Source organism: Chiloscyllium punctatum, chromosome 20, assembly GCF_047496795.1.
Source record: "Chiloscyllium punctatum isolate Juve2018m chromosome 20, sChiPun1.3, whole genome shotgun sequence".
Taxonomy (NCBI): domain Eukaryota; kingdom Metazoa; phylum Chordata; class Chondrichthyes; order Orectolobiformes; family Hemiscylliidae; genus Chiloscyllium; species Chiloscyllium punctatum.
This window is the reverse complement of record NC_092758.1, coordinates 35,231,900-35,353,795: the sequence shown is the minus strand read 5'-3', so window position 1 is coordinate 35,353,795 and position 121,896 is coordinate 35,231,900. Positions and strand designations below refer to the sequence as shown.

At 40.3% G+C, this 121,896-nt stretch overlaps 1 protein-coding gene across 4 annotated transcripts; it reads right to left on the bottom strand.

The window, feature by feature from the left end:
- Positions 1-562: 562 nt before the first annotated feature.
- ddx46 (DEAD (Asp-Glu-Ala-Asp) box polypeptide 46) lies at positions 563-71,520 on the bottom strand. Of its 4 annotated transcripts, XM_072590667.1 has the most exons (25): positions 71,398-71,520; positions 64,727-64,918; positions 59,295-59,333; positions 57,407-57,535; positions 49,818-49,905; positions 45,235-45,400; positions 35,281-35,429; positions 33,654-33,767; positions 33,383-33,548; positions 29,878-29,998; positions 29,604-29,779; positions 27,835-27,956; positions 26,377-26,455; positions 22,139-22,221; positions 20,098-20,262; positions 18,140-18,302; positions 14,765-14,958; positions 14,523-14,660; positions 14,188-14,337; positions 13,861-14,034; positions 13,356-13,382; positions 4,086-4,304; positions 3,318-3,462; positions 2,993-3,066; positions 563-947 (listed from the first exon to the last, which is right to left on the bottom strand). In XM_072590667.1, exons 1-25 carry the CDS (start codon positions 71,412-71,414, stop codon positions 900-902), a joined length of 3,138 nt encoding a protein of 1,045 aa, XP_072446768.1. In that variant the 5' UTR covers positions 71,415-71,520; the 3' UTR covers positions 563-899. The 4 variants fall into 4 exon arrangements, with proteins under 4 accessions (XP_072446768.1, XP_072446769.1, XP_072446770.1 ...); XM_072590668.1 differs by lacking the exon at positions 13,356-13,382 and having other exon boundaries at positions 13,852-14,034; XM_072590669.1 differs by lacking the exon at positions 13,356-13,382.
- Positions 71,521-121,896: the final 50,376 nt, after the last annotated feature.

The following is a 121,896-nucleotide window of genomic DNA, read 5'->3' as shown; positions in this document are numbered from 1 at the left end:
GCCAGGTTGGCAGTGAAACACCGCCAGAATAGTTCTTTCTTCTCAGACTCTTTTGAGTCCAGCCAAACAGTCACCCACAATAGTTTTTTTTTTGCCTCTGCTGATTCAAGAGCAAGAGGAACTGTTGGAGGACACGGAGAGTTTCCATTGGCTGTTAAACCATTGCCCTGTCTATATTTTTGGATGGATAGAAAAGATCCCATGACTTTTTTCTTTAAGAGCTTCTTGCATCTTGACCAACTTCAATTAAAAGGTTAACTAGAGCTTAAATCCATGCTGTAGATGTTTACATGCTATGTTTAGCTACAGTAAATACAAAAATAATACATTGCTGTGAAGGGCTGAGATGCCAGTGTGTGACAAATCCAAGTGATTTCTTAATTAAATAAAATAAACTTACATTCAACAGATTGATTCGGCATGCAGAAATTTAATAAAGCATTACATTGACCCACTTTTATTGATATTTGAATTCAAGTAAGATCAGGACAAAATGTTATCATTAACTAGTACTTCACGTGCAAGTTATAAGTTTGACAATTCAACAAAGGAAGCCATGAAATTAAAGATAATATTCATTTATTTGTTTTCTTGACATTTTTATATCCCAGCATACAAAAGACAACGTTTTTACATTTCAACAGCATGAGTACATTTTGTTCACGTACAGTGAGTTGGATTTAGTAAAAGTTTAACACATCAACAGAAATTTATCTCCAATACCGTATTACACAGTTTCTAAAAATTCACGTGGTGGACTTTACAGATTCTGTAGAATGTCCAAAAACATTTTCAAATTAACTTGTAATTTAAACATCATAGAGAGAATAAAATAAATCAATTAACCAATAATAATTTTCAAAACTAACCGCAGACATAGCATACATTTTACAGGTCCCCTACAAAACCTTGTATCGCCCACGGTTGGTTGGCTGGTATGAATTTTGCTGTAACAAAAGGTGATAAATAATTTAGTTTTTTTTAATAATTCAATGTTTAGTTACAGAAATAATACATTCTGCGAACTATTACTTTTCTAAGCAACCTACAGCAAGAGGTATGCACCATTCCCAATTATCTAACCTTTCCTGTTAGGCCAGTTTTTACTGCTTTCCAACTTGGTACCCACTTCAAGACTCTTAAAAAGATAGTTCTTGAAGGAAAAATAAAAGGAATTTCCTCAGTTATCACTGTTTTGGGTTGCATTGGGTTCAGCTAATACAACATCCAGCACAACTTTTAAAAGTTGGAAACAAGCCAGAGCTCATATCATAAGGAACCACAAATTCCAAAGTGGGAGCAAGGGGTAGTCTTGAAATTTGACAACTGGCCATTCAATTATTTGTTTTTTTTTCCTAAACCAAGATAAAAAAAAAGCTCAGAGGCATAACATTGGAACGTATATGCAGTTCTCCTAAAGCCAAGATGTAAAAGGCCTCAAAGTTGTACAAATCTTTGCATGAGGAGAAAGTGAGGACTGCAGATGCTGGCGATCAGAGCTGAAAAATGTGTTGCTGGAAAAGCGCAGCAGGTCTGGCAGCATCCAAGGAACAGGAGAATCGACGTTTCGGGCATAAGCCTTCCTGAAGAAGGGCTTATGCCTGAAACGTCGATTCTCCTGCTCCTTGGATGCTGTCTGACCTGCAAATCTTTGCACTAACAACTATTTCCATTATTTGGGTATTAATCTTTATAGCTTTCATTGACCACAAGAAGATTAAAAGGACCAACTATCAGCTGGGCAAACAAAACTGAACAGTACACTTAGAGGCCTAGAGAAGAAATAAAACCCAAGCATTATTTTTGCTACCAGTTAATTCCCACTTCTCCCATAAGACAACAGAGCAGCATGGAACTTATTTTTGTGAAGTGCAGAACAAGTATTTCCATTAAAAAAGAAAATTACTAGTACTTTAGAAAGTGCCATTATTAAATTAGAGTTTAGAAAACAATTAAAATTAAAGATAGCAGGTAAAGGAAGATGCTAAACAAAAATGAGACAAGGTTAAGAGCAGGATAAGGCAAATCAAAAAGTATGAAAAGTCCAATACACATCAAAAGTATGTTCCGAATATTGTATAAACAGAAGTGTTCAAAGTAAGGTGAGATACTGGGGATGGAGAGGATTGTCAATTTGTAGATGAATGAAAAGAAACAATTAATCTTTGCTGATGGAAATAGGAGTCCAAAAATGGTTAAGAGCAAAATGAATAATTTTATAACAGGTTTTATTACAAAAAATCTGGAACCAAAATTAATGCAGTAATGATAGGACTGCATAAAACTTTAACATAAATGCAGTATGTAAATTAGTACTATGCACAGATTCAGTAGATGTTGGTATTAGGTAAAGGAAACACAAAGAAAGATATGGAATTTTTTTTAACCATTAAAAGAAAACATAAGATATGATAAGTTTTGGCACAAATGTTTAATTGTATGAGAGGATAAGACAGGGTGAACCATCAGTAACAGCTGAGCTGTGAAGGACAAGAAGCCAATGGCTACAATATTAAATACCGAAGAATTAGAGAGGAGGGGAGGAAAACCATCTGTTAACAGAATTGTGAGGCTAGCCGAATCATTTTCGGGATTAGTGGTTGATATGGCAAAGTAGGCTGACACTTAAGACTGAGCTTGATTGCTGGATGAAGGAAATACGTTGAAAGGATGAGAAGGGATGGATAAATATGACATATTTGCCTGTAGGAAGGATAAAGACCAAAATGGACTGCTTGGTTAAAACAGGCTGTTTCCATGTTGTGAATTTTGCGGTCCATTTGTTCACAATGGCAAAACCTTTCCCCTCTCAATGATTTTAATCAAAAAAGTGAAACATATTAGTTCAGTCAATGTGTATTGTTAAATAAAAATGATAAGTTCAGAAACAAACTATTTTACTCATTCAAAAGATTAGTAGACTGCAAGAGATTCTTGTCAATATTCTGGGGAATGAATGGGTTTCAAAGAATATTTTCATTAAGCTGCTTACCAGTCTAATGAGTTCTTCTTTAATAAGTCTTGTAATCTCAGCTTTAGCTTTCTGAACAGCTAGTTCACTGGCACCTGTTTAAAAGGTAGGAAAGTATGTTACAAATAACTGAAGCATATTAATACCCTAGTTTATATAATTTGACAGCACAGACATCAAAACTTAAAATACATTGTATGCTTTAGCTGAGCATCAAAAAGGCAGTCATGGATGTTATGTGCAAATTCCATGTACTAAATAAGAAAACAATTGTTGCTGTTTTCAAGTCTGAGACAGAACCAAAGTTCTTGTAAGTCACACTCCAAATAAGTTAATCAATACCTACTTTCTATAGCAAGATAGATTTTCCGCTCGCCTTCTTTGGGCTCTTTCCCTGGAGGAAAGTAAGTGCCTCTAATAGTGATAGCAGCTTCTGAATATTCACTAATCCTTTGAAGAGCTTCCTTGGAGGTTACCTTCCACCTGGCAGTCTATAAAACATTAGTTGCAAAAAATAAAGGCACGAATATATTTAAACATTTACTGCATGTTTACATTGCTTACATGATGCAAAAGTTCTTGGTTTCTGAATTTACTATACTTGGTCTTCAATAATTGAATTTGAGGAGCAAATGGTTGTACTGAGGGAAATGAGAGAAATTTGGAACAATTAAGTTTTTACTGGGGGGAAAAAAAAGTTTGAAGGTGTAATGAGGGAGATTCCTGAACAGTTTACTAGTTCTAGGTGAGTCATACCAATTGAAGAACCAGAGACACAGCATTGAATATCTAAGAAACAGTTACTGATAAATACACATGGTCAAAGCTGGTCATGTTGGTGCTTGAATAAAGGGGTCACAGGAAATGCATTGTCAGGATTATTGTGTATATTGTCAGGCCGCTTTACATGAAAGTTTGAAGTGGAATTTCTTTTACAGGCTGACTGTCACCTAAAATTAATCACAGTAAAGTAATATGTTTTATATTTTTAATCAATGATGTGAAGATGCAGGGAACAACTATAGATATAATTGACACTATTAAAGCAACAAACCTCAAGTTGATAACCCATTTCATTTTCAAATTTAAAATCTATTAAAAGGTACATTCTCACCTGTGGGAAATCATTGATCTCAAGCTCTTCCTCATATCTCTTGAACGATTCAGTTTGTGCATTTTCTGGCTTCTCATCATCTTGCTTCTCTGCTGGCACATAATTAAGTTTGGCATTGATCTTCTCTGCTTTCTGCTCTGCAATTGTTTTAGCAGATACAGTTGGGGCTTGGAGAGTGCGGCCTCTCATAATAGCATTTGTCGCCTGCTGCATTACATCCTGAATTTAAAGGGAAAAAATTAATGTAATGAGCAGCTGACATCAAAAATGATCCACAATATTATTAGGAACACAGCAAGTTACATGAAGAATGACAGAATATATCAAGACTTGGGTGATATGGCATTATAAATTCAAATCCCCACATTGTAAGTTCTCAGCCTCAACTCTGCTCTGTGAGGAAATGTTAAGTAAAGACATACCCTTATCCCAGGAAATCAGAAGGGGAAAACTGAAAAGAGTTACAGAGGGTCAGGACTCGTCTTCAACAATGCTTAACACTGCTTAGGATCAACTCAAAGTCTTTAATGGGGATCTTGTTTTTCAGTCTTTTATGCTCTTAGCCATTGATAGCAATTAAGTTGAGATGCAGAGAAGTACCTCAACAACAGAATTCTGTTGCAATGTCTCATGATTGACCTTGGGAGGGAAGGACTGAAGGAATAGAAGAACACACACATGCACAATTTAAATAATATGGTGCCAATATATCATAGAGTCATGGAGATGTACAGTGGATTACTTTCCTGAGCTTCTCTATGAACTATCTAATGGACGAACAGACGAGTTAGCATCAGGCCCCTCCAATGCTGCTCGAGAAGCCCATGCATAGTGAGAACAAAGGATTTTTTTTGCCTTTCCCAAAGAAAACATCTGGATTCTAGCCAAGTATCTTCCTCAGTTCTAAAATAGTGTAGAAATTTTTGACAAGGTAAATCATTCCATTCATGACAGTACAGCGTATTGACACAAACTATTATTTATGTTATATAATCCACTACAGCATTAGTCAGAAATTCACTTGTATGTAATCTTGGTGTGGAGCTTGCTAATTACATTGCAACATTGGGTAAGTATATTTCAGAGTTGGCAATTTGACAGTTCAAAAAGTCTTAAACTAGGAATTGTAATACACAATTACAGTTGCCTCCTGAAATTCTTAAATGGACCTTAAGACCATAGAACATAGAACATAGAAGAATACAGCGCAGTACAGGCCCTTCGGCCCTCGATGTTGCGCCGATCAAAGCCCACCTAACCTACACTAACCCACTATCCTCCATATACCTATCCAATGCCCGCTTATATACCCATAAAGAGGGAGAGTCCACCACTGCTACTGGCAGGGCATTCCATGAACTTACGACTCGCTGAGTGAAGAACCTACCCCTAACATCAGTCCTATATCTACCCCCCCTTAATTTAAAGCTATGCCCCCTTGTAATAGCTGACTCCATAAGTGGAAAAAGGTTCTCACTGTCAACCCTATCGAACCCCCTAATCATCTTGTACACCTCTATCAAGTCACCCCTAAACCTTCTTTTCTCCAATGAAAACAACCCCAAGTGCCTCAGCCTTTCCTCATAGGATCTTCCTACCATACCAGGCAACATCCTGGTAAACTTCCTCTGCACCCGTTCCAGTGCCTCCACATCCTTCCTATAGTATGGCGACCAAAACTGCACACAATATTCCAGATGCGGCCGCACCAGAGTCTTATACAACTGCAGCATGACCTCAGGACTCCGGAACTCAATTCCTCTACCAATAAAAGCCAGTACGCCATATGCCTTCTTCACTGCACTATTTACCTGGGTGGCAACTTTCAGAGATCTGTGTACATGGACACCAAGATCCCTCTGCTCTTCCACACTACCAAGTATCCGACCATTAGCCCAGTACCCCATCTTTTTGTTACTCTTACCAAAGTGAATCACCTCACACTTAGCTACATTGAACTCCATTTGCCAACTTTCTGCCCAGCTCTGCAGCTTCTCTATATCCCGCTGTAACCTGCCACATCCTTCCTCACTGTCTACAACTCCTCAGACTTTCGTATCATCCGCAAACTTGCTCACCCAACCTTCTAACCCTTCCTCCAGGTCATTTATAAAAATGACAAACAGCAATGGTCCCAAAACAGATCCTTGCGGAACACCGCTAGTGACGGCACTCCAAGATGAACCTTTGCCATCAACTACTACCCTCTGTCTTCTTCCAGCCAGCCAATTCCTAATCCAAACCTCCAACTCACCCTCAATGCCATACCACTGATCAGAAAAGCAGCAAGTAGGCCATTGAACCCATTCAGTGAGATCACGGCTAATCTGATAATTCTTAAATTTACTTTCCTGCCCTTTCCTCATAATCCTCAATTTTCTCATCAATTAAAAACGTGTATATCTCAGCTTTGAATATATATAAAAACCAAGCTTCTACAGCCCACTGTGTTAAAAACAATTCTGATTTCCTACCTTCAGTGAAGATACTTCAACTGTGGTCTGACGAGTGCCTTGTATAATTTTAGCAAGACCTTTGCATTTTTATACTCCACTCCCTTTGCAATAAAAGCCAACATTCCATTTGCCTTCCATGTTACCTGAACTTGGATGACACTAACTTTTTGTGATTTAAAAGTCCCAAATCCCTTTGTGTTGTAGTTTTCTTTAGTCTTTCTCCATTCAAATAACATCCTGATCCTCTATTCTTCCTGATAAAGTTCATAACTTCACATTTTCCCACATTATAATTCTTCTGCCAAGTTTTTGCTTGCTCAATTAACCTGTCCATATCCTTTTGCAGACTGAGTCATCCTCACCACTTGTCTTCCCACCTACTTTCTTGTCATGTGCAAACTTGTCTATAGGACATTTGTTTTCCTCATCCAAGTCATTAAAACATTTTGTAAATAGTTGTGGCTCCCAGCACAGATTCCTATGGCACTCCACTAGTTAAGGTTTCTATCCTGAAACCGTACAGCTCCCTCAACCCAACTCTGTCTTCTATTGGTCAAGCCTCTGTGTTAATATATTACCTCCAACAGCATGGGCTCATATCTCATTAAAGTAATTTAAAGTGTGGTACCTTATTAAAAGCCTTCTGTAAATGCAAACATATTAGAAATATTGCTGTTCCCTTTACCTATCATGCTTGTTACTTGCTCAAAGAATTCAAACAATTTTTTAGGCATGATGTCACTTCTGTGAAACCACGCTAACACTGCTTCATCATATTATGTATTTCTTAATGCTCTATTATTACATCCTTTTATTATCCTATTACTAACTAACATTATCCTGAGGACATGCATTCCACTGATTAGTCTACACTTACCTGATTTTTGTCTCTGCCCCTTTTTATTTCTCATTAAGATTAAGGACAGACACTAACAATTTTCTGTCTGCTATATCAACCCCACCATAGCACTGTCTCAATGCAATGCAAATTTTAAGGACCTTGATTGTACCTTGATAGCACTCCCCACAAATCATAAAATCATGGATTCTAACCCTACCCAAGGACTTGAGTATATAATTGCAAGTTGATTCTTCAGTGTATTACAAAGTATCAGCTGCATTGTCAGTAGTGATTTATTTCAGACGGGCGCAAAAGATTCCAATGACACTATTCAAAGCAGTGCCCTGACCAATATATATCCATCAAAATTACAGAAGTAGAGTATTTGGACATTAATTTGTCTGCTGTGAAACCTTGACTTCGATAAACAGGTTTATGCTTTATCCTTGTGTTATATCAGTGATCATTACATTACTGACAACATCTCAAAAGAACTTTGTTTGATTGCACTTTGGGTACAGTAGCATTGTGGTTGTGTTACCAGACTCGTAATCCAGAAACCTATAGTAACAATCCAGAGACAGGAGTTCAAATCTTACAACAGCCACTAGGGAATACAAATTCTGTTAGTTGCGTTAATCCGGAACAAAAGGCAAGTAGAGGGTAACGGTGACTATTAACTACCAGATTGTTATTAAACATCTCATCCAATTTTCTCATATCTTTCATGAGATAGAAGAAGTCCTCCTTACTCAGACCAAGTGCATATGCAATGTATTCATTCCAACCACTGTCAAACTGAGGTAATCAAAACCTCTGCTACCAAGGTCTTAATTTACATTAAAGTTTATTTCCGTCATAATCCTACATTAACTGATCTACACTGGTTCCCAGTCAAAAAAAATGTCTCTATTTTAAAAGTATTAGCCTTGTTCTCAAATTTCACTTCGGGCTACTTGGCTGACTTCATCAAACCGCTGTCCTCAATTCCGACGCTCAGTGGTGCAGTTTTTCCAGTTTTCTGTCTCCTTTTCTTCCCAATAAAGTCATGAAAAGATTTAATCCAAGGTACAATTCTACGTGCTTGTCTTAAAACAGAAATATGGAAGTCATTTGAGAATATGTTGCATAATCCACATTATCTTAGGCGCAGAAATTAGCAATTCACCTTTGGATTCTAATAAGTTATGGCAAGCTCATAGACAGCTTTGATTCGAAACATACACCGGAAACAAAGAACTGCATTTGGCATCCAAAATAGCAGATGGGAAAAGGCTTCAATGAGAAGACTGAAAGAGGGGAGAATGTGTGAATGTCTTAACGGTTGCTTTAGGATAGCAAACTGCACACATATAGCTGTAAATGATCACCTAAGCGAGCTGCATGCAGAGCATTTTGAAACATTTGTTGTTTTAAGATCAGATTATTGTATTGAGCCTGACATACTTTAAAAATCTGGCGATAAATATTCAATACTTGCTTATTAATTTTAACTTGGCTAATTATATCATTAACGACTTATTGAAAAAAAATGTCAGTGGTGATTTACATGTTCCTTTTTCTTAAATAAAAGGATGGTGGTTGATTCTCTGTCTCAAGTTTGGGATTATGTTCGGCTTGGACTGGTTGAACCAAAGGGTCTGTTTCCGTGCTGTATGACTCTATGACAAGCCTTTCAACAGAAACTTCACTGGTGATCAAATGTTTACTGCCTACAGTTCCTTATGCAAATGTAGCAGCATTCATGCAAGAAATGAATAGAAAATAGCAGAACTGTATGTCCAGGAAGCAGTCATTCCCATAAATAGTGTCAACTAACATTGCTGCATCATAATACAAAACAGAATATTCAAACATTCAGCACAGCACTGAACAAATATGCTTGTGCCGATTTTCATCTTCATTCCCAAGTGGCAATCTAGAAGCCTGAATCCCATGAACTTTATACAAGCTGTCATACTTCTATCTATCAAAATCCAAGATTTAAAATCGACTGGGTTTTGTAAAATGTGAAGAATCCACCTACCAGATTACTGCTCAGAACAGTGACAATAAAAATCCACCCTAATCAATCCCATTAAGATAACATTATACTACTCACAGAGATTTTACTCAGTGACAATTTTCATTTATTACTATCCTGTTACACTTAACTTCCACTGGAATATGGCTTAATTAGCAACCTCTGGTATCTCACCAAATTGTCCAGTCTTCTCATTTCAATTGACAATCTAATCAATTTCACATGCATTACAACAGAGTTCAATGATGTCTTTAGTATCCTTTTTACTCAGGATCTCTGAATGATGATCATAAGCATGAAGCAAGGCTGACGATGGATTGCCCAGTCACATAACTGAATTAGTAATCTGGAGGTTGAGGTTCATGCTCAGGGGATTGGAGTTCAAATCCCTCCACACCAGCTGGAGGAACTTAAATTGAACAGCTAGTCTCAGTAATGGTAGCCATGACAACTTTTCCTGATTGTTGTTCAAAACCCACAAATTAGGAATTCAACCTGGAATCTTGCGATTCAAGTGGTTCAGCTGTGTGATCTAGTGCTGAGTAGCCTTGTTCTTTAGTAATAAGTAGTTGCAGCTGCTGCTAAGTACCTTTACAAAACAGTGTATGAAGTTCTGCCAGGAATCACATATGCTATCTTATTAAACATTCTGACCTCTGGTTCACAGCTAGGAACTAAATGAAATTAAAACAAACTACAGCGGAAATTCTTTTACACAACACATCTTATCCATTATGAGTTTTACTCACATTCTAATTCCAGTAACTCTGACATTCCAGACATATTAAGTTAGCTGCTAATCCACATAAAATAGCTTGGTCTATGAAGAACAATTAAAGGTGATTTTACAATTATTCTTTTGCATACTTTGGTTTCTGACCAAGTTCCAAACTTCAAATTTATTGCAAATGCAATGAAATTTTATAAAGTGTCAGCTAATATTTTGTACATCTGAACTCAGAGTACCATAAATATACTGGATTAGTGGTGCTGGAAGAGCACAGCAGTTTAGGCAGCATCCAACGAGCAGCGAAATCGACGTTTCGGGCAAAAGCCCTTCATCAGGAATAAAGGCAGTGAGCCTGAAGCGTGGAGAGATAAGCTAGAGGAGGGTGGGGGTGGGGAGAAAGTAGCATAGAGTAGAATGGGTGAGTGGGGGAGGAGATGAAGGTGATAGGTCAAGGAGGAGAGGGTAGTGTGGATAGGTGGAAAAGGAGACAGGCAGGTCGGACAAGTCCGGGCAAGTCAAGGAGACAGTGCTGAGCTGGAAGTTTGAAACTAGGATGAGGTGGGGGAAGGGGAAATGAAGAAGCTGTTGAAGTCCACATTGATGGCCTGGGGTTGAAGTGTTCCGAGGCGGAAGATGAGGCGTTCTTCCTCCAGGTGTCTGGTGGTGAGGGAGCGGCGGTGAAGGAGGCCTTTGAATCCTCCCTCTTCCTCCAGACCAAAGGCGTAGCCATGGGCACATGTATGGGCCCCAGCAATGCCTGACTCTTTGTTGGCTATGTAGAACAGTTGATCTTCCGTAATTACACCGGCACCACTCCCCACCTCTTCCTCCACTACATTGATGACTGCATTGGCGCCACCTCGTGCTCCCGCGAGGAGGTTGAGCAATTCATCAACTTTACCAACACATTCCACCCTGACCTTAAATTTACCTGGACCATCTCTGACACCTCGCTCCCCTTCCTGGACCTCTCCATCTCCATTAGTGACGACCGACTTGACACTGACGTTTTTTACAAACCCACCGACTCCCACAGCTACCTGGATTACGCCTCTTCCGATCTCTTGCAAAAATGCCATCCCGTATTCCCAATTTCTCCGCCTTCACCGTATCTACTCCCAGGAGGACCAGTTCCACCATAGAACACACCAGATGGCCTCCATCTTTAGAGACCGCAATTTCCCTTCCCACGTGGTTAAAGATGCCCTCCAACGCATTTCGTCTACATACCGCACCTCCGCCCTCAGACCCCACCCCTCCAACCGTAACAAAGACAGAACGCCCCTGGTGCTCACCTTCCACCCTACCAATCTTCGCATAAACCAAATCATCCGCCGACATTTCCGCCACCTCCAAACAGACCCCACCACCAGGGATATATTTCCCTCCCCACCCCTTTCTGCTTTCCGCAAAGACCATTCTCTCCGTGACTACCTGGTCAGGTCCACACCCCTCTACGACCCACCCTCCAATCCTGGCACTTTTCCCTGCCACTGCAGGAACTGTAAAACCTGCACCCACACCTCCTCCCTCACCTCTATCCAAGGCCCTAAAGGACCCTTCCACATCCATCAAGGTTTTACTTGCACATCCACTAATATCATTTATTGTATCCGTTGCTCGCAATGTGGTCTCCTCTACATTGGGGAGACTGGGCGCCTCCGAGCAGAGCGCTTTAGGGAACATCTCCAAGACACCCGCACCAATCAACCAAACCGCCCCGTGGCCCAACATTTCAACTCCCCCTCCCATTCTGCCGACAACATGGAGGTCCTGGGCTCCTTCACCGCCGCTCCCTCACCACCTGACGCCTGGAGGAAGAACGCCTCATCTTCCGCCTCGGAACACTTCAACCCCAGGGCATCAATGTGGACTTCAACAGCTTCCTCATTTCCCCACCCCCCACCTCATCCTAGTTTCAAACTTCCAGCTCAGCACTGTCTCCTTGTCTTGTCCAGACTTGTCCGACCTGCCTATCTCCTTTTCCACCTATCCACTCCACCCTCTCCTCCTTGACCTTCATCCCCTCCCCCACTCACCCATTGTACTCTATGCTACTCTCTCCCCACCCCCACCCTCCTCTCGCTTAACTCTCCACGCTTCAGGCTCACTGCCTTTATTCCTGATGAAGGACTTTTGCCCGAAACGTCGATTTCGCTGCTTGTTGGATGCTGCCTGAGCTGCTGTGCTCTTCCAGCACCACTAATCCAGTATTTGCTTTCCAGCATCTGCAGTTATTGTTTTTACCATAAATATACATCTAGGGTGTACTACGACAATCAGTGATGCTATTTCTGGAGACGGCAGTGCAAAATTTGCCTTCAAGAATATGTAACCCCCTCAAATATACAGAACTAGCTTCAAAACTAGCTGCTAATCTGTTCATGTACTTTTTTTGTTAACAGTGCCAAGATAGTTATTTTTTACTACAATAAGAAATCACATTTAAAGGTTTAAAAAAAAACGGAATCTTATGAAAAACATGCTCTTACTTGCACTGTAATGCTTCCAGGAAAAGCAATTTATTCAAGACGCATTTGATCAAATAACCAGAGTTTACATTTCAAGTCCAATAAGACTTCTTCAGGAAATTGAGAAGTGACCTTATAGAGGTTTATACAATCATGAGGGGCATATATAAGATGTAGAGCAACGGTCTCTTCCTTAGGGTGGAGGAGCTCAAAGCCAAAGGGCATATTTTTTAAAGGTAAGAGGAGAAAGAATTGAAAAGGACAAGAGGAGCAACGTCTTTTTTTTTCTACAGATTGTGGAATGAACTTCCAGATGAAGTGGTGGATGCAGGTTCAGTTGTAACATTTAAAAGATAATTGGATAAATACATGAATAGGAAATGTTTGGAGGGATATAAGCAAAACAGAGGCAAGTGGGACTAGTTTAGTTTGGGAACATGGTTAGCATGGTCTAGTTGGATCAAAGGTCTGTTTCCAAGCTGTAAGATTTTACAAGAGTTATACTGGGCTTGAAACATGAACTGTTTTGCTTGCCACAGATGCCACTAGACCTGCTGAGTTTCTCCAGCACTTTGTTTTTATTTCAGATCTCCAGCGTCTGTAATACTTTGCTTTTGATCAAGTAATTAATTTGCCACATTACAAAAATGTAGCGACAAACACCCTGCATCACAGATCAAGTGGATACAGGAAACTGGTCAGAATTTCAAATAAATATCTAAAGAAGGTTCATACATCCTATTACTTACCAGTGCACAACCCCAGGGCAATAGAGGCTAGAGAAAACAAAGTTAACCACCTTCAGTTACTGGCAAATCAAATACTTTAATAACCAACTGTGTCATACAAGATGACAAACGTATTTACTTTCAATAAATAAACTGAACCCTCAAAAAAACAATACGGGTGTTAATTCCTGTTCCTTTGTAGGACTGGATACATTCAGATTGGTCATTTGAAGGCAGAACACCTACTGAACAGAATCCACTGTGTTAGATTGATGCATGGCAAGAATTATGCAATATGACTCTGACATACATTCTCTGGAAACAATCCCATGAATACATTTCTTCATTTCAATTGGCAAACCTGGTCAAAACCACTCCTGCTCTTATGCAGCTTTTCTTTCACATTTCCCAGCCAACCCGTTTTAGATAAAATTACCATATGCAAAATAAATCCAGTCACAAAGTTACGTTGAATCATAGCTTTAACCAGTTAACATTCCACTGATTCACATTAGACATCTATTACCTGAGCTTCTGCACCAAGATTTTTCTGGGCATTAATTTTCAAAGCCAACCTCTTAGCAATCTCCAGTTTCTCTGCATTACCAGCAGATGGCACTTGAACATTTGTGGCTCCTGGCATTGCCATGTCCTTTACACGTTTCTTGGAATTAAACATGCTCTCAATCTGTTCATCAATCTGAAGAAAATTACATCATAAAATCATGAAATTAAATCATTTAAACATATTAGCAATGATTGAATTCAAATATGCTAACAAGGTGCACATGGCAGCCTTTGTCCCAATTACTGAATTCTTATACTTCGCTCCTATGCTGTCTGCAATACTTACATCAACGGCAGTGTCCTCATCATCAGAATCTTGTAGACCCAGAGCAGCTTTCTGTAGTTTCTTTCTTTCATTTGCTAGAACTTGTTCAGTCTCATCAAACTTAAAACCTTTCCCTGAAAAGCCACTAGACTTCTTAATAGTTTTTCCTTCCTGAGGAACACAAAAAATGAATTAAAATTAACGGGGCTCCTGCTTATTGCATAATTCTGATATAGGTTAATTTCAAACAATACTTCTATGCAGCAAAATATTAAAATTCAAAACTTACATTTACATAACAAAGGGTGAAGTAATCTTTAAAACCAATCATGCACTTACTGACAACACCAACTTACTGCCTTTTGTTGCTCTTTGAAGTCATCCCACAACTTTTCCAGCTCAAGTGGAACAGCATTTCCTGATAATTCTAAGGCTTTAATTATATCACCTGCGTAACGGACTTGATCTTCAGTAATGAATGTATAAGCATAACCCTACAAAAAAGACAGCTAATGAGAAATAATTAAACTGCATTTAATCAAATCTACTATAGAGTAATCCATCAATGATCCCAGATCATTTTTTGTGCATTACTCACTTTGTTACCTGCCCTTCCAGTACGTCCTACTCGATGTACATAATCTTCATAGTGATTGGGACAACTGTAATTGATAACAAGAATCAGCTGTTTCACATCCAGCCCACGAGCTGCTACTGATGTTGCCACAAGCAATCGACACACTCCAGTCTTGAAATCGTTGATTATACTATCACGGTCATATTGATCAATACCTGCAACAAAATTGAAGTTTTCTGCTGTCATTTTAATGAGAACAACTTAGAATATGGTTGCAAGTTTTAAGATCCTGAAACCCTAAAAAAAACATCAATTCTTCACCTTCACAAACTAACATAGAATAAATGATGAACGGCAGTACCATGGGTAGCATCGAGGATCAGAGGGACACTTGTTGGCCCCTTAAGGTATCAGGATAGGTGGATAAAGTGGTTAAGGTTGCATATTTTATACTTACCTTTATTAGCTGAGGCACAGAGTTTAAAACAGGGAGGTTATGTTGGAACTGTTTAAAATGTTGGTTAAGCCAAAGCAAGAGTATTGCATGCAATTATGGAATTCACATTAAAGGAGGGAATGTGATAAGCAATGGAGAGGGTGCAGAGGAGACTTACCAGGATGTTGCCTCGGCTGAAGAGTTTCAATAATGAACAGAGATTAGATAGATTGGAATTGTTTTCCTGAGAGCAGACTAAATTGAGATGGGACATGATTGAGATGTATACAATTATGTGGGCGTAGATAGGTTGGACAGGAACGGACTATTCCCCTTGACAGATGGATCGATGACCAGGGGCATAGATTTAAGGTAATGGGCAGAAGGTTTAGAGGATTTGCGAGGAAAAGGTTTTTCATGTAGAGGGTAGTGGGAATCTGGAAGTCATTGTTTGTAAGAGTGGTAGAGGCAGAAAGCCTCATTATATTTTAGTATTTAGACGTGCACTTGCAATGCAAAGGTACACAAGACTATAGGCCAATTGCTGGAAAATGGGATGAGAATAGGTGGCTGTTTTTGATTGGCGCGGCTGCAATGGCTGAAGAGCGTTTTTCAGTACTGTAGATATGTGTTAAAAAAAAGAGTTGTTGAAAAGCAAAGAATGGGTGAATTCTCATTATATCACATTATTACAGGCAGCATTGTTTACACGTACAGTACTTTACAGAAAATTCTTTACCTATTAGGTGCAACAGAACAAGCCACACATTAATTCTATATCAGCCGAGTTCCCTTCATCTGTGCACTAAATTCACATTACTCAAAGCAAAAGCTACCTTTTTTTAAAAACATTGATGAACTAAATTAAACAGCACACTTCTGAATTATGTTCAATCAATGCGTCAGTCATGTTATGATCCAGGTCGTGGCATTGAGACAGAGGCTCAGTATGACCAAATTAAATGCAGTGCAAGCTTGAAGGGACGAATGACGAATGGCCTAATCCTGCTCTTAGTTTCTATGTTAATCAATCTCAAATAAAAAATTTCTGTAATTGCTGTATTTACTAAAAGTTCATCTCTACTGTCTTGAGTTATCTAAACAAAGTGTCAATAATGAGCAATTTGCCAATTTTCAACTCTCGTGACCAAACTATGAAAGTTTCCTGGGAAATGCACAGCATTTATTATAGTCTTTCCAAAATTATTTACCACATTAACATTGCTTAATCTTTAAAATGTTCTCTCCCCTCCCCCCCACCTCATCCTTTCCAGACTAGATAACAAGTTAGAACCATGGGACATGGAAATTAACATTTTCCCTCTCCACTTATGCTGCCCCACTTGCTGAGATTTTCCATCACTTTATTTTGAATGAAAGATTGAAGAATCGAATATCAATGTGGACTGAAGTCATAAACCTGAAATCACAAATCGAATCCCACCTTGGAAATATAACATTAAATTCAATAAATCTAAGATGGATTCTAGTGATGAGAGAAACTGTTCTGACACAGTGTCCCCTGGTTCCCTATGAAAGTTTCTACTTAGGAATGAAGTCAGGTCAGGAGTAAATTAAAGCATTGCTTCAGTGATTCTGTCAGCAAATTTATTTTCACAAACTTGTTTAGTTGGAGCTTTTCAGCATGTGTCTAATAAACAGACGGTTATAAAGTTTAATATTTACATTTGAGTTTCAGAGAGCAAAGAAGACCTGAACAAAAAAAGGCCTGCACTTTCACAGGCCTGGTGTCATTTCTATATATTCGAAAGAACTTTGTTTTATTGGAACCAGACTGTGTTAAATGACATAAAACAACTTACTCATGCCTCTTACTGAACTTTGCATCCCAAATGCAGCATGCACCACAATAACAATTTCAAGTAGGTTGTGTTTAATGTTTGAATAGGTAAAATAGTAGGTAACTATTTATTTGGCACTTTTACCTATGTTTTGTTGAATTGCTTTCAGCATCTCAAAATACACAGTAAAAAAACACAAATAAGTTAAGATTGAAGATTGAGAAGTGATTTTTGAAAGGCAAAAATTGAAAGATACATGGATAATATAAACAAAGAACAACTAGTCTAAAATACGCAGTAAAGGAAAGCAAAACAATGGAAAAGGTGATTTATGGAAGAAGAAAGGAAGTGTAAAATTAAATTTTTAAGTATCAAAATGAGATGCCGTATCAAACAGATCAGAAGTCTAGTTGCACGTATGTGCTACAATTTCTGTCTACCAAACCTCAGACTTATTTTTGGATCGAGCGTAATGTGGTACCTTGTATTTCAAAGGAGGATATACAAAGAACAACAAATACAAAATCAAGGGCCTTAATTATCATGAAAGAAAGAACCAATATACTAGCTAAGTACTCCATGTCTGAACTTTTCCAGGGTGGAAGCATACATCAATATTTTACAGCAAGTGTGCAGAAATCTAAACATTCAACTTCAAGATAGAAAGAAACAAGGGAGGATTGAGCAAGGTCATGAAGTGCCATGCATGCTAAATTCATGCTCTTATCTATTTCTGTTCAGCTGTGAGGTCTGTTAATTGCCTGAATCATGCTCAGTTACTTCATCTCAGCTAAGGAAACATATGATAATTTCTATTCCAGATCATTACCCAGTGACCTGGAATGAACTTAAAGGCTCAGTGATGATGTCCTTCACATTCAAATTGCCTTCAAATACATACTGAGAAGTAATCACCTTTGGTGAGGTACAAGACGGATGGCAATGGATTAGCCACCCTTTCTGCATCCTGTATGATTTTCTTTCTCAGTAACTCCCATGGTAGTCAAGACAACATTTCAGTCCCATTATCTTAGTCACTATCTGAAGAATGGTCACTTAAATGAGACTCAAAGCTATCTAAAGGTCTGCAATGAGCCACATCCTTCAGTGTTACCTCCTTTACAAAGAGAACATAACTGAATATACTCTCCATTGTACCTCCATGTAATGACATGCAGGGATAGGCTGCCCTCATCAGATCCTTTAATAGACCATCAGCATGTTCTTGCTTGTCCACAAACACTATGACAGAGCCATTTTCTTGGTAGTGGCCTAAAAGTTCCAGCAACTTCAAAAACTTGTTCTCCTCCTCTATAACGATCTGTGAGATAAAAACAAAAATAATGCGGAACACCAGATTATTAGAGGATGTGCTTTGAATAGTCCTAAATCCCAGCAATCATGCAACAGTGTTAAACATCGCTCCTAATGCTCCTATTAGTTCTGTTCTGTTTCAAGACCTTTCCTCAACACCGCCAGACTTTAGACCATACTCCAGATTCTGAGTTCTGCACAACTACCTCCTTGTATTCTCTTCAGTGCTGACAAACCCTTAAACTATGTGCCTAGTGCTTCATGACTCAAAAACCTTCTTCAATCTTCCCAACACTTGCAGATTTTAGGAGCTGTTTCAATGCATCACTTCTGAAATGTTCCTTGACTATCAGGATGCATTCCCCAGTTTTTTTCAAAAAATTACTACTTAATCTAGTTTTGACAGATACTGAATTCCTATCCTAAATCCCACGGCTCACCCAAATAAGTCATGAAAACAGAATTTATGAACATTTTTGGCGACTGTGGATTGGAATGGTGGTGGTGATGGTGGAGAGATGGCAAAGTAAGGCAGCAAGTTTATGTTCCTACTAATATTACATGACAGAACATCCTTGTTCATATTAAACCTCCAAATTGTCCACAAGTAATGGCGTGGATGGCCTTCAGGCATAATAATACTTCTGTGAATGAAGCACATTTCCTGCACACATCATGTTACTTTCCATGACACAACATTCAAATTATGTTTTATAATGTCAAGGAATTATGCAAATTTCTACAAGTGAAAACATTCCACTACTAAATGGAGCCATATCATCTTATGTGGTTCACCCACCAATTTACTTTTACACTATACTTTCAGATGTTTACTGGTATTTATCAAGATTCCAGATTTTTCAACAATAAAATGGGTAAGACAAGACTCCTTTGCTGACTTGTGGGCATCCTTATACACCTGGTCCATTTACTGCCATCTGATTTCAGCTCAACCACCTTTATTTTTCTCAGTAGTGATAGGAAACCCATCTACCAACATAAATATCGACTCCTTCCATCACAGAGGCACAGTGATGCATTGTGCGTTATTTATAAGATAACAAAGCAGCAACTCACAAGCCTCCTTCAATGGCATATTCCAAACCCATAAAGAAAAGGACAGCAGACACATGGTAAAACTACTAGATGCAAATCCACTTCCAAACTACACAACAATCTAGCTTTGAACTGCATTTGCTGTTCCTTTACAGACAGCAGATCAAAATCCTGGAATACTGTCTGACAGCACTGTGGTGAACCTGTACCACCTTCTCAAGGACAGTTAGATGGGAACTAAATACTGGCTTTGTCAGCAATATTCATAGCCCATTACATTTTTTGTTTGAAAAAAAGAAATCCAACTCATTCCCACCATCAGAAAGCTATGTTAACACTTCCTTTCCATTGTTGTCAATAGTGGTCAAACCTCAGTAAATATACCTATTAGCACATCAGCCAAAATTCTTCAACCCAGTCTATTATTTGATTTTCTGCAATGCACAATTCTCAGTATCTATTCAGCTCATCAAGTTTTGTTTTCGCTTTGTTGGAAGTAGCTGAGCTTTACTGGAGATGCACTACTGCAATAGTGGCAGTTTATAATCATACTTATTACATGTAAAATCCCTCAGAAAAAGAGAAAGGCTTTATTTTGGTCAAAGAGAAACATTTAAACTAATACTAGATGCAACATGCACAAATAGCACCAACTATTAAAAAAAGGACAGCGTTATTTTACTCTGCAAAATTGTCAACTATGGAACTAAATTGATTGATCTTGAGTGAAGTCCTCCAATACCTACCACATGTTGCTCAACATCAGAGCAAACAACACTCCTACTGCCCACTTGCACTTCAATAGGCTTTGTTAATATTCGCCGTGCTAGGGCCTCCATAGCTCTGGGAAATGTAGCAGAAAACATAACGGTTTGTCGGTCTGGTCGAATGTTTTCTACTATTCGCATTACCTATTGATATACAAAAAAAGTTCATCTTTACAGTTCTTTTTTATTTTTAGAACACATAACAGAGGTAACTTGTAGTTCAGACACAAGATTGTACACAAATCGTAAGAGCAGAAGTATCAAGAGAAATTGGTTTATTGGTTTCATTAGTAATACTGGTGAGCTTCAGATGCTGTTCTCCAATCAAGAGATGTTTGAGGTGGGGCATCTGGATGAGGATGGAGTGTCTCTGATAGACTTGGGGAGGAGGAAAATTAAGGCGGCAATTTCTGCAGCTTCTGACTCCAGTCTCCAATAATCTCCAGATATTTGTGGTTTAACAAGATATACATAGAGAGAATACTTTCAGCTATGATAGAAACCCAAAATAATCAGCTATAAATAAAAATTAGTTACTAATATAATGAATAAGAAATGCAGGTGATTTTATTGTTAATTCAGGAAATGGTCAGAATGTGGAATTTTCCAAATCAGGGAATACTTGAGGCAAGTAGCAAAGATGAATTTAAGATGAAACCAGATAAGCATACAAATGTGAAAGTTAATAAAATGTCACACCAATGTGTTTAGATTGAATATATTTGGAGGGGGCTATACAGGGCTAAAATGGAGCCACAGGCCACCTGACCTGAATCACCCGATTCCTGATGAAGGGCTCCTGTCCGAAATGTCGATTTTCCTGCTCCTCGGATGCTGCCTGTGCATTTCCAGCACCACTCTAATCTTGCAACTGACCTGAATGTCTTGTTTCTCCACCTGTTTATTTTATTCATTCGCGGGTTATGGGCAAGACCAGCAGTTACTGACAATTGCTAAATACCCTCAAAAGATGCTGGTGAACTGTTTTCTGAAATCACTACAATCCTTGGGATTACAACAATGCTATTTGGGGGAAAGTTCTAGGATTTTAACCCAGCTATGGTGAACGATGATACATTTCTCAGTTGAGCTCGTGAGAAGGGAGGAGGGGTACTTAACAGATGGTTGCCTTGTCATATGCCATCAGCCCTGCTTCTGTGAAAAGCTATAAATGTGAATTCCAACTGGACAAAAATATACTGAAAAAATGCATGTATCAGAAGTAAGAGTATTTTGGTTCATGCACAAGATTTCCTAGACAATGAGTTGCTCATCCCATTAATTGTTGTGTGTGGAAGAAACAAGCAGGTACACATGCTTTCCAACAGCCAAGTGATAGGCATATATTAAAAGGAAACATATTGTTACTCAGTCACACACACATTTAGGCATAATGCAATATCTGTGGAGCCAATGTGATTATGAGAGCAAAGAAAATTTGGCTGCCTCATCGATGCAAAGATTTTACCAGTCTTGTTTAATTTGGAAATTACAACTCAGGAACTTTAGTATTGAAATAAACTCAATAATGCCAAAACATTCAAATGTATGCATCTATCACTAAAGTGTGGGATGGAGAGTGCTCTATAGAGCAATAATTAAAATGCAATATAAAATGTTACTGTTAGATAATGTACTGTATGAATGAATGATTGGTCGATGATCGGGGCACAATGTAACTATGAATTGCTGCATTCATACAAATAGAATGACAGTGGAAATACTAGTTTTGAAGCACAATAATTAGATAAATCTATCTCTTGAAAGTGTCATATAAATTCAAACTACTCTGTATTCTATAGAAACACTGTCCAAATCACTCAGTCAAAAGAAAAAATGAACTGAGTTTTTAAGTAAGCCAATCAATCTTTTAGCTTGCATAAAAAGAATTGTTTCAATGCACTGTTATCATTTTTAGTGAATTTCATTTGTCATGCACACCTGGCCAAATAAATAATCACTCAACAATCAGAATGATCAAACAATACTTCCAGAGACACTTTTTCTTCAAACTGCTTACCTGGGGCTCAAAACCCATATCAAACATTCTATCTGCTTCATCAAGTACAACGTAGGTAACTCTGCGAAAATTTGTCACACGACCTAGGAATAGCAAGAATATAATTTTAAAGAGTGCTCTGGTCAAACATTTAGCAATCCTTAAATATCTCCAACTTAATTTATATACTAAAACTAAATAAAAACCGTTCCCAAATTAAGAGGCAATACAGTCCATATCTTCTGGACATTTTTAAGTACAGATTATCCACTGGGTGCTGTATGAAAACAGCTGCCCATATTTTGTAACTTTTCTCTTGCATACCATCAGGGTAAGCAGAACCTGCAGAATTCAAACAAAACATCCCTCTCCAAACAAACACCCATCATACAATTTTAGACTGTGATGAAGCATGGAGCCACATCAGCCATTATCTGACAAGTCTCAGCATTCACCTAGAAAAAGAACATATTAGAGATTACGCCGCATGTGTGGAAGACAGGGACTTTACTATGTGCCTTAACAGCATTCGTGTATTTATACTAAGCAATAGCATTTTTTTTCTCTAGAGGCTTAACCATTGAAGTAGTGAGGAGCTGCTGTATGCTCAACTTTACTGTTTAAGCATCTGAATAATAGAAAATTAAAACTCAATAAACAGAGTGGGGATAATGTTCCAACAGTAGAGCTTATATTCTGCAAAGAATATGACACATTCACAAGGAGTCACAATTTTAGTAACAGGATACTGCACAACTTTATCATTGACCTACCTCTTATGGGTTAAGTCTTGCATGCCCAAATCAAATTTCTTGAGGAAACTTTCTCCATATGGGTCAAATAATGTTGACAGTTTAGTAAAGTGATAGTCAATATCATACAGTATTTGTCTAATATTAAGCTGTATACTTTCTCATGCAATCATGTCTGATATAAAACATTAGGTGCTACAATTAAGTCATTATGAGCTACCTTTAAATCCACACATTCCCGCAGCGATTCTTTTTGGTGTTGGTGTGATTTTATTGATTTTTACTTTAAAGCGATAATTTTGTAGGTAGCTCCTGAGTTGAGCTTAAAACTTGGTGAATTTGTGCAGTTTTACTACACAGCAAGATGGGGGATGAAACAGATTGGAAGAAAATTACTGACCACTTAGCTCTGCAGAGCAAGAAACTTACATCATCAACAAAACTAATATTGGAACATATCCAAGAGAATTTTGTCCAATTCATCACATAGCCCAAAATTTGAGGCCAGTCTCATCTTAAATAGACAAGGTTTAAACACACAAATGAGCAAGTCCAATCACCCTTAATAGTTCATAGACCTATGAAAGTCTAGCCTCCTCCAGAACCGCTCAATATTTCACACACATCACTCTCAGCAAAGTTCATTCAAACTGCCATCATTTTGTATTCAAAGAATCGCCAAACTTTGGTCCTAAATTTGCTATAACCTGACTAGACTGTAAATCTCAAATTTAATAGTATCCATCTGATTAGTTTGCTGGCATCACATTTAAAAACACAAACTAAGCCAAACATGATAATTCCAAATGATTGCAAGACATTAAACAATGAAATTAGATACTGAAAGGCATAGGAATATCAACTGCCAATATTTAAACATCCAAACTGCAATTAAAAGTTGAACGGTCAAGCAATCACCTTGACAGTATGAGAAACACAGATCATCTGTACTTATTGCAAGCTTGTGATTAACAGCAAATTAGTAAGAATTGGACATCAGTAACTGATGTCTAAACAATTCTAAAACATGTTTTTGTGAGCAATGTTATAACTAGCAAAACAAAATTTTCCAAGTAAGATCTAACTGTGAGAAAGCATTGCTCGAGGACATATCACAGACCTGTGCATATATTATTCAAGTATTTCCAACATCGCTGGCGGTGCATAAAATTCCTTGCCATTAGCGCCTGCTTCAAAAATTTAGAAACTAAATATTTAGGCCAAAAACTTAAAAACGTTTGGCCAGTTGGAGATTGGACAAAACCCGAAAGAGGTGTCGAGACCATTCAAGTCCCAATGAATTGATTATGTAGCAACTGTCTGGAAATTTAAACTTCTGATATACAATTAGATGTCATATGGAACCCTTCCATAGGTCTTCAGATACAGTTAGAGACAGGGATTTCAGACAGTTGTGGTTCATTGATCCTAACAGTTAGACGTGAAAAATTAGAGGAATTAAAAATGCTGTAAATTGAAAAACTGATCTCCTGGCCCACACCAAATGCAGCCTATCTGATTTTGTTCAACTGCCACTGGCATTTGACTTGATCAACCTCCTCCCTGTCACACCCCCATCTATCAGAACTTCCCCAGCCTAACATGCCCCCATCAATCCCATGTGACCTCACCTCCAACCCATCATTCATCCTATAACCCCATCTATTCTGTTGAAGGATGCACCCTACTTAACCTGCCCTGTCACCAGCGTTTCCTCTGAGCTGTGTGACTGTTCTAAGGTTCTATGAACGCCAATTGTGTGCCAGTGCATTGAATTCTGGTTTTGGATTTCACACCACGTGTGCACCAAAAACAAAAACATCTAGAAGAACCATTTGGTTGCCACTGTACCCATCTTGCAGCTTACTTCAACATAACCCCCCTCCAACACCCACCCCCATATCCTTATCCACTTAAATGGCTAACATTTTCATTAACACTCTGAAAAACTGTTTAAATATCCAACAGCTATTGAACATGTTAGCAAATTACTTAACTTACCACAATACAACAGTAAAAAGGGGACATAGTTTTGTTACTCCCAACTTTGTTTCATTGTGCGGATTTATTTGAACTTGGGATATGGTGCACATTTCTGAGGCCTTCAGCACTGTGCTCAGAAATGTGGTGGATGGACATATGGTAAAAACACACGTATGAGAACACCATCCTGACAACTGCTGCCCTCAGCTGGTTCAGGTTTTGAAATTTAACATCAGTAAGCTTGAAATGAGACTTGAATTTAGAAATACGTTCCTATGTCGAGGGAAGAGACCAAGATCAAAAAGTAGAACTTCAAGTTGAGAGTGTTTCAGTGCATTTCATATATGCCAATTCCTGTAACATCCCAGCATGCAGAGTACTCAACACCATTTGTCATTCTAAGAGAATGGATACATATAGACTAGAAATTCAACAAAATGAAGCAGGTTTTCAACTAGTCAAGCTGCACATGCATCCAACTGGGAAAGAGCTGTTAGTAAATCAGTTTTATCTAGATCCACGTCTGACAGAAAAAGGATGATTTTTAAGTTTGCAGACAGTCCACCAGGGCTGAATACTAGAGTTGCAGGAATAGGTAAATAAACTGTCGATTATTTTAAGAGATCAACGGATAGTTATATGGAACTTTAAACTGAAGAGATTAAATTGGCCATTTAGCGCATGCTTAGGTAAACTGAATAATGAAGAATTTGGTCTGCAAACTAAATGGCCTTATATTGTTCCACAATTTGAGAAAGCAATAGATTCTGCATGGTCCTGTCATTTCAGAATTGCAATCTTCACTAATCTTAGGATGGATAGTGATTTAGCATTACCAAAAAAAAATCACTGAAACAGTTTAGACCCGAAAATAAATATGTATCAGTTACTAAAACATTTACTTGCTGTGTAGTAAGACAAAAGATATATATTTTTTATAAATCAACCCAAATTAGAAGCGTTTTGTCACAAAATGTGTTTGCTCTTCAATATCCAAAACTCTAGTATGTTATATAATTTTACATAGGAAAGTGTGCCAACGTTAAAATAAATTGCCTATGTTGAGAGAAGTGCTCACTTCCATATGCATTCCATTATACTGCATTTGAAAACTAGCCTACTACACAACAGCAGCTGGAAGGTTCCTCTGCAGAACCCAGAAAACCATTGTTTGAATAAAACTAATGCAAAGACTTTGTGTTGTTTGAAAAAAAAAAGAGTATAAAATGCTCATAAAAATTATGTAAAACGCTCATTGCCCAGCTGTCTTATGAAGAATTCATTCTACATTGCATCAGTGGGGCTAGTCACATAAATGACCATCACCTCAGCTCTCCACATGAATCCTTCCACTGCTTAAAATATGTAAGCTCTGGGAAACATATAGAGGTTGAGCACTTTCTCCTTTTAAAGTGCTCCCCTCTACATTCAGCTTTGTGCTTTTCATGTATATTTAACACTTACTAAATGATAAAGTGTAAACTATTGCAAGTGCTCAAACTGATTACAATTCCCTCTACTTACCATTATTGGCTGCTAGCATGTCTATCATGCGGCCTGGTGTGCAAACTATAATTTCTGCTCCTCGCTTTAGCTCAGCAATCTGGATTAAGAAATATTTTTAAGATATACAAAAAAGCCATTACAAGTTATTTATTAAACATTATGATTTGCTTAATAATTCAAGTTGAATTTATTCTGCAGAAATTTCTAAAGATTTACTGCTATCAGCAGACAAATGAAGTTATGTATTAAGAGACATTGCCTTAAGGCATTCAACAATTTATGGAGCTATACTTGTAAAAATAATACAAAAGAAATTTATCCTATTAAATTGCTACATTGTTCAAAACTAGATGAACTTGTTTGTACAACATAGCTTCAGTCAAGCCGAATATTTATCTAAATCACGAAAAGGGAGACAATTATTCCACAAATGTACAATGTTAAAATCCTAGCAAAGCAATACAGTAGTGATACCAAAAAAAACTAATAAAAAATGTTTCCTCTGCCAAGTAGTATTGTTGATTGTGCAAGTCAGAAGCACTGAATCTAGCTCACCACCCAAGAATTGCACAAAAATGTATTTATTGTACTTAGTTAGGGAAAGGAGGCTAAGGAAATAAATCACTTTTCTCTCAAAGCAATTTAACTATATATCTCAGGTCTTTAGGAATTAACATTTTTAGATACCATTTTTCAATGCTCTTCTTTCCTAAAGAAGTTTGTCCCTCCATAAATCTAAAAACAACTTGCTTTTCCTGCAGGCTTTTTTTCATCTGGTGTGCAGATGAGGACCACTGTCTCCTCAAAACTTTCCAAGCTCAATTTGGCTTCTAGCACTAATGGCGCTCATATATCACTGTCAGCTCATGGACAATATTTGGTATTAAAATGGCAAATAAGTACAGAGAATCTCAAAAGTGCAAAGGATGGCAGCTTCAGCTAGGAGGCTTTCTATTGAATGATTAGTTTTTAGAAATTTATAACTTGATTTGAAAGTAAACTCAAGTAAAACACAAAACAAATCAAAGTTACCATTGTATTATTACATAATAAGTGTTAATCAATTTACTAGATAATGTAGGAAATAAAAACAAGACTAAGAAATAAAAAGCAAAACACTGCAGATTCTGGAATACTTTAAGAAGCCCCAGAAACTCTCGGAAATTTTTACGAGATCGGCCAACATTTATGGCCAACAATATTTTTAAAAATCAATTGCTTGTAACCCTATTAACTACCAACATACTTCAAGATGTTTTAAATTAATTTCAATTTGCTTTGAGGATGCAGATTTTCACAACAGCAGGCTCAGTTACTTCAATCTGACTCCAGTAATTACATAATTGCTTATTTGTTGGTGGAAACTTTCAAAGATTTTGAGCTCAATTCTCAATCTGCATTAAATAAGTTACAATTTCCACACATGAATCGCTGCTTTTAACATAGAAACAGAGAAAGCCATTAAAAAATCATTACCTGTTCACTTATTCCTGTTCCACCATAAACACACACTACCCTTAATCCAAGAGCTTTTGAGAACTTCTTGCATTCCTTGGTAATCTGAAGTGCTAACTCACGGGTAGGGGTGGAGATGAGTGCTGAAAACAAAAAGATTACACATTTTGAATGTTCAAATATTTTATTAAAATATTGATTCTTAAATAAAATGGAACACAGAACAACTAAAGATGGTCAATACTGACAACATCATATTACCTTCCCATGTGTTTCCTAATACTTTGCCTAATTATGTTCAGTGACTTTTTAATTAACATTTTGAGGCTATTGGAGTTATACTTAGATGGCGGCTTCCTTTTCTGATCAGAAATCAATGTCACTTTCAGTTTTTTTGTACAATTCTGTCTTCCAAACAATTTTGAAAAAAATCAGCCCCTCTTACACTCTCACTTGATATTCTGAAGTTAAATCTAGGAATTTATTAACTTTGGAATACTGTCTGCAATTCTGGTCTCCCTGCTATAGGAAGCATATTGTGAAACTTGAAAGGGTTCAGAAAAGATTTACAAGGATGTTGCCAGGGTTGGACAGTCTGAGTCACAGGGAGTGGCTGAAAAAGCTGGGGCTATTTTCTCTGGCGTGTCAGATGCTGAGGGGTGACCTTATGGAGATTTATAAAATCATGAAGGGCATAGATAGAGTAAATAGACAGGGTATTTTACCTTGGTTGGGAGAGTCCATAACTAGAAGACATAGGTTTAAGGTATGAGGCAAAAGATTTAAAAGGGATCTAAGGCAACTTTTTCATGGAGAGGGTGGTGCGCATAAGAAATGAGCCAAAGGAAGTATTGGAGGCTGGTACAATTACAACTTTCAAAGGCATCTAGATGGGTATATGAATAGAAAAGTTTAGAGGGATATGGGCCAGACGCTGGCAAATGGGACTAGATTGATTTAGGATATCTGGTCAGCATGGACAAGTTGGACTGAAGGGTCTGTTTCTGTGCTGTATATCTCTGAAGGCTTTGTTATGGAGTCATAGAGTTTCAATATAATTTCCTTTTACCTATTTCTTCTTGTACGTATATGGACAAGCAAGTAACTTGAAGTAACAGAAATCAAGTTTAAGCAACTTATAGGATGTACTATTCTAGTTTGCATTCTGGCTACACTGCAGCTTTAAAAGAAAATGGTTAAGTTTAAGCTGTCACCCTTCTGGGTAGGACTTTACATTTGGGCTAAACTAAGATTAAGTTTATAAAACTCAATTTCTAAGTTTTGAAACCTCAGATTAGATCTTAACTGTTTTATGCCAAAATTTGGTAAAAACATTAAACTTATGAAGTGCATTGAGATCTATGAGGTTATTCAATCACCAAATTTGCCATGCAATTATTAGCAATCGACAAAATATGCTGTTATGTTGAATTTAAAGCAAGTTACTGTTTCATTACAGGGCAAATTCAATTACTGGAACAATAAAAATGGTGAAAGTTATGATGTATGCATGCCATAAGTTATTAATTGCACTAAAACTGTCAGTATTTTTATTGTAGTCTTTCAATGGTGTATTTCTTGATATATGCACAAGATCTGTCTCAATATGTTCCAATTTAATAGCCAAGCCATGTAATTTTTTTAAAAAGAAAGATGAAAATTACAGTCATAAAAACAACAAGTACAAGAAGAACATGGAGACCATTTAGTTTTATATTGCAAGTTTTAACAATCTATGGGACACAGATCCAGTGCTATGGCTTAGGTTATGCACAGAACTAAATACTTACCAACAGGACCTTCTGATTCTTCAAGCGGCCTCTGATCCATGATATGTCGGAACATAGGCAAAAGGAAAGCTATAGTTTTCCCACTTCCAGTTTTCGCAATTCCAATTACATCACGTCCACACATGATGGCAGGAATTGCCTGTGCTTGAATTGGTGTTGGTTTCTCATACCCTTGCCTAAGATTAGAAAACAATACAAGTTTGCAATGTTGCAGTAAGCAATGAATGAATTTACAAAAGAATTTCGATACTGTAACATTTTAGAAAATACTCACTTTTTCAATGAACTTAATATCTTCATAGAGATCCCACATTGCACCCATGATTTAATAGGTTTTGGACAGCCTTTGCCACGTACTGCAATTCCCTCTAACTCTAATCTGTATGCATTCACTTCTGTAAAACAACACAAAAAGTGAATCTGCAAGAGAAGTTCAGTCATTTTGTCAAAAACAAACTACAGAGAATACGGAAGATCTGAAATAAAAATAGAAAATGTTGGCAATCATTGCACCAATGATGACCCTGCAATGTCTTTCTCCATTTCTCGATGTGCCTTGGGATAACCCTCTACTTTAAAGAGGCCATACACATACAAGTTTTACAACAATAATCAGGTCAGGTTTTTGGCTCATTGCCTGCCGATGCTTCAGCCTTTCTATTCACTTTGCGATTTTTTGGTCACTTGTCACTTCCTTACACAATCAGTGGCAGAGTGAGGAGATAGGTCCAAGATTGGAAGAAGAATCAAAGCTAACATAATGTAACTCAACATTTGAAGAAAAAAAAAGCTTTCCAGGAATATGCATTATAATAAACAGACATTTACCTAACCAGACCACAAATTATACCTGAGGTCAAATTGTGGCATTGTGTCAAATAGTCAGAGTCTGACAGAAATAAGAGAAAGCTAACCAGTCTTAAATGGCAATTCATTCAGCACTAATGTCACTGAAATGGCAAGGTCTGGTTCAGTTAATCAAACTGGTAAGATAATAGAAACATGGAGTATTATTTTGCCGTTTTTCCCAAATCAGAAAAAGGTTACGGTATCTTTTGCACATAAATCATGACACTGATTAATGTTGAGTAAATCATTACAATAAGCATGATATAATACACAGAACTACATCAAAAGGTTTGTAATGATAAATAGCTTCAAAAGTGCAACACAATAAGCTAAGGTAACCGTGGCTATGACGTGGTCAGCCTCATGAATGGACATATACATTTTTTTTTGTGGAAATAATCCCTTGGTGAGAAGACAAAGCCAACCCACTGAACCAGAGGAAGAAAGTCACACAAATGTCAAATTTCTGCTGATCATCTTCACTCTCTGTGCTACCACCAATTGGCCTTCCCTGTCCCTCGTTCTACAAAGACAATTTGTAACCTCCACTCCCTAGGAGCAAAAAAATCATTCTTGCCTCTCTTCTCCATAAGAAAAAATCTAAAACTAAAGCCAGTGCTCCTCCTCGAACTCTACTGACGAAAAGAGGAACATTCTTGTCCTAGTTAGCGATAATTTATTTCCACCTGAGGAATAACTGAATTATCTTTCAGCTCCTCCCTCAAAAAACACTCAGCATGGCCCGAACTTAGACCAAAATGTTGTTTAGTCCCTTTCCGATGAGAAAAAAATTATGTATAACTTGGAAAAGCAGATGGGAACGGATTTTAACCCTTTGCAGCATTCAGTGTGGAAAAGTGAGTGTAATCAAGTGCTAGCTAATTTGAATACTGGATCCAATATCTCCATTTTGTTTTAAAAAAGCTTTCCAGGAATCACATAACAGATGATTACAGGTAGCTCTGGTATAACGCATGTTTCAGTAGCAGGATTTGCCTATAATGTCACTGAAGAATTAGGGAATGGTATTTTGGAGAACGCTTACCTCCGTTGGCAATAGTGCAATTCCAGTGGGGATCAGTTCGCGCACTTCATTCTGTGTATATGCCGATGTGTGCACCAAAATCTCCACACCATTCTGCGTATGTGCCAGTATTCTTGCCAGTCAGCACATGCTCCAGTATTCACACATGTGCAATGTCAGTGCTGTTCTGCATGTATGCAACGTCAGCACCAAAGTCTTTGTGCCACTCTGTGCATGCACGACATGAGCTCTGGTCTTCATGCCATTCTACGCATAGGTCAGTCAGCTGCTGATAGAGTAGCTTTCTGAGAGGTATTGTGTAGCGAGCAGCTTTCTTAAATTTTTTAAAATGTATTATATTAAGTTTACTTTTGCTTTGTTAATAAATATGATTTCAACCTTCATTCAGGTTGTGCTATACTCGGCATAACACTTTTGGATGATTTTTGGGCAATCGTGAGTGATATACTTTGCTGGTCTGTCCCAACCCCACTTTTCCCATAGGTCCCATTAAGCAATTTTCTATGAAGTGAGATTTCGCTGGAATGCAACTACAACATTATCGGAGAACTACCTGTACTGATTTCTCTGCTGCAGATCCCTGCTGGTGCTGTTTTGAACAGTGACAGCTTTGGTTAGCTTATTTTATCTAGTTCATTTGGAGGAAAGTCTGCTAACAACATGATGATGTGGAGGTATGCTTGTTAAGAATAAGTTACCCAGCTGAAATCTCTCAATTCTGAAAATTAAACCATTTTGTCGAGTTCAAGGTAAAATCTATTTGTTTCTTAAATTTCTTTTTTAAAAGAGCACCTTAAGGTTGCACTCCCTAAGCTGCATCAGCAAAACTTCAGAGACAACCGTTCACAATTAGTGAATTGACATCAGCCAGAATGTCAGAACAACAGATCCCTGAACATTCAATGCTGTTTCTTTTGTCTTCAAGAATTACTTATTGTCAAAGTGTATTTTTCTTCAGAAAGTCAATATCTGCACAGAATTATTTTTCTTGTTTTCTTTAAAAGTTAATGCTTTAGACATTTAGAGGTTTGCACATTAATATGTTATTGACTGGTTAGTTAATTATTATGTGTTCATTGAATAAGCTCTGTTTAATAGTACACCAAAATTTCTTCTTTAAAATAAATTTGATTGGTAGACCTTTTTGAAAATCTGATATGGGCATTTAATTGGTCACCTTGGCAACTGGAAAAAAGTGTATTTATTTTTGCTGTGATCTATGGATAGTGGGAGCAGAGTTATTGTGCACTCCTTTACCTTTCATCAGAACATTCCACAAACTGCTGAGGCGTGAAATGCCCTACACTTGTTTATGGTTGTATAGTTCTTTAGGACATCATGAAATTAAAAGTTCTGTGATATGCAGTTGTCGGACAGTGATCTTGTAGCAATTTTACCACTTAGCTTACTTCCAATGTGACAATTTTGACTCTCGTTTTTCTAACACTGAACTAACAGCACATCCAGTCAAAGAAAAGTTCATCAGTATCCAGACCAACATTTAGTGCTCTATCAACACCACCAGAACAGATTGTGTTAACCATTTATGAACCTTGCTCATCAATTCTTTAAGTAAGAACCACTGTAGTCAACAGGTGAAATGGAATTTCCAAGCTGGATGGTTTAGTCAAGATTATGCAAACATAATGCTCATTATGAATTGTATGAGCCATAAATTTTGACTACAAATTCCCTCACCCACATTTAGAATACAAATGCTGATATAAACCTAAAAGATTAGTAGCTGGGTGTTGTGTTGCAGTTAAACCCCTTTGCCAAATTATCATCATTCATCATTATATTCTAAAGAAACACAGACTGAAAAAATATAGCATTAAGATTCATCTCAGTTGTAATGCTACCTGTTAGCATTGTAAATACAAACCTTCAGCAGTCATTTTTGCCAGTTCAGGAACTTCAACATAAAAGTTCTTTCGGAATGGCTCATATTCTATTTTCCCATGATCCACAGGTTCCAGCAGCTTCCTCTGTTTTGTCTGATACCCTGTCAGTGCAGTCTGAAGATCAACTTCTTCCTCCTCCGAGGAATACTATTCAGTTTAAAATAAAAGATTAGATTTACAGACTCAGTGGAGAATCTTGAAATATATTTTAAATTACAAATACAAAATAATCTGAAATGCCTTTGTCATTACCTCCATTGCATCCTGATCATTCTCCATCAGCTCTCCTTTCTTTTTCTCCATATCAGAATGTGGCTTTTTAGTCGTTACCACAGTCATAACTTTCATTACAGTAGCACCTGATTTCTGGAAACATAAAAACATTATGTTATTGCAAGTGTGAGGCATAAATAGAGCTAGAAAGTCTGAAGGAGGGAAGCTTATAACAAAAGATGGAATCATCAACTTAACTAACTGACTCGTGTGAACATAAAACATTAATAACTTTCATAAACAATATAGCTTCCAATACATCTCATTGGGACAAAGTGGAATGGACTGCTTATGGACATCTGAGATCCTCTTCCATAACAGTTTTAGGCAATGAGTTTTTACTCTAGATAATTTAAGTGGATCAGTTAAGTATTTTACAAGGTCAAAATTAGATATTCTTCTAAAAACAAAAACCTCAATCCCACTGATCTACTTGACTTGACATGACTGCATTAATTTCAAAAAGCTGAGCTGCACAGAAGATATAATCTATCAGGTACTATGCCTTTAGATAGCTGCTTAATTACCTGAGTCCAAGTTCCAAACATACAAAATGAACTGATTGCACACTGAAATATTTAAAACAAAACCTGGGCCCTGCTGGTCCTGACAAAAATTCTTGAAGATGAACAAATGCAGATAATCAAGGCTCCACTGTAGCTTAAAATGTATTAGCCAGTTTTGAGAAGATTTGTTGTTCAGGTTGAGGTTTTGGATGTAGGTTTGCTCGCTGAGCTGGAAGGTTCATTCCCAGACATTTTGTTACCCTGAGTAATATCTTCAGTGGGCATCAGGCGAAGCAATGCTGAAAATTCCTGCTTTCTCTTTATATGTTTCGTTTTCTTTGGGTTGGTGATGTCATTACCTGTGGTGACGTTATTTCCTGTGGTGAAGTCCCTTCCTGTTCCTTTTCTCAGGGGATGATGGACTTCATATTCACCACAGGACATGACATCACCAACCCGAAGAAACCGAAACATTTAAATAGAAAGCAGGAATTTTCAGCATTACTTGGCCTGAGGTCCACTGAAAATGCTACCTAGTAGGGTAACAAAACGTCTGGAAATGAACCTTCCAGCTCAGCGAGCAAACCTACATCCTTAAAATGTATCTATGATGGTCATAATTGTACTCAACACCATTTCTATCTTCACTGCAGTTACTATATGGAATGAAAATATTAACATCTTTTAAGAATAAAAGGGTTTTTTTTCCTTTTTACCCAACAAAAGCAATTATCAACTTGGCTTATCATTCAATATTCAGGAGGGTTACCCTGTCGATATCTGACATTATTCTGGACTCTATCCAATCTATATCAATATACAACTGAAACTAGAAAGGTATTTAAGCTGTTTTAGGATCTCCACGAGAGGTAGAACCAAGTTTCCAATGACATACCTCATGTGGCATTCCAGACATAAAAAACACCTAATAGGATATGGGCAAAATTAAAATTCATCTAAAAAGCAAGCACTTCCTACTGTCAAGAATCTGGCTCAGTTATTGAGTGCTGTAGTTTGAACCAGCACTACTAATAGCAAGGCAAGGAATTCACCTGAGATAAGGGATTCCAATGAGATAATTTCTAGGAGAGTAACTTTACCTTTTCACTTCCTCCTTTCACGCTTCCCATGTTAAACTTCTTCACTTCTTCCTTTATATCTTCCATATAAGCATCTAATGGATCCAATTCTTCATTGTCATCATCTCCTTCTTCTTTCCTTTCACCCTCTATGATTTCATCTTCATCATCTGTCCAAATAAAAATGAAAATCTAGTCAGTGGGAGAGGAATTTTAGGCAAGCGATTAAGTCAAGGCCTACCCTGGGATTCAGACTCAGCGGAACTAACAGGGGAGGAACTTCAAGTGAGCGAAAAAATGTGACTTCGCAAGAAAACTGTAACTTCATTGGTTGCTAAGAAATAACTATTTTCTGAATACCTACTGTAATTTGTTTTCAGATTAAGGTTAAGATTGATATAAAAGTATAGTCATGGCCATTATGATAACCTTGTACAAGGACAATCTTTTTAAAAATAGGAATAAGATTCTTTAAATTTAACTGAAGATGTCAGGGGAGCTCAAGCCAGAGAGTTTTGTATGATCTGCTGCATACAGAAATTTCTAAATTCTTCTGGCAGTGTGGATAACCACATCTGTACGAGTGCCACCTGTCCAAGCAACATGACTGCCAAGTCTTGGAAAGGGAGCATTGGCTGGAGGCACAGAGGAACATCTGAGAGGCAAGGGAACATAATGAAGAAGTTGACCTTAGGTTGCAGGAGGATACAGGCAGGTTGGTCAGATGGGCATATGGAATTGAACCCTGAAAAATGAGGTATAATGCATTTTGGAAGAGACGACAAGATAAGGGAATACTCAATGAATGAATGGCAAAACAATAGGAAGCTCAGAGGCAACAAAACAGAAATTGTCAGTGAAAATCAGCAGGTCTACCAACATCTTTGGGAAGAAAGTAGAGTTAAAGTTTTGAGACAAGGGACTCATCATCAGAAATGCTAGTAACTAAGAAAACACAACATATATGCTGAATACAAAGGTTGGGGGTGGCGGGGGGGGGTGCAAATGGTACTTCAACTTGGATTGAGGTAACTACTTTTGAACAATTTCTGTCTTGAGTTAACACAAGCAGATTGAAGCATGCAACAGTGCATATTTTGGATGTCCTAATTACCAGATAAATGGAGACAGAGCCAAGAGAGAGAGAGAGAGAGATGTAAAAGATTGTGAGAGGCATGGAAAGGGTGGACAGGACTGTTCCCCTCAATTGAAGGATAAGTAAACAAGGGTACATAACTTTAAGCTGAAGGCAGGAGGTTTAGAGGGGATTTGAAAAAAAATTCTTTTCACCCAGAGGGTGGTGAAAATCTGCAATGCATTGCCTGAGAGGATAGTTGGGACAAGAAACCACACAATCTTTAAAAAAGTACTTGGATGAGCACTTGAAATGTCATAACATTCAAGGTTGTGGGCCAAAAGGCAGAAAGTGCCATTGGTCTAGGTATGTAATGTTTTTTTTAAATGTCAGTGCAGACTCTATGGGCCAAAGGGCCTCTTCTGTATTGTAGGGCTCTACTACACTGAACCGTTAGAAAAAAAATTAATTATGGATATCAGAAACAAGACAAAGCCATCAAAATTAGACAGTGCCGATCAATATTCCATTTGTGCCCTTGTAGGTGGATTCAAATCCAACCGAGCCCATCAAAATTCTGCTTTGAACAAGTCATTTTTGATCATGAGGCGCAACAATTCAAGTGTCAACAATTTTACATAGCATCTACAAGCAGAGAAACAGGATATTTAGCCTAACCTCATGTCAATACTCCACGTGTACTTGCTCATATGCTTCATCAATTATTTACATAACTCTCTATTTCCTCCTCCCATAATTGTTTATCTCTCACACCTTAAATGTACCTACACTATTTCTTGGCAAGTACTTTCAATGGTGATAAATTACACATCCTCAACAATTTGTGAAAAGAAATTTCTTCACAGACATTCCCAAATTTAACAGGAAACTATACACCTCAGCAGACAGATGCCTGTGGTTTCCTCTTCTGGCAATTTAGGTGAGGCAGTAGAACTTAATATGTGGAAATTAAATGGGGACAATACTTGATTTCTTGGGGGCTCTCTTATACAACTGGCCTTTTGTATTGCACATTCCCAAAAATGGAATTACTATCCTGCCATGTGATTGTTTAAAATCTGCTTTAGTCTTTAAAATCTCCATTGGGTTATCGGGTTAGCTGCAAGGCTAATGTGTGCTTCAGAGTAATGCCAACAATGCAGGGCTTAAACTCTGCCCTTATGGAGGTGAACTTGGAGCCTGTCCCCTTGCCCTTCAATAAAAATCATGGCATAAGTCAGGACGGGGAAAATTTCTGGCTGTAACAGCTGTTCCTTTTTGGAGGTATTTTAGGTGTTGGAGGGATTTCCTCGAATTCCAGGAGCAGCAATGACTGTTTTATATGCTGTTGCATTGTTTTGGAACTATGAAGAAAAAAAAAGTCAAAACAACAGCACTGTTAAAAGGGAGCACACAGAGTCATACAGATGTACAGTAGGGAAACAGACCAGATATCCCAACCCAATTTAGTCCCACCTGCCAGCACCCGGCCCAGATCCCTCCAAACTTTTCCTATTCATATACCCATCCAAATGCCTTTTAAATGTTGCAATTGTATCAGCCTCCACCACTTCCTCTGGCAGCTCATTCCATACACGTACCACCCTCTGCGTGAAAATATTGCCCCTTAGGTCTCTTTTATATCTTTCCCCAAATGGTGAGGTCAGTGCAGAGAGAGAGAAAGATACCCACATTGCTAACTGACCGGGTTAGCAGTTACTGCCTTTGCTGATGAATTAATGTATCACTGGACATCGAAAACTGTGTCTGGGAAAATTAAAAAATAGTGAACTCCATATTTGATCTTGGAGGACCTGTTTGGAAGAGGTCACAGCACAGAAACAGATAAGTGAATATCTTAAGTGGGGATTAAAGTAAGTCTGTAGTAGTGAGCAGAGTGGGTTCTTTCTTGATTATGTGTTTTACTGAGCTATGTCCCTTTTGGAGAGGAATCAAGATAGTGCTATTTTCTGGGAAAGAAGCAAAAATGGCCCTTAGTAGAGTGATATGCTCTTCTTGTCGAATGTGGGAGTTGAGGGAGAGTTTACGTGTTACTAAGGATTATATCTGCAATAAATGCCATTGCTTGTGAATGCTATCAGATCAAATGGATCAGTTGGAGAGACAGTTAGAGGCAATGAGGAATTCACAAGAGCAGAGGGATGTGGTGGATGGCAGTTATAGAAAGTAGGGGGAAGATCTCAGATACAGTCACATAGAGAGGTTAACTCCAGGAAAGGTAAGAGAGCGAGGCACCTAGTGCAGGAGTGTTCTGTGGCTATCCCCATTTCAAGCAGGTATGCTGTTTGGGAAAATGTAGGGGGTAATGGATTCTCAGGGGAATGTAGCACGAACAGCCAAGTTTCTGGTATTGAAACTGGCTCCGACGTAATGAGAGGTACATCGGGTTCCAAGCATTTGATTGTGAGAGCGGACTCTCAAGTCCGAGGTACAGACAGAACTTTCTGTGGCCAGCAGCAAAAAATCAAAATGGTGTGTTGCTTCCCTGGTGCCAGGATCAAGGATGTCTCAGAGATGGTGCAGAATGTTCTCAAGGGGGAGACGGGCCAGCAGGAGGCCACTGTACACAATGGAACCAATGACATAGGAAGGGAAAAGATTGAGATTCTAAAGGGAGATTGCAGAGAGTAAGGCAAGAATTTAAAAAGGAGGTTTTCGAGAGTAGTAATATCTGGATTACTCTCAGTGCTACGAGCTAGTGAGGGCAGAAATAGGAGAATAGAGCAGATGAATGCATGGCTGAGGAGCTGGTGTATGGGAGAAGGGTTCACATTTTTGGATCATTGGCATTTCTTCTGGGGTAGACGTGACCTGTAAAAAAGGACGGATTGCACCTGAATTGGAAGGGAACTAATATACTGGCAGGAAGTATGCTGGAGCTGCTCAGGAGGATTTAAACTGTTAATGTGGGAGGCAGGACCCAGGGAGATGGTGAGGAAAGAGATCAATCTGAGACTGGTGCAGGTGATAAAAGAAGTGAGTCAAACAGTCATGACAGGCAGGGGTAAAGCAGAGAACAAGGTAGGACTGATAAATTAAACTGCATTTATTTCAATGTAAGAGGACTAACAGGGAACTCAGAGCACGGTTAGGAACATGGGACTGGCATATCATAGCAATTACAGAAACATGGCTCAGGGATGGATAGGACTGGCAGTTCCAGGATACAAATGCTACAGGAAGGATAGGAAGGGAGGAAAGAGAGGAGAGGGGAGTGGTGTTTTCGATAAGGGATAGCATTACAGCTGTACTGAGGGTGGATATTCCCAGGAGAGTGCCACAAGGATCAGTGCTGGATCCACAACCTTTCATCATTTACATAAATGAGTTGGATGTGAGCATGAGGTATACTTAGTAAGTTTGCAGATGACACCAAAAATTGGAGATGTAGTGGGCAGCGAAGGAGGTTACCTCAGATTACAACAGGGTCTTGATCAGATGGGCCAATGGGCTGAGAAGTGCCAGATAGAGTTTAATTTACATAAATATGAGGTGCTTGGGAAAGCAAATCTTAGTAGGACTTATGCACTTAACGGTAAGGTCCTAGGGAGCGTTGCTGAACAAAGAGATCTCAGAGTGCATGTTCATAGCTCCTTGAAAGTGGAGTAGTAGATTGACAGGATAGTGAAGGCGGCGTTTGGTATGCTTTCCTTATTGGTCAGGAGTTGGGAGGTCATGTTGTGGCTGTACAGGACATTGGTTAGAGCACTGTTGGAATATTGCATGCACTTGTGGTCTCCCTCCCATTGGAAAGATGTTGTGAAACTTGAAAGGGTTCAGAAACGATTTATAAGGATGTTGCTAAGGTTGGAGGATTTGAGCTCTAGGGAGAGGTTCAATTGGCTAGGACTGTTTTCCCAGAGCATTGGAGGCTGAGGGATGACCTTATAGGGGTTTATAAAATCATGGATAGGGTAAATAGACAAAGTCTTTTCTCTGGGGTGGGGAAGTCCAGAACCAGAGGGCATAGGTTTAGGATGAGAGGGGAAAGATATAAAAGAGATCTAAGGGGCAACATTTTCACACAGAGGGTGGTACGAGTAGAATAAGCTAGTGGAGGCTCGCACAATTCCAACATTTAAAAGGCATCTGGATGGGTATATGAATAGGAAGGGTTTGGAGGGATATGGGCTAGATGCTGGCAAGTGAGACTAGATTGGGTTGGGACATCTGGTTGGCATGGACGAGTTGGACCGAAGGGTCTGTTTCCATACTGTACATCGCTATGACTCTACGACAAATCAAAGATGATCCCTGGAGGAGTCCTTTCAGTCGCTTGCTCATCCTTTACAACATGTGAACCTGCTGGTTTGGTTAATATTCTTGGAAACAGTTTTTGAATCTGCTCCAGTGCCTGCATATCCTTTCCAAATATGACACCAGAATTGCAGAGAACACTCCAAAACGTCCTTCAAGATTCAATGTAAATTCAGCGCAACACCTCTACTTTTTAATTCTATCAATCTAAAAATGAAACTATGGTTCAGCTTGCCTTTTTAACTACAATAGATACTTTTTGATTTATGTATTTCAATTCTTAGATTCCACTTTTTTTTTCCAAATTATATACATGACCTCCTTATCTCCTACGAGACTATAAAACCTTATGCTTATCCATGTTGAATTCTGTTTCGGGTCTCAACGGAAAGCTTAAGAATGGAAAATTTGCAGTATTATATTATGCTGCCATGCTTTTTGAAACTGGTTGTGACTTTGATATCAAAATTAAAACCAGAGCACTGGACCTGTTTGGAATATTACAGAGCAAATGACATGCATTCTGATTGAACAGTAAATCAAATAATTGCTGAGTGCAAAACGTTCATTCCAAATACAAATACAGTCATAGAGTCATAGGGATGTACAGCACAAAAAGAGAACCTTCGGTCCAATGAGCCCATATCAACCAGATATCCTAAATAAATCTCATCCCATATGCCAGCACTTGGCCCATTTCCCTCTAAGCCCTTCCTAGTCATCTATCCCCCCGATGCCATTAAATGTTGTAATTGTACCAGCCTCCAACCTCTTCCTTTGCAGCTCATTCCACACCACTACGCTCTACGTGAAAAGGTTGCCCCTTAGGTCCCTTTGAAATCTTTCTGCTCTCATCTTAAACCTATGCCCTCTAGTTTTGGGACTCCCCTCTCCCAGGAAAGAGACCTTGTCTATTTACCATATCCATGCCCCTCATGATTTCATAAACCTCTACAAGGTCACCCCTCAGCCTATGACGCTCCTGGGAAAACAGCCCCACCCGATTCAACTTCTCCCTATAGCTCAAACCTTCAAATCCTGGCAATAACCTTGTAAATCTTTTCTAACCCTTTCAAGTCTTACATCATCCTTCCTATAGCTGGGAGACCAGAATTGCACACAATATTCCAAAAGTGGCCTAACCAATGTCCTGTAAGCTGCGACATAACGTCCTAACTACTATTCTCAATGCTCTGTCCAATAAAGGAAAACATATGAAATGCTTCTTTACTATCCTATCCACCTGCGACTCCACTTTCATGGAACTATGAACCTGCACTCCAAGGTCTCTTTGTTGTGGTTCTGTTCGCAGAGCTGGGAATTTGTGTTGCAAACGTTTCGTCCCCTGTCTAGGTGACATCCTCAGTGCTTGGGAGCCTCCTGTGAAGCGCTTCTGTGATGTTTCCTCCGGCATTTATAGTGGCTTGTCTCTGCCGCTTCCGGTTGTCAGTTCCAGCTGTCCACTGCAGTGGCGGGTATATTGGGTCCTGGTCGATGTGTTTGTTGATAGAATCTGTGGATGAGTGCCATGCCTTTAGGAATTCCCTGGCTGTTCTCTATTTGAGATTGGTGAGCCACACAAACTGGCTAAAGCACTACAGCAGAAACTGAAACACCTGATCAGCGGATCCAGACAATCTATACAATCAACAGGAATTCTTGAACATCATCAGAAATATACACATAGACGAGGAAGAAACCATGGTCTCATTCGATGTAACGGCACTGTTCACCTCTATCGACAAAACCCTAACCAGAGAAACAATAGCCAACCTGCTGGACATACAGAACAGACAATAGGACGTTGAACCTATCAACAAAGACGGCATACTTAAACTACTGGACCTGTGCCTCACAACACACTTCACATTCAACAACCAGATATACGAACAAATCAACGGAACACCCATGGGCTCACCGATCTCTGGACTCATAGCAGAAGCAGTATGCAAAGGTTAGAACAAACAGTCTTACCGCAAATTCAACCCAAATTCTGGGTCAGATATGTAGATGATACCTTTGTAATCATTAAAAACACAGAAATAGAGAACACACCGGATAATCAGCGCCACACTCACAGGAATCCGATTCACTAGAGAGGAAGAAAAGGACAACCAACTCCCATTCCTAGATGTGATGGTACAGAGAACACCGAACGGAGAATTCAGCACAAAGGTATACAGGAAAGCCACACACACAGACCAAGTCCTGAACTATGAAAGCAACCACCCCAACACACACAAACGAAGTTGCATCAAGACGCTATTCAAAAGGGCCACAACACACTGCAGTACACCAGAACTGTAAAAAGAGGAAGAAGAACACCTATACAACGTATTCGCCAAAAACGGATACCCCCGCAATTTCATCAACAGATGCCTAAGGGAAAGACAACGGAACGAGGACATGCCGCAACCAAAAGGACTAGCCACACTACCATACATCAGGAGCATTTCCGAACTGACAGCCAGACTACTGCGACCACTAAGACTCATAACAGCACACAAACGAACAGCCACTCTCAGACAACAACTCACCAGGACGAAGGACCTGATACCCAGCCTGAGCAAAACCGATGTAGTGTACAAAATCCCATGCAAGGACTGCACGAAACACTACATAGGACAAACAGGAAGACAGCTAACGATCCACATCCATGAACACCAACTAGCCACGAAACGACACGACCAGCTATCCTTAGTAGCCACACACGCAGATGACAAGCAACATGAATTCGACTGGGACAACACTACTATTATAGGGCAAGCCAAACAGAGAACAGCCAGGGAATTCCTAAAGGCACTCATCCACAGATTCTATCAACAAACACATCGACTTGGACCCAATATACCAGCCACTGCAGCGGACAACAGTGGACAGCTGGAACTGACAACCAGAAGCGGCAGAGACAAGCCACTATAAATGCCGGAGGAAACATCACAGAAGCGCTTCACAGGAGGCTCCCAAGCACTGAGGGTGTCACCTAGATAGGGGACGAAATGTTTGCAACACAAATTCCCAGCTCGGTGAACAGAACCACAACAATGAGCACCCGAGCTACAAATCTTCTCCCAAACTTTGAAGGTCTCTTTGTTTAGCAACATTCCCCCAGACTTTCTCATTAAGTGTACAATTCCTGCCCTGATTTGCCTTTCCAAAATGCAGCACCTCACATTTATCTAAATTAAACTCCGTCTGCCACTCCTCAGCCCATTGGCCCATCTGATCAAGATCGCATTGATTTCTATGGTAACCTGCTTTGCTGTCCACTACACCTCCAATTTTGGCGTCATCTGCAAACTTACTAACCATACCTCTGTTCACATCCAAATCATTTATATAAATAACAAAAAGCAGTGGATCGAGCACTGATTGTGGCACATCACTGGTCGCAGGCATCCAGTCTGAAAGCAGCCCTCCACTACCACCCTTTGTATTCTACCTTTGAGCCAGTTCTGTACCCAAATGGCTAGTTCTCCCTGTATTCCATGTGATCTAACCTTACTAACCAGTCTACCATGAGGAACCTTGTTGAATGTCTTACCGAAGTCCATGCAGATCACATCCATTGCTCTGCCCTCATCAATCTTCCTCGTTACTTCTTCAAAAACTCAATTAAGTTAGTGAGACATGATTGCCCACACGCAAAGTCATGTTGACCATCCCTCACCAGTCCTTGTTCCAATATAATCTAAAGCAACTTGGATTGATGTAACTACTTTTTGACAATTTCTATCCTGTGTTAGGCACAAGCAGCTGAACATGCATGCAACAATGCATGTTCTAGATATTCTAATTACCCTGCAAACACAGACATTCTCAAATTTAACAGGAAACTAAAAACCCCAGCAGACAGAGATGTCTGTGGTTTTCTTTCCTGGCAATCTCAGTAAGGCTGCAGGACCTAATACATGGAAGTTGAAAGGGAAGATAGATGTCAACTTGGACTGGTTGACTTGGGCAAATAATTCAAACCATCCACTGCAGCAGTTTAAGGAGGCAGTTCACCACAACCTTCTTAAAGGCAGTTGGGTATGGGCAATAAATGCTGGCCTAGTCAGCGAAGCTCACATTCCATGAGCAAATAAACAACATCATATTTATCCAATGATTCCATTTCCTTTCTGCCTTTTTTCTGTCCTCCTCTCATCCAAAATAATTAACCAATAAACCTGTAAATATTTTCCAAATAAATGTTCAATCAAGGGCTTAGGCTATTTGGACACAAAATGATTTCTGGCATTAACAAGATTTGGGAGTGTGCTCAATGCCTTGGCCAAGAGGTGTCCCCCAACCAATACTACCAAATCAGTCAATGTAAGAACAGAAGAATTAGAAGCAGCAGTAGACAATTCAGCCCCTCAAGTCTGCTCTGCTGTTTGGTACGGCCATGGCTGATATTATCACAGCCTCAACTCCACTTTCCTGCCCACTCTCCATAAGCCCTCAACACACTACTAGTTAGCAAATTTGTCTATTTCATCCTGAAATTTATGCAATGTCCCAGCATCCAAAATCCTTCAAAGATGCTGCTGTGTTTAAAATGTTGACTATGTGACAATATCATTGCAATTCGAAGTAATTCATTGGAAACAATACAAAAACTGTATTAAAAATTTTACCATCATCATCCTCAAGACTCCATTTTTTGCCCTGTTTCATCTCTTCAAGTTCTCTCTTTATTTCACCAATATTTTCAACGACCTTTTTGCGCTGTTCTTCTCTCCATTTTTCAACACGTTCTTTCCGTTTTCTCATTTCCTCTTCCAATTTACTTTGCTCAAAATTCTATTAGGATTGATGACATTTTGATAATTAAAGTTAATTAATTTTAATATGACAGCAAAACTTCTCCATTAGCCTTTTCTCTGTCAGTATAGAGTCAGCTAACTAACTAACCAGTTAGCACTAACAACATGAATAATTGCATTTCTGAAAATGAAAGCGAAAAATGAAAAAAGGGTGGTAATGGAGGGCATTACCTATTGGACTCTAAATGTTCTAAACATTCATATTTATACAACATTTGCATACTAATGCAAATGTAAAGATCGAAAGATTCCCTCCATCATATGGTCAGAAATAGGGATGCCCACTAATGACTACACAATGTTCAGCACCATTCGCGACTCCTCAGATAGTGAAGCAGTTCAAATGCAACAAAATCTGGACAATATCCAGGTTTGGGCTGACAACTGGCAAGTAATATTTACACCACACCAATGCCAGGCAATGCCCATCTCAAATAAGGGACAAAATAACCACAGCGCCTTCAAATTCAGTAGTGCTGTCAATGGTAACATCCTGGGTATTACCACTGACCAGAAACTCAATTGGACTCGCCACATAAATACAGTGGCAGCAAGAGCAGGTCAGAGGCTTGGCATACTGCAACGAGTAACTCACCTCTTGACTCCCTAAAGCTTGTCCACCATCTCCAAGGCACAAAAAAGGAGTGCGATGGAATATTCTCCACTTGCATGGATGGGTGCAGTTCCAACAACACTCAAGAAGCTGGACATCATCCAGGACAAAACAGCCCACTTAATTGGCCCTACGTCTACTCCCTCCACCACTGACAGTAGCAGCAGTGTGTTCTATCTACAAGATCCAAAACTACGACTACTTCCATCTCGATGGACAAGGGCAGCAGATATATGGGATTGCCACCATCTTCAAGTTCCCTTTCAAGACACTCACCATCCTGACATGGAAATATATCACTGTTCTTTTACTGTCATTGGGTCAAAATCTGGAATTCCCTCCCTAATGGCATTGTGGGTCAACCTACAGCAGGTGGACTGCAGTGGTTCAAGAAAGTAGCTCACCACCACATTCTCAAGGGCAACTAGGGATGGGCAATAAACGCTGGCCAGTTAGCAATGCCCACATTCCACAAAATGAATAAAATAAAGACAAACTGATGGAAAACAGGTTTGGCAGCATCTGGAGAGAAATATAAAGTTAACATTTTGATGCAAATAACTTTCCTTTGAAAGAGGAGCGCGGATCACCTGAAAGTATTGTCGATATAAATCAACAATGATGATAGGGGCACATTCAGAAACTGGTATGATTAAAAACAGACGTTAAAATACTGAACAAGATCCTTTCTTTGTTGGATAGTTTATTTGCAAGATGCAGGATCATAGATTTCCTAATTTCTAACAATGCCCAAGTTTTCTTCTGTTATAGCCTTTTGAATACCAACTAAATTAAATTAATCGAATAAAGTTAACAAGCAACAGTTGTTAAAGTATTCAGGATCCTATACTTTTGCTTTTAAGATATTTTCTAAAGGTAGTTTAGGGATGTCTCATCTCCACAGCAGGTGGAGCTTGATCCAGTCCTCCTGGCTTAGAGGTGGGGACACTGTCACTGTGCCACAACAGCACAAACAGGGCTCTCTCAAGAATATTTTCTAATTAACATGTTAGAGATGTTATTATACACAACTGCAGCAGGTAGGATTTGAACATGCGCCTCCTTGCTCAGAGACAGGGACACTACTAGTGTGCCACAAATTTCCCAATAGGGCCCTTGTCAATTGTTAACAAAATAACAGCTGTCACCTGTGTATTTTTAACAACATCATCATCAACCACGAACAGGGGCTTCTGTGATGCAGTCGGAGCTCTGAGCAAACAAACTCTGGTTTGAGTCCCTCCTGTCCCAGAGGTGTGTTAAGAACTGATTAGGAACATCTAAACATTAACAGGCATAAGGGATTCTTGACTTTATTACACAAACATCATGGCTTGAGAGTGTGAAGAGAAATCCCAAGCAAAACTCTAATTTTTCCCATTTTTCACTGCTGAAACTCTTCCTTTAGTGGTTAGCACTGCTGCCTTACAGCTCCAGAGACCTGGGTTCAATTCCCGCCTCAGGCAACTCTCTGTGTGGAGTTTGCACATTCTCCCCGTGTCTGCGTGGGTTTCCTCCGGGTGCTCCGGTTTCCTCCCACAATCCAAAAAAATGTGCAGGTTAGGTGAATTGGCCATGCTAAATTGCCCGTAGTGTTAGGTGAAGGGGTAAATGTAGGGGAATGGGTCTGGGTGGGTTGCGCTTCGGCGGGTCGGTGTGGACTTGGTTGGGCCAAAGGCCTGTTTCCACACTGTAAGTAATCTAATCTAATCTAATCCTTGCTAGATTTATAAAATGGCTGATGTTGATTACATGATCTCATTTCTAGAAGTTTCTGAACCCCCTGCATTGTATAGATATCCAACTAAAGCTGTTAATGGACTTGGCTGGAAGCAATTGGCTCATTACAACTCGGACAAAGGAAAGCATTCAAAACTCTACGTTTAAAATTAAATTTTCCAAGATGAGTGTAGCTCCAACAATTTTCAAGAAACTTGACACTATCAGGGTCAAAGCAGGTCACTTCATTGGCAGCACATCTGCAAATAAAATCCAGTCGCTCCACCACAGAAGTTTAGTAGCAGCAGTGTGTACCGTCAACAAGGCACACTGCAGAAATTCACCAAGGCTCCTTAAGCAGCATGTTGAAAGTTCCATGACCATTGCCACCTAGATGGACAAGGACAGCAGATACACAGGAACACTATTATCCCTCCAAGTAGAATTTTAAAAATATCATTGCTCCTTCAGTGCCACAGGGTCAAATTCCTGCAACTCCCTAATGGCATTCTGGATATATCTACACCAAATAAACTACAGCAGTTCAAAAAGGCTGCTCATCTCCACCTTCTTAAGGGCAACTAGGAGCCAAACACCAACGTCTACAACCCATGTGCGAATTAAAACAAGTTACAATGCTTTTAATAATTAACTCTTTGCTTTGTAATGAAAACTCTGGTGATGAGGTAAAGCTATATTGTCAGCTTAATGACCTTCTAACTGGCCCATTAGGCTGTGTCCACAGCAAGTGAAATGCTTGCCATGGTTCCATCACCAATCCAAGCTTGTTGAATTGTTTAAGTATTGGCAGTGTCCACAGCAGAGCCAGGTGGACCAGGTTCATGTCCCACTTGCTCCAGAGATGTGCAGTAACATTTATGAGTAGGATTATTAATAATGCCTATGATTCTGAGATTCTAACTCAATTGTTGCTTGACCTCAGAGGAAGAGAAGGAAACCAAGCTCAGTCGAAACATATCTTCTATATTTAAGCTTAAGGCCAGAAAGTAGCCTAGATTTTATCTGCAAGAAGGAAATCTAGCAGGTTCAGCTCACCAAGGAAACTAGGTAAATTCAATGACTGCAGATGCTGGAAGCCAGATTCTGGATTAGTGGTGTGGAAGAGCACAGCAGTTCAGGCAGCATCCAAGTAGCTTCGAAATCCTTGTTTAGAGAGGAAGAAAACTTCTTCAAGGCAGGCATCTTGGATGCTGCCTGAACTGCTGTGCTCTTCCAGCACCACTAATCCAGAATCACCAAGGAAACTGATTGGACATTGACCACTGGAAAGTTGAAAGTCACATGAACTGATTTTTAAGAGCTGTGGATTTACCAAAACTTGTGAATATAACCGAGCTCCTCTCCTGTCTTTCTTCATTTCCAGAGTGCTTGTATATATGGATGAAGTAGCAAAGCAATTCCCCTACACTTGACTTCATTTTTACAAACTCATAATCCAAAAATCAGGGTTTGATTGATGCACTTTGGCCCACCTCAATAATAGCCGGGAATGAAAATGGAAAGGGCTGAGTCAAACAATACTTTGCTGTTTTGGGCTTCAGAAGGGAAAAGACATCATAATTGAAATTCATCCCATTCCCTCTTTATCCACGATGCAAGCAAATAAATTAGGATGAACCTTTCGAAGGCATTGATTTGCCTCCAACTGGAAGGTTGTATCCAATTGTGGGTACCCAAGAAAAGATTTATGAGAAGGTTTCCAGAGATGAGGGACTTCACCTTTACGCAAGCTGGGAAAAAGAGCCATACTGCACTTGGAGCGTTAACTGTTTCAGTCCACCAGATGTTGCCAAACCTGCTAAGTGCCTTCAGCATTCCTTCTTTATTGCAGGTATCCAGTATCTGCAGTATTTTGGTTTCTTTTTAAATGATAGGCTGATTAACTGGTCAATCATTCATTGGTGTTTTAGGGTGCCTTACTGAATGTAACCTGGTTTTCACTTTTCTCTACACTCAGGAGTACTTCATTGGCTATAAAGCACTTAGGGCTATCCTAAACCTTTGAAAGTTGTTAATTAGGTAAATTCTTTATTTCACTTACACTGACATCTTTGTCATCATCTTTCTCCTCTTTTTTCTTCTCTTTGACAGCCTCATTGGTAACTTCTACACGGTCTTTAGATTTTGATCTGAAAAATACACATAACACAATTATTACAGCCACTGTGTCAGTCTGGTGTGAACATGCTTAAACTGAATAATTTGAACATTAGTTTTTTTAAAACTTTCTTAAAGAACATTAGCTAAATGAATCCTTTATCTAATGACCATTCTATTTTCTGAGAGAAATTTTGCACTAATGTAATAAAATACAGTAAAGACAAAATATTGGAAATATTGGGTCCCTTGGTGAGATATTTGTATCATCGATAGTCACAGTAAGGTGCTGGAAGGCTGATGGTTGGCTAGATTCACATGTATTTGGAAAGGCAGGGACTGATTGTGTGTGGGAAATTATGTCTCACAAATTTGATTGACTTTTTTCAAGACGTAAAAAAAGAGGATTGACGAGGGCAGAGTAGTAGACATGATCTATGTGGACTTCAGTTAGGCATCTGACAAGGTTCCCTATGAGACTGGTTAGCAAGGTTAGATCTTTTGGAATACAGGGAGAACTAGCCATTTGGATACAGAACTGGCTCAAAGGTATAAGAAAAAGGTGGTGGTGGAGGGTTGCTTTTCTGACTGGAGGCCTACGACCAGTAGAGTGTCACAAGATTCGGTGCTGGGTCCACTGCTTATCATCATTTATATAAATGATCTGGATATGAACATTGGAGGTATAGCTAGTAAGTTTGCACATGACACCAAAATTGGAGGTGCAGTGAAGAGCGAAGAAGGTTACCTCAGATTACAACGAGATCTTGGTCTGAGGAGTGGTAGATGGAGTTTAATTTAGATAAATGCGAGGTGCTGGATTTTGGAAAAGCAAATCAGAGTAGGACCTGTACACTTAATGGTAAGGTCCTAGGGAGTGTTGCTGAACAGAGAGACCTTACAGTGCAGGTTCATTGTTCCTTGAAGGTAGAATTGCATGTAGATAGGATAGTGAAGACGGTTTTTGGTATGTTTTCCTTTATTGGTCAGAGTGTTGTGTATAGGAGTTGGGAGGTCATGGTGCAGCTGTGCAGGACATTGGTTAGGCCACTTTTGGAATATTGTGTGCAATTCTGGTCTCCTTCCTATCAGAACGATGTTGTGAAACTTGAAAGGGTTCAGAAAAGATATACAAGGATATTGCCAGGGTTGGAGGATTTGTGCTATAGGGAGTGGTTGAATAGGCTAGGGCTATTTTTCCTGGAGCGTCGGAGGCTGAGGGGTGACCTTATAGAGGTTTATAAAACCATGAGGGGCTTGGATAGGGTAAATAGATAAAGTCTTTTCCCTGGGGTCGGGGAGTCCAGAACTAGAGGGCATAGGTTTAAGGTGAGAGGGATAAGATATAAAAGAGACCAAAGGGGCAAGTTTTTCACACAGAGGGTGGTGCATGAATGGAATGAGCTGTCAGGGGAAATGGTGGAGGCTGGATACAATTGCAACATTGTAAAGGCATCTGGGTGAGTATATGAATAGGAAGATTTCAGAGGGACTTCGGTCAAGTGCTGGCAAATGGGTCTAAATTAGGTTGGGATATCTGGTCAGCATTGACAAGTTGGACCGAAGGGTCTGTTTCTGTGCTGTACATCTCTATGACTCTATTTAGAAGGCCAGGTAGCATCTGCACAGGGAGACTCAGACTTAATGTTTCAGGTCAGTGACCTTTTCTTCTGACTGAAGGTTAGCAACCAGAAACATCATCTCTATTTTTCTACTCTTAAATGCTGTCTAATCCAAGCATATTTAGCATTTGTTGTTTTTCATTTCCAGCACTTGCGGTATTTTCTTCTGTATCGATGAATTATAATTTCAAACAATCACATTAGTGCTCCAAATTAAGAGTTTGATGCACATTAAAGCCTTCCCTAAGTTTTTTTTTAAACTTTGTAGGCAACTTAACATACCATTGCATAACATATCAGCAACAGGAGTTGAAATTAATGCTGCTTAATGTGTACATTACTGAAAATTCAGAAAGCATCAGATCTAGGATAAGGCCTTTTGAACTTCTGGACACAGAGATAGATGTCCAGCCTATTTATTATACTGAGCCGAAAAAAGTGTGCCAGAAAAGCACAGCAGGCCAGGCAGCATCTGAGGAGCAGGAGAGTCGACATTTTGGGCATAGGTCCTTCATCAGCAATGTTGGGAATTGAAGGGGGCTGAGAGATAAATAGGGGGGGGGGGGGGGGGGGGGGGGGGGGGGGGGTGGAGGTAGCTGAGAAGATGATAGGTAGATGCAGGTGATAGCGTTACGTCGGAGGGGAGGATGGAATGGATATATGGGAAGGAAGATGGACAGGTAAGGCAGTGCCAAGTTGGAGGGTTGGATCTGTGATGTGGTGGTGGGAGGAGAGATAAGGAAACAGGTGAAGTTGACATTGATGCTGTGCGGTTGAAAGTACCGGGTAAAAGATGAGTCGTTCAACCCCACCGCCCTATGACTGACCACTTCAACTCCCCCTCCCACTCTGCCAAGGACATGCAAGTCCGGGGCCTACTCCGCTGCCAAATCCAAGCCAACCAACAACTGGAGGAAGAACACCACCTTATCATCTGCCTTGGTACCCTCCAACCACACGGCATCAACGTCGACTTCACCAGTTTCCTTATCTCTTCTTCCCCCCCATCTCATCCCAGATCGAACCCTCCTACTCAGCACTGTCCGACCTGTCCATGTTCCTTCCCACCCATCCACTCCACCTTTCCCTCTGACCTATCACTATCACCCTCCACCTGCATCTACTTATCACCTTCCAAGTCACCTTACCCACACCCCAACATTTATCTCTCAGCGCCCTTCTACTTTCCCCTCGCCACCTTCTCCCGTTTTATTCATTTGTGATGGAACGCTGGCATGACTGGCTTTCCAGCATTTATTGCCGATGCTAATTGTCTTGGAGAAGTTTGTGGTGAACTGCCACTATAGATGGTGTAGGGAAGGCATAGTGCTATTACGAAGGGAGTTCCAGGATTTGACACAATGACAGTGAAGGAATGGTGACAGTTCCAAATCAGGATGCTGAGAGTTTTGGAGGGGGACTTGCAGTTCTTGTTGTTCCCATACATCAGGCACTTCTAGGTAGTAGAGGATATAGGTATTAAAGTGCTATCAAGAAAGCCTTGGTGAGTTATGATGATGCACCCTGTAGATGATTAACACCATGTATCATAGTGAAGTGTGTAAGTGAGTGAATGGTGAAGTTAGTAAACGGTGTGCCAATCATGAGGGCTGCTTTGTCTTGGAATGTATCAAACTTCTTGAGTGTTGTTGGAGATGCACTCATCCAGGCAAAGAGACAGTATTTCATCACAGAAGGCTCTGTGCAATAATATTTCTTCCAACTTTTATGCCGTGAATGAATGCCAATTTAATGCCACCTAGCGGTAGATCCACGTCTAGCAATAACTAGATTCAGACTGATCAAATCTTGCACAACACTGCTGAGACATTAATTATTGATCGTTAAAAATCAATTTTAGTTTGCAGCTGTGAAGTTGAGCTGAGAGCTGAAGATGACCTTTGGATTGTGGGTAGCAGCAGTTCTATTTCCAAGGAAAAGAAGAAAGTAGCATTTGCTTATGAGTCAATTATAAAGTAATTCCAGGTCGCATTTCTTGTTTAAAAAAAAGAAGTGCTTTAACTCGACTCGAGAGGTTTTATGATCCAGCAGATGTTGAATGTTAACTGGGATCTCATGGGAAGATGGTCAGTCTGGCAGGGAGGGGCCAGAATTTGAACTGCTTTTCAGAGTCGATTTGGGTCAGAAGGATTGTGACTGCAAAAGCTACAGGATGGTGGTTACACTCCTATTATCAACTTATTGCAAGTTCAGAGAAAAGATTCTCAGTTATAAGAACTGAGAATATTCCTCAAAGCCTACTGAAGGTATATTCATGTATAGATGTCATCAGAAATCAAGCAAGACACAATTCCATGTGCCAGTGATGTCATGGATTTTTGAGTGTGCCTAAATGAGCTGGCCAGTTACATCTCATTTATTCTTCCCTTTTGATTTATCCTTTCACCATGGCTGTTTGTCTAGGTGATAAAAAAATCGGGGCTGAATTAAAGATGAAGAGTCACAGATTTTAAGCGTTAGGTCTGCTTTGTTCCCACAGATGCTGCCAGCCTTGCTGAGTTCTGCCAGCTATTTCTGTTTTTGTTTCGGAATTAAAGAGGATTGGGATTGAATCACAGACATTAACTAGATGACCTTGTGATTTAACTTTGCTCTGCTAAAGCTACTGTATTCTGAATAAATTGTTAAATCTTTTGTTTACGCTAGAAACCCAGTGTCTGGTATCAGTTATTCTCAAAATTTGGTACTAGTTATTCAAAAAATCTGTTAAGGAACCATTAGGGTCCAGTTTGAGAGTCATTGAGTATTTTAGTTTACTGTATTGCTAATACAGAAATAAGGAGGCTGACTGATTTGGCTGTCTGTCCCCATATCGTCATAACATCTGGATAGCCAGATTTATGCAGATGCTATGAAACATCACTCCTAGAAATATACAGAACAATGACGTTATCCCGTTGTTAGTCCAGCTGGAATGTTTTGAGTTTCCTGGGGTAAGAGTGTCACTGTTGCTGCCCACTGTAAATTGCCCTTGCCCAGCTGCCTTCCTGAACTGCTGCTTCACCTGATGTAGGTACAATCAGGGTGGTTAGAAAGATATTCCCAGGTTTTACAGCCAGAATAACAGTGAAGGAATGGTAATGACCCTCTTCATCTCAGAATGTGGGGCATTTGGAATACAAAATACAGGTGGTGACATTGCCATTTATCTGCTGTCCTTGTTCTTCTAGGGTGGTCCAAGTCATGGGTTTTTGATTTTTATTCATTCACAGACTGTGGATATTGCTGGTTAAGTCAGCATTTATTACCTACATCTGGCTGCCCTGATAAAGATGGTCATGAGTGTCGTCTTGAACTGCTGCAGACTTAGTGGTATAGAGACATTGCTGTTATGAAGGGTTTTTATCCAGCAACAGTGAAGGAATGGCAAAATGGTTCCAAGTCAGGATGGTACATGGCTTGGAGGGGAAACCTGCAGGTGGCACTCCCACTCCCAGATGGCACTGTCAAAGGAAGATTGGTAGTTGTGATGTATCTTGAAGTATCTGCTGTCACTGTGAACAGGGCAGAATATTTATGATTGTGTACAGGGTAATAATCAAGTGGGCTGATTTGTCAAGGATGATGTGAAGTCTGATTACTGGAAGTGGCAAAAAGAAGAGTATTCCATCCTACTCCTGAATTATGCCTTGTATTGACAAAAAGGCTGTGGAGAGTCAGGTAATGAGTTCCTCACTGCAGAATTCCCAGACTTCAACTTGCTCTTGGAGGCACTGTACTTATATGGCTGGCTCTTTCAATTTCTCATCAGTGGTAGACCCACTGATAGTGAAAATATCATTGACACTTTAGGGAGATTTGTTCTTGGTGAAGTTATTTATTGCTTCGCACTTGTATGATTCAATTGTCATTGATCAGCCCAAGCCAAAATGTTGTCTGGATCTTGTTGCAAATGAGTATGGAATGTCTCCATATCAGATGAGTTATGAATGCTACTAAATATGACCATCTCCACTTGCAGTCTTATAATGGAGAAAGTTATTGATAAAACAGTTGAAGACGGTTAGCCTGGGAACACATCCAGTAATATCTTGGACCACAACCATCTTCATTTGTCCCCCACGTATTGTTCCAACCATATAGAATTTTCTTGCTGATTCCTATTCATTTCAGTTTTTTTTTGGGATCCTCTATGCCATACTCCATCAAATGCAGATGATAACTCAGTAGTAGGTACTGCTTGATGGGAATAATGACACCTTTCATTACTTGCAGATGATAGCCAATACAGCTATAACATTGGCAATGGGTGGGCTAGTTCTGAAGCCCAAGTCCTCAACACCCTAGCTGGGATGCTTTCAGGGCCATAGTCTTTGGAGTCTCCAATACCTACACAGCCTTTTCAAGATGTCACATGAAGTGAAACCAATTGGTTGAAGACTGAATCGGTAATGCTTGGGACTCGGGCAAAGGTAGAGATGGAACACCCATTTAACCCTTCTGACTGGAGAGATTTGCTTATATTTCATCCTTATCATGTTCATTGATGTGCTGGGCTTTCTCATCACTTTTCAGCAGCGTCCTCCTCTCAGATGCTTAATTGTCCACCACTATTCACAACCGGATGTGGCAGACATGCAAAGCTTTTTTAATCTCCTGATTGCAGATTGTTCAGGTCTGTCTATCGCATGCTGCTTTGATTTAGCATGCATGGAATCTTGTATCAGAGCTCTGACTGGTTGGCACTTAATTTTTGGGCTTGTCACGTGCTGTTTTTACCATGCTCTCCTGCATTCTCCACGGAATGGAGTTTGATGAGAGGGAATGAGGGACGTGTCAGGGTATGAGGTTACATATTGTGGCTGAGAACAATTCTGCTGATGACAGCCCACAGTGCCTCGCGGATGCCCAGTACTGAGCAGCTAATCTGTTCTGAATCTATCCCATTTAGGACAGCAGTACTTACATTTAAAAAAAAATTGATGGTACCCTCAATATGCACACATGACACCAGACGTACAAGGACTAAGTAGTGGACACTCTCACCAACTGTGTCATGGACAGGCGCATCACTTGTCACAGGTAGTTTGGTGAAAACAAATGTTAAGTGGGCCTTTTCTCTCACCACCCAATTCTGGCTCAGTTCAGTAGATACACCCTTCAAATCTTAGCAGCACAGTCAGAAATGGAGCTAGAGGGCAGTTAAGAGTCAACTATACTGCTGTACACATTGTGTCACAATTGGATTAAAAAAAAAGCAGATTCCTTTCCCTCAAAGGTCATGAGAGAATCAGTAGGGTTTTTGAACAACAATATGGCCATTTCACGTTCGCCATTACAAAGACTAGCTTTTAATTCCTGTTTCAGTAGTTCATTGAATGTCGACATGGCAGGATTTGAAAACCTGAAGGACATTAGTCAAGGCTAGTTGATTACTCAAATCAGAGTACGGAACTTGATGGAAGGTTGATACACTTACAAGATGATTCTGTAGAACTAACAGAATGAGCAATAGATCCATCTTATGTATAGAATGCATTCAAGAATGATCAGCTGCACCAGTGTTAATAATATATTTCCACACATTTCTCCCTTTATAACTTCCTCAGGCTAGCATCAGCATCAAGAGATGGTTAAACAAGTAGGGAGTATAATAGAGGTTCAAAGTGAAGCATCTATTAAAAATAAATCATTAACACAAAGTTACACAAATAGTAAGGAAACTGAATTATCAAAGCCCTCTGATTCAGCATAATAATTACCAAAAACACTTCTCTTTATGCTGATGGAAGGAAGATGTTTATTCAACAGAATATAAGCCCTCGTGTAAATCAGCTTTGCATCTGACTCCATACACAATTTCAACTAAAGAATAAACTTTGATCTTTAACTGCCCTTCATTTGATATTCTACACTGTCAAATAATACCCATAATCTTCTGAACCAATACCTTCTTTCCTTGCTCTTACTGCGGCTTCGAGAGCGTGGTTGAGAATGTGACCTACGGCTTCTGCCTCGGCTTACTGATCGTCGTTTTTCACGGCTGCGAGATCGCCTCCTCTCTCGACTCCTGGAACGTCTACAAGATGAAAGCATTTGATTTTAATGATTGGAAAACCAAGAAACAATCTTAGCATAGTTCACTTATTTAGTTTTCTATCAACTGAGTGGGAATCTGAACATTTCAATCTTATATAACCAGGGCTAAGTTCATATAGTCGGACATCTTTCCCAAACTGAGTTTCAATTTGGTATGGCATTAGCTACTCCTATTATGAAAACTTGCTTACATTTAATATTTGCTATTTCCTCAACCAACTGCATAATACACCTGTAAAAACATTAATATTTTCAATATAGTAAAGCATTGATAATGTTATTTAAAAGAAACTAAAACTTGAAGTTAGAAATAAAATATATCCTGAACGGTACAAAGGTGAAGTTGCATTTGTGTAGCAATTTGTAATTTTAGAATGTTAAAGCATTTCACAGCCAAAGCATTTTTGACTTGTATTTACCATTGTAAGTAGGAAAACGCAGCAGTCAATTTCCACTTCTCAAGATCCCACAAACAGCAATGAGATAAATTACCACATCGTTTTTTTTGTTTGGGATTATACTGGCTGAGACACTAGGCAAACCTCCCTGCTCTTCTTTGAAAATGAATTTTTTAATGTTTATCTGAGGGACAGGAATCAGTGCAACTACTCATCTAAAAAAAATCACGATCCAACAGGTTTATTAGAAATTATAAGCTTTCGGAGCGCTGCTCCTTCATCACCCGATGAAGGAGTAGTGCTCCAAAAGCTTGTCATTTCTAATAAACCTGTTGGACTATAACCTGGTGTCGTGTGTCCACCCCAGTCCAACATAGGCACCTCCACATCACATCTAAAAGATGACACCTTCTGCAATGCTGCAAAATCAGTACTGTACTGCAGGTTTAGTCTACTAATTGCTTTCACATTGAGTTCACCACACCATGAAGTCTCATTACGTTCACATGTCAAGAATAGGGTCTAAACCAAGAATTCCCTTATTGAAAAGGTCAGAGTGCTACTAATAAGCTAAGACTAAACCCTCCAACCAGCTCTTGCAGTAGTAATTATGGGGAAGTTTCAGTGCTTGCTTCCATATACTTCTGAAACAAACAGAAACCTTAGACTTTTGCACATGGCAAATTTAACATAGAAAGACTGAAGCTGTTGTCAGTGAGTCTATGCCTGCCCTTGAGGTTTACCATTAAAGACTTCTCTAAAGTCTTCATTAAAGACAATCATTGAAATCACTGAACTGAATGGGAATCAGTTTTACAGTTTTGCTGTAAAACCCTTGAAAAAAGTACACCTTGTTGAATGAGATGCAACTGAGCTTTTTCTCTGGTGTACTGAGCTTATAAATATTGATAAGCCTCACTGGTCCTAGATAATCTTATATTCATGGAATATAACATTTTTCCATCATAATTTAAAAAAAATTGCTTTAAAAATATATACTTTGGGTTATATCATAATCCCATGCACATGTCCCAACCATTGTTTTGCTTCCAAAAATCTTCACTAAAAGTGAAGGATAATCAGTATATTTTATTCCCTGGTTTGCTGTCTGTGAGAATATTTCAACGTGATTGGCTGCTTACCCGACTTGATGACATCACTGTTGGATGTCTGGAGATCCCTTTGACTTTGCGTCAGGTTCAAACTGACGTTGGGAAAAGGGAAGTCCACGCCACAGAGATCACAAAATCTTTGTGGGTAGCTTTCTTCCAAGTCAGCAGTCAGTTAACTGCAAAACCTGGTCCCTAACATTAGGTAAAGTTTAAATGGCTATCTACTCACTTTGGTGTGACCACTGACATTCTGCATCTCTCTGGTATTCTGTGTGAGATAAAATTAAATAAACAATTGGAAAGAAAGTGGAAAATAGCACACAATCAAAAATAAGTTATACTCAGCTTTACATCTTGCATTAGACTATATAAAATGGGCTAAAATTTCATAATTTTTTCCAGGGATTCAGTGTGGCTGCTATTTGTTCCACAAATTAGGAACAATAACCACATTTTTATACATAGTGCTTTAAGACATTATTATATTTTCCAGATTCACAAATTCGTGAATCCTGTATTTAGAAAGCCAAACCACAATCTACAAAATATAAACAACACAAGGAAAACCAGTGGGACAATCACCAGGTACCATTCTGGTGACAGTCAGTTTCAGAGTAACTTTGGCATTGGCTTTGTCGCTGAACAACCTCTTTGCCAACATTGGGACATTTTATATGTTCACCCACAAAAGATTTATTGTAGAAAAAAATGAATCATCCATCAAATACCATCAAACTTTAGCAAGTGTATCAGATGTGTTTTGAATTACCATAATCGCAGTGTTCTACAACAGACTGATCACAAATGTGGAACTTCAATCTGGTTTATTGTACTCCACTAGATCAATTTGATCTTTAACTGAAAGTGTGCACATTAATGCAAAGTAAAAAAAATCTTATATTCATGCAAACTATGCATATTTCAATATTGTCATTGATATTTATGGAATGCAAAGGACATCTTAGACTGAAAAAGAAAGACAGTTGATCAAAACACTCTGCAATGGCATAAATTAAACAGCAATTTATGCCATAATCTAATAGAGCACACACTAAGCTATTTACTATATTCTCAATGGAGGAACATTTCTTCCAAACGTACAAGACACCATCCACCGTTACATGTAAAACGTATCCCAAACAATTCTAGTATTAACAGCAATAGCAAGGCCACTGTACAGATCATACTGGATCACTCACATAAAAATACTCACTTGAGTAGTCCTGGCAATGCTTTTTCAGTATATTTTAAAACATGCCTATATTTTAAATTTTGTCAGACAGTTTACTTTCCACATTTCTATCAAATACTAATTCAAAATAAGGTACTAAAAAAATTTTGACCATATCAAAAGTCCTACCATAGGCCTTAAAATGTTAACATTTAACTCATTAAAAGATAGCAGGCATAAAAAGTTTATAGCTTTTAAAGTTATCAGTATTTCACCATTATTGATATGTAGATCAGAGATGTCTAATAAATTAAAACCAGTTGACAACAAGCTATACAGAAAAACTGTTCTTTCATATAAAGTAGGTTTATGTAAGTAGTCATAAAGGCTGCTACTTGCATAGGTTAAATATACAAAGCATTAGAAATACTCAGAAGGTTGGACAGCACCTACGTAAAATGAAACAGTTAACATTGAGTCAAATATAACTTTTCTTCATTCATTAATTATTCTGACTGAACGGAAGCTGCTCGGCCTACTCAGCATTTCTAGTACCTTCTGTTTTTATTTCAGAGTTCCAGTATCCAAACTGTTTTGATGCTATTTGCTGCTATAAGCAATGTTAAATGCCAAAAGTCCATTATCTCACATCAGTATCATGCATAGTACCATATACAATTGCAAATATTGCTCTGCTCAAAAGACCATGCCAAATCTACTTTACAACTCGACTTTTGTAACTGAGTAAAAAAAATTTAAATTTAAAACAAAAAAGGTACAGATGACGACAATATATTTAATTTCCTTGAACTGCAAATATCCAAAACAGAGAACTCAAGTAATCAATGCAAAAAAAAAATTAAGAGGGAAATGTGATCAAACAAATAATGGGACGATATCAAGAACAGAATAAAGTGCTTATTGGAAATAGCATCCACTAACCGGATACTTCCCCATTCATCAAGTATTTTGTTATGGTCATCATCAAGTTATTTCAGACTTCCTAATGTTCTTTTCCTTTATTCTTCTTCATTTCTGTGGGGTTGTGAGCGTTGCTGGCTGTCCAGCATTTATTGCCCTACCCTAGTTGCCTCCTTGAGGTGTTGGTGAGTTATCTTCTTGCTGCAGTCTGCTTGCTGTGGGTTAACCCACGATTCCATTAGGGAGGGTATTCCAGGATATTGACACAGCAACAGTGAAGAAACAGCAATAGATTTCCAAGTCAGGATTGTGAGTGGCTTAAAGGGGAACCTGAAGGTGGTGGTGTTCCCATGCATTTGCTGCCCTTGTCCTTCTAGATGGAAGTGGTCATCTGCTTGGAAGATGCTATCTAGGGATCTTTGGTGAATTTCTGCAGTGCATCTTATAAATAGCACACTATCTGCAACAGAGTGTTGGTGATGGAGGGAGTGGATGTTTGTGATAGTGCCAATCAAGTACACTGCTTTGATCTGGGCAGCGTCAAGCTTCTTGAGTGTTGTTGAAGCAGCACCTATCCAGTCAAGTAGACACTATTCCATCAGACTCATGGTGTGTCTTGCAGATGATGGAGAGGCCTTGGGGAGTCAGGAGATGAATTACTCACTGCAATACTCCTAGACTCTGACCTGCTCTTGTAGCCACTGTATTTATATGGCAAATCCAGCTGAGTTTCTCGTCAATAGTAATCCCCAGGATTTTGACAGTGTGGGATTCTGTGAATGTAACACTGAACGTCAAGGGGCAGTGTTTAGATTGTCTTATCAGAAAAGGTTCACCAGACTGATTCTTGGAATGACAGGACTGATATGAGCAAATACTGGATTGACTGGGCTTGTACTTGCTGGAATTTATAAGAATGAGGGGGGATTTCATAAACCATATAAAATCCTGATGGAACTGAACAGGCTTGATGTAGGGAGAATGTTCCCAATGTTGGGAAAGTCCAGAACTAGAGGTCACAAGCTAAGAATAACAGATTAGCCATTCAGGACTGAGACAAAGAATTCCTTCACTCAAAAAGTTGTGAACCTGTGGGATTATCTCTCACAGGAAGCTGTTGGGCCAGTTCATTAGATATATTAAGCAGCTGAAGGTGGTTGGGCTTACCATGTTACCTTGAGGAACTCCTGCAGAGATGTCTTGCAGCTGAGACGACTGATCTCCAACAACTGTGACCACCTTCATATGTGCCAAGTATGACTCCAACAAGCAGAGTTTGCCCTCTGGTACCTATTGATTCCAGTTCTGCTTAGGGCCCTTTGATGCCACACTGTCAAATGCAACCTTGATATCAAGTGCTATCAATCTCACCTCACCTCTGGAATTGAGTTCTTTTGCCCATGTTTGAACAAAGGCTATTATGAGATCAGGAGCTGAGTGGCCCAAGCGAAACCCAAACTAGGCATTACTAAACAGGTTATTGCTGAGCGGGTACAGCTTGATAGCACTATTGATGACACCTTCCACCACTTTACATGGTGATCGAGAGTAATTGACTGGGTTGAATGTGCCCTGCGTTTTATGTCCAGGACAAATCTGGGTAATTTTCCACATTGTCAGGTAGATACCAGTGTTGTAACTGTACTGGAATAGCTTGGCTAGGGAAGTAGCAAGTTCTGGTGCACAGGTTTTCAGTACTAATGCTGTCAGAACCCACAGCCTTTGCAGTATCCAATGCCTCCAACCATTTCTTGATATCACATGGAGTGAATCAAATTGGTTGAAGACTGGTTTCTCTAATGCTGGGGACCACTGCAGGAGGCCGAGATTAATCATCCACTCGGCACTTCTGGCTGAAGATTGCTGTGAATGGTTTTGCCTTAACTTTTGCAGTGGTGTGCCAGGCTCTTCCATCATGTGGATGGGGATACTTGTGGAGCCTCCTTCTCCAGTGAGTTGTTTAATTATCCACTAACATTCACAACTGGATGTGGAAAGACTGCAGAGTGTAGATCGGATCTGTTGATTGTGCGATCGTTAACTCTTTCAATTGCTGCTGTATGATGTTTGGCATGCAGGTAGTGCTATTTGGTAGCTTCACAAGGGTGACACCTCATCTTCAGATATGCCTGGTGCTGTTCCTGGCATGCCCACCTGCACTCTCCATTGAACCAAGGTTGATCCCCTGGCTTGACAGTAATGGCTGTGTGGAGTATAAGCTGAAGTATGATGCTGTGGATTGTGCAGGAGTATAATTCTGCTGCTGGGGTGGCCCACAGTACCTCATGGATGCCCAGTTCTTGAGTTATTAGGTCTGTATGAAGTGAATAACTAATACTAATATTAATAAATCTAATAACTAATACTGTAGAACAATGATAGTGCCACACAACAAAATAGAGGTTATTCTTAATGTGAAGGTGGGACTTCATCCCCACAAGGACTGTGCGGTGGTCACTCTTACAGATACTATCATGGCAGTCAGCAGATTGGAAAGGATGAGGTCAAGTATTGTTGCCAAGTCACTCTTGGTCGTGGACACTGAAATCCCCACCCAGAGTACACTTTGTGCCCTTGCCATCCTCAGTGCTTCCTCCAAGTGTTGTTCAACGTGGAGGAGTACTGATTCATCACCCAAGGGAGGAGACAGTATGTGGCAATGAGCAGGATGTTACCTTGACCATGTTTAACCTGAAGCCATGAGACTTCATGGGTCTGGAATTAATGTTCAGGACTCCCAGGGCAGCTCCCTCCTGATTATAAACCACTGTGCCACCACCGCTGCTGGGTGCGCCATGCTGGTGGGACAGAAGCTGCCCAGCTATGGTGATGGCAGTATCTGGAACAAAGTCATACTTACAGAATCATACTTTACAGACAATGTCAGGCTGTTGATTGACTAGTCTGTGAGTCAGCTCTCTCAATTTTGGCACTAGCCCCCAGATGTTAGAAAAGGAGGACTTTGCAGGGTCGACAGGACTATTTCTGTCGTTGTCTTTTCTGATGTATAGATGATCTATCCATTTCTGTTTCCTTGAGACTTTTGTAGTGATTGGTACAACCGAACGGCTTGCTAGGTTATTTAAGACAGCAATTGAGAATCAACCATGTTATTATGGGTCTGGAGTCACATGTGGACCACACCAGGTGAGGATGGCAGTCTTCCTTCCCTGAAGGACATTAGTGAACCAGATAGGTTTTCCAACAATCAACAATGGTTTCACAATCATCAGTAGATTCTTAATTCCAGATTTTATTTTGTTATTGAATTCAAGATCAATCAGCTGCAATGATGGGACTCAAACTCAGATCCCCAGTACATTAGCTGAGTTTCTGGATTAATAGTCTAGTGGTGATAGTCCAGCCACTAGGCCATCACCGCCCTGAATTATTCTGGGTTCTAAAGTGTCTAGGCTTGAATTATTAGGCTGTCATTCAAATCTAAAATATGGAGACCCAAGACTCTCAAACAACATTAGCTCTTTGCCTAATATAATGGTCATATGGGTCCCCCCACCCCTCAAAAACCAAAAACACTTACTCATTTTACAAAGCACTAAAATCCTCACCTGAGCCGTTTCCTTTCCCGAGATCTTGACCGTCTCCTGTCTCGACTTCGAGAGCGATCCCTTCTCCGATCACGTTCTCGGCTGCGCGAGCGACCTCTAATATCCCCAAGTTTGGATCGCTTCTCAGCAGGTGAACGACTTCTGGAGCGACTTCCAGAACGCCCTCGTGATGCAGATCGCTTCCGATAATGTCTAAAAGATGATAAAACATTTTTACCTCAGCCTTCACAAAGTAGATCTGCACAAAAAACGAACTTTGGTCATCCTTGCAGGAAAGACAAATAGATTTCAACTAAAACTCAAAACTTTGTCTTTGCTGCCCCCCCGCCCCCAAACACATCTAGTCTATGTCTACAGTACCACGATAATTAATCCAAAGAACGAGTTCAAATCCCATCCTGTCACTGATAATTTGATTTCAGATTTAAAAGCAAAATATAAACTTATGCCAATTGATTGTCATAAAATCCCAATATGTCATTACTATTCTTTTGAAACTAAACTCACTACTGTGTGCTTTGTAGTCCCAAACCAGCACAGCCATATAAATTAGTCATGGTCAGTGTCTCCAGTTATATCAAATCGCTAAAAATGTACGAGTTCATAAAGAGCTGGCACCAGCATTTTCAGTGGGAATAGGATGGGGAGTGTACAGATTCACAAGTTATTTGGCTTTATCATTAATTTGAAGAAGCTATCAAACTAGACCCAAGCCAATGCTCTTTTCCCTTTGCTGTGACAATTTTCCTTCTCCCAGTACTTATCCAACATCTTTTTCAAATCACTATTGAATCTCTTCCCAACACTTTCTCAAACTCAGAATTTTAGGTCATAGGAATTACTAACAAGAGACATGAAATCAAAGTTGTTTTCTATCCTGTCACTCATCAGGACTGAAACATGAGAAAAACCAACTGAGAAAGGAACAAACTATAATGCTCAAAAAACAGTGATTTCCTGGATCATATTTGGCATGGAGATGCAGGAAGATCACTTTTCTAAGGAGAAAAATTCAAGTTCTCTGACCTCTCCAAATAACTGAATCAATGGTCCCAATCTAGTCATAGAGATGCACAGCATGGAAACAGACCTTTCGGTCCAACCTGTCCATGCCGACCAGAAATCCCAACCCAATCTAGTCCCACCTGTCAGCACCCGGCCCCTATCCCTCCAAACCCTTCCTATTCATATACCCAGTCATTTAGACAAGTGGGAGTTGTGGGAACCATAATAATTATGCTGCATGATACCACTGCAGTTCTCTTAATCAATCTGTTGAAATGTGTCACATCCAGGTGGGATTTGAACCCAAAGGCAAGGACAACATTACTGCATCATAAAGACCCATTAACCAACTTGTTCAGACATGTTATTACACACCTCATGACTAGTGGGACTTGAACTGAGATCCTCTGGCCCAGAGAGAGAGAGAGAGACAGACAGACGGAGAGAGACAGACAGACAGACACTATCGCTGCGCTATATAAGACCTGTCAGACACGGTGACTTTAACAAATCCACATGGAAACAAGAATTCCTCCCCCTCCTTGCCCACCACACCAGAAGCCTTTCCTCGTGCCATTTTTCTCAGTGATATATTAAACTAAGAAAGTACTATTAAAGGGAGGCAGGTCTTGCTTTTGTGATTACTGGAATAAAATAGCAATCTCTGGGTACTAAAAGCACCAACACATGAATCATAGTATTTGGGGGAATTACAGAGACATTTAATTACTAATGGGGGGGTGAGTGCGCGTGTGTCTGCGTGTGCGCATATGGAGCACTGGACCATGAAAGGACAAATCACAGAGCTCAGAAGTTGAAGTACAAAAGTCTAATTGATATGTGGATTCCAATGGACTAGCAGCACTAAGGTTAGCTCCAGGAGACAGGAGAAGAGAGCCTTAAGTTATGGTTGAAGTATGAAAAGAGAGAAAAGTAGATCAAGCGAAACCTGTCTAGTCTGTGCGACTCCCTTTAGTCAATGTAAGATCAAAATACATTGCTTTAGTGTTTGGACTTACTTCAGTTAAATGCAAAGAATTAACCACTGTGAATTGTTAATTAATTAAGAAGAATGATATTCATACAACGTGAAGCGCAGTACAAATGTGTGTTGATAGTCATCCAGTTGAGTATTCTTTACTTTCTACATATTTTAACAAATCAATTTAAGGAATGTCTTTTATATAACATGCATACATCACCTTTTCAGAATCATAAAGTATCAAAATCACAAAAACCTTGGAAAAAAACTAGTAAAATTATTGATTACAAACTGGATACAAATATAGCTGCCTTTATTATTTAGCAAGCTAAATTAGTAAACTCTGAGCATCCCAGCAGGAAGTTAACTAGGTACAAAAATGAACTGCTTCCCCTTCCAAATCTTCTCTTTGAACACAGCATCTAATTGTTGCTGTTTAATTTTCATCCTCTTTTCAACTCTGGGGCAATCCTACACAATGGGCCTTAGCAGCTTTTTTTTGCCCTTGAAAAGAAAGACAAATGAAAAAAGCTTGCACAATGTAAATTCCACAAATGTAAAAATCAGAGAACATTTCAGCAGCCTCCAAGCCAATCAAAGCCAAGATACAGTCATCGGTATAGTGTAGGAAACACATTATCCCTTCCCTCTCCATTTTTAATCCTTTCTTTCCCGACTGTCACCAAATCTTTCAATTTAATTTTACCAAGGCACACAGTCCAAGTGTGAATAAAAACGCCACTAAGAGATCACTTTTACCCAATTACACTAAGCAGATCTGTCTCAAAACAACTCTTCTCAAAAACAAACACAGAAGATGCTGGCGAAACTCAACCCATCTCCAATATGAGACAATTTGACTACTGCCCGTTGACATTCCATGGTGTTACCATCACTGAATCCCTCACTATCAACATCCTTGGGGTTACCATTGACCAGAAATCCAATTGGACTCGTCACATAAACACTGGCTACAAAAGCAGCTCAGAGGCTGGGAGTACTGTGGCAAGTAACTCATCTCCTGATTCCTCAAAGCCTGTCCATCATCTACAAGGCATTAGTCATTGGGTGTGATGGAATACTCTCCACTTACCTGGATGGATGCAGCTCCAAAACCTCTCAAGAAGCTTGATGCCATCAAGGACAAAGCTTGATTGGCACCACATAAATAAGCGTCTTGATTAGAGTGGTGCTGGAGAAGCACAGCAGGTCAGGTAGCATCCGACAAGCAGGAAAATCGATGTTTCAGGCAAAAGCCCTTCATCAGGAATACATGGGAACACCACAAGTTGCAAGTTCCCCTCCATGCCACTCACCACCATCCTGACTTGGAAATACACAGCCATTCCTTCACTGTCACTGGAGCAAAATCCTGGAATTCCCTCCCTCACAGTATTGTGGGTCAGTGACAGCATGTGGACTGCAATGGTTTAAGAAGACAGCTCACCACCACAATCGCAAGCTGGCTAGCCAATGATGCCCATGTCCCATGAGTGAACATTAAAAAACACAGCAGCCAGTTTGTGTACAGCAAACCCTCACCTAGGCAAAATGATGTCACTGCCACATTGCTCTAAGCTTTTGGTTGCACAATAAATACCAACCATGACATTAGGGCTAATTCCTTGTGCTCTTCTGCTCAGGACAGCAGGCTAGTTTTCAGCTTAACATCTCATGCAGAAGTTAGCACATTTAACTTTGTTTCGTTCTTTATTAAAATCATTTGGATGTGAACACAGGAGGAATGGCTATTAGGTTTGCAGAGGACACCAGAATTGATGGTGTAGTGAAGAGTGAAGGTGGTTTTGTCAGAGTACAATGGGACCTTGCTCAAATTGGCCGATGGAGTTTAATTTCGATAAACAAGAGACGCAATGCAAATCAGGTCAAGACTTTGAGGGTGTATCCAAACAGGTTCATAATTCCTTGAAAGTGGAGTCACAGGTAGACAGGATAGTGAAGAAAGCATATGGTATGCTTGCGCTTATTGGTTAATGTATAGAATATAAGAGTAGGGATGTCATTTTGCGGATGTACATTGATTAAGCCACTTTTAGAATACTATTCAATTCTGGTCTCCCTTCTGAAAGGGTGAAGAAAAGATGTTCACGGATGTTTGATTTGATTAGCTAGTGTTGAAACAGGCCCTTCTGCCCAACAAGTCCACACTGACCCTCCGAAGAGTAACTCACCCAGACCCATTTCCCTCTGACTAATGCACCTAGCACTATGGGCAATTTAGCATGGCCAATCCACCTGACCTGCACATCTTTAGACTGTGGGAGGAAACCGGAGCACCCAGAAAAACCCATGCAGACACGGGGAGAATGTGCTGGATTGCCAAGATTGGAGGGTTTGAGCTGCAGGGAGGCTGATTAGGCTGGGGCTGTTTTCCATGGAGTGTCAGAGGTGGAGGGTTGACCTTAGAGAGGTTTATAAAATCATGAGGGGTATGAATAGGGTGAATAGCCAAGATCTTTTCCCCAGGCTGGGTGAGACCAAAAGTAGAGGGCACAGATTTAAGATGAGTGGGTAAAGATTTCATAGGGACCTAAGGGGCAACGTTTTCATACAGAAGGTGCTGTTTATATGGAATGGACTGCCAGAGGAGACAATAGACAATAGGTGCAGGAGTAGGCCATTCTGCCCTTCGAGCCAGCACCACCATTCATTATGATTATGATTGATCATCCTCAATCAGTATCCTGTTCCTGCCTTATCCCCATAACCCTTGATTCCACTATCCTTAAGAGCTCTATCCAACTCTTTCTTGAAAGTATCCAGAGACTTGGCCTCCAATGCCTTCTGGGGCAGAGCATTCCATACACCCACCACTCTTTGGGTGAAGACGTTTCTCCTCAGCTCTGTTCTAAGTGGCCTACCCCTTACTTTTAAACTGTGCCCTCTAGCTCAGGACTCATCCATCAGCGGAAACATGCTTCCTCCCTCCAGAGTGTCTAATCCTTTAATAATCTTATACTTCTCAATCAGACCCTCTCAGCCTTCTAGACTAAGCATATACAAGCCCAGTCGCTCCAATCTATCAGCGTAAGATTGTCCTGCCATTCCGGGAATTGACCTTGTGAACCTACACTGCACTCCCTCAATAGCCAGAATGTCTTTCCTCAAATTTAGAGACCAAAACTGTGCACAATATTCCAAGTGCGGTCTCACCAGGGCCCTGTACAGCTGCAGAAGGACCCCTTTGCTTCTATACTCAATTCCTCTTGTTATGAAGGCCAGCATGCTATTAGCTTTCTTCACTGCCAGTTGTACCTGCATGCTTGCTTTCATTGACTGATGTACAAGAACACCTAGATCTCGTCGTACTGCCCCTTTACCTAACTTGACTCCATTTATGTAGTAATCGGCCTTCCTGTTCTTGCCAAAGTGGATAACCACACATTTATCCACATTAAACTGCATGTGCCATGCCTCCGTCCACTCACCTAGCCTGTCCAGGTCACCTTGTATTCTCCTATCATCCTCCTCACATTTCACCCTGCCATCCGGCTTTGTGTCATCAGAAAATTTGCTAATATTACTTTTAATACCTTCATCTATATCATTAATGTACATTGTAAAAAGCTGTGGTCCCAGCACTGATCCCAGCGGCACACCACTGGTCACCGCGTGCCATTCCGAAAGGGAGCCGTTTATCACTACTCTGTTTCCTGTCAGCCAACCAATTTTCAACCCATGTCAGTATTTTGCCACTTATACCATGTGCCCTAATTTTGCTCACTAACCTCATGTGTGGGACTTTATCAAAGGCTTTCTGAAAATCCAGGTTTACTACATCCACTGGATCTCCCTTGTCCATCTTGAGTTACATCCTCAAAAAGTTCCAGAAGATTAGTCAAGCATGATTTCCCTTTCATAAATCCATGACGACTCTGACCTATCCTGTTACTGCTATCCAGGAGGTGGTGAGACAAAAAAAAACCCGCAGATGCTAGAATCCAAAGTAGACAGGCAGGAGGCTGGAAGAACACAGCAAGCCAGGCAGCATTACGAGGTGCAGAAGTCAATGTTTCAGGTGTAACCCTTCTTCAGGACTCGGGATGAAGGCTAGTTCAATTACAACATTTAAAAGGCATCTGACTGGTTATATGAACAAGAAGGGTTTAGAAGGATATGAGTCAAGTGCTGGCAAATGGGACTATATTAATTCAGGATATCTGGTTGTCTTGGACGGGTTGGACCAAAGGCCTGCTTTGGTGCTGTACATCTCTATGACTCTATAATTACGCACAATCACCTCTGATACAGAAGTCTTGCCACATTTGCCCTTAAACTCGGAGACTGCAAATTAAATTAGAATTCTCCATCCCCCCGGCCCAACTTGCTCAGGCCCCATCAGGAACCTGGGGCTCCCTTGCCACTACAACAGGTGGCAAATATACAGGCATAAATGTTCTCCTGGATACCAAACCCCAGACACGAATGGACACAAGTGCAATAATCAGAAAAGACATATTCCAAGGGTTTATATTCTGCTGCAGTGTGCCGTTGGGAAAGGTATCCTAAAGCAGAAGGGGATGATAAATCGATGCAAAGAATTCTACGGCTGGGCCTGAGGCCTACTCCATTAAGCCACCTTTCGCCCTGCCACTTGCTAACGCCTGTCGGACTGTTCTCTCCGCTACTAAGCACCCGCATCGAGAAACACATTCATCAGTACCTGGACTCTCTGCCCATTTCGCTCGGTTACAAAGAACGAAACCAGCGACTCTCCACCTTCGCCACAATCCGATGAAGAAGGAGCGCACGGCGCCAAGAAGAAAGTAGAAGCCATTCGACTTCCAGCAACAGCGCCACCGGCCGGCCGGAGGACTCAAATGTCGCTCCATCATTCATTGAGACACAGGGGACACAATTGGCATTATTGTATAGTATATATTGTTATATATCAACAATAACAACTACTGTATTTATATACAGCTTTTAAAGCGGCGACAGGGCCCTCATTCGTGTCTGACCCATATTCCACACATCTGCTTTCAGCCCTTATTATCTTTCCCAAAACAATAATAGGATTCTACTTGTTGTTAATTTCCATCTTGCTGGTCACCGCATTAGAAGGATTGCCTATTCCATTTCTGTCACCTCCAGCAGGATGTGACTGCTGAACTCATGTCTCTGTTCCAAGGGCTTTTGCCCGAAACGTCGATTTCGCTGCTCGTTGGATGCTGCCTGAACTGCTGTGCTCTTCCAGCACCACTAATCCAGTATTTGGTTTTCAGCATCTGCAGTCATTGTTTTTACCTCTCTCTCTGTTCCACTGTCAGCATTCCATAGGAACAGTTCCTTCCATAGTACCCTGTCCAATCCTACATCATTCCAAATGCTTTCTCACTCCCCACGGTACCTCTCATGCAATCCCAGGAGGTATAATACTTGCTTATTCACCTCTCCCCTCCTCACTGTCCAAGAAACATCTTCCAGGTGAAGCATTATTTCACTTGCTTTCAATCTGGTATGCAGTTGCTGCTCAAAATGCAATCTTCTTTACATTGACCAATCAAAACACAGATGTGGGGATCATTTTGTGGAATACCTCTGTTTTCCAAAGGATTGATCCTGACATCTCAGTTACTTCAATTTAAAACAAAACACTTGTCCCTTGTGCTGATATTTTTGTCCTGGGCTTGCTGATATTTTTGTCCAATGAAGCACAATACAACCTCAAGGACAAAGGGTCAGTTAGACTCGAAACGTCAGCTCTTTTCTCTCTTTACAGATGCTGCCAGATCTGCTGAGATTTTCCAGCATTTTCTCTTTTGGTTACAACCTCAAGGAACAACATCTCATTTTGAGAGGACTAATTCATTCCCATTCACACCTTAATTTACACACATTTTACAGCCATTTTCTTTTCCACCACTATTAACAACCCCTTTGTCTTTTCCACTGTGCCACTGCACGATCTGCCTTCTTGGTCCTCCTCCACCTCAGACAAAAATATGTAAAGAAACTTATTTTACAGCATCTTTCAGTTCTAAAGCAGAAACATGCCAGACTTGAAATGATAATTATTCTTGTCTCCACAGATTCTATCAGAGCTGTTGAGTTTCTCCGGCAGTTTTTGTGCTTGCTTTAGAGAACAGTTGTTTTGCTACTGCATCTGAGCTAGAAACCTGATTAATTTAAATCAGTAAAAAAGATCTTATTATGGAGTTTTGAATCACACATGGACTGTGTGCCTTGGTGAAATTGAACTGCCATGTAGAGGTAACAGTTGGAAAAAATGAAAAATGGACAATGAAGAAACACTGGTTGAAGAAGAGTGGAAAAAGAAATAAGGCGGAAATGATGATAAATGGTGTGAAGATGGATGGGGAATGAAGGTGAATGTTGAGGTGGTGAAAATGAATGGGGGAGGATGAAGAGAAAATGTGAATATATATTAGGAAGGGTCAAAAGTAACTCAGGAAGGATGTAAAAGCAAATGTAAAGGGAAAGAACATGGATGTGGAGGGGATGAAGATGAACAGGAGGGATGAAAGAGAAGTAGTAAAGACAAACAGGAAGCATGAATGACTAGAAGGTGTGACAGAGAAATGTTAGGGATCAGGAGGTGAATTTGGGGGAAGGTGAATAGGAGGACAGTTTGGAAAGAGATAAATGTGTGAGGTTTAGAGAAAAGAAAAAAGGACAGGAAAATGAATGGGGAAGGTGAGAGGAAGTATAGCTGATGATGGAGAGAGAGAAAATGTCTAGGGATGGAGGGAAAGGGTGAGGATTAGATGGAATGACAGATTTGAAGGGAGGAGAAACTGGTTAGAAGATGAGTTGCCAGTGTAGGAGGGAATACTTTGAGATGGACAAGCTGATCAGAAGAGGGAGAAAGGTGATTTGTGATTTGTGAAGAACAGCAATAAATGGGAATTAAAGTTAGTTGTTAGTTATATCAATAAAGATTCAATCCATACAGGTGGTGAACATGCTTTGCATAATTACTTGCACACATACAAAAGAAAATATTCTATGGAAACTTGGCTTGTAATGTGTGACACTGCTGAAAAATGTGTTGCTGGAAAAGCGCAGCAGGTCAGGCAGCATCCAAGGAGCAGGAGAATCGACGTTTCGGGCATAAGCCCTTCTTCAGGAATGAGGAAGGTGTGCCAAGCAGGCAAAGATAAAAGCTAGGGAGGAGGGACTTGGGGGAAGGGTATTGGGAATGTGATAGGTGGAAGGAGGTTAAGGTGAGGGTGATAGGCTGGAGAGGGGGTGGGGGCGGAGAGGTCGGGAAGAAGATTGCAGGTCAAGAAGGCGGTGCTAAGTCCGAGGGTTGGGACTGAGATAAGGTGGGGGGAGGGGAAATGAGGAAGCTGGAGAAATCTGCATTCATCCCTTGTGGTTGGAGGGTACCTAGGCGGAAGATGAGGCGCTCTTCCTCCAGGCGTTGTGTTGCCATGGTCTGGTGATGTAGGAGGCCGAGGACCTGCATGTCCTTGGTGGAGTGGGAGGGGGAGTTAAAGTGTTCAGTGTGTAATGTGTAATGTGTATCAGGCAGAAATCCTGTGCAATACATGGTTAGATGGTTCATAGAATGCCAAGTTAAAAATCACACAACACCAGGTTATAGTCCAACAGGTTTATTTGGAAGTACTGGCTTTCAGAGCACTGCTGCTTCATCAGGTGATTGTGGAGAATAAGATTGTAAGACACAGAATTTATAGCAAAAGTTTACAGCGTGATGTAACTGAAATTATATATTGAAAAATATCTGAATTGTTTGTTAAGTCTCTCATCTTTTAGAATGACCATGTTGGTTTCATTTCTTTCATATGTAAATCGCAGAATTTTTTAAAAAGTTACATTCTCAAATGCACTTCAATGTATTGAAGGTGTTAGCTCCCTGTGAGGCTGCCTGTGCCACAATGCTCAGACTGATTCTAATCTAAAAAATGGATTTACAGAATCTGACATGGATTCATGCAGTTCTTGAGCGAAGTCAAATTAAATTCTGCAAGTACAAATTCACCCCACAAACTTATATGTGTACGTGTGTGGGTGGGGGGGGGGGGGGGTGGGAGGTGTGGGGGGAGGGTATGAATGTTTGTGAGAGAGTGTCTGTATGTGTGTGAGTATGAAGGGATTTAAGTCTGTGAGGGTACAGAAGGTAGAACAGAACATCACCCGATCACAAAGCAACGCCATCCATGCTCTCAAAATCAATCACAACATTGTCATCAAATCAGCAGATAAAGGAGGAGCCATCGTCATTCAGAAAAGAACAGATTACTGCAAGGAAGTGTTCCCAACAACTGAACAACCAAGAACACTACAGGCATCTACCAGCCAATCCAACCAAACAGCACACCCGTGAACTGAACACATTGATCAGGATTTTGGACCCAGTTCTTCAGAGTTCCCTTCGCACACTCATCCCATGTACTCCTCACGTAGGCAATTTCTACTGCCTTCCGAAGATACACAAAGCCAACACACCAGGACATCCCATTGTATCAGGCAATGGGACTTTGTATGAGAACATCTCTGGCTATGTCGAAGGCATCTTGAAACCCATTGTGCGGGGGAACCCCAGCTTCTGTCGTAACACTACAGATTTCTTACAGAAACTCAGCACCCACGGACCAGTCGAATGGGGAACATTGCTCGTCACAATGGACCAGCAACCCCCACAATGACGGCATCGCAGCAACAGCCTCAGTACTCAACACCAACAACTGCCAATCTCAGAGCACCATCCTACAACTCATCCGCTTTATCCTCGATCACCAGTACTTCCCAGGAGCCAAAATACTACACCATGTTATTTTTAGCCTGCAACACATTATCAACGAGGATGAGCACCTCACCAAGTCCTTCCTCATACCTCCACTTCTTGCCTTTAAACAGCCACCAATCTCAAACAGATCATTGTTTGTAGCAAACTGCCCAACTTTCAGGACAACACCATATAACCTTGTCACGGTAACGCTGCAAGATGTGTCAGAATGTCGACACTGTCCACCAATACGCATGAGAACACCGCCCACCATATGCATGGCAGGTACTATGCGACTCAGCTAATGTTGCCTCTCTCATAGCTGAAGGCAAGGATGGCCTGAGGCATGGCACATTGGCGAGACCAAACAGAGGTTACTGCAACAGATGAATGGACACCGCAGAACAATAAACAGACAGGAGTGTTCCCTCCCAGTCGGAGAACACATTGAAGGACTGTTTTTTTGGCTGCACATCAGCCCCCCTCTCCTACGCTTTGGTCACCCAATACAGAGAGGGGTGGGCAAGTTGGGGTCTGCAACTGAGCCTGGCCAAAGTGGTCACTAAGATCGCCAGACAATGGGCCCTAGAGGGGATTACTAAACTTGACAGTTTGTCTATTTCCCATGATTAATGCACTGGTGTTTTTGCAGAGGGAGCACATGCTGCACTTGTACGTTTGTGTTGTGTTCTTCAGTTTTCAGAGGAGACTGAATATGCTGCTTTTTTCTAATTAAAGGCAGAAGTAGAAAGCAAAAACAAGGCAATAATTATATTCAGAATTATTTTAGTAAATTCTTGCTAATGGAGCTAATGGATCTAAAGGCAGCTACGTACCTGGCCCTGCTGGCTTGCATTTTAGGATCCTAAAAAAGTAGCTGCAGATTTAGCGGATGCATTATTTGTAGTTTTCAAAAAAGCCTGGGATTCTGGAGAAGTACCAGAGGATTGGAAAACTGCCAATGTGACACCATCATTCAAAAAGGGGAGGGAGGCAAAAATGGTTTTTTTTACAGAGCGGTGAGGAGAGAGGGCAGAGAAAACCAAGAGCTGCCGGGAAGGGTAAGTTTTCTCACTTAAAAAGGGACTTACCTCGGGAGTTGGGCCTCCATTTTTACAGAGCGGTGAGGAGAGAGGGCGGAGAAAATTGAGTGCTGCTGGGAAGGGAGAGCATGAGAACCGTTTTTAAAGGAGCAACAGAGGAAGAGGTCACAGCAAAGAGCAGAGGGCTGCTGGGTATATATTTGGGCAGCGGCTATAAATAGGGGGACAGATAGTATCCTTTGCACGTTGGATCAGGGGTCCTGGATGGTGTGTTGCCTGCCCGGTGCCCGGTTGCAGGACATCTCCGACTGGCTTGAAAGGATATTGAAGTGGGAGGGAGAAGATACAGTTGTTGCAGTCCACAGTGGCATTAACAACATCGGCAAGGATAGGAAGGAGGACCTGATTTGGGATTATCAAGCACGAGGAAGGAAATTGAAGAACAGTTCCTCAAGGGTCATAATCTCTGGACTACTGCCCGAGCCACATACTAATTGACATAGGGATAAGAAAATTAGGAAGTAAACACGTGGCTAAGAGATTGGTGTGGAAAAGAGGGATTCCACTTCATGGGACATTGGCATCAGTTTTGGAACCGGGGGGATCTTTACTGATGGGACAGTCTCCACCTGAACCGATCCGGAACCAGTGATCTCGCAAAAAGGGTAATTAGGATGGTCACTAGGACTTTAAACTTGTGAGTCAGGGGGAAGGGAAAGGGAAAGCAATAGGGAGCAAGGAGTCAAGTAGAAAGATAAGCAGCAGGTTACCATGTGTGTGGGGTTTAAGTTCAAAGCAGACTAAGAATGAAGCAAAACAAAGGATAGCTTAGGACATATTACTAGAGATGTTGGAAATCACGAGGATAAGAAAATTAGCATTAAGGCGCTTTACCTGAATGCTTGTAAGATTTGAAACAAAGTAGATGAATTAACGGCACAACTCATCGTGGATGACTATAATGTGGTAGGCATCAAAAAGACTTGGTTGCAGGGGGTTCAGGACTGGCAGTTAAACATCCAAGGATTTACAACTTATTGAAAAGACAGGGAGGTGGGCAGAGGGGGCGGGGTTGCCTTGTTAGTTAAGAACTAAATTAAATCTATGGCACTGAATGACATCGGGTCAGAAGATATGGAGTCTGTGTGGGTGGAGTTAAGGAACCACAAAAGCAAAAAATCCATAATGGGAGTTATGTACAGATCTCCTAACAGTGGTCAAGACCAGGGGTGCAAGACATACCAGGTAATAGATAGCGCATGTCAGAAAGGCAACGTCACTGTGATCATAGGAGACTTCAATATGCAGGTGGACTGGGTGAATAATGTTGCCGGTGGATCCAAAGAAAAGGAATTCATGGATGGCTTTTTGGAACAGCTTGTGATGGAGCCTATTCTGGACTTAGTGCTATGTAACAAGCCAGACTTTATAAAAGACATTAAAGTAAGAGAACACTTAGGAGGCAGCGATCATAATATGGTAGAGTTCATTCTGCAGTTTGAAAGAGAGAAGGCAAAATTGGATGTAATGGTGTTACAGTTAAGTAAAGGTAATTGCAGGGGCATGAGAGAGAAACTGACAAAAATCGACTGGAAGCAGAGCCTAGTGGCGAAGAAAGTAGAGCAACAATGGCACAAATTTCTGGGTGTAATTGAGGACACAGTACAGAGGTTCATTCCAAAGAAGAGAAAGATTATCGGGAGTAGGAGCCAAGATTAGACAGCTGTGGCTGACAAAGGACATCAGGAAATGTATCAAAGAAAAAGAGCGAGCCTATAAAGTGGCCAAGAGCACTGGGAAATCAGAAGATTGGGAAGATTACAAAAATAAATAGAGGATAATAAGGAGAGAAATAAAGAAGGAGAGGATCAAATATGAAGGTAGGCTAGCCAGTAATATTAGAAATGATAGTAAAAGTTTCTTTTAATACATAAGAAACAAACAAGAGGCAAAAGTAGACATTGGGCCGCTCCAAGTTGATGCAGGAGGGCTAGTGCTGGGAGATAAGGAAATAGTTGAAGAACTTAATAAATACTTTGTGTCAGTCTTCACAGTGGAAGACATGAGTAATATCTCAACCATTAAAGAGAGTCAGGGGACAGAGTTGAGTATGGTAGACATTACAAAAGAGAAAGTGCTAGAAAACCTAAAAAATGATAATTCTTCTGGCCCCGATGGACTACATCCTAGAGTTCTGAGAGAAGCGGCTGAGGAAATAGCGGAGGCATGGGTTGTAATCTTTCAAAAGTCACTGGAGTCAGGGAAAGTCCCAGATGATTGGAAAATCACTGTTGTAACCCCCTTGTTCAAGAAAGGATCAAGACAAAAGATGGAAAATTATAGGCCAATTAGCCTAACTTTGGTTGTTGGTAAAATTTTAGAATCCATCCTTAAGGATGAGATTTTTAAATTCTTGGAAGTGCAGGGTCAGATGAGAACAAGTCAGCATGGATTTAGTAAGGGGAGGTCGTGCCTGACAAACCTGTTAGAATTCTTTGAAGAGGTAACAAATAGATTAGACCAGGGAAACCCAGAGGATGTTATCTATCTAGACTTCCAAAAGGCCTTTGATTAGGTGCCTCATAGGAGGCTACTGATGGCGGAGTGATGGGTTATGTGCATTGCATAGTATGAGATATTGGTGATTTGATGGATAATAGAAGGCTGAAGTTCTGAGAAAGGGTCACCAGATCCGAAGCATTAACTCTGATTTCTCTTCACAGATGCTGACCTTTTCCTGCAACTTCTGTTTTCATTCTCTTCAAGAGGAACAGGTTGCCTTTAAGAAATGTTGTCTGGCTGCAATTTGATCGATTGATTGATTGTTGTCACCTACCAAGATACAGTGAAAAGTGTTGTTTTGTATGTTACACAGGCAGATCATACCATACAAAGTTTATTAGGGCAGTAGAACAGATTGCAGAATACAGTGCTGCAGCTGCAAAGAAGATGCAGAGAGAGAGATCAACATTAACATTTGAGAGATCTATTCAAAAGTCTGATAACAGCGAGGAAGAAGCTTTTCGTGTATCTGATCGTACATATATTCAAACTTTTATATCTTCTGGCTGATGGAAGAGGGTGGAAGAGAGTATAACTGGAAGGGGTCTTTGATTGTGTAGGTTGCTTTCCTGAAGTAGCAGAAGGTGTAGATGGAGTCAATGGAAGAGTTGGAAGGCTGGTTTATGTGATGGACAGGGTTGCATTCACGACTCCTTTTTTTGTGGTCTTGGGAAAACCATTTGCCAAACTATGCTGGAATGCATCCAGACAGGATGCTTTCTATGGTGCATCAATAAAACTTGGTAAGATCCATATGGACATGCTGAATTTCCTTAGCCTCCTGAGGAAGTAGGGAGGTTGTCGTGCTTTTTGATCGTTGCATTGATGTGGGTGGACCAGGATAGTTTGTTGGTGATCATGAGTTGGTTATGCATTTTGTACTGGGTAGCACATCCTAATCATTGAAATGCATGATGTTTACATGTTGTCTGTATAATCTCAACTGGGCCTGGCATAATCATTCCTCATGATACCCAACACCTCTCTAACTAAATTTTAGCAGAATACATTTAAAATGAATCAAAACTGAAAAAGAAAAGGGGACGAGATGAATGAAATAAGCTGAGAAATATTATTGGAGTAGAAGAATCAGAGATGGGACACAGTCTAATAGGGGCCTGGACACCATAGGCTATAGCAAAAAATGAATGACAATCACAAGACACTATCACCAATGGTGGGAACAATTGCTGCATCTTTTAACTAGGTTCTGGGTGTTGAGGTGGAACTCTAGCTAGACAGCAGTGAATTGCTAAGGTAAAAACAATGACTGCAGATGCTGAAAACCAAATACTGGATTAGTGGTGCTGGAAGAGCACAGCAGTTCAGGCAGCATCCAACGAGCAGCAAAATTGACGTTTCGGGCAAAAGCCCTTCATCAGGAATAAAAAGCGATGAAGGGCTTTTGCCCGAAACGTCGATTTCGCTGCTCGTTGGATGCTGCCTGAGGCTGTGCTCTTCCAGCACCACTAATCCAGCAGTGAATTACTTATCAAGGGTGATTATTGCTTGTTAATGACCTTATTAACTACCCTTCTGACCTTATAAATATGCAGGTTCCTGATTTACCACCTGCTGTGAGCAAATGAGTTGCAAAGAAATTTTGACATGCAAGTTACGGCGGGTACCTGGTGACTTCAGCTCACTGCTCATTCTGAAGGATCACCAGGATGGAATCCAGCTGCCAGCATTCACTGATAATGTACACCTCATGTCCATGGTGATTAGCATCTGTCATGTGCCAGCCTTGAAGAAGCTTCATTGCACAACTCTAATCCATGCATAGTTTCAATGCTATGGTAACAACTATGTTTGTAATGCTGCAGCAAGGATAGTTTGCTCTCAGTGACATGCACCCAGTTCATAGTCTGGGCCACACTGCATCTCCATCTGTTTGCTTGGTCTCTTAGCACTCATTCACTTTGAGCCTATCCAGATGTTCACAGTAGCCCTGTGTTGCCTTGCCTTTTTGTGCCTTGCTCCTTCAGTCTCAAAGAACTGCTATTTTGCTGTTTAGCACAGACACAAAGCCAGGAAGCTTGTCATGGTTCCAATCGTTGTCAGTTAAGTCAAAACAGATAGCCCTCACTCATGGGTCCTGGAACATTAAGCCAAGAGTAGTTTCCAATATCAGCTCAGGGGCTTGGACACAATCAGCCTCTTGTGGTGGTCAGTGTCAGGATCTTCTCCACATTAAGAACGAGGAGACTAATGTCAGCCATCACTCTTCTTGGCTCTCGCTGTCCCACTGTGGGCCATTTTCCTCCTGGAATGAGAGAAAGGCAAATGTTAAGGGGATAAAATTGGGTAACGCCCCATAAGTGAGGTTGCGGCATTGTCCCAAGTGAGTGATTAGGCAGTGCAGAAGACATACATGGTTAGTGCTGTCAGGCGTTGAGATGAGTAAAAACAAGTGACAGAAGTTGTTGCAGGAAGTAATAAGAATGGGAGTTGGGTGCAATAGCCAAATTAGAATGAGTATGAGGTATCGGAGGGAAGATGGTGGCATTTACACTGATCGAATAGAGAAGGACATTGACCTTCATATCTTGCTGTGCATTTCTCCAGACTAAAACCGCACTGACCTGGGTGGCAATATTAAAGGAGACCAGTAGGATCTGGTGTCATGGCCTCCACTGTTGGTCCTGAGGGAAGTAAACTTCACTTGTCAGCACTATTCATCGAGCAGGACCTTCAGGTCCTTGCCCTCAAAAATGGGGAGCCAATGTACCCTTGTCTGCCTTATTGGTTCATTTCAGAATATCCAGGTAGTGGCAAGCTGTTCCAGGAATAGTGAGTGATAGAATGGGACTAGAATTGTATAAAAGGTGCAGCATATGTGGGGACTAGGTAGTTAATGGAGTGACTTTGATACATGAGAGATCTCACACGGCCCTGTGGGAAGAAACCCTCCAAAAACTTTGACATAATTTGTATCGAGCAAATAAAAAAGTAAGATATAGCCCATGGAAACTAATTCTTTACATTTGCCATGTAAGTAACTGGAAATGAGTTACAACAAATGAAAAGACAACAACATAATACAGATTGAGCTCTTAGTGTAATAATTAGTTCAATTTCTATTCCGTAAAATTCCCCCTTCATTTTAATTAGTACTTAGCGTGTTTTTAACATTTTACTAGCAAACAGAATTAAGATATAATAGTTTGAAGAAATACAAAATTTTGACAAAATATATTTAATATCAAGTCTTCTCTTCTGCATGAACACTCCTCTACAGTGAAACATTATTTGCTCATTTGTCTGGTGACACTAAAACCTGATGTTACTTTGAGCTTTGGGAATTCAGACTCCCCAGGCAGGTAATGCATCATAAATAACTTATTAAAAGGCTATGCACAATCTGATGTACAAATATGACTCATAAATCCATTGGCCAAAGACCTGCCAGGTTACATACTAGTGACCTCAGCATCACTTCACATAATGAGGTACAAAGTCCCAAAACATATTTCTTCATTGTTCTATTTTTACTGTTGTCTTTTGGTGATTTCTGTTCATTTTGTTCAGATATTCTCAATCAATATTAAACTCTGATCATGTCCTCTCCTTGCTCGTCAGTTTACTCAGAGTATTCATATCCCATTTTAATTTGTCTCAAATGGCATTGTTTCATTTTTATGTGGTTAATAAATTAGCACATATTGATTTGTTTTGTAGAATGCTTGTCCCACTGCAAAGTAGTTTGTCCACTGAGGGTTCCAGATAATGGGCAATTTACCTGCAACATGGTGTCCTACCCTACCTGGATCTCAACTACCTGAGTGATCTCATCACTCACAACCCATGATAGGCCTCCAGCCTCCAGTCATTACATTGATGGCCATGAACACACTCAGCTGGATTCGCATTGAGAGTCTGCATGTTCCATGGCAGCGACTGAATAGTCCATGAGAATCCAAACTTTCAGTCAATTATTTTGTGCCTCTCCGCCTTTGAACTTAAAACCTCAGAAAGTTGACCAGGAAGTCAGTGGCTCCAACCTTGACCACTTCCAGTCTTATGATGACCAGCATAACGGTGAAGCAGAACACCGTGAGAAAGGTGGCACTGAGCAGTGGTCCCCACACCAGGAAGCTGGTCACTAGCTCTGTTGAAAGTATAAGGCTGAGGCCGAGGGGCTATCCAATAAATATTGGAGAAGTTGACCATCCTGACTGGCAGTCTATGTGGAAGCAGCAGCCCTCAGCATGTTAATGGTTATCGAGCTATCAGAAGAAATTTAATCTGTTCCCTTTGGCTCATTTCCACAGGGCTGGGAACATAGAAGATTTATCTACATTATGCTTTGTTTATTCCACTTTATGTTATATTTTGGGACTTAAAATCTTTGATTCTGAATGCAACTCCTGTTATAACATGCCATCTGTATTCTCTCTAATTTTTACTGTTGCTGTAGGTCCATGCAGCATATGGCTCTGAGAGAGCTTTGTGTATCATATGAGTGATCTCAAACAGACAAACAGACTCCAAGTCTTCCCTCTCCAAGGTCACCTGGAGATGAAAGTATTTGTGGCAGAGAGGAAGGAAGTTGTATTGAATGGCGCTCTCAACTGCCCACTTCCTGGGGAAAGTGAGGACTGCAGATGCTGGAGAGTCAGAGATGTAAAGTGTAGCACTGGAAAAGCACATCAGATCAGGCAGCATCTGAGGAGCAGGAGAGTTGATGTATCGGGCATAAACCCTTCATCAGGAATTTGGAGCAGGGAAAGGGGGTGCTGAGAGATAAATAGGCCAGAGTGTAGAGTAGAGCAGATAGGTGGGAAGGAAGATGGACAGGTAGGACATTTCAAGAGGGTGGTGCCAAGTTGGTGGGGGAGGGGAGATTAGGAAACTAGCGAGTCAATGTTGATGCCGTGTGGTTGAAAAGTCCCAAGGCAGAAGATGAGGTTTTCTTCCTCCACTTGTCGGGTGGCTTAGATGTAGCGGTGGAGGAGGCCTAGGACTTACATGTCCTTGGCGGAGTGGGAGGTGGACGTGAAGTGGTCCATCACAGAGTGCTGGATTGTTTGGTCCGTGTGTCTCGGAGATGTTTCTTGAAATGTTCTGCGAGTTTGCATCCTGTCTCCCCAATGTAGAGGAGACCACATCGAGAGTAAAGGACACAGTAGCTGAGGTGGGTGGATATTTGGGGTGGCACGGTGACTCAGTAGTTAGCACTGCTGCCTCATAGCTCCAGGATACCAGGTTCAATTCCAGCCTTGGGCGACTGTTCGTGTGGAGTTTGCACATTCTCCCCATGTCTGCGTGGGATTCCTCTGGGTGCTCTGATTTCCTCCTACAGTCCAAAGATGTGCAGGTGAGGTGAATTGGTCATGCTAAATTGCCCATAGTGTTGGGTGCATTAGTCAGAGGGAAATGGGTCTGGGTGAGTTACTGTTCAGAGGGTCGGTGTGGACTGGTTGGGCTGAAGGGCCTGTTTCCATACTGTAGGGAATCTAATCTAATATGCAGGAAAATTGCTGCCAGATGTGAAAAGATCCTTTGGTGTCTTGGATGGAGGTGATGGGGGAGGTGTGGGTGCAGGTTTTACACTTCTTGCGGTAGCAAGGGAAGGTGCCGGTGTGGAGGATGAGTTGGTCGGGAGCGTGGATCCAGCGAGGGAGTCATGGAGGGAATGGTCACTGCAGAATGCAGGGGAGGGAAATATATCTCTGGTGATGGGTCTGATTGTAGGTGGCAGAAATGATGGAGGATAATGCACTGTCTTCAGAGATTAATGGGGTCTAATGTGAGGACCAGGGGATTTTATCCTTGTTGTGGTTGGAGGGGTGGGGTTCGAGGGTGGAGGTGCAGGAAGGGGAGGAGATGTGCTGGAGGGCATTGTTGATCACGTGGGAGGGGAAATTGCAGTCCCACTATGTGGACATTTTTATGTCCACCTTGGTCAGGCCCAGAAGCAGGCTAACAAAGAAATCCTTTGCCTTACCCATCTCACTTTCCTTTACTTGCCCTCCAAGCCCCCATTTCTTAACACAAGCATACAAACTGGATATCACATGCTTCTTCTTCAAAGACACCTGAACATAGACATAACCATATCAGGACTAATTCCTTTACTCATTGCCACCAATTCAGGTGAGCAAGTTAAAATCAAAGACAGTGAGATTTATCAGAAACATCATTGCAAATTTTAATTTCTCATCTGCCCAGATTGTACTTTCAGGAAAAGGTTTAATCATCTATTTGACAAATCTAGAATTATTTGTTTCATATAATCCCACTTCAAACAAAATATATTGAGATTAAGATACTTTTGAAGGAACCATCTGATGTTTTGGTTAGTCATTTGCCTGCACTTGCAAAATAGTTATGCTTGCATTGAAATGTATCATATCTAGTGTAGTGGTCTCGCTTTGGAATTGAAGTCACCACATTATCTGACAAAGTGCAGATTGTGAAGTTTTTCTGTATGAAGGGATCAATAGATTGTCACAGAATATCATTTGTGCAGCTTTACCTGCCTAGCAGCCCTCCTTTCTGCAAGAAAAGCTAAAATACAGAAGCTTTCCAATTTTGAAACTCATTAAGGACATAATGGAACTGTTAGAAGAATAGGAGCAGGAGCACAATTATCACTAAAGCTTCTGAAAACTCAAGTTGCAGCACAAGAAACTAGAAGGAAGAAGCACAAAGTGCAGAAGTAGCTTTAAAATTGCTGATTAAACGTTCTTTCGGCATTTTATTTTTTAAAATGAACTTCAACATACAACCGATCTCCTAGCAAACTTAACTGCCAATATACAATATATATTTCTAGCCAGTGCACTCCAAATTGTGTCAATTGTTTTACAATCCCGACAGTGTGGAAGCAGGCCGTTCGGCCCATTGTGTCCATACTGCCCTTCCGAAGTACACCCCACCCAAACCCACCCCCACACCCTATCTTTGGAACCCTGCCTTTCCCATGGCTGAACATCCCTGGACACTATGGGCAATTTAGCCTGGCCAATCCACCTAGCCTGCACATCTTTAGAGCATGGGAGGAAACTGGAGCACCCAGAGGAAACCCATGCAAATGTGAGATGAAAGCAAATTTCATACAGCAAGTGGTTTGAGTTCAGGATGTATCGCTGGCAAGTGTGATGGACATGATTTGGAGACACCGGTGTTGGACTGGAGTGTACAAAGTTAAAAATCACACAACATCAGGTTATAGTCCAACAGGTTTATGTGTCAGGAGTTCGCACTAAGTCACAATGCTCAGAGACTTGGTGCCGATATGATGGGGCGAATGACCTCTTTCTATATCATTACAAATCTGTGTTTCTGTTATTCCAGAACCTGGAATCTGAGAACAGCTTATAGTCACAGTCAGGGCCTTTGCTGTTATTGGCACTGTAGTGACTACAAAGCTGCTGGCCAATCAGATCGACTAGCAGTTCTCTGAGGCTTGATCTCCACTTGGCGAGGGGCACAAGTTGCATTTGCAGCCAATTAACATTCCACAGAGAATTATATGCCTGGTTGGCTGCCATAATGGTGGGGATGCAGGAAACCCTAAAATTTTTAAAATCCTGGCCCTAAACATATCCCTGGAATCTCTGAATAACAAAGGCTTTGACTTATTGACTACAGCTCTGTCTTCAACACCACAATTCCAAACAAACTTATCTCCAAACTTTGGCATCTTGATCTCTGCTAACCCCCACCCCCGAAACTGGATTCTCAACTTTCTGGTCCAGAAACTGCAGTCAGAAAGAACAGGCGACAACACGTCCTCCATGATAATCCTCAAAAACAGTGCCCCTCAAAGCTGCTTACTCAGCCCCCTACTATACTCCTTATAGACACACGACCGTGTGGCCAAATTATACACCAATTCCATTTACAAGTTTGCTAACAACACCACCATTGTAGGTCGGATCTCAAACAGTGACGAGATGAAGTACAGGAAGGAGATAGAGTGCTAAGCAGCATGGTGTAAAGACAACAGCCTCTCTATCAATGTCAGTAAAACAAAGGAGCTGGTCACTGACTTCAGGAATCGGAGTGGAGAACACACTCCTGTCTGTGTCAATAGTGCTGAGGTGGAGATGGTTCAGGCTGCCAAGTTTCTGGGAGTGATGATCATTAACAATCTGTCCTGGTCTATCTTCGTCGACACTATGGTCAAAAAAAGCCTTTACTTTCGCAGGATGCTAAGGAAATTTGGCATGTCCATAAACTCTCTTACAAATCATTGCAGATGCACCACAGAAAGCTTCCTCTCTGGATGTATCACAGCATGGAATGGCAACTCCTCTTCCCAAGACTGAAAGAAACTGCAGACACTTCTGAACACAGTCCAATCCATCATGCAAAGCAGCCTCCATCCATTGAATCCAACTATGCTTCACTGCATCAGGAAAGCAACAAACATATTCAAAGACCCACTCTGTTTATAGTCTTTTCCACCCTCTTCCATCGGGTAGAAGATATAGAAGTTTGAATATGCATTCAAGCAGGTTCAAGAACAGCTTCTTCCCTGCTGTTATGAGACTTTTGAATGCACCTCTTTAATGTTAATGTTGATCTCTCCCTGCATATTCTCAGCAACTGCCACAATGTATCCTGCACTCCGTTTTGTTAACCTGATGCACTTGTTTAATACGATTTGTTTGTAAAGCATGTAAGGCAATACCTTTCACTGGAGCCCGGTATAAATGACAGGAATAAGTCAAACCAAATCAAATCCTGCATATGCGAAGTTTGCAGAAGTAAATTCTAATAGTCCTCTCTGTCACTTTGATGTAATAATGCTGACCTCAATTCCATACATTCAGTGCTGCTAAGGCATGGATGCTGCAAGTTTGGGGTTTTATTTGCTCTGAAAACATGTTATGTTCAAATGGAAATTCTCTAAATGCTTCCCTTCATTCTTTGAAAATGCTTATATCTGATAAAAAGGTCATTAACCTGAAATGTTGACTCTGTTTTTCTGTCCACAGGTATTGGCTGATCAACTGACTACTTCCAGTCACTTCTTTGTTTGGTGCTGATTTCCAGTATCAATGATGTTTTGCTTCTCGAGTGTTGTAAGAGCCACATTCAAATTGTGATGATACTATGGCTTTAAGAGGTGTATTTTGTCCTGGGGCATGCTGACTAGATATCCTAAATTAATCTAGTCCCATTTGCCAGCACTTGGCCTATGTCCCTCCCAACCCTTCCTGTTCATATACCCATCCAGATGCCTTTTAAATGTTGTAACTATCCCAGCCTCCACCACTTCATCTGGCAGCTCATTCCATACATGCACCACCCTTTGCGTGAAAACATTGCTCCTTAGATCCCTTTTAAATTTTCCCCTCACATGTTAAACCTCTGCCTCTAGTTTATGACTCCACTACCTTAGGAAAAAAGACTTTGATTATTCACTGTATCCATGCCCCTCATGATTTTATAAACATCTATATGGTCACCCCTCAGCTTCTGAAGCTCCAGGGAAAATAGCCCCAGCCTATTCAGCCTCTCCCTATATCACAACCTTCCAACTCCGGTAACATCACTTTCTGAACCCTTTCAAATTTCACAACATCTTTCCTACCATAGGGAGGCCAGAATTGAAAGCAGTATTCCAAAAGCAGCCTAACTAATGTCCTGTACAGCTGCAACATGACATGGGCGGCATGGTGGCACAGTGGTTAGCACTGCTGCCTCACAGCGCCAGAGACCCGGGTTCAATTCCTGCCTCAGGCGACTGACTGTGTGGAGTTTGCACGTACTCCCTGTGTCTGCTTGGGTTTCCCCCGGGTGCTCTGGTTTCCTCCCACAGTCCAAAGATGTGCAGGTAAGGTGAATTGGCCGTGCTAAATTGCCCGTAGTGTTAGGTAAGGGGTAAATGTAGGGGTGGGTTGCGCTTCATTGGGTCGGCGTGGACTTGTTGGGCCGAAGGGTCTGTTTCCACACTGTAATGTAATCTAAACCCAATGCACTGACCAGAATTCCCGACCTTTCATCTCCTCTTGTAACCACAACTTTTTTTTTATGATTGGATCCTGTTCAGCTGCTGGTCAATAGTGAGTCACAGATGTTGATAGTGGAGATTTCAACAATGGTAAATTCAATGAAAGTCAAGGGGAACAAAAACAGAAGTTGCCAGAAAAGCTCAGCAGATCTGGCAGCATCTGTGAAGAGAAATCAGAGTTAATGTTTTGGGTCCAGTCACCTTCTTCAGAAGTCAAGGAGAGATGGTTACATTCTGTCTTGTTGAAGATAACCACTGTCTGGCACTTGTGTGGCATGAATATTATTTTCTGCCTATCTGCCCAAGCTAATATTCTCCAGGCTTGCTTCTTCTGGACTGCTTGAGTAACTCAGGAGTTGTAAGTGGTGCTGAATTTTGTGCAATGATCAGTAAATATTCCCACTTCTGAACTTACAATGGAGGAGTGTTCATTGATGAAGAAGCTAAAGATTATTGGGCTTGCGACATTACCCTGAGGAATTCCTGCAGAGATGTTCCGGAGCTGAGATGACTGATCTCCAACAACCACTTTTGGCCACGTATGAGTCTAACTAGTGAAGAATTTTGCCCTTGATTCCCATTGACTCTAATTTTGACAGTGATCCTTGATGCCACACAGAGTTAAATGCAAACTTAATGTATTGGGCAGTCATCTCTGAAATTCAGCTCTTTTGTCCATGTTTGAACCAAAGCTGTAATGAGATCAGGAGCTGAGTGGCTCTGGCAGAACACAAGCTGAGCATCAGTGAGCATGTTATTGCTAAGTGAGTGCTGCTTGACAGCACTGTTGATGACACCTTCCATTTCTACTTATCGTTGAGAGTAGACCGACAGGCTGGTAATTGATTGCACTGAGTTTGTCCTGCTTTAAGAATGCAGGGCATATCTGGACAATTTTCTGTATTGTCAGGTAGATGCTAGTGTTGTAGCTGTACCAAAACAGCTTGGCTAAGGGCTCAACAAGTTCTGGTGCATATGTCTACAGGATTGTTGGCTGAACATTTTTGAAGCCCATAGCGTTTGCACGTAACTTCATTGTAGATGACACTGAGTTCCTGGGCTAATCAGAAGCAATTGTTTGAAATAAAGCTGGAAACTTTAAGCTGAATCTTATGCTTTTTTGGCTAAGTCCGTGTTGGGATGGGATTTCTTGCTGCAGGATCTTGTCAAATCTTTCCAAACTTGTTGCATTAATTACCTACCCAGCTCAATGATATCCTTTACATCTGATTCTGGTCTCATCTTACAATGGGTCATTCCCAGAACAAGCTACCACTCAGTGGATATCCCCTAATTCACTGGCATCCCTTGCACACATTTCTTATGCATCCAGACATGCACTGTCAGTCAGGAGCTGCTATGCTCATTGCCTGATGTTTACCTTAGATATGACAGACAGGGGGATATCAGAGGCCCAGTCTGCAGGTAGGGTCCCAGAGGTCCTACTGAATGGGAGGATACAGAAGTAGGGCTTTCTCTTCCTTCAGAAGCAGCGGTGGCCAACAGAGACCAGACCATGTCAGCCTGGCCTGAAGTTGTCACCTGTATTAGTGCAGTCTCAGTTGTTTGCAAGACTGCATCCTGCTGTAGGTAGAAGGTCTAAGGCCTTCTTCACTCTGCCAGCATAAATGCCACCATCCTCTCTTCAATTCCTCATTCAATCTCTGTCACTATACCCGTCATCACCAAGGCTCATGCTTTAGCAAGCTCATTTATGCCTGTAATACCTTCTCTCACTTGATATCGTCCACCTCAATCCATGTCAGCACTAACTCAGCATACTCTCAGTGCCACCTATCCACACATTTAGGATGAGGGCTGACAGACCATTTCTAAGCTCCAGGACTGGTATCAGAGGCTGGCCTTGGGCTGGATTCCCTGAGCAAAGTCTACTTCCCCCTTGAGTGAACTGGGGTTTGCTGACAAACAAGACAAGTCTCTTGCTTCTGAGTCTGTTACTCTGCAGTGTGAGTGAGTGTAATGACAGTAAGTACTGCAAACTGGTCCAATCCATGCTTTGGGGTCTGTGTGCCTGAGTGCACCTGATGAAGGGCTTTTGCCCAAAACGTCGATTTTCCTGCTCCTCGGATGCTGCCAGAACTGCTGTGCTTTTCCAGCACCACTCTAATCTAGACTCTGCTTGAGTGCACAGCAGCATTATGATGATGGTGGCAGGGTCAGCCGAGGTGCTGCACTGAAGTGTAGAAACAGCCTGAAAGTGAATAGGGGAAGTGTCACGAGGATTGTTAGATGCTAGCACATCAGATTCCTATGTCCTTGGATGTGGAGTGCATGCGCCCTGTGCTGGTGGACATGCCCTGAGATATTGGTGCCCAATATCCAATAGCGAGGTTGCTTGGAGAAATTGGGAACTGAATTCACCAAGTACTAGCTCTGGCTTCTGAAATCACTCCACAGAGGCTGATTTCCCATCACCAAGTTACTCTTGGTGAGTCCTTGACACTGATCTAGTTCCTTCACAGCCAGCTCTCAGAGTGAACAGGATGCCTGTTTATTTTTTTTCAACCCCCACACTACCGCTTAACTGTAGTCGTGCTTATTTTTCCCCAGCATCCATGTTGTGTGTGTGCAAGTGTGAGACACAGTGAAAGACAGAAGGTGCACAAATCTTTATTCAGTTTCCACCACCAGGAAGAAAAGAAACACCCAAGTGGCCAGTGACAAGCAGTGCCCTTCACATCAAAGGGCGATGCTGTGTGATCAAACAGTGAAGGAGAGGGCAGGGATTAAATCAAAATAGAATTGGACGGGGAAATAATGCACTCCAGGATATCTGTTTATAGCTGTCAGCCAGACTCTCTGATTGGATCAGATTAACAGTCCTGATCAGGGAACTCATATCCTGTGAGATCTCTAAAAATTTAAAGAACTGTGAATGCTGGCAATTAGAAACAAAAAGAGAAATTGCTGGAAAGGCTCAGTAGGTCCAGTATCACCTGTGGAGAGAAATCAGTTACCGTTTCAGGTTCTGTGATTCTTCCTCAGAATGGTTCTGCTAGAATGAATGCTGCCAGACCTGCTGAACTTTGCCAGCGATATCTGTTTTGGTTCTCTGAGGTGCAACTTGCTGACTTCCTGACAATCACTACATCCTCCCCCTCTGAGTCCAAAGATATAGACCGGTACTTCTTTTTTGTAGCTCCTCCTGGGATGTTGTAGCACTGGGTCAGGTTCCTCCTACTCTGCCAAACACTACAGTTTCCATGTTGATTTTTTTCAGCACCTAGCTTATTTGGTGAGTCTGATAAGACAGAAAGCTGAAGGTAATGAGGCAAAAGTGCTGTCAACAAGGTATTTAATAAATAATCCTCCAAAATCCCCCTTAATTGGCAACTCCCTGTTACTAGCAAGAAACTTGTCATGCATCTGTGAAAACAGTAAAAGATGCAGTAATTTCTCCCAGTATCAAGATGGGTCATGCCTAACCTCTTACCTGATTCTGTCACACATTTCACCATCACCCACATCACTCTAGACCCCTATAAGATTCCATCCATTGGTTCTGATTTTCATTAACATAAAATATTTGTGGGAAATAAACACAACGAGTACTCAATGATGTGAACGTTGACTGTATTCTGATGAAATTAAAAAGCAAGTTTAGTACAATTCAGGATATTAAAGTGATCTATCTGAAGAAAGAAAACCTCGTTGACTTTAAGACTGAGCATTGCTCAGATTTATACCATTTCATAATTCAATGAACTAACCCTACAGAGGTGATAAAAGAGATAATATTTCCTGGCAATGACTAATACTGACATTTAATGTTGATGTTTCGATGGTAGTCAGCAATTTCTTGAACTTTCTTCTGCACTGCACAATGTTATATCTCCATGCATATGCAAGTTCTTCCTTCTGAACAAAAATAATGTTTTGCAAAATTTGATATTTTCAACCAGATTATAAGAATGAAAAAGATCATCAAACGCTGAGGCAATCTTTTAAAGATAAAAGGATGAAATTGAACTCATGGTCATCCATTAATTCATGTGACCATGGACCAATAGCAATTAGGTGGGAACTGGAGCAACTCAGTTATCCCTTTGTTACCCAGAGCTTGTCTCGTGTAATATTCAGGCAAGCCTTTCAACGGGTGAGCATCTGAAATAGACATGAGACAATTCAAAATACAAATTGGCATCCTACACCTATTGTAGATCCACAATTATCCAATTCAGATGCAATCAGTTGGAACACTTGCAGAATTTCATTGGTCAATGGTAGGACAATCTTCATCAATCTGATTAAATTCTTCATTTTAATTTGCTTGATGTTTACCTTCTCAACCCATAATGTAATTCCTGTTCACAGTCTGCATAGTTAAGACATTCCACCTTCCCCTCCAAACCCCACATTTTGCAAGGTCCAGACAGTTGATTTCTCGCCCTCTACAAATGGTCAACATCAGCGTGGTTCCTATTCCCTCCGCTAAGCGTGCACGGACTCATGAGCATCTGTGACCAGTTTGAACGGGCCTCAAGGGCTTATTGGGAACTGGGCCGACAAATCCTCTATCCACTTCACCATCTGGACTGATCACTTGAAGGTGCTGGGTATTTGATTCGGAGGGGCTGGGGCGTGCGCCAAGTCTTGGGTGGAACGTATCAATAAAGTAAGGCAGAAACTGCGCAGATGGGAGCAATGGTCGCTCTCCATCGCAGGCAAAAACCTGGTCATCGGGTGTGAGGTACTCTCAGTGCTGTTACACATGGCACAGGTCTGGCCTATTCCCCAAACCTGTGTGCCGCCGCAGCCATCCGGGCCATCTTCCACTTCATGTGGAGATCAAAGATGGACCGGGTCCGAAGGGACATAATGTACAAAAATCTGGACAACAGGGGAAACAACACACCCAATACCACCCTCACCCTGATGGTCACCTTTGTGTGTGGCAGCATCAAGCTGTGTATGGATCCCAGTACGAAAACACCAAGTGTCACTACGTACTGAGGTTCTACCTGTCACCCAGTATTGTGAAGGATGGGCCTGGCCTCGCTGCCGCGGAACACTCCAAATAGTTGGACTGTTCCGTATCTCCTGTCCTTCATGGAGAAATTTATGAAGAAAAACACCTGTGACCACAAGTCCATCAGGAAGTGATCAGCAAGTAGTGTTCTCAAAATCCTTTGGGAAAAGGAGAGAGTGGATCCTGTTCAGCAGTTACCTGGAAAGACTGTCAAAGTCATTTGGCAGAATGCCTCGTTGCCAGAACTTTCCAACAAGCACCAAGACATGGCTTGGCTGCTGGTGAGAAGGGGTCTGACTGTGAGATCCTATATGCACGCCTGGACTCTCTGCCCCACTGCACGCTGCCCATGAAGCGGCTGTGGAGAGGATGAGATTGTTACATATCGCCTTCTGGAATGTGTCTATGCAAAGGAAATCTGGAGAGGAATGCAGTGGTGTCTGTCGAGGTTCGTCCAGCAGCTCCATGACGCAGGACTCCCTGCTCCATGGTCTGTTCCCCGGGACGCACACCGAGACGAACATCAACTGTGCCTGGAGGATCATCTCCTTGGTGAGAAAAGCTCTTTGGTCTGCCTGAAACCTGGTGGTCTTCCAGTTGAAGGAGTTTTCCGCGACTGAGTGTTGCAGAATGGTACATTTCAAGGTCTAGGACTACGTGTTGAGGGATGTGCTGAAGCTTGGGGCAGCTGCCGCCAAGGCGCGGTGGGGAAACACCACCGTGTAGGATCTGCCTGCCAAAGAAGAACGGGAGGGCCCATTCAGTAATTGGGCTCCACTGACGTCTCAGCTAAACACCTGGATGGTTAGCATACAGACTTGTATATACAAATGAGTCAGTCTGATCTCTGCATGTAAAGACATTCAATGTATGCATATGAATGGCATCACCAACTGTACAGATACCAAAAGATTTTTATGAATAAAGTATATTTTTAAAATAAAAATAACTCCCTCTGCACACTTCAGCTTAAATGAGATCCAAAGCTAAACTGGGTTAAGATTCAGGCTGGTGTTGGTTAGGATAATATAAAACATAAAAGGAGCAGCGTTCCGGCTAATATTTTCTTTATTCTGCCTGGACCCCTGAGGACCTTGTACAGCAGCAATTTCCAGAACAGGCAGTAAATGCTGCAAATGGTGTCAGTTTACCAATCACCAAACACAGACCCTCAGAGTGGCAGCTTACGGGGAACATGAGTTAGAAGGAGCAGTCCATTTGCCTGCGCAAGATCATGACTGATCTGGTTACTCCATTCCTGCCTGTCCCAGATAACATTTTGTCCTTTTGCATAGCATTTAACACAGTGTTATTACCCCGACAGCTGTACCCCTATTTTCGTTGAACATTGAATTTGTCAGCACTTCCACTGGCGGTATTTCTCAACAATTGCTCATAAATAATGCAAAGACATGATTGATTGAGTTGCCTGGAATGATTCTAAAGCCAGAATTTTCAATATTCCAAAAGCTGTAGGCAAGTATCTAAATTGTAGCACTGCATATATAACAAGATACAACACATCAGCTGATATCATAGTCAGTAATTTGTCTGAAACAAACATAGAAAGTCAGACAGAAAAAAAAGCATGTTTTCAAAAAATTGATTCCCTGAAAAGAACAAATAAATGTTAAAATTAAAGTGAGAGTATGAAATGGATAGATGAAAACATCTCTTTGCAGGAAGCCATGGGCAAAATCATGGTTTTAAGATAATCAAATGTCAGTTTTAATAGGGAATCTTTGAGCTTCTGACAACTATGATGAGTAACACATGCTGTTGATCAGGCTGTGATGATTTCATGCTGCAACCACTTAACTTTGGAAATGCACGTGCTCTTTGAATATTGAAAGAATGCTTTCAGCTTTCGCACTGTTTTCTTGTCTGTACAGTGCCATTATAAAATATTAATGTTATTATTCAAAAAATCATCATTGTCAGTCCCTGAATTCCAAAATAACATTCAGAATCATGACTTTCTGCCATGGGTCTTCATGTGACTAAACAGGTCAATTCTTGACTCAGAGACCTTTCTGCACATGGGACAGGAAGTCTAACTATGATAAAACATAATGGAAAATGACTTGAAACCAATAACCTTTTAAAGCACTTTAATGCCTTTGGATTCTTCAGTTGTTTTTATTGGGGTGGAGGTGTGAGTGGTGTTGGGAGAGGGTCAGGGAATATGCACTTTCCCCTCCTTAATCCACCCATTCAACCTGCTGTTGGCTCCTTCTACAGCTTTAATCTTTGTGTTCAGCAATCTTTAATCAGGATCAATTGTTTCATTGCAGTTGACTTTTTAAGAATCAGAATTTACCTTCATGGACTAAAAAGGCTCAATACAGTGAACATACCAAACAAACCCCCACGTTTTACCTGTCAATTTGATTTCATTTTTATTTCTCCAAAGTGCAATTTCCGTTATTTATGAATATATTTTCAAGTTAATTACTTGGGTTTCTCTTTCACTGAGGCATTAATGTGAGCAACTATCTGAGTTTATTTTTTGTATTGAACCTTATCCATTAAACACAATTGATTACATGTCATTATATCTAAAGACATAAAGGTAATTACTGATAGGTAACAAACAATTGCAGATGTTGTAAAAGAGCCCCAGTTTGATGAGGAATCCAGTTTCTATTGGTGTTTGCACATGATTTTAATAACAAAATCAAAGTTGATGTGTTGTGATCAGTAATGCTGAGAGATACATCCTGCCAACTGATTATGACAATCAATGGGTCAACAATCATTATATCAACAGTATCTTTGATTTGTTTACAAAAAGAAATTTAGTGAATTACTCAGTCACCAGAATGTAATCATGTCCTTGGACATGGAATATACCAGTCAAAATTGCACAATGGCTCAGAAGAAATCTTGTATGTAAGGAGAAGTTCTCTTGATTGATATAGTTGTTGGAGTTGACACACGTTATGCAACTTGCTCAGTTGAGTGATATCAATATCCTTGTTAGGTCATGTTGGAGAAGGGTTTAAAGAGGAGTTTGAGTCCTGTGTTTAGCAACACAAATTTAGAGCTCTTTACCAATTCAGCATGGGAGAAATCATTGGAAGTCATACCTTTCCCAAAAAGTACAGGATATTTATACATACTGCATTACAATGGTTACATGCAACATTGGCATCTGTGCTTGCCACCTTCCCTCCAACCTACATGCCCAATTCATGAATACATGATCATTGATGGACAACTTCATGGTCAACCCTAAGTCTCCCATCATCTCATGATGTTTGCCAGAAGCACTATCAACTGCCCTTGGGCACTTACAATACAACTTCTTGACCATATAACAACACTAACTGTAATGTCCCTTCCCAGACATTTGCCAACTGCTAGCTGGTACTCTTATTACGGTTCTCAAAGGGTGTTTATCGAAACCACTGTTTATATACGGGGCTGACTGCCTACAGAAATCTGATTAAAATTTCCAGTTTCTAACACATTTAAACTACTAATACTGTGCGAATATGTATCTACCTTAATATGTAATTACAACTATTGAAAAGGCCTCATCTAAGGTGGGTCAAGCTTTCCCTTTCTGTTTCATATAAAAATTGAATATTTAAAATTAGATGGTTTCCATCTGAGTTGTCTTACCAGAGTTTTACAGTCTACATACTGGCCCCATTTTACTGAGACTCAGAAGTATTTCATTGCCTGGCTGTGAAGGCCATGATTTGACCTATATGAAATGCTGCCTCAGGTACAATATTTTTCAACCATCTTGTATCAGTTTAAAAAATCATAAGCCACCATTTTGTGTCACATACAGCAATGGACTGCTACAACAGGCTACTATATGGATTCAAATGTCAACCCTCTTAGATTTTTTTTGTCTGTGCCTATGTAGCTTATATGTACACGATCTTGCATGTTTTAAAGTAGAGCTTATGGAATTAAGTCTTCATGTTTGAATATTACATTCTTGGGGAGTGCTATGAACAATGTAGGAAGTAGAAGCAGAAATAGGCCAATTTTCCCCTCAAGCCTATTCTGCCATTCAATAAGTTGATGTCTGATCTGTTTATATATCAGATTCCACATTCAAATCTACCCTTGATAATCTTTAAGTCTCTTGTCTGACAAGAATGCATCTATCTCTGCCTTAAAATATTTAATGACACCAATTCTACCACCTTCTCCGATGAATCTTCTGAGAGAAGCAAAATTTTCATTATCTCTATCCCAATAGAATGATATCTGATTTCAAAACAGTGCCCTTAGTTCTGGACTCATCAACATGAGGAAAGACCCTTCCCACACCCACTACATTGACACTATTCGATATCTTATACATTTCAAATAAGCCATTCCTTACTCTTCTAAACTCCAGTGGGAACATGCCCAACCTGTCTAACCAATCCTCATGGGACAAGCTGCTCATTCCAAACATCAATCTAGTAAGCCTTTTCTGAAATTCCTCCGATGCTTTTACAATCTTCTTAAATAAGAAGGCTAAATTTGCATACATTATTTGAGATGTGGCCACACCAAAACTCTGTGTAACTGAAGCATAACATGCTTGCTTTTATGTTCAATTCCTCTCATAATAAAGGATAGTAAACCATTAGCCTTCTTGATTATGTGCTACATTTTTTTGTATTCATGCACAAGAACATCTTGGTCCCTCAGTACCTCAGAATTCCACGGTTATTCAAAGTGACACTCTGCTTTTTTTAAATTCTTCTTGCAACTTCATATTTTTCCACATCATACTCCATCTGTTGTTTTTTTGCCACTTCTTCAACCTGAGAATATCCACTTGTAAACTTCATATGCCTTCTTCACAAAATATTTTTGTGTTGTGTGTGAACCTTCCCTCTCTCAAAGTATTTAATGTAAATTGTAAGAAGTTGACACCTCAGTTCCAATCTCTGGGGTCTCTACATGTCACACACTATGCCAAGCAGATGAAAACCCATTTAGGCATATCTGTAGTTTCTGCCTATCCTCTACTCTTATATCCATGCTAATATGTTAACTCCCTTCACCAAGAGTTTTAATTTTCCATAATAACCTTTGATATGACAATTTATCAAATACCTTCTGGAAATCAAAGTACAGTACATCCTCAGGTTCCCTTTCAGCCACAAATCATGATACTCCTTCAGAGAAGTCTAATAAATTGTTTAAACATAATTTTGCTTTCACGAAACCATGCCGACACTTCCAAATTACCTAGAGCTATTGTAAGTGCCCAGCTATAACCTCTTTATTGATTGGTCCAAATGTCTTACCCACAAGATGTCGTGCTAACTGACCCATAGTTTCCTGTTTTCTACCACCCTCACTGCTACATTCCAGTCTGATGGAATCTTTTCTGAATCTAGGGAATTTGGAAAATAAACACCAATTTATCTACTCTCATTAGTCACCCCTTTTAAGTTCCTAGGATGAAGTACAATTAGCCCCAGAGACTTGTCAGTTCAAAGCTCCACTAGTTTAAGTAGTACTACTTCCCAAATGATCGTTATTTTACTATGTTCTGCTCTCCCTTCCATTTCCTGACTTACCTGATTACTGAAATTTTTTTATATGCTCCAATGAGAAGGAAGAAGCAAATTTCTTTTTTCACAATTTCCTTATTATCTACTATTAATTCTACATTCTCACTCTCTAAAGGACCTTAATTTACACTTATTTCTCTTTTAAATACCTGCAGAAACTCTTGCTATCCATTTTATAAATCTTGCCAGCTTTCTCTCGACACTAATTTATTTATCCTAATTTTCCATTTAGTCAATTTCTGCCATTTTCTACATTCTGACCACTCATCTCACCTGCCACTTTATTTGCAATTTCCTTAAGTTTAATGCTTTCTCTAACATTTTTAATCAACCATGGATGGTGGGATGGGGTCCTCCCTTTAGAAGTTACCTTTGTTGGTACTTATTCTGATCTTTCTAAACTATCTCCTTAAATATGCCATTGCATCTCTATCGGTCTATACCCTAGCCTGGTATGACAGTTCACTTTAGCTCAATCAGCTTTATTGCCCACATAACTGTCCTGATTTAACTTTATACACTATTCTTACACCCAATCATCTCCCTTGCAAGCTGAATGTAAAAGCCAATCTCTTTATGGTCACTGCTGCCTAGGAATGCCTTTACTCTGAGAACACTGGGATATTTCATAATATCAAATCTAATATAACTTGCACTTTGGTTGACTCCAGGAGATACTGCTGTAAGAAACGACCTCAGAAGCATTCTATGAACTCCAAGCTATTCCAGTCAACTTGATTTTTCTAGCTTATTTGTTGATTAAAATCATGCTTGATTATTGCCATAATTTTGTCATAAGCACCCGATATTTTATCTTGCATATTTTGCCCTATGTTGTGGCTACTGTTAGGGTACCTATAGACTACACTCACTAATGCCTTCTTTCCCTTACTATTACTCATCTTCATCCAAATCAATTCTACATCCTAATCTCCTGAACCAAGGGCATCTCTAACTATTGCACCAATGCCATCCTTGATTAACAGATCTACCACTCCACCTATTCCTATTATTCTGTTTTTTAAAAATGTAATTTCTCCTTTATATTCAGGATCCGGGCCTTATCATCCTTCAGTCATGTCTCTAGAATGGCTATCAGATCATATTTATTTACTTCAAGTGCAATATCAATTATTTTACTTTGTTATGAATGTCATACAGATTCCTAGAATCTAGTTCATCTCAGAATGACCAAAATAAACCTACTATCTAGGGGACCTGTCGGATGCATTCAAGTGATGGATTGTTGATGATCTTTCTGAGTTGTTGCAGTTGACATAACTTGTTGCATCTGCTTTGCCTGGCTGTGATTAAATTGTATGGGATTAATCTCATGCTCTAGACTCCTTGCTGTTTCAGGTGATGGATGTATTACTTCACTGATCATTAGAATATTTAGACCATGCACCCTGGCCATCTGTTCCACTGAAGTAAAACATTTCAGATGTTAATCCAAAAGTCCCATATTGGCAATTAAGATAGTTAATGCCACTACATGGGATGTTGGACTCATTGTAAGCAATTCCTTGGTTTGGGTGAATCACAAGACATTGGGCCAGCTTTCAAAGTACGTCTCATGTATGTTGCACCAAGAGAAGGTATCTGCACTGGCTTCAGTGTCAACCTTGACATCTGTTGCATGTTGTCTATTCCTTTTGATATATATCACTTGAATGGAGGTGATAGCTTCCATTTCTATGATGGCGTCTATGTGATGTGCAAACTTTGCCATATATACTGACTAACTGGTCTCTGTAATCTGCAACCTGCAGTTACATCTTGGACTTTGTTGACATCCTTGTGTGCTATGGGTGGAACTTTGGAAATTATTTAGCATTGTTCCTTGGTTGTGTTTTCTTCACATGCTGCTGTGTAATATTAGGGTGTAATTTGAATTTTTCAGGGAGTTGGGCTTCCTAAACATTTTAATCCAAAGTCCTCTTGTGAAAAATAGCTTACATACTCAGGAAATACTGAAAACTGTTCTGATGGCAAGTTAGGTCTCATATAAAATTTGGGTGCTCTACTGAAACAAGTGATGACTGCAATATTTTGTTCTGATATCACATTGCTGGCCGGCTTCAATTGCTTCCTACTTGCATTTTTCTCCTCTTAAAGCAATTTTTTTAGGTTTGCATGAAGGTGCTTTTCTATATAAATTGGTCGGTGTAGCAGCAATGACTAGTTCCATAAGCCTTTCAACTAAATTAGTTTTGGTGAAATCACATTCCATCCTCATGTGCCAACAATTACCTATGAATTTGTCAATTATTTCACCTGGCTATTGGAGGTATGACACAAAAGAGCAAGATGGAGTACTCACTTTAATTCAGTACAGGTTTGTAGCCTTTAATTTTGGTTCTGGCACTTTAGTCTTTTTTGTAACTACATTCCTGAATGTGGATAAATTGACTGATGAGAAAAGACTTTTCACAACTGGTATTTCCTTGTCAGCCTTTAGCATCTAAATACTGCTACTAAGAGTCATGATTAGTTTTTAGTGTCCACTTATAGCCCCAGGCATTTCCAGCATGACGGGGTTTCCTATACGTGAGCCCACAAAACATAGGGCCACGTTTTTGTTGAGTCAGGTATATTGAATTTATCAACAATACTAATTATTTAAATGCTGACCATATCACAAACCTACATACTTAGTCTGGTTTTGGTGCTGTTTGATGTTTCTGTACATTATATATAGTTGTATGGCTGAAGATACTACACTAACTCCATTACACAGCAGGAGTGACTGAAAGTGAGAATACCTTTACACTGGAACATCACATATCGTGATGTCATTCTTTAATATACACACCACTTATCTGGTCTGGAATCTGTGTAATAATACAATCCCGTTATCATTTTAAACAGCTTGATTAAATTACATTCCCTAACTATTTAAGCTTGAGGAAATATAATTAAAATTGTTGTAATCTAGAATTGTGATTTTATTGAAGTTCAAAAGTAATGGTTTCAATTTTCTAAAAGTGTAATTGCATCAAATTGCAGCGCCTACATTGGACTCACATTCTGATGAAAAAGGAACTTCAAAGGACTGAGAGAGGTGGTGAGCTAGTGCTGAATATCATCAGTCTGTAGGTGGAACTTGACCCAACATCTTGAACGATATGTATGACAAAAATGGTTCAAGCAATTATGAAACTTCAGTTAGGAGGATAGATATAGAAGTTGGGACAGTTCTCCTTGGAGAGATGAAGATTAAGAGAAGATATGATCAAGGTTTTCAAAATCATGACTGGGCTGGATAAGGTAGATAATGAGAAACTTCCACTTTATAAAGGGTACAAGAATGAGAAGGCATAGATTTAAAGTGATTTGTTAAGGATGCAAAGATGATATGAGAAAACACCTTTTGACTCAACAAGTAGTTAGCGTACAGAAGTGTGGTAGACAATTGACATATTGAAGATGATGATTATTTGGATAAAAGTAATGTGCAATTGTCTGGAGGGAAAGCAGGAAATGATGCTCATTTGAAGAGTTGGTGCAGGCACAATGGGCTGAATGACTTCCTTTTGCATTGTAAGACTTCTGTGGTTCTGTGTTTCTGAAGGAGAACTATACTGTAACGGTAAATATATAGTGAAGTGAAGTGAGGTGCCAAGGTCAGATTGTAGGGAAGATCCGGAGGTGGTGGTTTGGGTTACAATTCACTCTGGAAGTCCAAGTTGCTTTGCAACAAACATTGAAGCCTGGAGCTCGGAATAGTGATGCTAGAGGCCCGAATGATCTTGCCATCATTTGGCTGATCAGGAATCTCTCCTGTTCCATCGCCTCCCATTGGCATATGTTGGATAGATTTGAAGATTGGCAGTCAACCTCTTTGAATGCATTATGAATGCATTCCTTGGCCATCAAGCCTTAGAGTGGGACAGGCATGCTTCCTGCTGCACCACAAGGCCTCAATCTGGAGTTAACATGGAAAGAGGAAAATAATTCCAAGGTTAGAGAAGCTTTTGTTACGATTTGGTGGGCAGAGTGGAAGAAATGTTCAGCTCATGTCTCAAGCCAGATTTCACACATATACACATAATTGTGTAAACTAAAATGAATGCGCAATAACTAAAATAGAATGAATGTAATCATATGATGAAATTGATTGAAAATTTCTATTAGTGATCCCACATTAATGTTTAATTTTCTTGTTAGCTTGCCCTTGTCTTCTGGGAAGTAGAAATGATTAAGTGATTAATTTTAAACATTTTTAAAGTTTCCTTCCTCAGCTGAAACGCTTGACTTCAATTCAATCTTTTTTAGGGTAATGATGAAACGACTGCTTCCTCTCATAATGTCTAATTACAGAGATAGTCCTGATTTAATTGAAAACTCTAGTCAAGTCTTTAAATGTCTGAGCTTCTGAGAATATTTCTATTGAATGTTAAAAATTGCTTCCAATTAAAATAGTTATAGGCTGGCACCAAGAGCCTAATATTTACCAGGAAATGTAGTGGTGCAGGATAGTGGGGTATATCCTTAAGTTGAGGACTACAGCCACCCTGTTGACTTTAATGGAATCTTATTTTGTTTTTTTTCTGTTTCCTGCTCAACAGCCAATCAAATTGGGAAGCCAGCAAACTGTAGGACAGGGAAGTCAGTGACAGGAATTTGCAGTCTAGGAATCCGTGGGGAAAGGCTCAAATTATTATGATTTTGAGTTGTGTTTAAGGGGCGTGGCCATGATTATAGGGAAGGCTGGAAATGAGGGGTCACTGATTGTAGCTGGAACTAAGACAGGTCTTATTACCACATGGGAATACTGAAGTTTCCATAATACCAGCAGGGGCACCTCCTAGTTCCCTTTTGCTAGGTGGTTTCGGAACCCTGTGAATTCTTGTCTGCAGGAGCTAAATGTAAATCAAACACTGACTTCCTCAATAGCAAATTAAATTGAACATGTGAATGGAGTGCCTCCTTAGAAAGCTCCTGCACAGTTTGAAACCCAGTGCAGTCCAAGTGGCAATGGACACAAGTTAGACATGCTTCTGCATTTTTAGAGTTTTTTCTCCTTTCCAACCTATTTCCATTGTGATGTGTAGGAAGACAATTAATTGTGAGGACTAGACCTCTTGCCTAAGTCAGAATACAAGTAGGTCAGATTGCATTTAAAGAAAAAAGTTGCACATAGTTTCTCAGATACCTCCTTGCAAAGACCATGAAAGATGCTTTGTGTATTTTAGTTGCTATTTCCCTTAAAGGTTACTAACATTGCATATTTGAGGGTTGATAATGTGATTGCAGCCACCCAATCTACTTGTGAGTTTTGGGAGTATATATTCCTTAATATCATGAGGAAATTCTTACCCTTTTCCCTGTGTCCTAGAGGGAATTGAGTGAAACTTTGCCAAATTACATTTATGCTTCCATCACTCATACTAACTGATTGAATTCTACTGACATTTTCAACAGTACCGAAATTATTTTGTTTGATTACCTGGCTCCATAATCTGTCTCTATAAACTTCAGTCCATTTATAACAAGATATCTATTAAGCGTTTGTCCACAGAAATTGTTCAATTGGCATTAACTGCTTCTGCTGGCAGTCTGCCTTGAAAATGCACTTATTTTCTGTTTCTGTTAAAAATTACTAACATTACATATTTGAGGGCTGATAATATGATTGCAGCTGTCCAACCTACATGTATGTCTTGGGTGTATATTCCTGGAAAATGAGGCTCAGAGCCATGAGATCCACAACACACTGAGGCGATCAACGCACCCTTGTGTGGGCAGCGAACGTAAAAGAGTGTAAAGTGTATTACCCATTCATTATATATGATTTCCATTTAAATAAATCACCTGCGCTGATGCTGAAGGGGAGATGATCTTTAAGTGAAAAACACTTTTGACATTTCCACCTTTAGTCCTTCTGCACATAGTACTGATGTATACACATACTACAATGTCTTCTATTTTCATTCTTTTTGGGCTCACAAATGCCCTCTTTTCTCCCAACCCATGGCCAGTGTCATTTTCCATATGCTGTAAAAATTCACAAAGGAGAGTCAGCAACTTTTCATTGATTTTAGGTGTCAGACAATGAGAGCCTATTCCTGTTATGTTGTGAGAGATTACCCCAGGGTTCCATTAAATTATGCAAGTAAGCAGGTCTTGCTTTATGTCATAAGGCATGTGTGATAGAAAGTCTGAATTTTACCAAAAATCAGAAAAGTGTCAATTTTGGAGAGTCTCATGTAGGGTTTCTCTCCATGAGTTCTAGTGAGTTAATCCACACATCTTTTAGCTGCTCACCTCATTATATACGAACCATGTCTCCATGGTGCTGTGCTTGCTCTATTATGTGCTCACCTGACATGAACGTATTCACCATTGCTGAGACTTTCTGGGATTTCCACTAGCTATGCACCACCTCAAGTACTGCCAGCCACCAACAGCCATTCACAGTATGTGTGGAAAGGAAATTAAAGAACAAAAAGCTTCCGACGATACATCGGGGCCCCTTCATTGGAAATAAAGCTCACATCTGTAAATGTATTGCTACTTGACATCATCACTGACTGATCGACCACCATTGGAATGGCAGCTACAGGAACCACGTTACACAGACGACACACCCTTAGTACTGTTTCCCTAATGCCCAGTGTAGTATACATCTTCTCATTGTTCTGTGTGAGGGCCTCACATGTTGCAAAATCTTCAAACATTTGAAAGTTTTATTGAACAGCAGCAAAATTGTCGGAAAAAATACTTGGAACTATATCATTATTACTTCACTGTTACTGGGTCAAAATCCTGGAATTCCCTCCCCAAGAAAACAATGTGTGTATGTGCAGCACATGGACTTGCAGCAATTCAAGAAAGTAACTCAACAATTCCAGGTCAATTAGGGATGGCAATAAATGCAGGTCTTGGCTGTAATGCTCACTTTCCAAGAAAAAAACATGAGAAAAAGCTTCATCCTTGTCTTGAATCGAGTAGGATAAGGTGTCAGCATTGTGCGTTGATGTTGGAGGGCACCAAATTCAATGTGATCAAACAGACACCAACATCAAATGACCCAGCTGTTATAACAGCCCAGGCCTCACGTTGCTAAGATCATGGCTGACATCTTTCCCTCATTCATAAAACTTGTCTTGAATAAAAATCAGTCTTTGAGAACTTGCGTTGATATTTTAGTAATTTAAAAATCCATAATATATTCTCACAAACTATATCAGAATTAATGAAAAAGACGCTGGGCAAGACATGAGTCATGTTCAAACAGATTCTGAGTCATAACACATTATGAATCTAACATTTGTGTTGATGTCAGTGATGTATTTGAAATAATTTATTGTAATTTCATATCAACTGGAGTCATATTTTGAAGCTTTTTGATCTCATCACTCAGTCTGACTCAGTGAGAAATGTCAACTCAATCTAACCATTCAAGCTGTTTAGCCTGATAAATGAATTAACAAAATGATAGAACAAATATTTCAGTGTCAGTGCAGAGCAGATTTACACCTATAGTCTTTTTCCTTTTCTAAATCTCTTGAATTTTGACTTCTGTTTGATTAAAATTTCAACCAACTCATCCTAATTAGCTGTTAACAAGAAAGGACAGCATCTCTCCCAAGACCTAGTTTTAGTTTACATACCTGTACACACAACATATACAAAGGAGGTGTTTGTTTATTTGTAAGTCAGTTATTGGAGAAAAATATTCAATAAGGAATACTTTAAATATTTATTTAACCTGATATGAACATTTGAAAAAACTGTGCATTTTGTTCAGATTTAGTTTCACAAAGTAACATTTTCAGCCAACAACAACTATCCAGAAAAATTGAGGATATTCACAAGTCCTTCAAAGATACTGGCCTAGTATTTCCAAGCAGCAATTTGCAGAAATTTGTGAAAGTTAGCATGGATCCTTCAAAAAAACTACCGAGAAGATAGCAACATCAATGAAGGAAGCCAACATTGACAGTCAACTATCTTGATGGCAAGTGACATTACTGCGGTCTGCCACTTTTCAAGAATATCCATTGCATAAATAGCTGGCAGATGTTGAAATTTCGTAGAATGTGTTATGGCACAGAAAGAGGAGATTGGGAACAGCATGGTTACACTTGATCTCCAGATGTGAATCATGACTTAGTGTCATTCTCCTGTCTTTGCCCCAGACACTTCTACATTGTTTACATTTAAATAATCCTGTTATTTGGAGGAATCATAGACTGTCAATGTCAGCTAAACTCTACTTCCATCTTCAACCAGGGATCTCAAGATCAACATAGGTACACCCATTCAAGATGACAACTGTACAGAGACAACAGGGAGATGATTAGATGAATTGTAGAGTAGGAAGAGCTAAGAGAGAATGATAAGGAAACAACCTTCACTTCCTTGAGGTGCTCTTGGCGTAGGAACCCATATGACCAAAATCCCAGGAATGTTTGTGGTTCAGAAACATGGATCATATTGTGAAGACAATCTTCTTTCACTTAGTGATCAGTGGAGTAAAGTCTCTAATCAATTGTTAGTGATCGTTAATTGGATATCATTTGACAGTTTAATCGTATTCAGGTGATGGGCAATATATTTGGAGACTCACCTGGGTCAAGATTTAGATTATTGTAGACCTGTTGATAAAGTTTTTGGTGACTTCAGTCTGGGGCTTTTATAGCCATATGACTGACAATAATTGCATTCTGGACTTGTGACATCCAGGGACCTTAAAAAGGTTAATATCACACTGTCTTTCTTTCCCAGTTTTTTTAAGATCAAAGTAGAACTGAGTGAATTTAGAGACATGCCTGCACAAGCACTTATAACCTGACGGACTGATGCAACTAACGCCACTCATGGTCATCCAAAAGCATCTAGAAACATAAAAATATAAAGTGCATTTGTTTCATAGTCATTGTCATGGCAGTGCTTTTAGAGGGAAAAGCCCATAAATGTCAGATTCCAATAACTGACATCCCACTATAACAGTATCAGGGGTGAAGTACAGCTTCTCAGATACGGATTGTAGGAAGAATCCAAATTGGTTCATTGTGAAATGTAAACCCTGTCACAAGGATATATGTGACCAGACAGCGCTAATATACATTGTACTCATGCACTTGAAGTTGTGGTGTAAATCTTCTTGTTGAGTGCCAGAACAGACTAGTGATAAGGAATAGCCTATTTCTATTTGTTTGATCCTTCGTATGAAATTAATTCTCCTTAAACAACAGCAACAAATACACCCTCAGAATGAATTACATCATTTCATTTTGCACGTGTATTAAAATTAATACCAATAGCTTTACAAATGATGTTTATTCTATGAAACTGCAGCCTGGTAGATTTGTTGCAGAATAATAGTGCTGATTGACCTTTCACTTGAGGGACACCATGCATTCACAGTGCAATTTATAATGGCAGCAGTTTTTGGAGATACCAAGTGGATGGAAAAGAAATGAAATTACATGTGCAATACCGGCCAACCAGCAATGCCCATGTCTCACGCATAGGAAACAAAAATTGGTCATGCCTGAATTTTAATTAATTGTGATAGCCTGCATTTCCAAATTATGAGATCAAAGTCACAGAAGAATCAAGAGAGAGATATAATCATGTTTATTTGTCAGTGTGGAGAATTGGCAAAAGTCTTTCTCCCTATTTAACTTGCCAGAATGTCTGAAGAAAACCTCAAAATTAATATTTTTAAGGAAAGTCCTGGTCTTCAAACGTCACTTGGATGCAGAAGCTTTGGAAGCAGGAGATAGCAGTAAAGAAAATGTAAAAGCAAAAGCTAGGTACTAAGTTTTAGTTTGGAGAAAGTGAGGACTGCACATGCTGGAGATCAGAGTCAAAGTGTGGTACTGGAAAAGCACAGCAGGTCAAGCAACATCCAAAGGGGAGGAGAATCAACATTTCGAGCATAAGCTCTTCATCAGGAATGAATGAACAGCTTATGCTCGAAATGTTGATTCTCCTGCTCCTTGGATGCTGCCTGACCAGCTGTGCTTTTCCAGCATCACACTCGCAACTAAGTTTTAGTTTACCTAGGGCATTCTTTCTGAAGTGGTGAAGGTCACTGATACACTAAATGAAGGGGCTTTATTAAAATAAAGTACTGGCATGTCCTGGATGGGACCAGCTCCAGTGTGCATTTATTTTTCCGTTTAGATTAGATTCCTTACAGCATGGAAACAGGCCCCTCAGCCCAACAAGTTCACACCGACCCTCCAAAGAGTAACCCACCCAGACCCATTTCCCTCTGACTAATGCAGCTTACACTATGGGCAATTTAGCATGGCCAATTCACTTGATCTGCACATCTTTGGACTGTGGGAGGAAACCGGAGCACCCAGAGGAAACCCACGCAGACACGGGGAGAATGTGCAAACTCCACACAGACAGTCACCCAAGGTTGGGATTGAATCTGGGACCCTGGTACTGTAAAGCAGCAGTGCTAATCACTGAGCCACCATGCCACCCCAAATACCATGAACAGGACATGCCTATGAATTATTAAAAATATCAATGCAGCAAATGTTTTGGTTTCCAATCTTACAACTGAGATGGAAGGATATGTAATGGTTCCCCTAAAGTTTGATGATTATCAAGTGCAATTAGAGAACCTTACAGTTGTATTGATGGTATACATTTCTGGGATTGTAGCATATGAAACAGTAGTCTGCAAATTAAAATAAAGTTACATGTTTATTCCCAATTCTTATTCATAGAAAACGTCTTTAGCTTCCAAACTTTTGTCATTCAGATAAAACTATTAACTGGACCCCCTGCTGCCTGTTCCAATAGACAAGTATGATCACATGGAGGGCAGTTATTCCCATTGTTGTGGCAAATGTTTACTCCTCAGTCAATATATGACAAAAGAGGATCAATATCATATCAGTATTTGTGGGAGTTTGAAATGCACAAAATTGGCTGCCACCCCAAAAGGAAATCCAGTAAAACTGGCAAATGAGAGATCCTAGTCCAACTCATCTTGCATGTTTCAAAATGGAACTGCAATATGTTCACTTCCAAGTGTTATTAATTTACAACTTTTCCCCTCCAGGATGTTTCGTATGTTTATAACTGTGATCACACTTCAAAAGTACTTCATCAGATGTAAAGCACTTTGAGACTGCTGGTTGTGAAAGACACTATACAATGGCAAGTAAAAACTGAAAGAACTGCAGGTGCTGTAAATAAGAAACAAAAGTTTAGGAAGACTTACTGGACCTGAAACATTAACTTTGATTTCTCTTCACAGATGCTCAGATCTGCTGAGCTTTTCCACCATATAATGGCAAGTCTTTCTTTTCTCTTCAACTGAATAAGAAATTTCAGACTTCACTATGTGCACCTATGTTCTTAGCCAACCTCTTGCAAAAGGGAGCAAGGGTGATAATGTGATAAAAATAAGGCAATAGTCCAGACACGTTGAATGAAATGTTTCACAAATTAATGTTAGAACATTAATGACATTTTGACAGCTGTGAATGGAGTTTGTTCAGAACCACTAAAAACCGTTTTACACTTCCTCAATGATTTTATTTTGTTCTGTATCATTTGCAGGGAAATTCACGAAAATGTCCGTATGCTACAATTGAGTTTTAAAGTATTTCATGATTGCAATCTCTAAATCCATGCTTTAAATACTTTACTTGTAGACCCATAAATAACATTTCTACAAACAATCACTTGAATAGCTGTGCGTACAAACAATTGTTATTTATAAGCTTGCAAAAGCAGCTGCTCTTAATTGGGAACATATAACATTACTTTCATTTTGTTTGCTGCATTCATTCATTTAATTTGGGATCTTGCTGAGAAGGTAATGTATTATTTGGCATATAGTAGCCTTACACACATCATTCTCTTGCCTGTCTGTGGCATCCTGACTCAAACCAATGAAAAGTCTCACCAAAACCTTCCCAAACCTCTTTTGATTTAGGAATTACTGCTGTAGTTTAGAAATTTGTAAATGTCACTTCATTATTTAAGAAAATTGAAAGAGGAAAATCAGGAAATTGTGGACCTGCCACTCTAACATCTGATCTGTGGAGGTAATTGGAAAATATAGTTAGGAACAGAGTGTGCACTTTAGAGAAATCTGAGCTGGCTGGAGAGAGCCAGCATTGATTTGTAATGTGTAGGTCATGCCTAAAAAATGCAGTTGAGCTGTTTGAGGGGGTAACTAAGCTTGCAAACAGGGGAATGTTTGTTGACCTTTTTTCAGAGTTTCTAAAGGCCTCCAATAAGTTTCCACATAAGAGATAATTAGCAAAAATGAAAGCTCTTGAAATTGATGGTGAATTATTAATTGGATATGTGATTGGATAGATGGTAGAGACAGAGAGCATAACTGTCCCAGCCAGGTGGAGGTGAGTTGGCAGCAAGTGGTTGGATAAGTCTTGCAAGTTCATGTTGGATTAGGATTCTGATGTGATCCCAATATACTTCAGAAAGAGCTCCTTCAGAGATCCTGACAAGCTGTAAGAGCTTTGATCAGTTACGCAGAAGAGCTCTGGTTGTAGTTGCTGGTACATTCTTCTTCAAAGCACTTCCTTTCACAAATAGTGCTTTTACTGCCTGACAAGGATGACCAACTTCTTGAGTGGCCCTTCATCTGTCCTGTACTTCACTCACCTTCAGCTGCATTTCCATACTGCCAGACTTCATCAGAGCATTGCAGCAGTTTATGCAGCTCCACCTTGCAACTCTGCTGTGGGTAAAAAGGAGAGACCACACCATTGCCAACAGCTCGAGTAGCAGAAGTTGTCTTCTCCTCAGGTGTACATCAATACACAAGGCAGAAGGAATAGGCTACAGGGTTCACCTGGAAGGAGGCCAGACTCCAACAGAGGGGGTGCAGGCAGAGGATTAGCTTCATGACATGTTTGGTCACCAGGAGGTTCAGTCTCTCAAGACACACAGGTCCTGCTATCTGGAACCGCCTAGAGCAGTAACTCACTACAGTAACAGTACTCATGGACCAACAGGCATGAATTGCAACTGGTCCAAAGGATGCCTGTCACTAGAGAGTAACCATTCACCAACATGGATCATTGCATTTTGTCAAGTTGTGTGCACTATTCTCCTGCAAAGAGAGAAAGCTAAAAGTTGTGAGGTTTATAACAACTTGTTAGGGAGACAGGCCGCCTACTTGCGGAACGTTTCAGAGAACACCTCTGGGACACCCGGACCAACCAACCCAACCACCCCGTAGCCCAACACTTCAATTCCCCATCCCACTCCACCAAGGACATGCAGGTCCTTGGACTCCTCCATCGCCAGACCATGGCAACAAGACGGTTGGAGGAAGAGCACCTCATCTTCTGCCTGGGAACCCTCCAACCACAAGGGATGAACTCAGATTTCTCCAGTTTCCTCATTTCCCCTCCCCCCACCTTGTCTCAGTCAAATCCCTCGAACTCAGCACCGCCTTCTTAACCTGCAATCTTCTTCCTAACCTCTCCGCCCCCACCCCACTCCGGCCTATCACCCTCACCTTGACCTCCCTCCACCTATCGCATTCCCAACGCCCCTCCCCCAAGTCCCACCTCCCTACCTTTCCTCATTCCTGAAGAAGGGCTGATGCCCGAAACGTCGATTCTCCTTTTCCTTGGATGCTGCCTGACCTGCTGTGCTTTTCCAGCAACACATTTTCAGCTTGTAACAACTTGTGTGGAGAGAGGACAAGGAGAATATTTGGGGAGGGTGACTATGAGGCATGAAACCAAAAGGTAAAAGGCTACATGTGAGTGTTAACTGTTCAAATGTGTATGTGAAATGACAAAAGAGTTGAATGAATGGAGTTGCAAGGTGTATTGATCTGAGGCAGGAACTTATTGATTTACACTGGCCAAGTCATAGAGTTCTACAGCACAGACCCTTTGGTCTCATCATGCATACTGACTAGACATCCCAATCTGACCTAGTCCCATTTGCTAACATTTGGCTCATAAATCTTTAAACTCTTCTTGTTCATATACCCATCTAGATGCTTTTTAAATGTTGTAATTGTACCTGCCTCCACCATTTCCTCCGGCAGCTCATTCCATACACACACCACCTTCTCCGTGAATAAAGTTACCCCTCAAGTCCTTTTTAAATCTCTCCCTTCTCACCTTAAACCCATGTCCTCTAGTTTTGGACTCCCCACCCTCTGAGAAAAAGACCTTGACTATTCACCCTCTCCATGCCCCTCATGCTTTTATTAACTTCTATAAGGTTACCCCTCAGTCTCCGACATTTCAGGGAAAACAGCCCCAGCCTATTTAGCTGCTCCTTATAATTCATACCCTCCAGTTTCGGCAACATCCTTATAAGTCTTTTCTGTACCCTCTCAGTTTTAACAACATCAATCCTACAGGAGGACGATCAGAATTGTACAGGCGTGCCAAACACCTTCTTCATCACCTTGTCCACCTGCAACTCCACTTTCAAGGAATTATGCACTTGTACCCCGAGGTATCTTTGTTTGGCACATTCCTCAGGGCTCTACTATTTCTTGTGTAAGTTTTGCCCTGGTTTGTCTTACCAAAATACAAAATCTCACATTTTTCTAAATTAAGTTCCATCTTCCAGTCTTTGTCCCATTGGCCCAAATGATCAAGGTCCTGTTGTACTCTGAGATAAATTTCATCACTGTCCACAACACACTAATTTTGGTGTTATATGCAAGCTTACTAACCATTCGTCCTATACTCACATCCAAATCCTTGATATAAATGATGACAAGCAGTGGACTTAGCATTGATCCTGTTGGCACTGTACTGGTCACAGGCCTCCAGGCCAAAAAACATCCCTCTACCACCACCCTCTGTCTCCTACCTTCAAGCCAATTTCATATCCAATTGGCTATCTGCCCCTGGATCCTATGTGACCTAACGTTACTAACCAGTCTACCATGTGGAACCTTATCGACCATTTTGCTGAAGTCCATATCGACATCTACCACTCTGCCTTCATTAATCTTCTTAGTCACGTCTTCAAAAAACTCAATTAAGTTAGTGAGACACCATTTCCCACACAGAAAGGCATGTTGACTATCTCTAATCAGTTGTTGCCTTTCTAAATGCATGTAAATCCTGTCCCTCAGAATCCCCTCCATCCACCAACGGTCTATAGTTTCCTGGCTTTTTCTTAGAGCCAAAAGTTTGAGGTCTGGCACCTGAACATATTATACATTTGAACATCTGAAATAGGATCTGAGATAGGCATTTGGCCCTCATGCCTCCTCTACCATTCAATAAAGTCATGGCTAATCCATTTTCATTCTTAATTCCACATGCCCACTATTCTGGATAACCTTCAATTGCCTTGACAGACATCAAACTGCCTACTTCCATCTTGAAGAACTGAAACATAATGTCCTTCCTTTTATGTTCATCTCCTCTCATAACAAAGGATAGCATTCCATTAGCCTTCCTAATTACTTGCTGTCCTTGCATACTAACCTTCTGTGCCTCATGCACTATAACATCTAGATCCCTGTGCATCTTGAAATTCTGCAATCTTTCTCAGTCTCAGTAATCTTCTGCTTTTTTGTTCTTCCTGCCAAACTAAAGAACTCCACATTTTCCCATATCATATTCCATCTGCTGATTTTTGCCCACTCAATGAATCAACAACATCAGACTGCATCCTTGTTCTGTCTTATACACAATTTATTTTCCCGCCTATCTTTATTTCACTCACCTATTATGCACTCCTGTGGTCTGGGCCCTGTATGCACTGTTTCCAGTTAAATGGGAGCATATCCTTGCTGCTGACTCTCTTGGTTGCTTCCAGTTACACGTGATTGGTTGGAGAAGTTGTTCTCTTTCTCCCATCTTTAAACGAATACACCTTACTGCAGCCCACCAGATCCAACAACATACCCTCTAGCTAATAGTGGGAAATCTGAGTAACACCCTTAGTAGTTCAAATACTAACCCATGCCATGTTCCTTTAATCAGAAATCCTTTTATAAACACAATAATCTAGTTGTATGAGGTGCTCAGAGGCAGTGAGGCAATTTGCTTGCTCTGGTAAATAGTAAGGTCTGGTGATGCCATTCTGAGAGTTGAGTTCTAGAACTGAAAGTAGCCATGCCATCCAAGTAGAGACTGAGGGAGAAAATAGCATAATGGATATCCATTCAAATTAGAAAGAAGTGACTAGTGGTTACCCAGAATGATCTCAGCTAGGCTTCAGTTAATTTAGATAACACAATAGAAAGCCTTATATACAAATTTAACAATGACACAAAGATTGCTGAAATGGAATATAATATAAACAGAAGCACTGGTTATAGGGTTGTGAGCCAAAAATATTGTACTGATGTTTTCTCATGATAGAAAATGTTCCTTCTGGATTTGATGAATATGTAGAACTTACTGCACAGTGCAATGAACAATCCACTCTTAATCACCCTTTTAGCTGTTGGGGCCTCCAGGTATATGATAATCTAAATGGTAATGTGTAATGCAAAAAAGCACCCAAATCAACAAAGAAAAGTTAGGCTGACTATTGGCTATAGGTTTGTGTCCTGACTGGAACAATTGCTAGATTGTAATGCAGGAAACTGAAGCCCAAATTCACCCAAAAGTTTAGTGATCTGGATATGTGGACACCCTAATTAATTGCACATTTAGATGATACCCATGTCTGAATTTTGGAGCAAAGCCACAGTTTTGCCTATTCACCAAATTTTTCAACACTTTTGTAATTTCGTACCTCCATCTACATTACTTAGTAGCTAACCAATATCAGGAGAAAGTGAGGACTGAAGATGTTTAAGATCAGAATATGCCTGAAACATCGAGTATTCTGTCTTTGAATGCTGCCTGACCTGCTGTGCTTTTCCAGTGCCACCCTTTTGGAATCTAACCAATATCAGCCAATTTAAGAGTCTGCAGCTGTAGTTTTGACTCATTTCGGAAAAATAGATGGTAGTTACATATAGGGACCCTATGAATTCCGATCATAGGAGGTTCCGAGGGGAATTGCCTCAGAAAGTGAAGGTTTTTGTTGACAATTCTCCTGTACCTGGAATCCTCAAAAGTATTATGGGCGGCACGGTGGCATAGTGGTTAGCACTGCTGCCTCACAGCGCCAGAGATCCGGGTTCAATTCCCGACTCAGGCGACTGACTGTGTGGAGTTTGCACGTTCTCCCCGTGTCTGCGTGGGTTTCCTCCGGGTGCTCCGGTTTCCTCCCACAGTCCAAAGATGTGCAGGTCAGGTGAATTGGCCATGCTAAATTGCCCGTAGTGTTAGGTAAGGGGTAGATGTAGATGTAGATGTAGGGGTATGGGTGGGTTACGCTTCGGCGGGGCGGTGTGGACTTGTTGGGCCGAAGGGCCTGTTTCCACACTGTAAGTAATCTAATCTAATCTAATCTAATCTAATCTAATCTAATCTATCTGTTTCGGCTGGAGAGTTCTGCAGCAGTTATGTGAATAGTTACTCTGAAAACATGAGATTATTACACACTCCTGAGCAAGTATTCAACACACGCACGCACACACAAACACACACGTCAGGAAAAACCTCTCTGATTCACTGATGTCCTTGAGGGAAGGAAACTGCCATCCTTACCTGGTCTGGCCTACATATGATTCCAGACCCACAGCAATAAGGTTGACTCTTAACTGCCCTATGGGCAATTAGGGATGGGCAATAAATGCTGTCTGGTCAGCAATGACCTCATCCTGTGAATGAATTAAAAAACACACACACACCTCTACTCCAATATTCAACTCTTCAGTCAAATGATACACGAATGATACAAAATATTTGTTAAATTATTGTTATTTTCAATTCATTGTTCACAAATGGACAATTCTGTCTTTCAAGATCTGACTCATTCTTAACAATTCTCATTCAGTTGGATAATTTTGGATTTTATCAAAGATAAAATTATTCATCTCTTGTTTTATATGGGAGCTGCTGCACTGCAACAAATTATACTTGTGGATGATGAGTAATTCATTTATTTTTGTTTCAATGATACTTCGTTTTGATTATGGACCACATGCCTCTACTCCATATTGGGACTGTGCCCAAATCTGAGTTCTGGCTGAATTTTATTTTTGCATGCATATTTAAAGTGCATTTAGCATGTATTTTGACCTGATATTATTTGTTACTTAAGGGCCATGCATATGTTATCTGCTTTTATTTTCTCATGAGTATTCCTAGACCTGTAGTTTTGCAACATTAAGACAATAAGACCATAAGAAATAGGAACAGCAGTAAACTATTTGGCCCTTCAAATTTGGACAATCATCCAATAGATCATGGCTGATCTGACACTCATAGAATACAGAACATGGAAAAGTAGCACAGAACAGGCCCTCCGGCCCACGATGGTGTGCCAAGGATTACTCCGAATCTAAAATAAAATAAAATAACCTACGCACCCCTCAAATCACTGCTGTCCCATGTGCGTGTCTAGCAAATGGTCCTATCTAGACCTATTTGTCAGTACTTGGCCCATATCCCTCTAAACCCTTCCTATTCATATACCCGTCCAGATGCCTTTTAAATGTAATTGTACCAAATTCCACCACTTTCTCTGGCAGCTCATTCCATACATTCACCACCCTGTGTGAAAAAGTTGCCCCTTAGGTCCTTTTAAATTTTTCCTCTCTCACCCTAAGTCTATGCCCTCTAATTCTGGACATTCCCACCCCAGAGAAAAGACCTTGTCTATTTACCTGATCCATGCCTCTCATGACATTATAAACCTCTATAAGGTCACTCCTCTGCTTCTGACACTCCAGGGAAAACAGCCCCACCTTTCAACCTCTCCCTATAGCTCAAACACTTCACTCCTGTTAACATCATTGTAAATCTTTCCTGAACCCTTTCAAGTTTCACAACATCCTTCCAATAGGTGGGAAACTAGAACTGCACTCAATATTCCAAAAATGGCCAAACCAAATTCCTGTGCAGCCACAACATGACCTCCCAGCATCTATACTCGACGCTCTGACCAATAAAGCAAAGCGTACCAAACGCCTTCTTCACTATCCTATCTACCTGCTACTCCACTTTCAAGGAGCTCTGAACCTGTAGTCCAAGGTCTCTTTGTTCAGCGACATTCCCCAGGTCCTTATCACTAAGTCCTGCCCTGACTTGCCTTTCCAAAATGCAGTACCTCACACTTATGTAAATTAAATTCCATCTGCCACTCCTCGGCCCACTGCCCCATCTGATCATTCCGTTGTACTCTGAGATACTCCTCAGATCCACTTTATTTCCCTTTCCCCATAATCCTTGATTCCCCAACTGATCAAGAATCTATCTCTCTCAGCCTTAAAAATACACAAGGACTTTGCCTATACAGTTCTCTCTGGCAAGTGGTTTCAAAGACTCATACCTCTCAGAGAGAAGAAATTCTTCTGCATCTCAGTCTTAAGTATGTGCCCCTTTATTCTGACAATATCCCTCTGGTCATAAACCGTCCCATGAGGGGAGCTATCCTTTTAGCATTTACCCTGTTGAGCCCCTTATGAATTTAAAATATTTCAATGAGATAATCTCTCATTCTTCAAAATTCCAATGAGTGGCTTCCCAACTTGTTTAACCCTTGCTCACAAGACAATTAGTCCATATTTGGGATCATCTTAGTGAACGTTCTTGGAACTGATTCCAAGGAAATGATATATTTCCTTAAATAAGGGGACAAAAACTGCAGTGCTCCAGATGTGGTCTCACCAGCAATTTGTGCAGTTGCAGTAAGACTTCCCTACCCCTATACTCCAATCCTTTTAAAATAAGATTCTGGATTAGTGGTGCTGGAAGAGCACAGCAGTTCAGGCAGCATCCAAGTAGCTTTGAAATCGACGTTTCGGGCTAGAGCCCTTCATCAGGAATAAAGCCCTTTATTCCTGATGTGAAGGGCTTTTGCCCGAAACGTCGATTTCGAAACTACTTGGATGCTGCCTGAACTGCTGTGCTCTTCCAGCACCACTAATCCAGAATCTGGTTTCCAGCATCTGCAGTCATTGTTTTTACCTTTAAAATAAGAGCCAACATTCCATTAGCTTTCCTAATTACCCATTGCACGTTTGTGCTAGCTTTCTGTGTTTCATGCACAAGTACTCCCAAGTCCCTTTGGGTTGCAGCTTCCTGTAGTTTTTCTACATTTAAATAATATTGTGCTATTTTGGTCTCCCTTCCAAAATGAACAAATTCACATTATCCCACATTATGCTTCATTTGCCAACTTTTCATCTACATAATTAACATATCAATATTTCTCTGTGAACGGATTATATTGCTCTCACATACTGCTTTTCCACCTGCTTTTGGGTCATCAGCAAATTGGCCACAGTACATTCACCTCCTTCCTCCATGTCATATTCTTTCAGTTCTTTATAAAAAAAACACAGGATATTAAACATTTCCCAGACATGCTTTGTCAGTTAACAATAAAACACTAGCATTAAATTCTCAGTTTACATTAATCAAAAGTTATTAGTTCAGTTAGTTCCCTGTGGATTGAAGCATTTCATTAACATTGCAGCGCATTGCAGTGTACCCATAAAGGATACCTATACCTTCACACCTGTGAAAGATGTTTGCTAAAAGAAGGACTGGTAATTATCTTATGCCACAAATTAAAACTATGCCTCTGTATGCTTTTTAAGCTGAAAAGAGAAATGATTAATTTTCTCAAGTCAGGCTTTCTATTTTCTAGGAATCTGATAAACCTATTATCTCCAATACACAGAAACCTGTCTCTGAGCTGCTCTGAGCATTATTGCTTCCCTACATGTATACTGTACAGCAGAAGATTTTCTTTTAACCATCATCTCATAGAGTTCTGGTACCATGATCACAAAATAATTACAACTGAGAAAATTCAACTAGCCTGTTTTAGTTCAAATTCCTAATGAAGTACTTTTGCCCAAAATGTCGATTTTCCTGTTCCTTGGACGCTGCCTGACCTGCTGTGCTTTTCCAGCACGACTCTAATCTTGACAGTTTTAGTTCAAAAATGACCACGAAAATATGTGTGAAATCCACGCAAAACAAAAAAAATGTTTATTTGTTTTTCTCCTTCGTAGCAATTGTAAATGAACAGAATCAGCCACCTATTACTGATGCATTGTTCAAAAGCAAAATGAAGTCATCATTTGTTATATCAAGATTGTTTCCATATATATGACTTAAAAGTGTTTTCTATCCATGTAGTTCTGTTTGTTGTAATTTTAAATATATAACACGGTATTCACACTTTCTTACTTCTATTGGAGTATCAATTGGGTCACAAACTACCAGAAATCCTAAGTTATGAAAAGTGAGTTGAAAACAGATAGACACAAATCAATGCAGCTACAATAAGGGATGCCCAACCTTTGTGATGCAGAAATCCAGATGAAGGAAGAGACATTGATCAACTCATATCCTTCGGCAAGATGCTCCCAGAAAAACCAGTGAATAATGGTTGACACATCTACTATGAGTCAGTAAGTCATAAGTCCACGTTGCCAAGTTTCACACTCACTGTAGTGGAAGTGTCTATCGCTCTAGATAAGAATGAGCTTCATCTTGAAGAATCCCAATGGAAGGTCCAAATAGTTTAATGCCTTGTGAGAAGGACAGACTGTTTCACTAGATGAAATCTCTATGGCTGATGACAGTAGTGGCTGTGGTTGATGGGTGTGTTATAGATCAGAACAAATTCCCTCAAAATATTCAGAAGATAGTCTAAACCATAACTTTGCCTTATTTAAAATGTAAATGTGTTGCGTTCTAGATGTAATTTGATTGGTCAAACTACCAGATTTAAAGCGAAACACATTTCATTCAATCACTTTTGTTAAAATACAACAAAAGAAAGAAGGAATTGGAATATCTTCACTCCCTTGGAAAATGGAACAGAATAATAGATACAGTATCTATTACTAATTAACTGTTCCAATATAATAACATCCCAGAAACACACCTTTGGCTAAAGGCAAATTCAGAAAGCACGTTGTCTCACATACAACTCTAGTAGCACAAGAGGAAAAGCATCAAGAGAGTGTAGCAGGTGGGAGAAATTGACAGCAGCTTTCAACTGTACTTAGAACCCAGCAACAACTGCTGAATGCTAAAACTAAAAATCCTGGTTCTGTGGATAGGAGTTGGACCACACCGATTCAGGCTGCTTCTATTGTTCTAACTTTTTTGAAAAAACACCTAAAGCTTCACAAATTGTTTACCTTCTCATAAACTGCTTGGCACCTCTGCCTTAATACCTCTCTTCAAAACAAACTGGGACAAAATAACCTCTTAAAGCCTCAGTACCATCACAGAAGAACTCTCATTTGAAGGATCCAAAACTGTTACAATTCCAACATCTCTTTGGAATATCCCTTGGGTTTGATTGGAT

What these genes read in the sequence shown, in the direction of transcription:
- ddx46 (XM_072590667.1), bottom strand. An exon ending in CATGCTAGCAGCCAATAATG is followed by an intron (nt 22,222 to 26,376) that starts GTAAGTAGAGGG and finishes TGCTATTCCTAG; the next exon opens with GTCGTGTGACAAATTTTCGC. An exon ending in CTGCATGTCATTACATGGAG is followed by an intron (nt 14,959 to 18,139) that starts GTACAATGGAGA and finishes ATTTTGTTGCAG; the next exon opens with GTATTGATCAATATGACCGT.